Source organism: Eleutherodactylus coqui, chromosome 4 (genome assembly GCF_035609145.1).
Source record: "Eleutherodactylus coqui strain aEleCoq1 chromosome 4, aEleCoq1.hap1, whole genome shotgun sequence".
Classification (NCBI taxonomy): domain Eukaryota; kingdom Metazoa; phylum Chordata; class Amphibia; order Anura; family Eleutherodactylidae; genus Eleutherodactylus; species Eleutherodactylus coqui.
The window spans coordinates 70,471,346-70,600,757 of NC_089840.1; the positions used below are offsets into that span (position 1 = coordinate 70,471,346).

The 129,412-nt window shown below is 42.9% G+C and overlaps 1 protein-coding gene across 1 annotated transcript; it reads left to right on the forward strand.

Annotated features, from left to right (window-relative positions):
* The first annotated feature begins 58,737 nt into the window (after positions 1 to 58,737).
* CCDC92B (coiled-coil domain containing 92B) lies at positions 58,738 to 121,569 on the forward strand. Its single transcript, XM_066598601.1, has 3 exons — positions 58,738 to 58,867; positions 94,216 to 94,263; positions 120,749 to 121,569. The coding sequence occupies exons 1-3, from the start codon at positions 58,738 to 58,740 to the stop codon at positions 121,486 to 121,488; spliced, it is 918 nt and encodes a 305-aa protein (XP_066454698.1). The 3' UTR covers positions 121,489 to 121,569.
* Positions 121,570 to 129,412: the final 7,843 nt, after the last annotated feature.

Below are 129,412 nucleotides of genomic sequence, written 5' to 3' on the forward strand. Positions count from 1 at the left end.
CACGTCCTCTAGGCCTACCCCTACCCCTCAGCATGCTGTATTACCAGTGATTTGATTTCACAGGCAGGAAATAAATTGGCGCAAGACTGCAGGCCAAATATAATTTTTGCCCTTTTTGGAAAACGAAAGGCCCCACTGCCTCTAGTGAATGAATTATCTAAGTTTAATAACTGTGCTGTGTCCCTGCTTATGTGTCACAGAACGTGAGGGTAGCAGAGTTATTATAACTCTTGGAGAGCAGGTATTTTTTTCCCAATTAAGGAAAGCAAATGGCGAAGCCAGCAGTAAAGCGTAGCTGGGTGCGTCTGATTTAGCAATGTTGTTCAAGCAGCTCACACGTGTCCACCGCCCTTAGGACGGACAGAGGCTGGACAAATAGATTTGTTTTCAGTTTTTTTCCACCAAAAGGCAGCACTGCGTATATTCAATGAACATGAGAAGTTTAATAACTGTGCTGTGTCCCTGCTTATGTGTCACAGAACGTGAGGGTAGCAGAGTTATTATAACTCTTGGAGAGCAGGTATTTTTTTCCCAATTAAGGAAAGCAAATGGCGAAGCCAGCAGTAAAGCGTAGCTGGGTGCGTCTGATTTAGCAATGTTGTTCAAGCAGCTCACACGTGTCCACCGCCCTTAGGACGGACAGAGGCTGGACAAATAGATTTGTTTTCAGTTTTTTTCCACCAAAAGGCAGCACTGCGTATATTCAATGAACATGAGAAGTTTAATAACTGTGCTGTGTCCCTGCTTATGTGTCACAGAACGTGAGGGTAGCAGAGTTATTATAACTCTTGGAGAGCAGGTATTTTTTTCCCAATTAAGGAAAGCAAATGGCGAAGCCAGCAGTAAAGCGTAGCTGGGTGCGTCTGATTTAGCAATGTTGTTCAAGCAGCTCACACGTGTCCACCGCCCTTAGGACGGACAGAGGCTGGACAAATAGATTTGTTTTCAGTTTTTTTCCACCAAAAGGCAGCACTGCGTATATTCAATGAACATGAGAAGTTTAATAACTGTGCTGTGTCCCTGCTTATGTGTCACAGAACGTGAGGGTAGCAGAGTTATTATAACTCTTGGAGAGCAGGTATTTTTTTCCCAATTAAGGAAAGCAAATGGCGAAGCCAGCAGTAAAGCGTAGCTGGGTGCGTCTGATTTAGCAATGTTGTTCAAGCAGCTCACACGTGTCCACCGCCCTTAGGACGGACAGAGGCTGGACAAATAGATTTGTTTTCAGTTTTTTTCCACCAAAAGGCAGCACTGCGTATATTCAATGAACATGAGAAGTTTAATAACTGTGCTGTGTCCCTGCTTATGTGTCACAGAACGTGAGGGTAGCAGAGTTATTATAACTCTTGGAGAGCAGGTATTTTTTTCCCAATTAAGGAAAGCAAATGGCGAAGCCAGCAGTAAAGCGTAGCTGGGTGCGTCTGATTTAGCAATGTTGTTCAAGCAGCTCACACGTGTCCACCGCCCTTAGGACGGACAGAGGCTGGACAAATAGATTTGTTTTCAGTTTTTTTCCACCAAAAGGCAGCACTGCGTATATTCAATGAACATGAGAAGTCTAATAACTGTGCTGTGTCCCTGCTTATGTGTCACAGAACGTGAGGGTAGCAGAGTTATTATAACTCTTGGAGAGCAGGTATTTTTTTCCCAATTAAGGAAAGCAAATGGCGAAGCCAGCAGTAAAGCGTAGCTGGGTGCGTCTGATTTAGCAATGTTGTTCAAGCAGCTCACACGTGTCCACCGCCCTTAGGACGGACAGAGGCTGGACAAATAGATTTGTTTTCAGTTTTTTTCCACCAAAAGGCAGCACTGCGTATATTCAATGAACATGAGAAGTTTAATAACTGTGCTGTGTCCCTGCTTATGTGTCACAGAACGTGAGGGTAGCAGAGTTATTATAACTCTTGGAGAGCAGGTATTTTTTTCCCAATTAAGGAAAGCAAATGGCGAAGCCAGCAGTAAAGCGTAGCTGGGTGCGTCTGATTTAGCAATGTTGTTCAAGCAGCTCACACGTGTCCACCGCCCTTAGGACGGACAGAGGCTGGACAAATAGATTTGTTTTCAGTTTTTTTCCACCAAAAGGCAGCACTGCGTATATTCTATGAATAATAACTGTGTTGTGGCCCTGCCTATACAATTCTTTCCCTGCAGTATCAATGGAGGGTGCAATGGTCTGCAGAGGCGATTTTGAGAAGCAAAAAAAAATGCAGCACAGCTAACAGCAGCCTGGACAGTACTGCACACGGATAAATATGGCCCTAGAAAGGACCGTTGAGGTTCTTGAAGGCTACACTCACTCCTAACACTCTCCCTGCCTATGCAGCACTTCTGTCCCTAATGCCAGGTGCAACGGTCTGCAGAGGCGATTTTGAGAAAAAAAAATTTGCCACTGCTAACAGCAGCCAACACACAGCTATCAGTGGCCCTAATAAGGACCTTTGGGGGGTCTTGAAGCCTACACTAACTACCAATTCTTTCCCTACAGCAGCTCCGGTACAAACAGCACTGTCCCTCATCTAACTCACACCGCATCTGAGGCGAACCGCGGGAGGGGCCGACTTTTATGTTCGGGTGACACCTGATCTCCCCAGCCACTCACAGCAGGGGGGTGGTATAGGGCTTGAACGTCACAGGGGGAAGTTGTAATGCCTTCCCTGTCTTTCAATTGGCCAGAAAAGCGCGCTAACGTCTCAGGGAAGGAAGTGAAAGTAACCAGAATACCGCATGGTGTTCGTTACGAATAACGAACATCCCGAACACCCTAATATTCGCACGAATATCAAGCTCGGACGAACGCGTTCGCTCATCTCTAAATACGACCCAATCGAGTGAGCTCGACCTCGGTCAGTTAGTACTATGAACAGTACTACGTGGCACTTAAAGTGAACCTGTCATGTAAACATAGTGGGTAATCTACTAGGAGCATGCTATAGAGCAGGAGGAGCTGAGCAGATTGATTTTTAATTTTATGGGGAAAGATTCAGTATAAATTGTATTTTGATTTAATTTGCTACTCCTTTTATGCTTAGGAGTTTAGTAAGTGATCTTATTCAGTGATTGACAGGTATCTCCATATGTAGAATCCTAGAATGGTAGAGTTGGAAGGGACCGCCAGGGTCATCGGGTCCAACCCTCTGTTCAGTGCAAGATTCACTAAATCATCCTAGACAGATATTTGTCCAGCCTTTGTTTGAAGACTTCCATTGAAGGAGATCTCACCACCCCCCGTGGTAACCTGTTCCACTCATTGATCACCCTCACTGTCAGAAAGTTTTTTTCTAATATCTAATTTGTATCTCTTCCCTTTCAGTTTCATCCCATTCACAACCTGTCAGGTCCGGTGGTGTCGGGACCGGCAGTTTGTGGACCCGCTGTGCCCACATCGCCGGTCCTCTCCCTCAGGCTGGGGCTGTGCGGCGCAGGGGAACGCCAGCTCTTATTACCTTCCCTGGCCGCCGCACTCCTCGCCGCTGCCGGGTTTCTAGGGACGTGGCGGGTGCCGCCCCGCGCCGCGTCCTCGGCTCCATAGCAACTAGGCACGCTTGGATCCCCACCTGTTCTGCAAGGCTGGGGGGCGGGTTCCCCAGCACTGCTGGGAGTCTCTGCTGCTGACAGACTCCCTGCCTCAATCAGCTGCTGGGGCGGGAGTTCTGACAGCATTTAAACTGATGCTTCCCTGCTTGCCAGTGTTAGTTTGGTCTTCCAGCTGCATGCGCGTTTTCTGCATTGACTCTTGTATTGAACCCCGGTTTTGACTCTTAGCCTTCTGGACCTGACTTTGCTTTTGCCTGACCCCTTCTGTACTGCATACCTCCTGTTGCCGACCCGGATAGTCTCAGGTGCCTTATTGTTTGTTAGTTTTCTCTCTAGTGTCTGTGTTCTCTTTCCCGTGTCCCATTCCCTAGTGAGTGCAGGAACGTCGCCCAGTTGTCACCCTGGGGCAAGTAGGCAGGGACAGGGGTTGCGGGCAGGTCAGGGAATTCCGGTATTCCGGTATCCAGTTCCCTGACACAACCTTTTTCTACACTAATGTAGAAAAGTTTGTCAATCACTAATAGGAGTCAATTGGGAGGTCCTAAGTTTAGACATAGCAGAGATTTCACAGCATAAAATACAAGTTATATTGAATCTTATCCTAAAAAAAACTATTCACTAACATTTCAAAAGTCATTTAGTACCCCTTCTAGCCTGGCGAAGTGCAGCAACTCAATGTGGCATTGATTCCACAAGTTTCGATTCCGAACTTTTAAATTCCTATTTTGTATCTGTTTTCTCTCAGAAAGTAGATGAAAGATCAACTGATCTTCCCTGTGCTATTGGGGAAATAAAAGAATGCAGGTTATCTATAAGCAGAGAGTTGGTAAAGGAACACTTAGCTAACTTAACTGAATTCAAGTCTCAAGGTCCAGATGAATTATATCCTAGGATACTAAAGGAAGCAGTGGAGGTAATTGCTAAACCACTGCCATAATCTTTGAAAATTCCTGGAGAACAGGAGAAGTCCCAGAAGATTGGAAAAGGGCAAATGTTGTCCCTATCTTCAAAAAAGGGAAGAAGGTGGATCCAGGAAACTACAGGCCTGCGAGCCTGACTTTTATACCGGGGAAAGATCTTTGAACAAATTATTAAACAGCATGTATGTAAGTACTTGGATAAAAATGGAATAAATAACCACAGCCATCATTGGTTGGTAACAAACAAGTCATGCCAGACGAATTTAATTTCCTTCTATGACAGAATCACTGACTCAGTTAATCAGGGAAATACGGTGGATATAGTATATCTTGACTTTAATTAAGCATTTGATAAAGTATCTCATAGCATACTTATTTAAAAAATGACCAAATATGGGATTGACAAGGCAACTGTTAGGTGGATTCACAACTGCCTGAGTGATCATAAACAGCTGCACATAGAAGTGGAAGAATGTGTCAAATGGGGTACCACAAGGCTCTGTCCTAGGCTCAGTGTTATTCAACAATTTTATAAATGATCTGAAGAAGGGAATTGATGGGAAACTGATCAAATTTGCTGATGACACAAAGCTAGGAGGGATAGCTAACACATGGGAAGAGAGTATTCAAAAAGTTTTAGAGAAGCTTGAGCAGTGGGCAACGACTAACAGAATGGTATTTAACAAGGAGAAATGCAAAGTCCTACATCTGGGCAAGAAAAATGAAAAAAACACATACAGAATGGGAGAAATTGGGCTAAGCAGCAGCACATGTGAAAAAGACTTGGGTATACTAATAGATCATAAAATGAACATGAATCAACAATATGATGCAGCAACCAAAAAGGCAAACGCAATTCTAGGATATATTAAAAGAGAAGCATAGAGTCTAGATCACGTGAGGTAATTATCCCCCTCTACTCTTCCTTAGTCAGACCTCATCTGGAATACTGTGTCTAGTTCTGGGCACCCCATTTTAAAAAAGACAGACAAACTGGAACAAGTTCAGAGAAGAGTTACCTAGATGGTGAGCGGTCTGCAAATCATATTCTATGAGGAACGGTTAAAGGATCTGGCAATGTTCAGCTTGCAAAAAAAAAGGCTGAGAGGAGACTTAATATCTGTCTACAAATATCTGAAGGGCTGTCACAGTGCAGAGGGATCAGCCCTATTCTCATTTGCACAAAGAAAGACTAGAAACAATGAGATGAAACTGAAAGGGAGGAGACACAAATTAGATATTAGAAAAAACTTTCTGACAGTGAGGGTGATCAATGAGTGGAACAGGTTACCACGGGAGGTGGTGAGTTCTCCTTCAATGGAAGTGTTCAAACAGAGGCTGGACAAACGTCTGTCTGGGATGATTTAGAGAATCCTGCACTGAGCAAGGGGTTGGACCCGATGACCCTGGAGGTCCCTTCCAACCCTACCATTTTATGGTTCTATAAGTCGACAGAAAACGTCTGGAAGGATGTTGAGCCATACCATCTGAATAGCCAACCACAACTCTGTGGTTTTTGTAGGTGCAGGATGTTGTGTGCGAATACACCTCTCCAGGACACTCCATAAATGCTCGATTTGGCTAATGCTGGGTGAACATGCAGGTCACACCATTCATAAAAACTTTCCAGAGTGCAACCATTTCTGGACAACTTGGGCCTGATGACACAGTGCATAATCCTGCTGCAAGATCCCATTATTGTGGGGATATATAAAGTTTATGAAGGACTACAAATAGTCACCAAGCAGCGTCCGCATCCACTTCCTTACCGCATCCATGCAGTACTTCTGTGATGCCTCTCCACTCCTGGAAACCGATCCCGTTCTTCCCGCAGACAGATCACTGCTCTGCGTAACTAAACCGACAGACCGCCATTCGCCTGCTGTCACTGACTGACCTCCTGACCCCTCCGCACATGGACTCCTGGCATTATCTTTTTCCCCAAACTCTGTTGGACTGCGACAAGCACTCTTCCCGACCATTTCATCACCAGGTGAGCGTACCTCACGCATCCTCTGCTCCACCCCTTTTTTGGAGCCAGGCCTAGATCCCAGCATTGAGCCCCACCATCTTGTGAGATTCCTCCAAGGCCAACTCTCTCCCCAAGCGGGTGGTGTAGAAGAGACCCAACCTGAAGGGTCCTCCGAAGGGCTCCTTAGACAGCAGTGAGCCCTCGGAACAAAATTGGAACTTAGCCTGTTACATAGTAACATAGTTTGTAAGACTGAATGAAGACAATGTCCATCTAGTCCAGCCTATTTATCCTCCTGTGTTGTTGATCCAGAGGAAGGCAAAAAACCCCAAGAGCAGAAGCTAATTAGCCCTTTTGGGGAAAAAATTCCTTCCCGACTCCCTAATGGCAGTCAGACTATTCCCTGGATCAACCCCTAATATTTCCTAGCTGCCTGTATACCCGGATCAACAATTAACCTAAGATTTATATCCTGTAATATCCTTCCGCCGCAGAAAGACATCAAGTCCCCTTTTAAACTCCTCTATGGATTTTGCCATCACCACATCCTCAGGCAGAGAGTTCCACAGTCTAACTGCTCTTACAGTAAAGAACCCCTTTCTATGTGGGTGATGAAACCTGCTTTCTTCTAGACGTAGCGGATGCCCTCTTGTTACCGTCGCAGTCCTGGGTATAAACAGATTATGGGAGAGATCCTTGTATTGTCCCCTCATGTATTTATACATAGTAATTTGATCGCCCCTTAGCCATCTTTTTTCCAGGGTAAATATTCCCAATTTTGATAGCCTCTCTGGGTATTCAGTCCCTTCATTCCATGTATTAGTTTAGTTGCCCGTCTTTGAACCCCCTCCAGCACTGTAACATCTTTCCTGAGCAGCGGTGACCAGAACTGTACGCAGTATTCCATGTGAGGCCTGACAAGTGCCTTATATAGTGGTAGAATAATGTTCTCATCCTTCGCCCCTATGCCTCTTTTAATGCACCCCAAGACTTTATTTGCTTTTGCAGCAGCTGACTGGCATTAGTTACTACAGTTTAGTCTACAATCCCCTAGTACCCCCAGGTCTTTTTCCATATCACTTTTCCCTAGCAGTACCCCATTTAGTGTATATTGGTGACATCCGTTTCTCCTGCCCATGTGTATAACCTTACATTTTTCAACATTGAACTTCATTTGCCATTTTTCTGCCCAAGCCCCCAGCTTATCCAGGTCCGTTTGTAACCGCACATTGTCCTCCGTTGCATTGATTATATTGTATCATTTTGTGTCATCTGCAAATATTTATATTTTACTGTGCAGCCCCTCTATCAGGTCGTTAATAAATATATTGAACAGAATGGGGCCTAATACTGAACCCTGTGGCACCCCGCTAACGACTGTGGTCCAATCAGAGTACGAACCATTTATTACCACCCTCTGCCTTCTATCATTGAGCCAATTCTTTACCCAATTACACACGTTGGAGCGCGTGCTCTCCTTGGTCTGCTCTCCCGGGCCCTCTGTGTTTCAGATGACTTTGCGGATGTCCCCAGGGTTTCAGCGATCATCCTCTGCAGCCATCCCGCGCCCCGAACCTACGCAGCAGTTGAGAACTGCACCTGCATTGCATCGACACTAGAGATGAGCGAACGTACTCGTTTCGAGTAATTACTCGATCGAGTACCGCTATTTTCGAGTACTTCAGTACTCGGGTGAAAAGATTCGGGGGGCGCCGGGGGGCGGGGGGAGGCGTGGCGGCGCGGGGGGGTAGCAGCGGGGAACAGGGGGGAGCCCTCTCTCCCTCTCCCCCCCACTCCCCGCTGCAACCCCCCACTCACCCACGGCGCCCCCCGAATCTTTTCGCCCGAGTACGGAAGTACTCGAAAATCGCGGTACTCGGGCGAAAAAGGGGCGTGGCCGAGTACGCTCGCTCATCTCTAATCCACACCCATTTGTCAGTTTTTTTTCTCCTCACAGCTCCTGACTTGCTTCTTTTTTTCACCTCTGATGTCACTCAGGGTTCTTTGCGCACTGTTTTCCAATTAACCTATTTGATTCCCACTTCCCTATTAACCCTATTATGCCGAGCCTCCTCCTACGGCCCTGCAAGCCTCGTTCCAATCCTCACTTAACTTCCGGCATGTCAGTGTATAATAATCTATGCAACTTCTCTGCTACATGCACGCAACTGAGATCAGACAGCCCCCGTCTGTGTTTTGTCTGATGAACGGGGTCCTGCATATATACATGTGCTGTGTTTGTCCGAGAATCAGACAAGAATAGGACATGCTGCAATTTTTATTACTCAGACTTTCCGTACGAGTAAAAAAAAAGCCCATGTGCATACACCTATTAAGTTGAAGAGGTACTATTTTTCTATTCGATTTTTGGCCCGAAAATCAGACAGAAATATCTTCTGTGTGCATGTACCTTGAAGCAGGAACTTCTGCATAGAGAAAGCAATTATGGTATCCGAATCTGTCAGGTGCAATTTGTTATTAGGACAGAGGATTACATGCCAGTCTGTAACCGTTAACTGCAGGATTACAGTAAATTGACAATATAGTAATATGAGATACTGAGTAAAATGAAATAATCCTTCTGTGTAGGTTCTAGGATATATGGAAGATCAGGGTGAGAAATCATTTCTCATCTTCTGAGCAGTTAGAATAAACCTAATGTAACTGAGAAGGAAAGCAATGTGGCCTGGACCATGACCCATATAATACAACAGATCTCACCCACCTCATCGTGGCTCTTTCTTCAATAGGTCAGTTTAATCTTGACTCCAATCTGAACCACTTTTATCAGTGTTTTGTGAGGGATACTCATTATATTGAACAGCTATTGCCAAGCAAGATCTATAATATGCTGCATCAGCAAAAACTGAAGGAGGTTAAGGGCCCATAGAATATCATGCCACGGCTGCTAAATTAGAAGGGAGGAAAATGTAGAGTAAATGTAAAAAGTGGAAGGATGAAACTACAGAGTAAAGTGTGGTGTATGAATTATTTCATATGCGGTAATATATTTTACAGGGTAATTTACAGGGAGAAAAGGAAGGCAGGGACGTTGGGGGGGTACAGCATCTCTCCTTTCTGCAGACCCACTAGGGGCCCATCCAGCCTGTTTCCAGACAGCTCTGAAAGAGATCAGAAGCTCTCATGGCTATCCATGGTCTCCAGATATCGTAGGTCCTGTCACGCTCTGTATCATCCACCAACCCCTCCTCCTCGTACCACATTGGCATATTGAGCTTCTCTGTCCAGATGATCCTTATGGCGGGGGATCCTCATGGGGGGCACCACAAGCCAGGAACAGATACCCTCACTGCCAGTAAAACCAGCCGTAATACCTCCGACTTAATCTTAGCAACAGATCTAGGGCGCATCAGGAGGAGAGCCTTCTCAGCTGTTATGGACAGCGTCGAGCTGGTCATAGTATTGTAAAGTTGCTCCACACTGCTCCAAAGGTCTCTGACAATAGGGCACTCCCACCATATATGCTACATTGTTCCTGCACTACCCTCGCAGCTTCAGCACAGGGGGAGATCTGGGCATTCATTCCTCTCCCACTGCCCCGTATAGCCAGGGAGTGTGTCCCCTATCTCTCTGGCCAGCAACAGTTTATATATTATCGAAACCCCATGTTCGATGGGGAATGGCGACATACACAAGGCCTTGAATTGCGTTAGCGGTAGGACCGTGCAACCCCCGGGCATCAGAGACTCTGCAAAATCTCTCACCTGAAAATAGCTCAACCAAGCCCCCGGGGGGAGGGTCCTAAAGTCCCATATATGTCTCTCAGGAGTTTCACCCCCGATTGGGTCATAACATCTCTTATTCTAGGGATCAGGGAGCTAGGGAGGGGCAGGATGATGCCATTATGTCTTGGGGCTGAGAACTGAGGATTGGCTACCAGCAGAGTGAGTGGGCCAGCAAGGATATCAGGTCCAGCCTTGGGGCACAAACTCCCCACGTCCTAAGAGCTCCCGCCAAAAGAGGTAAGAGGGCCTGGAGCTCCCCTAGAAACTGTCTTGGAATCCAGGGGTCCCCTGAGCGACCCTAGTATGCATTGCATGCTCCAATTCCACCCAAAGCTTAGATGACTTGCCCTTTAGTAGGGTGATGATGAAATTTGCAAGGCTAGCCTTGTAGTAAAGCGAGAAGTCTAAGAGACCCAAGCCCCCTCCTCCTTGGGGGATGTGAGCAGGTTATAGTTAAGTCGGGGCCTACGTCCCATCCACACAAAATTGCTAATCAGGATCGGACGTTGAGCAGGTATTGCTGGCTGAGATGGACAGGTAGAGTTTGGCATAGATATAAAAACTTCGGTAGAGAGTCCATCTTAACTGCGTTGACCCTACCCGCCCAAGACACATAGAGCAGGCTCCACCTGCCCAAGTCCACCCAAAGGTCGGCCAAAAAAATGGCTGAAAATTTAGCTTGAATATCTGGGAGGGGTCCGCAGGGAGTTGCACCCCCAGATATTTGATGGAGGTAGCTCTCCACTTAAAAGGGAATGCTTCCGATAGTTCCCTTACTTCACCCTGGGGGAGTGTCACATTTTATACCTCATAAACATATGCCAACTAAAACAACATTTGTTTTCTTTTAACCCCTTGAGTGGCACGCCCGGAAATTTTCCGGGACGAGCTCCACTGCTCATAGTGACATAGCCCGGAAGATTTCCGGGCTATGTATCACTATGGGAGCTGCAGAGCACAATGCCACAAGCTGTGACAGTGTGCTCTGCCTGCACAGTCCCACACAGAGCAGTGCAAGGGCTTTGAAAAACCAGCAGAAGATATTGCCGATATGTCGGCAACCTCCTGCTTTGTTTACAGGTTGCCATAGAGACCATCGGCTTGTCAGAAGCAAGCCGATGGTCTCTGTGGCAGGGAGAGCTGGTTGTTAGCTGTCAGAGGACAGCTAGGTACCTGCTCTTACAGCAGAGATCAGAGAAAACCTCCGATCTCTGCCGTGTTAACCCTTTACATGCTGCAGTCTATGTGACTGCAGCATGTAAAGGGCTGTCACTGCAGCATGTAAAGGGCTGTCACCATCGGACCCCTGGAATGTGATCAGGGGTCCTGATGGGTCCCTGTGGAAGTCCCCTAAAGGGACAAAAAAAAAATTTTTTTTTAAAAAAGGTAAAAAAATATAAAAAAAATAATAAAAACACTTGTCTCCCTTTACTTTGTAAAAAATCAAAAATACAATCACACATGTGGTGTCCATGCGTCGTAATGACCCAGAGAAGAAAGTTAATACATTATTTAACCCCTTAATGACATGGCCCCTTTTTTTCTTTTTTCCCCATTTCTTTTTTTCCTCCCCCCTGTTTAAAAAAATCACAACTTGTCCCGCAAAAAACAAGCCCTTATATGGCCATGTCAATGGAAAAATGAAAAAGTTATGGCTCTTGAGACGCAACTGCAAAATTAGTTGAAATTCAATGATTAGACCATTTTAAAAAACCTGCCCTGGTGGGCACGACAGGGTGGTAGGAAACCCGCCACTCAAGGGGTTAAAGGTGAGTTTTCCAAACTTAGTTTCATTTAGACATGCTACATCACAAGGGAGTGTCAGTCACAAAAACTACTGTGACATCACAAGTGAGTTTTAACCAGGTGAGCTACTTTGACATCACATACAGGTTTCAGTTAGGAGAGCTACTGTGACATCGCAAGTGAGTTTTAGCAAGGTAAGCTACAGTGACATCACAAGTAGGTTTCAGTCTTGTAAGCTAATGTGACATCATAAGTGGGTTTTAATTAGATAAGCTTCTGTGACATCATATGTGGGTCTCACTTAGTAGAAATGCTATGATAACACAAGTTGGTTTCAGTCAGGCATACAACTGTGACATCGCAACTATTAGTCTGGTAAGCTACTGTGACATCATAAGTTAGTGTCAATTGGTAAAGCTACTATGACATCACGTGTAAGCTTCAGTTAGGAGAGCTACCGTGACATCACAAGTGTGTTTCATTCAATCAGGCTTGGACTGGCCCATGGGGAAACAGGTGAGTTCCCTGGTGGGTGCCATGCAAGAGTGAACCCCCCAAAGCTCCACCTCCCACATGAACTGCACACAGGATCTGCACATATTGGGTGTCTACCTATTTGTGTCTGCTGCATTCTCCATATACACCGGTGGAAATAAGGCCACACACAAACAAAGCCACCTTTGTTTTATATGTATTGCTTGAGGAAAGGGGCATAGCTCTGAAAGACGCCCAAAACACGTTGCCTTTCAAATAAAATCTCAAGACATCTACTTTTACACGATGTGGGTCTTTTAGGTGATGGGGGTGAAGATTCGTTTTTTTTCCCTTTTGGATGTAAGTATGCTACAAATGGAACGCTATTTATTACTTAAGGCTGTCTAACCAGTGTCACACACTTGTGTAGTGTCCCAGAACCAAAATTCTTGTTACACCCCAGTGCAAAGTTGTTGTGTGGTTGCATAATGCATATTTTTCACATGCATAATAATATACATTGTTTGTACCTTGCATTGCGCTGTCTTATATTTGCAAAACCTTGCATAAACTCAGACTATGCAGAGATATAAGGGTTAAATTGTACAGATGACATGTGATGTTGGTTATCAGACACATCTTTCAGCAAATTTTGCAGAGTTGCATTAGTTTTTGCAAAACCAAATTGTATTGCAGGGCAATCTTCGGAAATGTGGGAGGGGCAAGACAGCAGCCAGACAGTCAGAGTTCAGTTTTTCGGATGTAGAGTGAGACAGAAGGAGTGCAGCCTGTCAGCTCAGTGAAAAGCCATGAGAAAGAGCCCCTGGAGCCTTCACCCACCCTGCCAATGATGATTTTTGTGCCAGTCCACGCTGTGAAGGCAATTACTGTGTCATGAGCTCTGAGGAAAAGGGACAGAGCTGAAAATATAGACAGAGAGGATAAGTTGTGCAAGGGCCATTTGCATACACTGTGTTTTCTAACCTCCAGTAGGAACAGTGCTAGTCAGCTGCCATGCTGATAAATCACCCCTGCATCCTTTCTGGTATGGCAAGACGGAACTGAATTAGGAGTAACAAGTAGATATTATAATGCAATTTGAGTGGAGCCCCACGGCAGAGGTTAATCTAAATTGGACCTTGCATGTTAAGAACTGAATCAATAACTGTTAGCAAAGATATTCCTGTTACCAACCAAGTAACTCTGCTAAAGCAGTACCTTTAAAGTCACAATAACCAAATGAGCATTCATCTACTGCTGTTGTGTAATACCCCACATTATGCTATAATGTACTGTTGTAACCTGAATGTGCATAACCAGTTACAGTAAAGTTTAAAGCTGTTTCATGAAATGTTTATGTTAGAAGTCAATCCTGCTCTCCATATAACTGAAGCAGCTACCTTGACAAAAGGTATGGTGTGGAGCTCGGGATCCTCAGCTTAGTAAAGCCACTCTGCCACGTGACATAACTGCAACCCATACTAACCCCCAGTGCACCCCACCTGGTGGGTACTATACCTAATATTGTAACTTTACCATTTCTTCTGACTCTAATTGCAGGGCTTATACTTTCTAATTTCTGTGCCATCACAATTGAGTGTCAGTCATTTCCTTTTAACTGGACTAATTATTTACTGTTATGGTCATCCCTCTGGTATGAGTGTATCTTGACGCCACCGGAAGTACTGGTGGAGTCAAGATACAAGAAGTTTGACAGGGGGTTGTGACCCCCTCATCATGATTGGCTGTCTGGCATTCTCCCCATACTGGCCCTCACAAGTCCTGTAGCCAGCGATGTCTGCAGTGGAGGAAGGTCAGAGGCGGCGCTCAGGACTTATCAGCACTGAAGGGCACCGGAGCACACTGTGGAGGAAGGTGACAGCGCTGCATGTGCACTTCAAATCCCCGCTATGCAATGGAGCGGTGAATGGCGGCTATCAGCAGCTGCCCGGCGACGTTTGGAGAGGTGGGGTGTGTCCGAGTGCTGAGCATAGGTGTTGAGTTCATGGCGGTGCTGTGGCCCAAAGCGCTGAATGCCGGCCCTCGGCACTTAGGAAGAACAGATCGCTGAGCGCTGGAAAAAGGCGGCGGTAGGGGGTGGGAGGGGAATTATACTCACCTAGGAAGTTTCACTGTTCGGCCTAGGCAGCAACTTTCAGCCAGGAGCAGGAGCTGTTTGGGGCGACGAAGGCTCCACAGGGAGAGTATCTGCGTCCTGCTACAAGCCAGCGGAGGTAAGTGAGCAGCCAGCAGCAAAAACTGTTAAAATGGATAAGGGGCACCATGGACAATGACAGCGTGGGTGCTGAGATGGCGGCTACAGTGAACGACGGCCCAGAAGCAGGACCGTGTGAGCCACAGAAAGGGGACAATGACATGCAGCCAATCACGAACAGGGGGTGGTAACCCCCTGTCAAACTCCTTGTTTCTTGACTCCCCCACTACTTCCGGTGGCGTCAAGATACACTAATACCCATCCCTCCCTGGTAATGTCTCTGGTATTTATCTAGTGCACATTAAGTTCACCATATTCCTACCTTCCCATGTGATCATGTGTATTTATTAAATACCTCTTTAGATTTGTTCTATTTAGCCTGAGGAAGGACACTGAGGGGTCCGAAAGCTTGCTATATCATCATGTATTTTTGTTAGCCAAGGTATCATATCTGCAAGATTACTTGATTTCTCTTACTGAGAACAATCACATTTTACTGTCTTTGCAGGAACAGCATACCTAAAGTTCCTTTGTAACCTGAGGCTAAATTGGAGTTCAAAATCTGATACTTTATTGAGCTATAATGTGCACTAACTATGCAAAGACAATGTCTTCTGCCCATTCCCCAAACATTGAGAGGTCGGTCACTCAAAAGAAAGAGGCAGTCGGACTGGAGCCGCAGACGGTTGTCTGCATCCTGCATTTATTTTTACTCCTCGTCATCATTTTCATTCCTTCTCTATGTATTCTAATACAATCAACACCCTAGATCCTGTTCGGGGGAAATCGGTATCACTTTAGGTCTTTAAGTAGTGGTGTCCAAACTGCATCACAAGGGCACCCATGCTGATGGTGACAAACGTGTCAATTTTCTAGACCATTAGACTGAGTTAAATGAATTTAAAAATAAGTATGCAGTCCTTCGGTACATGCACACATGGTGTTTAAAAAGTCATTGGTTCGAGGAGGCAGGATTTATCAATTGGCTAAGCCACCACTTAGTCAATTCATAAATCCCATCTTCACAATGTGATGGCTGTGATTGATTCTTTCAGCGCTGCATTAATTGCCTGAGTAGCGCCCGAAGAACCAATCACAGCCATCGCTTCGAGGAGGAAGTATTTATGAATTAGATCATACAATGGTAGAGTTGGAAGGGACCTCCAGGATCATCTGGTCCCGCTCAGTGCAAGATTCACTAAATCATCCCAGACAGACATTTGTCCAGCCTTTTTTAAACACTTCCATTGAAGGAGAACTCACCACCTCCCGTGGTAACCTGTTCCACTCATTCATCAACCTCACTGTCAGAAAGTTTTTTCTAATATCTAATCTGTGCCTCCTCCCTTTCAGTTTCATCCCATTGCTTCTAGTCTTTCCTTGTGTAAATGAGAATAGGGCTGATCCCTCTGCACTGTGACAGCCCTTCAGATTTTTGTAGACAGCTAGTAAGTCTCCTCTCGCCTTCTTTTTTGCAAGCTAAACATTCCCAGATCCTTTAACCGTTCCTCATAGGACATGATTTGCAGACCATTCACCATCTTGGTAACTTATCTGAACTTGCTCCAGTTTGTCTATGTCTTTTTTAAAGTGGGGTACCCAGAACTGGACATAGTATTCTAGATGAGGTCTGACTAAGGTAGAGTAGAGGGGGATAATGACCTCACGTGATCCAGACTCTATGCTTCTCTTAATACATCCCAGAATTGTGTTTACCTTTTTGGCTGCTGCATCACATTGTTAACTCATGTTCAGTTTATGATCTATTAATATACCCAAGTCTTTTTTACAGTGCTGCTGCTTAGCTCAATTCCTCCCATTCTGTATGTGCTTTTTTCATTTTTCTTGCCCAGATGTAGGACTTTGCATTTCTCCTTGTTAAATACCATTCTGTTAGTCGCTACCCACTGTGCAAGCTTCTCTAGATCTTTTTGAACACTCTCTCCTCCCTAGTTTAGCTAATCCTCCTAGCTTTGTGTCATCAGCAAATTTGATCAGTTCCCCCTCAAACCCCTTCTCAAGATCATTTATAAAAATGTTGAACAGTAGCCATCATTTTGGTTTCAGTAGTAATAGTGACACATATATAATGAGGCAGCGGGCCAGATTCAGCCCGTGGGCCTTGTGTGATCTAGAGTATAGTTGTATTTGGATGTATTGATGACTGATTGGAATGTACTATCCTTTTATAGGCTACTATCTTGAGGATATTTATGTTATCAGAACTTTGTCATCATGATACTAGATCAGATTGGTCCCTGATGAGCCCTTGTAACTAGGTAGTGAAATACATAATGCTTTGATAATATCCCTGACTTATTGACATATAACAGTGTCAGGATGTGAACATGCGACCTCCTGCATACTGAGTGGCAGCCTTTTCTACTGAGCTTTCCAGCCTTTTGGACAAGTCACCCCTGTCTGTTGCTCTGTTCCCAGATCCTGCTAACCCAGAACATGTCCTAGCTCCAGCAGCTTCCTGATTATGCTCATTATAAAAGCCTGGCCCTTTCACTCCCTCAATGCGTGTCTATTGTGCCTTCTGCCTCTAACCTAGCTACTCTCCTTCTACTGCCTATCTTGCTGAGTAGACCATTATCTGTGTACCAGGCCACAACTATTCCTCTTGACTACGCTACTACTGAAATCCTCTGTGCTGCATAGTCATCCCGTGTACCAGACCCCGACTATTCCTCTCGACTACGCTACTGCTGAAATCCTCTGTGCTGCATAGCGATCCCATGTACCAGACCCCGGCTATTCCTCTTGACTACGCTGCTGCTGAAATCCTCTGTGCTGCATAGTCATCCCGTGTAACAGACCCCGGCTATTTCTCTTGACTACAATACTGCTGAAATCCTCTGTGCTGCATCGTCATCCAGTGTACCAGACCCCTGCTTCCTCCCCGTAACAGCTACAACAACAGACTCCAGTCCTGCGCCAGATTCATGACAGGTCATCATGGAATGTTTGTACAACAATGGTAACTTTCTTTGATCCATAGGGAATCTCTCCATATACTGAACCATAGCAGCATTGTTAATTGTTATTTGTGGGTATATTTTAAAGCACATGATTCATTTATTATTTTTATTGCGTGTATGCTTTACATTGTGGACCATTTAGATAATACCGTTCCATCTATGCCTGCCCCCTTCCCTCCCCCCTTCCTTATATTAAGGTGTAATAGGGCGGATACAAGGTTGGGCTCCAGTGCATGGGCAATCTTTTCAGGGTTGCTACCCTGCATATGTATAGAGCATAGAAAGAAGGGTATAATAGGGTATTGTTGCTTCCCTTTATTTTTTAGAGAAATAAATAATAAAAGTTATGCTTTAATACGTACAACACAACATTTCTTCTATGAACCCCTAATTTCTCAATAACGGTGTGAAGAATATCTAGCCTTACCAAGGGGCCATTTTTCTTGGTGTTCTGTGAAATACATAGAAACATGTAGAAAAAGTCATTGGGATGGTATGGTTACATCACCCCTTGTTTGCATTTGTGGTAAGGTCTGTCAGAAAGTTGTCATGCTCCACATTGGCCACTAGTTGGAGCCTTTCTCTTAAGTTGACCATCTTCCTACCTGGAATATGAGTTTCTCACCCTTCTAAGGCTGGGTTCACGCGTTTGCTGGTGCTGCGAGCGTGTCTTTCACAAAAGCTCACAAGTAAACCATGACTTGCGTGCTTGCTGTATTCTGCCAATCCCCATACACTATCTTGGCGTGTATGCACACATAAAGTAATTTGGTCTTTCTTTAATTGTGTGGCGATGAAACCTCATCTTTGCTTTCAGTTTTTGTCCCGTTTCTCCAACATAAAGACCCCCAACAGGACATTCATTACACATGATCAGGTACACAACATTGGACATGGAACATGTGAATGTCCCTGGGATTTTATAGTTCCTCTGTGTGTTGCGGATTTGTATCCTGTCTGCGGTCCGTACATGTCAGCAGGTCTTGCAGCTCCTTATAATACACTCTTGATTATAAAGTTCCTCACATTTGGAGGTTGCCTGTAACACAGAAGCGGAGGGTCCTGGAATATGGTTTTCGGGCGGTCATCCTTGTGCAGGGTATGATGGACTTTCTTTGCGGTTTTCCTTAGTACCTCTAGCTGCGGGTTGTAGGTCACTACTAAAGGTACACGACTGTTTCCTTCCTTCTCTGTGTATTGGAGTAGTTGATTTCTGGGTATCCTGGTGGCTCTGGTGATTTGGTCATCAATTGATCTGCGAAAATACAAAAATATCCTTTCAAGGCCGGTGGAACATGAACGTATTTGCATTGCAGAATCCGCGGTCGGCCTCCACACAACAGATTTGCAGCGAATACCGTTCGGAACATGCTACGTAAAATTAATTTTTCCTACACACTCGCAGAAACAAATTGCAGTATGTTCTATTTTTGTACTAATTCGTATGGATGGCTTCTTCTGAAGTCAATGGAAGCCATCCAACCCGTGGCCTATCCACAATTGACATTGCGGATAGGTTGCGGGTACCCGTGTCATCGCCTAGTGTCGGCGCGGGAAGCATAGAGTTTTGAAAAAAAATCTGTACTGGGCATGTCCGGCACAGACTCGCTACAGCCATCCATAATACAGATTTAAACAGGTAATACACACAAGTAGCCTCTATATAAGTTTTGCTGTGCAGCCCTATGACTTCTATATATGCCCCTGGGGAAGAGGTTAATATTCTGTCCAATCATAATTATCTTACCACTTCAATCAAAAATAGCATAACTTGTAATTCATCAGATTCGTAGACCTGAAAACACAACGACAATATTCTTTACATTTTTCGCTATGGCTAATATGTCCAAAAAGAGTGTTGCCCAATATTTATTACATTTCTAATAATTGTCTAATGTTAGCTAATGAATACAGGATGATTGCTATAGCAACCTTGGGTCCTTGGAGTCTACAGTCCATATGTAGTAGCAGATATCATTCCATGGTTAATATTTACCAACATTTCCTCTGAACAAGCCATCCTCTGTTTCCGCACTTCTAGCATCATTGCTGGTAGATGTGATATCAGCAGGTGGCAGCATATGTCAGTTATATTTTCATGCGCTGCGCTCAGAAGAGGTTATCTGCATGCAGTCAGTGGGGGAGAATGATGTCCTATTCCTTATATCTGGGTGGAGATTTTTAAAATGAAGGTTTGTAACTATAGTGTATGTAAATGTAATCCAATGTCTATGATCCGTTGTGAGAGCAAAAAGCAGAAGCATACTCTGTGATTGTCTATGGCTATCATGCTTCCCCCTGCTTTCCAGTGACCCAGGGGTGTAATATATAAACTTTACTTCATGTATCGCAGCTTTAATGAGTCGCAAAGGATATGATCTCTGATTGTCACATAGAGGATGTCTTTTTTGCTAATTTAGTACATATCTGGTCACCTCCTCAGAGCCAGAATTAATTTGGTAGATGCCTAGGGTCCAATTGGGGAAAGAGGACACAAATACCCTTGCTTCTTCCCTGCAGTAACGTCAGAATGAATAGAGCGCTAGCTGAGTATGAGCGGTTGGCACTCCATTCATTTCAATGGGGTTGACAGAAATACCCAAGCAGTGCACTCCACAGTCCCATTGAAACTGAGTTGAGCATCAACGTGCTTGGGCAACCAGCACTCCATTCAGTCTCCTTCTCATTGCGGGGGCGGATGGTGCAGTAACCTTGCAGTGAGGAAGACAGGGGCATGAAACCCTTGTTCTCGAGATCGGCAGGTCTTAGCCATGAGAACTCTACCAATCAGCAAGTTATCCCTGGGTAGAGTATAACTTGTTATCTTAGTACAACCACTTAGAAGTGGACCCTGTAAGGTATTAACACTGTCCAGGCTGTGGACAGCACAGTATGGTGGCAGACTTGCTGATTTCAGTGGTCTGTGACTTTTATACAAATCTCTAAAGCCATTTTTAAAACTTGGAATTTAACTCCTTCACATCTCATGTATGTATGTCCTGGGTGCATGGAGTTTGTATGGAGTTGGATTGGAGCCAAACCCGGTTCTATCGTGGTAGATGGTGAGTGACACAGGGTTCAGGATATGAGCCAGAAACTGGACTTACAAAAGTATAGATTTTTATTACAACTGCTAGCGACAAGTAAATATACTTGAACGAGATGGATGAGAAATAAGTTCTGGACACCACAATTTAAAAAAGAAAAGGTAAACTGGAGCAAGTTCAGTGAAGAGTTACCAAGATGGTGAGCGGTCTGCAAATCATGTCCTATGAGGAACGGTTAAAGGATCTGGGAATGTTTAGCTTGCAAAACAGAAGGATGAGAGGAGGCTTAATTGCTGTCTACAAATATCTGAAGGGCGGTCACAGTGCAGAGGGATCAGCCCTATTCTCATTTGCAAAAGGAAAGACTAGAAGCAATCGGATGAAACTGAAAGGGAGGAGACACAAATTAGATATTAGTAAGAACTTTCTGACAATAAGGGCGATCAATGAGTGGAACAGGTTGCTACAGGAGGTGGTGAGTTCTCCTTCAGTGGAAGTGTTCAAAAAAAAGGCTGGACAGACATCTGTCTGGGATGATTTAGTGATCCTGTTCTGAGCAGGAGGTTGGACCCGATGACCTTGAAGGTCCCTTCCACTTCTACCATTCAAGGATTAACTGTTATGCAACTGTTTAACGTTTTTAGTAGTAAGGATTGGATATCAATATCTAATAGTCGCTTGTCCAGAAGAATACCCGTGAAACAGGAAAGTAACGTCTCTAGAGAGATGGACGATTCACTAAAAAAATAAACAGCGTCTCTCCATACATCCGTCTGTATTTAACAAAGAGGTGTCCAAGAGGCTTGTGCACAACAATGGAAAAGATAAGTTCCTTTGAATGCTAAGCTCTAATGATGAATAGAGTAATATATCGAAGTCTTTACCTAGCAGGCCTGCTTACTTGTCTGTCACTTTGTTTTTACTGAGACACTTTCCTCACTTACGAACTCTAGTGTCCACCATCTCCTCTCTCTCTGGTGTATCATCCTCAGGGACTTCATTTTGGCAAGAAAACATTCGCTCAGACTCATGTTTGCACGAGCGCAGACATTTTTGAAAATGTTTTTGCACGGCTTCCTAGTACAGCTTCATACAAAAAAATTTCATAAATGGCCTCCCCGCAATGAGATTGCGAGGTGCTGTCCTGGAGTCAAGGCAGCCAGGAGCCTGGCAAAGGCCCCCAGGACTGCATGTACTTCTGCCGATTAAGCTGTGTCTTTGACACATCGTAATACAATGTCATCAGAAACACCATATACTGCAATACTGATGAATTGCAGCATACTCAAATGTTTACAGGTTGAACTACCCTTAGGAGACTCAAAAATATTAAAACTAGTGATTTTTCTTATTACTTATGATGAACTTCCGTATATCCATGCATTGAACGTTAGGTGGAACGCAGGAGCGCTCCAGCACTGTCAGATGACGTAGGCGGAACTACCCTAGTCTCCGCCCCTTGTCTACACACGCGTAGTTAGCGTTCAACGTGTGTAAGGGTCTGTATCAGATGTCCTTCATTTTGATGTATGATTAAGGTATGTCTTTTATATATATATATGAGGTTGGGTACTATGAGGTTATGCTTGATGGAGGCGTCAGATGACGCAGAAACGCGTTGCTCACCCGTTAGTAGAGGTACTTTAAACCTACTTTTATTCTTTGATTGTTTATGTACTGGGAATAAACTTGGCTAACTATTAACGGCTGTTGTAGTAGCTTATTCCCTATACGTTCCTGAGATCCTGTGACAGAGCGCAGCTCGAGAAAGGTTTTTTTCTTTATATGATGAACAATAAAGGATAATAAAAGTTTAAAAAAACAACATTTTTCTGGTATTTATACCAAAAAATTATTTATCCCGCACAGTGAACGTCATCAGAAAAAAATACACAAAAGCAAAATTGCGTGTTTTTTTGTCAGTCCCTTCACCAATAAATAATCTAGTAAAAGCTACCAAAAAATCATATGAACATGGTTCTAAAAGAAACTACAGTATGTCCTGCCAAAAAAAACAGGCTTCACACAGTCATATTGATGGAAAAATAATAAAGTTATGGCGGTCAGAAAATGCAGCAAACATTTTTTTTTTAAGATATTTTATATGTACAGAGAAAAAAAAACTACATAAATTTGGTATTGTCATAAAATAATCATACTGACCTACAGAATAAAGTTCTCACCTGTAACTTTTGGCACAGTTTGGAAGGGCAAAAAAATGAATTTCCCCCCTCCTCCCCGAAGACACTTTTTTTTCCATTGCACTTCTCTTAAACATTCTGAACGTTTCTCTGCACACTGTATAGTACATTAAATAGGACCATTGAAAAATTCAACTCCTGCAGAAACACAAGCCCTCCGAGAGCTGTGTCAATGGAAAAATAAAGAGTTATGATATTTTGAAAGTAGGGAGAAAAAACACAAATAAAAAAAGGCTGCATCATTAACCCCTTGAGTGGCAGGTTTTTATTACCATGTCGTGCCTCAGAGGGCAGGTTTTTTAAATGAGTCAACAATGCAATTTTAATATTGATTAACCCCTTGAGTGGCACGCCCGGAAAGTCTCCGGGGCTTGCTGCACTGACCATGCAGTTAACCCCTTCCCTTCATATGACGTAAGGGTACGTCATGGGAGTGGGGTACTTCCCGGAAAATGACGTACCCTTACGTCATAGGGATAGCGCGAGATCATGACAGATCTCGCGCTATCCAGCAGCGAGATCTGTCACTGATCACTGATTCTAGAATTCTAGAATCAGCCAATCTGACGCAGCCCTTTCAGCGGGTGGGGATTTTAAATCCCTGCCTGCTGGAAAAACATAATTACAGTGTCGGGACCCGAGCGGCTAGACACGCCTGAGCCCCGGCAGTGGCAGAGAGATAAGTATGTCTTTTTTTTTTTAACACCAGATAGAAATGATTTTCAGGGAAGGGCTTATATTTCAAGCCTTACCCAAAAATCACTGCGGGGGTGCCAGCATTCTATTGCCTTCAATGGGCTGCCGGCAGAGGCGGCTCCATTGAAAGCAATAGGAGGGCTACCGCAGGGAGTCCCCTTTACTCCCCATGCAGTTAAAACCCCGGAAAATTCCGCTGACACCTCAGTGCTCTTCACATTTCAGCACTAGAGGTGTCCACGGAAACCTATTGGGGTTTAACTGCATGGTAGTGCAGCAAGCCCCGGAGATTTTCCGGGCATGCCACTCAAGGGGTTAAAGGGCTAAACAGAGCAGCGTGCAGCCGGACATGAGTCCCGTGTGGCTTGTTAGTATTCATTAATTCATGCTAATGCTGTCCATTCTTTCCAGATGCTAATTGACAGCTCCTTCCTTAGGCCCAGCTTAAACGAGCGGGTCGGTGCCGTATGCGGGAGACCCTCTGCGGATTCCGGCTGTGAGCCCAGCCAGTGACACTGCGTACCTTCCTTAACTGTACTGTGGATGACTGTACAGTTTTTGTTTGCTTCTTTGTATTTCCTACGCTGTCGCTTAGTGATGACTCCAGTACCGGCAGCCCATACCCAATGTTAATTGCATATGTATTGCAGGTCAGATGCCTCCATTGACATCAATGAAGGCTGTCGACGCAGATTCCACTGCAAAATAGAGCATGCTGTGATCTTTCTTTCACTTGTGGAATGTGCAATTTGTATCCACAAGTGTACAGGAAAAAACGAAAATGAATGCCTTTCAAGACAATCACGGAATCCGCAATACAAATCTGCTTGTGTGAGCCCGGCCTTAAGCAGAATAATATGGATTGATCTGTCAATCAACGTCTGTTGTGTACAAATATAGCAAAACTTAACTTGACATTTAAGACATTGCATACCACGATTCAGCAAATCTTAAATTGACAAACACTGAAAATTTGAAAATGTGCAATTAAAGTTTGCTGCATCTTTTTGCATGCTGCATGTGATCTGCCTAAAGGCTGCTTTAGACACATGGATTATCGCTCAAAAAAACGTTGTGTTCTTTAACATCAAAACAGCAAAAATGGAAACAATAAAGTCTAATTACAAAAAAAAGCATGCCATTGTTTAATACTGTACATTTTATAATTACTTATGGTGGCCATGCACATTAGATATAGATCGGCGAAACATTGAATCCCATTAGTCCCCCTTAAAACCTTTACTTGCTTGGGGACATATTTATGAAAGTGCGTTCAGTAACAAATGCCATAAAACTACGTTTTCTTGTTTTCATGAATAACTTGTCTGCTATAAAGAGGACGTGGTACCAGTTTTAAATTAGATCAATTGTACCCAATCCTCAGCACTGTTTTATCAAAGGTGGCTTAAACCAATCTAGTTCAGTTTCCTTCCACAAATGTGCTAATACTAAACTGGATTTGAGATATTTTAATTATCCTATGTGGATTTTGATGTGCCATCCTATAGAAATTATTTTTATAAGACTTAATGGAATAGGAGATAAAAAAAATGGGAAGAAAACAGTTGGAGAGATTATTGTATAACTGAAGAAATGAAAGAATCTTATTGAGATTATGCAAATGTCGTTAGCTACTGTAGATATTAAGGAGCCAGAATTGAAGTCTGTCATTTTCAGTCTCTATCAGACACTTTGAAGACACTAACAATATGTCTACACCGACAGAAGGCATTAAATTATTTCATGTAATTAACCCAGGCAAAATCACTGATTCACCACAGAAATAATTTAACAAAATGGCAGGTTGGGCAGAGATTTAGTGGATGACCGTCACTGTGGATAAATGTTAAATAATTTATCTAGGTCATTGTAATATTTAGAAGATATAAAGTATCTGCAATTTATAAAACTGCTGCTTAGAAAAGTAAAACTGTAATATTCTTCGCACATATGTATATAAATATTCTACAGGGTCTCAAGACTGGAGTTATGTAGATAGAGTAGTCATCATGGGGGGTAAAAATCTTTCTAAACTTTCTACACTTAGGGGTTGTTCAAGTTAGAAAAATGAGTCTGTTTTGTTGTCCAGAACAGTGCCACCCTTGTTCAAGGGATATATCTATGGGAAGATGGAACAGTACTGTTGTATCTTGTCTCCACCGGAAGCTAGAGGCTGACCAGCCTTAGCTGCAGTTGACACCCCCTGTCACGCCTCTAGCTTCTGATTGGCTGATGGTCTGTCTACTGTAGTCTATTGATTTCTTCCCATCTCTATGGCAAGGCTGCGTGGCAGCCTGAGATTTTGCGCTGCCTGATACCCGGCACACATGGGGATTGACCCAGCCAACGAGCAGTACGGTGAATGGAGGTTGGAGCAGTACACAGCGACAGAGATGTGAGCCACTGACGGCATCGGCGGAGTCACTGACTGGCGGCACTACAGCACACAGCGGCGGTCACACTGACAGCGCAGGAGCGCCAACGGGACAACGCACACCACCGGGGTGAGTAACAGCTGTCAGCTAGCCTTCACTGCAGCACTACAGCACAGCAGCAGACAGACTAACAGTGCAGGAGTGTTGAGGTGAGCTGCCTCCAAACAGTGCTGTTCAGGGCCCTGCTCTGCTGGCTCATCGGCATTGCCGCCACCGGCAATGCTGTCATTCTCCCTGCGGCTCTGGAGGGTATGCCAATCAGACGCTGGGGGCATGTCCTTCAACTGAGGACTGCTAAAGCATGTCTCCACCCATTATTCTGGTGGAGACAAGATACAACAGTACCAGATGGAACAATACCTCGGCAGCATCACCTATTGGAAAGCAGCATTCCTGCAAGTCAATGTTAGACTTTTTAAACAAGCCTTGTAATAATGACTGGGAATTGTGAGACAAAGCCATAAGAACCATGCACAGACGGCTGTTTCGGGGTGATTGTCCCTCATCAGTGTGCAGTAGGTTTCTGGCTTGGTTAGTAAGAGGCCTACAGATGTAGGTCAGAAAGGGTATCGTTTCTCCTGAAGGCGAGCATCTAGAAGGTCTGTGAACACACTCAATAGGTGGCATTGCATAGGTTCCTTCCATCTTCCTATTTGCATATTTCCAAGAGGAGTATGGATGGCCTTATAAGTCTCCTCACACCTTCTAGGTGCTCTCTTTAAGGAGAAACGATACACTTCCTGACCTGGGAAATGTGTGGCATTCCAGCTCATCCCTATATAAGTGAACAGGGGTAAAGTTCAATACCTTGCACACACTATGGGCAAGTGTTTCTCTCTTCCTAGGATTGAAGCAAATCCTTGATTTTAATCCTGGACAGTCCATTTAAGGTTTTATGCACATGTCAATGATTTTAGCATGGTCCCTCTGTGGTGACATGTACAGTTCATGCAATTGATATTTGACTCCTAGGCATACTTTAGATTGCCAGATAGTAGATCTACCAGTGGATGGTGGATGGCTTTGTAGTAAGCAGACAGGGGACAAAAGTGATTTGTAGCATACAAAACGTTTACTGTAAACAATATACATCTTTGCAGAATAACAGAGGTACAGGTGGGTGGAGGCATCCATATTGAATTAAAGAATAAACTTGTCAAGTTATTTCTTTCATATCCCCTCCCCCCCCCCCAAAAAAAAAATTATAAATTCAACAATATGTTTAAGGGTGCATTCACATGGGCAAGAAGATCATGCGAGTTTTGGCCGTTGCAGGATGTACAAAACCTGCATGAAAATACAACCCATTATTTCTAATGTGTGTTCTTACAGGGAGGATTTTTCTTTTGCAGGGATGCTGCAAGATGGGAAAATCGCAGTTCCCTGCTATTTCTGACTCATAGTGGATTTGACCTCGGCTTGTCCCCAGACCTGACTGTGTTCTTCCTTTGCCTGTACTGCGCTTCTTGGACTGATTTCTGTGCACTGGACCTTTGGCTTGCTCCTAGACTGGTTTGTTGTTTCCCTTGGTACTACGCTCTGGTTGTTTGACTGTCTGTATTCTCGTTCTCTGTGTCCAGGGACTGTGGTGTCCTGCATCCTTTCCCTAGCTCAGAGTAGGGACTGTCGCCCAGTTGCTGCCCTGGGGCTTAGCCCAGGGGGACAAGTAGGCAGGGACAGGGGTTGCGGGCTACGTTGCAGGGATCCCCGACTTCTGCTTTCCCTGGTCTCCTGACACATAGCAGTTCAGTTTCGTAGGTTAACAACTCCACTGCTAACGGAGACGACGATAGAGTGTCAAAGGCAGTACATGTGGTTTCACGGTGCTGTGAAACCAAATATCCTTCAGCTAAGTGTCTGTAAATGGTTCTGACAGGCACAGGGGTCTGTAATGATGGTGCCGCCTGTCTCTGGATGGTGGACAATAAAACAGTTGAAACTGCTTGTGGTTGTCAGATGATCAGACAATCCTGTCTACTGGTGGTCTGTGGAGGGCATCCTGAGCCCGGTTGCCTTGTGTGCCCTCACGCATCCACTGGTTCCAAAACCTCCTAATAGTCTGGTCAGAATGCCCCAAATGGCGGGCAATTCATCCATAGGACCATCCAGATTCTCGCATTCTAAAAACGCACCTCCTCTCAAACTCTATTCTATTTGATTGCAACGTAGAGTCATGTCTAGTGATCAACATGGTCTACGCAAGTAGAAAAAGAGGTCTACTACACACAGGGAGCCTCTGAGAGCCTTTTTATAGGCCAAGCGTGGAGCCACTTTTAGGGCCTAGGATATAGAATAGGGTAGGCACTAAAGGCTTTTCGCTCTGTAGTTCCAGTCTAGTTCGATTGGCAAAGCTGAGTCACTTGAAAGAGACTGACTGCTGGAGAAACACTTTCTAATAGTAACAGCCTTTTAATAGGACTTGTCAGGCAGCATGTCCCTAGCAACCAGTCCGTCTCATGTCTTCAGATCAAGGCCAAATTGATATAAAGGGCAGGGAGGTCTACAGTACCCCAATGTATCACGCTATTTCCTAGGATACGTTTGTCAAAATGAATTTAAAAGGAAATTCTAGCCAAGCTGATCTGATATGCGGTAGATACATCTGAGAAGATATATAAGTGATAGATATCTTTGATCTCAAACCACCACTGCTCCCCAAAGGGCTCGGCACGACACTGAAATTACTTTTCCAGTTCTCAAAAATTTGTGTTTCTGAAAATCTGATGTAGCATTCAAGGCATAGAGCCATTGATCTGAAAGACAATTTCCTCAAAATGTATCAGATTTCCAATAACCTAAGAGCAATACAAATGGACTTGAGCCCTCTATAGAGCCCTTTCATTAAAATCAATGGTGAGCTGAGATGACGGTAATCTCTTCCCATATTTCTATAGCATATTAGACCATCATTTACTGGATACTTTATGTAGCAAACCTCTATAACTGAAAGCATGTGCTCACATCAAATAAGTTGAGTGAATCCAATCTGCTTGGGGCTATTAGCACTACCTCTTTAAAGAATGCTGAGCCCAGATAAAACAATCTATACAGAAAAATATTCCAGACAGTACATTACACTCGTCCATGAATTAATTAATTACCATTATTTCATCTTTCTATGGCAGATTTGCATACATAATACTATTCCCCTGGTGATTTACTAAGCATATGTGATGTGTTTCGTCGTGGATGGAGAACTAATGGTTGCCTTTCCGGCTCCCTATTTCATCTGCAATACTTGATGTAGAGATGAAGAATACACAAACACGCGGCTATCAAAATTGGGATTATTCACCCTGGAAAAAAGACAGTTAAGGGGCGATCAAATAACTATGATCTGTTTATACCGAGGACAGTGACTGTAACAAGAGGACATCATCTACATCTTGAAGAAAGCAGATTTCATCACCAAGACAGAAGGGGGTTCTTTACTGTAAGAGCAGTGAGACTGTGGAACTCTGTGTCTGAGCACATGGTGATGGCAAAATCCATAGAGGAGTGTAAGAGGGGACAAGATGCCTTTCTAGAGCGCTATGATAATACAGGATATAGACATTAAATAACCAGCGGGTTGTTAATCCGGGTCTTGGAGTCACGTAGGATCTTTCAAACATTGAGGGCAGACACCCACTATCTTAGCTATTCATGAATGAATAGCTAAGCACTATCTGTAATTGGCTGAGCGCTCAGCCAATAGCTAAGCACTAGCTGCTATTGGCTGAGTGCTTAGCCAATCAGTACAGCCCTTTCAGGAGACGGGGATTTTTAAATCCCCGCCTGCTGAAAGTGCTGAACAGCAGTGCCGGGGAGCCAGCCGGAGGACGCGTCTGAGCGACGGAGAGGTGAGTAATTTTATTTTTTTTTACCACTTATATTTCAAGCCCTTTCCCGAAAAACATACTGCAGGGTTTGCTACAATCCACTGCTTTCAATGGGACCGGCAGCAGCACCGATCCCATTGAAAGCAATGAAATAGCATGCTGCACTTCTGCCACAGCTGTGACAGCTGTGACAGAAGTCCGCGGCATTCTCCATATCTTTTCAATGGGGCTAGCACTGCTGCCACTGGCCCCATTGAATAGACTTGCGAGATCCCGGCTTTTTTCTCGCACTGCGCTGTGAGAGTTTTCACTTACTCTCACAGCGCAGTGGAGAAAAAAACACCAGTGGGTGTCCACCCTGATCCAGGGATTAGTCTGACTGTCATTATGCTATTATGAATTTTTTTTCCTCAAATGGTCTTAATTGGCTTCTGCCTCATTGTTTTTTTTTTGCCTTCCTCTGGATCAACAAGGGGGTGGAAACAGGCTAAACTAGGTCGACATTGTCTTCTTTTAGCCTAACATACTATGTTACAGTGTCAGCACCATGGACAAATCACTACAAGCACGTAGAGCTGGTGAGAAACACTAGAAGGATACAATAGTCCTTAAAACTACTGTGAGGCTTGCAAATGAAGGACCCCCCCCCCATAGTTATTGGTGAGGCACAGATAGGGAGACGCTCCTTATAAAAGTGATCAAATGCTACCCAGGTCTCTCTACGGCTGCATCAATCTCTGCTTTAGTAACATAACTTACATCTGTGCATATTTTAATTGTTCAGAAGATAAATTAAGATATATATATTTTTTTTAAGTTTACCATAAACTGTGACCAATGGTGAGACCCCAGTAGATAAAGATTGAGAGCTCCTGGTGAACAGTATAATTATTCTCTAGGTACTTAAAAGCCATAAAGCATTTAAAAGGTTTAACGGGGGTCATCCAGTTGTGAACTCTAGGAGGCCTATCCTCAGGACAGGTCATCAAGTGTAGATTGGTGAAAGTCCGTCACACAGGACCCCACCAATCAACTGTTTGCCAGGCCAGCGCACTTATGAACTAAGCTGATTTCTGCAGGAAACAAACAGCTTCGTTCTTACTATAGTGGCCAGGCTTGGTATTACAGGCAAAGTTCCTAGTAAAATGGATTTCAACTTGGCCTGCAATAGCCTGGTCACTACAGTATTAACAGAGCTGTCCACTTCCTGCGGAAATCAACTCAGTGCACGAGCTTGCTGCATTGGTGATGGACTAACAACAATCCACTAAGGATAGGCATTTCAATAATTTACAACTGGATAACTCCTTCAATTACAACATGAGTAGATACAAATTTGCAAGTTAATAAAAACTAGAGTTGAGCTGTGCGAAATACAGGCATGTAAACCCACATTTACTAATACTGTGTTAATAAATTTGGTGCATGAGAATTTATCTTAAAGTCATACAATTAAATTTATGCCTGCTGTGAGTGACAATATTTGTACCATTTTCTGGCTTTCCTTTTAATAAGTCTGTCTAAAACATGGAGACCATGCCCACTTTTCTTGGGCAATTTCCGCCCGCTCCCAGCCCTCCCATTGCTAGCTGTGGGGAGGGGCGGGAGCGTAGCTCCACCCCCATCCCGCCCCCTCCCGTTGCAAACGACTGGAGGGGAGGAGAGAGGAGGTGAGCCGGCAAGGGGGAGGGAAGGGGGAATGTCTCCCTAGGCGCCACGGCATTGCCGCCTCGGCGTACATGCGCCCGGCCCTTTGCCGTTCAGGGGTTTTTACAGCACAGGCAGGCGCACGTAAAAGGCATACGGACGTGTAAATAGGCCCATATGGCCCACTATGGACCCATAGTGTGTATGCCATAAAAAAATATGCAGCAATTGTGTTTTCTTCCATATCACTTAGACATTTAAAAAAAGTTATACAGTATAATATACAGTATATTAAATGTTATTATTCAAAAATATAACCCGTCCTGCAAAAAACAGGCTCTCAGACAGCTACATTTTTTTTAAAAGTGAGGAGGAGAAACCAAAAATGAAAAAAACAAACAAGGGCCATGTGCTGAAGGGGTTATCAAAGACTGTGAACAATGGATTAGAGAAGGGAGAGAGGTGGGCCAATTTAGGCCTCCTTCACAGGACCGTATGCATTTTATACATTCACCCATATGCGCCTTATTTTGCATGAATGAATTTTTGACGCGATTGAGTCCTGCTCTTAATTGGCGTATTTAAAGCCATTCACATGGGGCGCTGCTGCACGAATATAAAAAAATCGCTGAGGTGATGGCAACCATTGATTGGCAGAAATGCTTGGAATGAGAATTAATGACTAATTAGGGCCAGCTGACTTATTTTGCCAGTATTATACGCAGGGTAACTACCTCCCCCTCCCTTATTTTCAGCTGCCATAGAAGTCTATGAGAGCTTGCTGTGTATCACCTATCTTTTCCCGCGCTATATAAAATATACGTCCAAAAAAGATCAAGTAGGTCCTAATTTTCTGGCGCTAATATTTTGAAATCCAATGCTTCGTATTGTCGCGTTTTATGTGTGATGTGCCGAAATACCTGCCCAAGTATGGTTGTCTGAATAAGCCCTGAGCACATAGCCGCGTAAAAAAATCACCAAAACAAGTGACCATGCGAAGCATTGGATTCCAATGAATTCATTCAGAGGAATGTTTTTTTGATGCATAAAAAGGTGCACCGGGAAAAATAGCACATATACATCTTTTGCCAAAATACGCAGCACGCTCCCATAGACTTCTATGGAAGCTGTAAAAAAGGGAGTGGGGTGTTTCCTTGCTTACAACGCTGGGGAAAGAACACAGCTCATTCTAATTAGACATTATTGATCATTCCGAGGATCTTACAGCGATCGCTGATTTTCATCACTTCTGCATTTTTTTGCCTATTGTAAAGAGGTTTTCTAGGAAAATACTACTTTGACCTATTCTCAGAATAGGTCAATAGTTGATCAGCTGGGGTCCACCGCTTTGGACCCTTAGCTGATTAAATGCCTGCTGTCAGTACCTCAATACACAGGGCCTGCCCTTGTAACTTCAGGCACAGCTTCCATTGATTTTAAAGAGACCCTGGCCTGCAGTTACAAGCACCAGCCACTACACTAGAGTCGGAGCAGCAGTAGCTTTTGTTCCGACTCCTGAATATTGTGGCACCGACAGCAAAGACCCAATCAGTTGATTAGGCATGGTTTCTTGCGGCAACCCCATCTGATCAACTACTGATGACCTATCCGGAGTATAGCTCATCAATAGTATTTATTCATTCATATCAGCGACAGTGGCTCCATTTGGAGCGTCCGTTGCTGATTTCCGTTTAAGTTTTTTACTAAATGGTACAGCATGCTGCGCTATTTTGTTGAGAAACATGCTGGACAGCCAGTAGAAACTGAACAGAACCAATTATAGTCTATCATAAAAGACAGATCAGTTCGCCCACTAAATTCCATTCTTTCGTTGCTATAAAGGGTCAGGAAAATGGAACCCCCAAAACTACTTTTAAAGAAGCTTTACGCATACATTGTGACACAAATACACACATAAGCAGACATATTATACATTTCATATTATAGATTTCATATACAGTACATACATACACACAGGCACATATAGATACACACACACAAATATGTATCTTAACAGATGCTGCACAACTGGGTGGCAGAGAGGAGGAGCGGCATCTCACTCGTCTCTAGAGGGGTCGGTGGAATTTGTTCATAGGTTGAGCCAGCACCTGCTGCAAGAAGGCAACACAACTTCTGTGGACTCTGTCTCCCACTCCCTCCTTTCTTCCTCTGATGGTGTCTGCGCCCCCCCCCCCCCCCCCGCGCGCGCGCGCGCGCGCTGTTAACCCCTTCCCTGGCGCGATCTAAGTAGATCGCGAAATGGGAGGGGTTCACAGAGGGAGCGCGCTCCCTCTGTGACATCACCGGGCTCTCGCGATATAATCGCAGAGAGCCCGGCTGGTTGCTATGGCAACAGGATGCCAGACACTGGCGTCCTGTATTGACATAGCCTGTGATCGCTGTATAAGCGATAAGGCATGGCAGGGCAGTAGCCCTGCCATGCCTTATCACAGCGATCATCAGTGCTATACTGTAAGTGCCCCAGAGGGACACAAATTGTATTAAAAAAAAGAAAAGAAAAATGAATAAAAAAGAAAAATGTAAAAAAAAAGTTCAAAAACCCTTTTTTTATGCTTTTTCTCATATTAGCATTAAAAAAGGTAAAAAATAATTAAAAAACCCACATATTTGGTATTGTCGCGTCCGTAATAATGCGTACAATAAGTTGCACATGCTTTTGACTGTGCAGGGAAAAGAGCGTTAAAAAAACACAAAAAAAACTGATGCAAAATGTTACATTTGGCATTTTGCCTAACGAAAAATGCAATAAAAGTAATTAAAAAAGCCGTATGTACCCCAAAATGGTACCAATAAAAACTACAGCTCGTCCCGCAAAAAATAAACCCTCACAGAGCTCCGTCCATGGAAAAATAAAAAAGTTACAGGTCTTTGAATGCAGCGATTTAAAAAAAAAAGATTTCCAAAAAAAGGGTTTTTATTGCTGAAAAGTGGAAAAAACTAAAAAAAAATGTAAGAATTTTGGTATCATTGTAACTGTACCAGCCCACAGAAAAAAATGTATCATTTATGCTGCATGATTAACGCTGTAAAAAAAAAAATCTAGGGCAGAATTGATGCGTTTTCTTTCCCTGCTATCAAAAAAAAATAATAAAAGTTTTACAATATAGTCAATGTACCCAAAAATGGCGCTGATAAAAACTACAGTTTGCCACGCAAAAAACAAGCCCTTATACGGCCGCGTTGATGGAAAAATAAAAAAGTTATGACTTTTGAAAAATGGAGAAGAAAATCTGCCAAAAATCGTTGCGTCTTTAAGCCCAAAATAGGCCATGTCCTTAAGGGGTTATTGGAGGTAGAGCTCTGAGCTAAGCGGCTCCTGCACTCCCGTTTCTCCCTGTTAATGCGGCTGTTGGGAGGCTGGAGTAGGGTCCATAACTTTGCAGTGCAGCATTACATTAAAATATTAATGCGTAGCCCAGAGCTTGCTCAGTGTAGCAAGGGGGCCTGGTGGCTCCTCTGGCTTAGTGGCCAGGTTGCAGCTGCGACCCCCTATAGCTATACCACTGATTGCAAGTTATCCCCTATCCACAGCATTGGGGAGAGCATGCACATTGATGGGAATCTTACTGCTGGGATCCCACCAATCCCAAGAACGTTACTCCCCTGCGTATCCCAAAGTGTGGGCAGCAGCGGTCGCACATGCATGCTGCCACTCCATTCACTTCAATAGGACTGCCAAAGATAGCCAAGTTCAGACTTGCAATCATGACACAACCCCTTTATTGCAAAAATTCTCTTTGCTGTAAATTAAAGGGGTTGTCCAGTTGCAATCTACTGATAGCCTATCTGCAGGGCAGGTCATCAATAATAGATCAGTGGTGGGGGTTTCTACCTGGGATCCCTGGGAATCAATTGTTTGCTGTACTCCTACAATGAGCTGAATTCAGCAGGAAGCAGACAGCTCCCTTCCCACTGCAGTGGCCATGCTTGGTATTACAGGCCAAGTTCCTATTCACTTCAATGGGAGCTGGACTTGCAATACCAAGCCTGGCCACTGCAGTGAGAACAGAGCTGCCTGCTTCCTGCAGAAATCAGCTCAGTGCACAAGCACTTAAGTTCAGCGAACAGCTGATTGGTGGGGTGGCAATGGACTCCTGCTGATCCAGTAGTGATAACCTCTCTTGAGGATAGGCTGTAACTAGTATACAACTGGACCACCCCATTAAATAAATAAAGCTGAATCTATCACTGCAGCTTACAGTTCACTGCAGAGGGAAACTTATTATTACATGGTACCCACTATAATGAATTATATATATATATATATATATATATATATATATATAAACCACCGGAGCGAATGCAACTTTTTACAATGGACAACAGAAGACCCCCATCTCGATCAACGTAGTATCTTATGTAAGTACTAAAAAGTCATTTTGCTTTGCTGCAAGCAAATTTCACAAGAAATTCTTGACTATATATAAAATATCAACTGGGCAGCTGGGGCAGTGCCAGGTACCGGGCCGATGCTGCAGAGACTTACAATCCGTTTTATGTCTAACTGAAGGAGAAAGATAAAAGTGAAGGACATTAAATTTTTTCAATGCAGAACAACATGGTCGTGATAAAAATGTCTATTTGGAACTCTGATCTAGATATAGAACATCACTACGTCACCCATGAAATATATTCTGTACTAACCGGTGATGGCAGATGAAGTTTTCACAGCTGTTGATACCAACATCCACAAAACTCATGTATTATACATAGGCCAATGCAGAGGCAGACTGCAGCTGCCCACGATCTGCTCTCTGGTCCAGACTAATGATTAAAACATGAAGGAAACGGCTGTGCTGATATCACTTACATTGGCCATCACTTTCATTAAAGGATCAATTAATAAAGAGATGCAAGAATCAATCATGTACATGGAGGTAAATAGCATGTAGCATTATTGTACATTCCCAGTGAGATATAGCAATGAATGGTTTTATGGACACTAATCCCACTGAGCACTACATTTATCCTCCCCCCAAATCTGAAATGGCTGATATCAGAGAACAGGAGATCACATTACTCTCATTAGCTGTCATTCGTCCGACAGCTGTTCTTCCCAATTGCCCCATATACATGAATATTTGACTAGGCCAAGACTGTTTGTGTTTTCAATGGGCGGAGGGGAATAAGAGGAGCCAGGCTCCTCTCTGCCACCGGCTTATCATGTTTGGGAAGGAAGGATCAAGCATGCTGAAATCCAATTCCTTCTGCCCTCTGATATCTGCCCTCAGGGGACAGTTGAGACAACCCTACATGTTGCCAAATCTGCCAAAAACAGTGACTTTAGCCCACTTTCCACTACTGTATTTCAGCACTTCAAGGGTGGCTTTATACTGAACAGCTATCAACCCAAAAATTTGCTTAAACAACTTTTTTTGCAGCGATAGTTGTCCCTCGTAAATATGGGACTGAACAGGGTACTTGGCGAGAAATTGTTCAGCAGTCATTAGTCTGTTAAATATCTAATTTGACCACCATTATATGTTCTATCAGAAAATTGGCTTAGTTATGCCACAATGCAGGTTTGGGGAGAATACGACTGCATAACTAGGAAGAATTTCCATTCAGATCCTTGGGAAAGCTGGATGACAGAAACAATTATAATGGATTAATACAATTTTAACAGCTTGACAGAAAAGTAGAACACGAACACCTAATGCTACTCATGCAGGGGATAACATGTGACCATGGGGCTCCAAAGCAAAACTTTTAATAGGGCCTTACTTCAACATGACCAGCTACAGTGCCAGGTTTAGAACATGCTAAATATGATTAACTTTTTAGTGCACAGGGATAAGGCACTCTGTGATGTCACAGTATATGGTTAATTCTCACAGTGATGTCACAGTACATGGTTAATGCACTCTTTGTATTAACCATATATTGTGACATCAAAGAGTGCATTAACCATGTACTGTGACATCACTGTGTGTATTAACTATATACTGTGGCATCAGAATGCTTTATCCATGTGCTGTGACATCACTGTTTGTATTAACCATATATTATGACATCAAACAGTGATGTCACAGCACATGGATAAAGCACTCTGATGTCACAGTATATAGTTATTACACACAGTGATGTCACAGTATATGGTTAATGCACTCTTTGATGTCATAGTATATGGTTATTACACACAGTGATGTCACAGCACATGGATAAAGCACTATTTGATGTCATAGTATATGGTTATTACACACAGTGATGTCACAGCACATGGATAAAGCACTCTTTGATGTCACAGTATATAGTTATTACACACAGTGATGTCACAGTATATGGTTAATGCACTCTTTGATGTCACAATATATGGTTAATACACACAGTAATGTCACAGCACATGATAAAGCACTATTTGATGTCATAGTATATGGTTAATACACACAGTGATGTCACAGCACATGGATAAAGCACTATTTGATGTCATAGTATATGGTTATTACACACAGTGATGTCACAGCACATGGATAAAGCACTCTTTGATGTCACAGTATATAGTTATTACACACAGTGATGTCACAGCACATGATAAAGCACTATTTGATGTCATAGTATATGGTTAATACACACAGTGATGTCACAGCACATGGATAAAGCACTATTTGATGTCATAGTATATGGTTATTACACACAGTGATGTCACAGCACATGGATAAAGCACTCTTTGATGTCACAGTATATAGTTATTACACACAGTGATGTCACAGTATATGGTTAATGCACTCTTTGATGTCATAGTATATGGTTATTACACACAGTGATGTCACAGCACATGGATAAAGCACTATTTGATGTCATAGTATATGGTTATTACACACAGTGATGTCACAGCACATGGATAAAGCACTCTTTGATGTCACAGTATATAGTTATTACACACAGTGATGTCACAGTATATGGTTAATGCACTCTTTGATGTCACAATATATGGTTAATACACACAGTAATGTCACAGCACATGGATAAAGCACTATTTGATGTCATAGTATATGGTTATTACACACAGTGATGTCACAGCACATGGATAAAGCACTCTTTGATGTCACAGTATATAGTTAATACACACAGTAATGTCACAGCACATGGATAAAGCACTCTTTGATGTCATAGTATATGGTTATTACACACAGTGATGTCACAGCACATGGATAAAGCACTCTTTGATGTCACAGTATATGATTAATACACACAGTGATGTCCCTGCACATGCAGTAAGCATATTCTGATGTCATAGTACATGGTTGATGCACACAATGATGTCACATCACATGGTTGATTCACACACTGATGTCACAACACAGGGATAAAGAGCACTCTGTGATGTCACAGTACATGGTTAATGTACTCTTTAATCTCCCAGTATATAGTGAACGCATACAGTGCGATGTGAAGTCTCCCATTGAAAACAATGTGATGTTAGCCTTCGGGTGTTGCCTTGCTGTTTCTTCTCCAGTGCAACTGTTATCACTTTCATTTGCACCAAAGCAGAGGAGATTGATTCGCAATCTATTATGCTTCCTTACTGGACAAATTGATATTCCTGAAGTTTAAGTGACTTGGGGTTATACTATGATTAGAGATGAGCGAACGTGCTCGGCCACGCCCCTTTTTCGCCCGAATACCGCGATTTCCGAGTACTTCCGTACTCGGGCGAAAAAATTCGGGGGGCGCCGTGGCGGCACGGGGGGTAGCAGTGGGGAGTGGGGGGGAGAGGGAGAGAGAGAGGGCTCCCCCCTGTTCCCCGCTGCTACCCCCGCACCGCCACACCTCTCCCCGCCCCCCGGCGCCCCCCGAATCTTTTCACCCGAGTACTGAAGTACTCGAAAATGGCTGTACTCGGGTGCGTAAGTACTTGAAACGAGTACGTTCGCTCATCTCTAACTATGATGCTTAAAGGGGTTTTCCGCGCACAAAATGGAAATTCTGAAAATGCTGAAATCTAGGAGGTACAGCTAAGTAGCGGCAACCTGTGCATTTTATCTGCCACTCTGGACCCTCTTCTTCATCCCGTGCAGCCGCCAATCTGCCTCTGTGTTCACATGCATCACTTCCTCTCATTAAATACAGCAACAGATTGCTGCCTACAACTCCCAGCATGCATAGAGCATGTTTACCGGTCAGCACTGGAGCTCCGCCCACAGCTTACAGGTCTTACAACTTACCAGCACCAACCTCCCTCTCACTGCGAGTGCCAGAGAAAGCTGCTGAAGCAGAAAGATAGGACCGTCCAGCGCTCAGAACTGCACATGAGCCATATAGTGCAGCGCTTCCACCCCTGTCTTCCCATCATGCATTTCTCACAGGATGTTAGAGGCTATGGACAGGGGAGGAAGTAGCAAATGTAAACAAAATATCAGAGGAAGAACATAGATAGAAAATAAAGAAAGTATGTAGATCAGGTATATTGATCTACATTGATCTACATACTATTACAAACTTACTTATTGTGATTACGTACATTAGATTTTAAAATGTTGATGTGCTTCCGGAATACCCCGTTAAAGGGGTTGTCTCGTGAAATCAAGTGGGGTTCAGCACTTCTGTATGGCCATATTAATGCACTTTGTAATGTACATCGTGCATTAATTATGAGCCATACAGAAGTTATTCACTTACCTGCTCCGTTGCTAGCGTCCCCGTCGCCATGGATCCGTCTAAATTCGCTGTCTTCTGGCGTTTTTAGACGCGCTTGCGCAGTCCGGTCTTCTCCCTGGTGAATGGGGCCGCTCGTGCCGGAGAGCTGGTCCTCGTAGCTCCGCCCCGTCACATGTGCCGATTCCAGCCAATCAGGAGGCTGGAATCGGCAATGGACCGCACCATGGGAGAAGACCCGCGGTGCATCGTGGGTGAAGATCCCGGCGGCCATCTTGGTAAAGGAAGAAAGAAGTCGCCAAAGCGCGGGGATTCGGGTAAGTAATAAACTTTTTTTTTTTTTTTTAAACCTATCCCTTGGGTTTGTCTCGCGCCGAACGGGGGGCCTATTGAATAAAAAAAAAAACCCGTTTCGGCGTGAGACAACCCCTTTAAGTGTTCCCTTAATATTTTTAAGCAGTGTATATGTATCCTGAGCTTGAATTTATTTGCTCTTGATTTTCCAACCATATCTGCTGGAAGTTTGTTCCAAGCATCTTCTATACTTTCGAGTAAAATAATATTTTTTGACATTGCTTCTGAACTCCCCGAACTAAGCTCAGGTTGTGCCCCCTTGTCCTTCTGTTTAGTATCTCATAAGCAACTCCTTCCAGAAACTTTTTAAAACTTCTATCATATTGAGAAATGTTGATCGTGTCCCCTTCCCTCTTGTAACATATATAAACGTTTCCATCATGTCCCTCTTTCTTCCTGTATCATTTATAAATGTTTCCATCATGTTTCCATTCCCCCTTCTTTCCTCCAAGAAGGTTGGGAAATATTGCGAAATGAGATTCTCAAAGCACAATCGTTAACAACCCCTAAAAGAAGGAAGAATAGGAAGCATTTAAAGACACCAGGATGGACGAACACACAGAACTTACACATATGTTAAAAAGGAAGAAAAATATGTTTATCAAATGGAAAGAGGGGGGAATATCTTAAGAAGAATATAATGCGGTCTGCAGAAACTGTCGGGCAAGTGTCAGAAAAGCTAAAGCTAATAATGAATTGAGGCTTGCAACGGAGGCCTAAAGCAATAAAAAAGGATTTGGGGGTATGTCAAAAGCAAAAGTAAAGTCAAGATGCTATTGGATGCTTACAGGATGTTGAGAAGGCCGAACTTTTAAATTCCTATTTTGTATCTGTTTTCTCTCAGAAAGTATGTGTAACATCAACTGATGCTATTGGGGGAATAAAGGAATGCAGGCAATCTATAGGCAGAGAGATGAGAGAGGGAACGCTTAGCTAATTTAAATGAATTCAAGTCTCAAAGTCTAGATGAATTACATCCTAGGATACTAAAGGAAGCAGTAGAGGTCATTGCTGAACCACTCACCATAATCTTTGAGGATTGGAAAAGGGCAAATGTTGTTCCTATCTTCAAAAAAGGGAAGAAGTTGGATCCAGAAAACTACAGGCGTATGAGCCTGACTTCTATACCGGGAAAGATCTTTGAACAAATTATTAAACAGCATGTATGCAATTACTTGGATAAAAATGGAGTAATTAACCAGGGCCAGCATGGGTTTGTAATAAACAAGTCATGCCAGACAAATCTAATTTCCTTCTATGACAGAATCACCAATTGGATTGATCAGGAAAATGCGGTGGATATAGTATATCTTGATTTTAGTAAAGCATTTGACAAGGTATCTCATAGCATACTTATTGAAAAAATGACCAAATATGGGATTGACAAGGCAACAGTTAAGTGGATCCATAAATGGCTGAGTGATCGTACTCAAAGAGTGGTCATAATTCACTATACATCCAAGTGGAAGAATGTTTTAAGTGGGGTATCACAAAGTTCTGTCCAGTGTTGTTCAACAGTTTTATAAATGATCAGGAGGAAGGAATTGATGGAAAACTGATCAACTTTGCAGAAGACACAAAGCTAGGAGGGATAGCTAACACTAGGGGAGAGAGGGAGAGTATTCAAAAAAATCTAGAAAAGCTTGAAGAGGGGGCGGCTACTAACAGAATGGTATTTAACAAGGAGAAATGCAAGGTCCTACATATGGGCAAAAAAAATGAAAAGCACATACAAAATGGGAGGAATTGGGCTAAGCAGCAGCACATGTGAAAAAGACTTGGGTATACTAACAGATCATAGACTGAACATGAGTTAACAATGTTATGCAGCAGCCAAAGAGGCAAACACAATTCTGGTATGTATTAAAAGAGTATAGATCATGTGAGGTAATTATTCCCCTCTACTCTTCCTTAGTCAGACCTCATATGGAATAATGTGTCCAGGTCTGGGCACTCCACTTCAAAAAAGACATAGAAAAACTGAAACAAGTTTAGAGAAGGGTTATCAAGATGGTGAGCAGTCTGCAAATCATAGCCTATTAGGAACGGTTAAAGGATCTGGGAATGTTTAGCTTGCAAAAAAGAAAGCTTAGAGGAGACTTAATAGCTGTCTACAAATATCTGAGGGTGATCAATGAATGGAACAGGTTACCACAGGAAGTTGTCAGTTCTGCTTCAATGGAAGTGTTCAAACAAAGGCTGGACAAATATTTGTCTGGAATGATTTAGTGAATCCTGCATTGAGCAGTAGGATGACCCTTCCAACTCTATCATTCTATGTCCCCCCCCTCCCTTCTTTCCTTCTGTAACATATATAAAGGTTTCCATCATGTCCCGCTCTCCTTTCTCTCCTCCTGTAGCATATATAAAGGTTTCCATCATGTTCCCCTCTCCCTTCTCTCGTCGTGTAACATATATAAACATTTCCATCATTTCCCCCTCTCCCTTCCTTTCTTCTGCAACATATCTAAAGATTTCCATCATTTCCATCCTTTCACTTCTTTGCTCCTGTAACATGTATGAAGGTTTCCATTATGTCCACTTTCTGCCTTCTCTCTCTTCCTTTAACATATATAAAGGTTTCCATTATGTCCCCCTCTCCCTTCTTCTTCCCTGTAACATATATAAAGATTTCCATTATGTCACCTTCTCATTTCTTTCCAGCTGTAACATATATAAAGAATTCCATCATGTCCCTCCTTTCCCTTCTTTCTTCCTGAAACATATATAAAGGTTTCCATCATGTCCACTCTCTGCGTTCTCTCCTCCTTTAACATATATAAAGGTTTCCATCATGTTACCCCCTCCCTTCTTCTCCCCTGGAACATATATAAAGGTTTCTATCATGTCCATCCTCTCCTTTCTTTCCTCTTGTAACATATATAAGGGTTTCCATCATGTCCCTCCTTTCTCTTCTTTCTTCCTGTAACATATATAAAGGTTTCCATCATTTCCCCCTCTCCCTTCTTCTCCCCTGTAACATAAGTAAACGTTTCCATCATGTCCCTCCTCTCCCTTCTTTCCTCCTGTAACATATATAAAGGCTTCCATCATGTCCCTCCTTTCCCTTCTTTCCTTCTGTAACAAATATAAAGGTTTCCATCATGTCCACTCTTTGCCTTTTCTCCTTCTTTAACCTATATAAAGGTTTCCATCGTGTCCCCTTCTTTCCCTACTCTCCTCCCGTAACATATATAAAGGTTTCCATCATGCCCCCTCTCCCTTTTTCCTCCAGTAACATATATAAAGATTTCCATCATGTCCATCCTCTCCCTTCTTTCATCCTGTAACATATATAAAGGTTTCCATCATATTCCTCCTTTCCCTTCTTTCTTCCTGTAACATATATAAAGGTTTCCATCATGTCCACTCTCTGCCTTCTCCCCTCCTGTACCAAATATAAGGGTTTCCATCATGTCCCTCCTTTCTCTTCTTTCTTCCTGTAACATATATAAAGGTTTCCATCATTTCCCCCTCTCCCTTCTTCTCCCCTGTAACATAAGTAAATGTTTCCATCATGTCCCTCCTCTCCCTTCTTTCCTCCTGTAACATATATAAAGGCTTCCATCATGTCCCTCCTTTCCCTTCTTTCCTTCTGTAACAAATATAAAGGTTTCCATCATCTCCACTCTTTGCCTTCTCTCCTTCTTTAACCTATATAAAGGTTTCCATCGTGTCCCCTTCTTTCCCTACTCTCCTTCCGTAACATATATAAAGGTTTCCATCATGCCCCCTCTCCCTTTTTCCTCCAGTAGCATATATAAAGGTTTCCATCATGTCCATCCTCTCCCTTCTTTCATCCTGTAACATATATAAAGGTTTCCATCATATTCCTCCTTTCCCTTCTTTCTTCCTGTAACATATATAAAGGTTTCCATTATGTCCACTCTCTGCCTTCTCTCCTCCTGTACCAAATATAAAGGTTTCCATCATGTCCCTCCTCTCCCTTCTTTCCTCCTGTAACATATATAAAGGTTTCCATCATATTCCTCCTTTCCCTTCTTTCTTCCTGTAACATATATATAGGTTTCCATTATGTCCACTCTCTGCCTTCTCTCCTCCTGTACCAAATATAAAGGTTTCCATCATGCCCCTCCTCTCCCTTCTTTCCTCCTTTAACATATATAAAGGTTACCTCCGTGTCCTGCTCTCCCTTCTTTCCTCCTGTAACATATATAAATGTTTCCATCATGACCCCTTATATTATCTCCTTTTTATTTCTCTCTTAGGACAGATGTATGTTATCCCAGACAGCTAATATTCCTCTATTGTTGATTGTTCAACCACATTTGCTGAATGTTTGTTCTAAGCATCTACTACTCTTTCAGTAAAACAATATTTTCTGACATTGCTTCTGATCCCCAATCTTTGATTTTGTCTTCTTGTTCTTGTGTTTAGCTTCTTCCCTCCTGAACCTTATTAATATCTTTAATATACAAAGGTTTTCATCATGTCCCTCCTCTCCATTCTTTCCTCCTATAACATATATAAAGGTTTCCATTATGTCCCTCCTCTCCATTCTACCCTCCTGTAACATATATAAAGGTTTCCATCATGTCCCGCCTCTCCATTCTTTCCTACTGTAACATATATATATATATATATATATATATATAAAGGTTTCCATTATGTCCCTCCTCTCCATTCTACCCTCCTGTAACATATATAAAGGTTTCCATCATGTCCCTCCTCTCTATTCTACCCTCCTGTAACCTATATAAAGGTTTCCATCATGTCCCACCTCTCCATTCTACCCTCCTGTAACATATATAAAGGTTTCCATCATGTCCCCCCTCTCCTTTCTCTCCTCCTGTAACATATATAAAGGTTTCCATCATGTCCCACCTCTCCATTCTACCCTCCTGTAACATATATAAAGGTTTCGATCATGTCCCTCCTCTCCATTCTTTCCTCCTGTAACATATATAAAGGTCTCAATTATTCCCCCCTTTTCCTTTTGTCCTCTAAGCTATGCAAACTTAGTTATTTAAGTTTCTCCTGATAAGAAAATTATATATAGAAGCACCAGTAAAGAGCAACATTTGCAAATTTATTATGTGCTTATATCAATACCAGCTCCTTAACAACTTAATGATAGCCAACATGCTTTGTTACTGACCGCACTAATGGGCTTCAAAAACCTGCACATGCATGACAGCCTGGCTCCTGCTCTAACAGCCAGGAAAAGAAAAATCTCAGATCCCAGCAGTTTAACCCCTTACATGCTGCTACCAATAGCAACTGCAGCATGTAAGCAGATAGCAGAGGGAGGGGGCTCTTTCTGTTACCCCTCAGCAACCTGAAGTGCGATTGCAAGGTACCAATGGGTTTTCATGGCAGCCGGAAGCCTAACAAAAGTCTCCATGTCTGCCGTGTAACTCAACCTATTAGAAGAGTCTTATAAGCTGCTGCAATGAGTAATGCAGTATACTATCCAAGTGATTGAACAATCACATCTTCAAGCATCCCATTCTTCAGGGACTAAAAAAGTAACGTAAAAAAAGGTCAATAGTTTAGTTTAAAGAAAAAAATATTCAGTTTAAAAAAAACACACATTTTCCTCGCAAAACCCATTTCAAATTGATAAAATACAAAAAAACACTTCGAAAAGCAACACATAATAATAGATATTACCACGTTTGCAATGACCCAAATAGGGAAAATATTTTCTTATCATGAACTCTATAAAAAATAATTTTAAAAAGTGATGCCAGAATTACTATTTTTCTTTTGTTCGCCTCCGCTCTCTTCTGGTAATAAACAAGACCTCACATAGCTCCGCTACTGGAAAAATAAAAATGCTATGGATGACGTAGAGTCAATTGTTTACCATTAAAAACGTGTTCCTATTGTGCAAAAGTAGTAAAAAAAAAATGTAAAAATCCATATAAACCTCGTATCGCAATAATCGTGCTGATCGAGATATTATTGTGTTATTTTTACTGAATGGTGAAAAGAAAACCCCAAAACAATGGTGAAATTTCTGTAGCGTCTTTCCATCTCGAAAAAAGAAAAATGTAATAAAAGTTATACAACACATTAAATGTATCCCAGAGTGGGGTAGTTAAAAAGTATAACTTGTCCGAAAAAAAAAACAACTAAGCCCTATGTCAACGATTTATGACTCTTGCAATGCGACGCTGAAAATCGCTTGGTCCTTAAGGCAAAAAAATAGGCTAGTCACTAAGGGGTTAACAAAACTAAGGATTGCCTCCAAGCAAAACCCAAAGCCTGGAGAGTGTCCTGCGCCCACTGACAGGACAGTTAAAATGAAAAGATGCTCTGCAGAGAAAGCGAATGATTTGTAGATGTAGCCTCCTATGCACTAAGAGCAGATCCCTCGGGAGGTGGCGGTGATGATTTCATCATGCTGATGAAGCTGCCTCCCCCTCCTCCTTTGGTTACTGAGAGGAGAGACCCAGCCTGAGCTCACCAGCTCCTGTCACGTTGTTCTGTTTACGCCTTATCCTGTGCCCAGCCTCCTGGCCTGATGCCTTGTTACATAGAGGGAGGCCTGCAGCATATCGCAAAGGAGGATACCCAGTCCCATAGCACAGACACCAAAGACTGAGAATGGGAGGCATATGTTCTGCAATGGAATGCTTCCAGTGGATTTACCCTTACCCCCCACTGCAGTGAACTTCCAATGCATCAGCCCCATCCTTGCTTCTACATCAGCCTCATGTAGTCCTAATGAGGTGAAGCTGCAGCAAACCCCTCCTAACATTCGCCTTCTCTGCAGGTAAGATGGCTGTGCTCTGTGCATGTAAACAATTCATTCCAGGCTTCCCGACTCGTAGGGAAAGTAAGAAGGAAACGTGCTCGGTGGGATCTAGTGGTCTATCTAGATAATTAGAGGGGTAAGGAGGTGGGCACCATATATCTCCTCCAATTCGAACTACATCACAGAGAATGTGCTGCAGATGTGACGGCTTGCTGGATACATTAACTCTATATTTTCACAGTGGAATGACTTTTTAAAGTTCCCAGTTATAGATCATGTGATGTGTCCATGGTGCTGAAATCAAGGAGACTGCAACACATCCAAGGGTTATTCGACTGTTGTGTTGGGAGTGTTCTAGTGTCGTCTTCTCTTCTTCGCGATTCAGTATGTCGTTGCACTAATTAATGTTTAATCAGTCTTCACTTTCCGTCATCTTTTTAGTTTTTGCTGTGTTTCTTGAAATGTCGGTAATGCTAACCTTGACATTGAGGTCATTAACAGAGAAGAGGTTCCTAGCACTCCATTGAGAGCTTTAGAGGATACTTTGTCAATGGGTCGAATTTACTGATCTGTAACGGAGGGGGGGGGGATTGTTCCAGTTTTACAAGTTTTTTTAAGAATTGACGGAATTTCATGTATGAAATATAAGTTTATTTTCATTCTTCTTTAGAAAGTGCCACCAGCTTCCATGGCATGTATGCTGTCTAGAATGAATTAAACATGAGAATGGTGCATTACGCTTTTCAGAAATACGTTTTCATTGAAAGGCTTCGCTCTTGCTGTTGCAAGTACTCGAAATCTAACATGGCTTTGATTTTGGACTGATTGCTCCTTTTATTCCATTTTGCGGTAGTGTGAGGTCCCATAAATATAATGTTTGAGGTACAGAGAAAGTGATCCCCTTTCTGGTATTGCTTCAGCTGAGAATCCGTTTCCATCAACAGATCCTGTAATCTTCGCACATCTTTCCAGGGTTGTCAGCTCTGTGACGCACTTTGCAATCAAGCTCGGCGTAAAACTGCAAAATAAACAGAAAATGATACCACGCAGTAGAAACAGCCTAGCTAAGTCTTGTCACTTTCTACATTCATCTCTGTCTGGTAGCTAAGTGGTTAATATTTAGTACATTTATATTGTGTTCTTGAAGAAGTCCATGGAAAATGGAGTCTCTTCTATTAAAAAGCATTACCCAAGGCAAATGTCCCATTAACCATCCTTTGCCATACAGTTAAACCTTGGAACAAGTTTGGGGGGGGGGGATACAATTATCTGCTGTGGGTTGCAAATGCATAATAGACAGCTGTCAGCTGACCACTCGGATAACAGCTATCTCTTCTCACCTCCCATACATGTGTATGCTTGAAAGAGCGTGCATATGCTCCAAATGAGTAGAGCTGAGAAAAGTGCTGTCAAACACCTCTCTGATATCCTGAGAACAAAAGGATCAGGTAGTTGAAATCCCAACTGCCCGAGACATATCTCTCCCAACATCTGCCATTGTGAGAGAGTCTAGAAGTTCCCATACATATTATATGAGCGAGCGGTCCAACCAAAATCGGCAGGTTTGGCCAGTCTCTGTCTTATGTGTATGGTAGCCCTTAGAGGCAATGAGTCACTAGGTGTGAAGGGTTGAATTTGGTATATTGTCCACATTGACATGACACTGGGCGCTGTGTTAGGGCAGCAGAAATGCAGTCCTAAGCTCTTGATTACAACCTGAAGGTTGTGGGTTCCATTCCTGCCTGGTTCAGGTATCTGGCTTAATGTTGACTCAGCCTTCCATCTTTCTGAGGTCGGTAAAATGAGTAAAATTGGGACTTCAGTCATGACTCGGTGCTTGCACCAGCGGACTTTACCGTAACCTACCTCATTGAGATCTACAGCAAGCTTACCTCTCAAGTTTGCCATACGTAGATTAATGTAGACAAAATAAATTGATAATGTGTATCAGTCTGACAGCAGAAAGAATGTTGGATTTCAGTATGCCCAATCCTTTTGTTCTCAGGGAAAATTAAGCCACCACTAGAGGTACCTGATGGCAGTTTAGACCCTCTCCCTATGTATGACAAATGTGCTCAATTCAACCAATCATGCACGTATATGGGAAGATCAATAGTGCCAGCCTTAGGTTAGATGGCACTCTGTGCAGATATTTTTTGGGCACCCCATCATAAGAAAAAACCTATATATTGTACTGATAGGCAGTCTGAATGTATTCTGTGTGTGCATAGCAGCATAACCACCCCAAGGACAGTTCAGTGAATAAATACTGTACTAGAACCAAGCTCATAACATAAATACAGCTCCAGAAACAAACTCATACAGCAGGAACCAACCTTAGTACATAGATACAATGCCAGAAACAAGCATGTACCATAAATATAGCCCCAGAACCAAGCCTGGTACATAGTTACAATACCAGAACCTAACTCAGCATAAATGCAGTAGCATAAGTAAGTGATTGCAAGGGTGCCGATAGGCTGACAGTGGTGTCTAAGAATATCATGGAGGAAGAGCCAGAGCCAGGAGGAGGATGAATCATCTAGCTCTATAAGACACTACCACACAGAGAAAAAAGATCTTCTGGTCAGGCAGACCTAAGAGGAATTTTGGCCTCCACCTTACACCCCCCTGGTGCCCCCTCCCCTACAAGCTGGTAGCTGGCGCCCTATGCAACTGCATGGGTTGCACAAAGCTAAGACTAGCCATGATCAGGGGGAATTGCTGTCGACTGAACAAACTTGGCTGGCATGTATGGCCAACTTTAGCCCTTCTGTTAAAAGTAATGTAAAAAGTTCTGATCCTTGTCCTAATTTGTAGACTTTTGAAAAAAAATGTATGAGGTTATTTTCACTTTCAGACTGAATATCCAGATATAGATGTTCCATGGTCATTGTACTATGACACATACATGGCAGAGATGACATGTGCCAGCATTGTCATGATAAAAGGAAATCTATGCAATCTTCAAAAACATGACAAATTCCTTTTTGCACATATTCTAGTGTTAATTGTAGATTATCCTGTGCGTACGTGGAACAATCAGCAAGCAGTCAACATTGTCCTTTTTCTGCTTGAATGGACAGCCTTATATTGATTTTCTCTTGAGCTGGAACGAAATTTAATGGGAGCTAGAGTAGTATCATTAAGTGCCTTCCTGAAAGAAGCCATGTCTGCTGCATTTCCAGAAATAGATCTTTTTTCCATATTGTTGAATCAGAATTATTCACAGGAATACATCAGCATGCTTACATGAGCTTCTGAAAATCTACCCAATATTGCAGTACTTTGGATTTATGTGATCACAGCGGCTTTGATCAAAAGGTCAGTTTTAAAGACTAAAAAGCTAGAGACTGGAAGTACTTCAATCTTAACTAAGTAATCTATATGTGGCCAAATCCCAAGCTTAGAAGTAAATGGTTCTTAAAAAAAACTGCTGCTTAGCTTTTGGGAGTCACTTACATTAATATTTAGTTTACACTAATGGACTATATGGATTCATGCATATGATCATCATAAATATGGGTGGTATAATAGAAAGGGGCGTATGATGTCAGAATATAGGATTTGTATTTTACATGTCGGTTCAAAATATAGCCCATTTTAAATTGCCTTGACAATATAAGAAAAAGCACCATATTTTCCACAAAGAAAATTGTATAAGCTCTGGCTACACTACTGCTTATGATATGAGCAGGTGGAGTGAAATGATTTGCATTTTGGGCAGTTCACCCTAGTTCATGGAGAAGTTCAAATTTCTCTTAACTTTCATGGAGTAAGTGTTGCATGGCAGTGGTGAATCGTACCGGCTCCCTCAGAGAGCAGGGGCAAGAATAAATATACACAAGCTAATGACAATTGGTTGGCTAGGCTGTCCCATCATCCCCAATCCACACCCCCGTGGATTGGTTGGTTGGGGGTGATGGGATAGCCCAGCCAGCCAATTGTCATTAGCTTTAGTAAAATAAATGAATCTTCTTATTTGTATAGCGCCAACTTATTCCACAGTGCTTTCAGGTAATTTATTTATTACCCCACCACCACCAAGCTGGATACTCATTTTACCGACCTCAGAAGGCTGAGCCGGCTACCTGAATCAAGCGGGGATTGAAATCGCAACTTTTAGGTTGTGAGCGAAAGCTTAGGACTGCATTTCTGCTGCCTTCCAACACTCTGTCAACACAAGGTATATATTTATTCCAGACCCTCCTCTTTGAGAGTGCCTGTTATTCATTTGGTTTGGTCTGACTCCCTGTATGATCACACTATTGATGATCTGGTTTGGTCTGTGACTGTCTAGTCTGACTCCTGTCTGACTTGGCTGTAGACTCTCTATCAGAAGGTGTATCAGGTCCTATTGTGGCTCCTGGTCTTGACCTAGTGATTTGGATATACACTTATTTCAGTTTGTTTAAATAGTTTGTGGGTTGTTCATTTAGTTATCTGGTGTGTTTAGCATCTTGTTTTCTGCTCTTGTGGTTGTATATGCTATATGTTAGTATCATCTTTCAGTTGCCACTATTCTGTTTTGCCATCTAGGGAAAGTCGGAGTTACCCTAGATTCTTGACATGGGGCTACCCTCATCAGGGCAATTGCCCGCTTATAGGTAGGGTCCTTCTTTATCTGATGGGTCAGCGTCAGTTTCCTCGTTTCCCAATTTTATGTTTTTTTATACTATTTTGTGTTACCCCTGTTTGTACTGTGTATATTTGTCCTTCTGGACATTACCAACACATTCCGCACAAACATAATGTGCCTATTGGTCTTGATGTAGTAAAATGGTTCCTGCCACATACCAACACAGCAGACGCCTTTTCCAGACCTTTTAGAAGTAGAGGATACTAGTATCCCATTTTCTGCCACTTAGTTCCATTTCAGCATCCTCAACTTATTGAAATGGGCCTTTCTGAAATGTTTTCATGCGGATTAGGAAGATACCCAAAGGAATATCCTTACTTTTCACTTGGTAAAGATGGTCAGGCAGTAAGAACCTTTGTAGACAAAAATAGAAAAATAAGCTGCCAGCAGGAAATGTCTAAGTGCGTTGGCAACTTGGATCCTGAAGTTTGTCCAACTATAGAGTAGGGACAAATTTTAGCAAATGTACTGAGTTTAATGTTCTCTGATTGTTGAAAATAGACAACCCCATTAAATTCTTTGCTTTAAATAGGTATTATTATAATGAAAAGTATTTCTGGTATTAAGTCTTAGGTGAGAAAACCATACCAGAAAAATGGTTAACGGGTTACTTAGATGTTTCAGCAATAGTGATAAGTTATTGTACGAAGGTAGTAAAAGGGTTTGCGCTGGGATCGGGGGTTATCCTCACTCTACGGGGTATGGTATGGCTTGCTGATCAGTGGGGGTCTCACCACCACTGGGACTCCCGCTTGTTGCAATAATGGGTGCTCTGTGTCCTCCATCCTCTTCACTGTGGGCTGTATGCTCCCCCGTAGTGAGGAGGAGATGAAATGGAGTATTTGTCTTGCTTTTCATCCATTTTCAATGGGAATGCTGTGATAGCCAAGCACGAAAGCACTTGGGTATTTCCGTCAGCCCTATTAAAATGTATGAGGCTGCGGGCGCACATTCTCTGTCAACCCTCCATTCAGTCTGATGTCTCTGTGGGGGGCAAAATAGCCTCAATGGTGAGGGGGAGAGAGGGGAAAATGGGAACCCCGTTTTTGATATTGGTACTGGTCTCACTGGTGGTATCCCCACCGATCCATGGGTTGGCCTCTATTCTGTGGCTAAGGGAGGACTTATGATCCTGGTGCTTACCCCTCTAATCTATAGGGGAACATTGGGAAGAAAACTTTGATAAGGATTACATGAAAAATGCAAGATGAAGTGACAGCCCCTGCCCTGCAAAACAGGAAAGTAGTACGATATGCACCTCTTGTTTTGTGGAGCTACACTTTTTAAGATCAGTTGCCAATACTTGCATGCCATAGCGTGAAATTTTCTGGATCTTCAGGCGTTTTGCTTTGTTTTAACCTAGATGATAGGCCTTATTGGTGTGAGAAACACATCAATTTTGGAGATGGAAACGCTAGCTGAAGGGGTTTGAGGAGACTGGATTAATTTAAAAAAATAATGAAAAGTTTTACTTTTTTTTAATGAATTTTTCATGGTTTTCAAGGTCTCTGCTTGCTGTGATTCATAGTTTACCTCCAGTGGATAAATATCTGTATTGGTCAAAATGTTCCTGTTTAATAACTGTAAGGAGACGTCTTGAAAATTGTGAGAAAATTATGTAACTTTACTTTACTTTAGTGGGACCACTCTTCCATAACTTTAGTAGTAACACAGATGGACTTTTTTAGTTATGAACCAAGGCATGACTGCTATAGTAGATGCTTTTTCATAACTATCACTGTATATCTTTAGTAATACTTTAGGAACAGGGGGTATTAATTAAAATGCACTTTTACTTTCAGCAACAAAGTAGCCATATTGGGTTGAGTTGGCATTTGCATACATAAGTAAATTATCAAGGAATACTTCAGTAATGTTTCCCAGTCATTGAGTCATAATACAAGACGTCTACTACTGGAATTTATGGCTATATGGAAGATATTATTGCAGAAGGCCGCTGTAGTTGGATGTTTGAGCCATTAGGGGGCCACGTTTAAAAAAAATGTTCAGCAGAGAAAGGGTTATCCTATCTGTTGGGTTGTCTGAGTTAATTCCTAGCCAGCTGAGAGGGCTCAGTAAGTACCGGTGGATGCTGCTTCCCACAATGGCCCCTCATGAGAGAAAGAGACAGGCACTAAGGCCTGAGGGGCACTTCAGGGTAAAATATGCACCTTGTAAGGAGGTTTTTGGGGAGTAGCTGGTAGGCCTTGTCCCCTCATTTAGCGAGGAAAACTTAATGTTTAGATAGTGGCCAGATGGCTAGGGTTTCTTTTCTTCCCGTACTATGACGTGATGTGAAGTGCTGGGACTAATTCTGCTGTGAAGAGACAAGTGAATAAAAGCTCGTGTGGCCAGTTTGAACCGCAATCTATAGTCTCGTGGAATGTTGCATATTTTGTATATGTGCGCCAACTGTCTTACCAGAAAGATAGCAATCCCATTGAGACAAGATCCCCCAATTTGTCACACACAGTATGGTGGAGGATGCAGGCACAAAATAGCACACAAAGTTTGCAGTAATGCAATTCAAAGAGCCAGTGGGCTGAACTGAAAAGACCGTGGAGGCAGGATTTTTTGCTACGATTGGCACCTGTAGTGCTCTCCTGGTTGGACTTGCATATACCATAAATCTAGAATTCTATTGACTGTTTTAGGATAAGGTAGATCCTAGGGCATTGTTTGAAGACAGGAATTAAAATCTGAAGGCCACATTAAAATTGTACTCTGGATTCTATATGTCTGGATTGTATGTGCCAACATACACAACCCCTTTTGGAATGCAGGGCCAGAGGTGATCTGCTGATCTCCTCAAGTCCCACTTGTGGCATCCCCAACAAACAGCTAACTTTGTCAGTGGAAGCTGCAGTCAGTGAGTCACTTTTCAGCCATTTCTCCAATTGTCTGCCCTGAGAGAAAGACGCTTCTAAAGAATGGCTTCCATTCCAGCCATAGAAGGGTCCTGAGTTAGAGAACTCAAGCTGCAGTATGGCGTTCATATGCCCAAATAGAATATTATGGTACCCAGTAAGAGAAACAAAATAATCTTGCAGACATTATACCTTTTAATGGCTAACAAAAAAAATGATCCTACAGCAAGCTCTGGAGGTATCTAGTGGTGCAATGTGCCACACAGCTGTGCTACATGGTACATCCATTATGATTCCCACACATCACACACACAGCTTTACTACATGCATCCTGATTCACACACATCACACACACAACTGTGGTACATCCATGCTGATTTCCAGACATCACCAGCTCAGCAGACTCCTGGATACAGTGATCAGACCCTGGTCATGTGACTCCTGACTCCACTCACACAGGTGATCATTTGACAGTGACATCATCACATGTCATGGTGGCTGCTGTCGGCTTATCCAGTATACAGTACTTTCTACCAAACTGCAAAATAGCTCTTCACACAGCAGTGACATCACCGCAGGTCCTTCAGCCCACCGGATCTCTGTGGAGGGGGTAGGTCGGTGTCTTCTGTCGGGACCGCTGAGTTGTGTCTGAGATAATAATGGCTTAGTTGTATTTTCATTTTGTTATTTTTGTCCTCCCCTTCCAAGTGGTCATTAGTAGTTTGATATGTATACATATAAATAAACCTAGAACGGCATAGATACCGTGTGATTAATTTGAATTGATAACAATAACAGAAAAGGATGAGTCGAAGATTGGATCAATAAATAGTCTATAAATAAGGATCTGAGAATTATATATTCTCTAAATTGATGTTAATTTTGAAGCCTGGTGCTCTCACTATGTCTGCACCAGATCTTACAGATAGCCCACCCCACCATAAAACCCTGGGAGCTATTCATACCTGTGCTCAGAGTATAAACATGGTCATAAACTTGTATTCCCAGATTCTTCTGTGTCTTTTGGATTTGAAGCTGCTTTTTAATATAATAACCTTCCTATGTTTTATGTTGTGTCCGTGGCTATCAATTTGCTCAGCCACAGGTAATTCTTTTCTTTCTTTCTTTCTTTCTTTTCTTTTCTTTTCTTTCTTCTTTCTTTTTTCTCTTTCTTTCTTTTTTTCTCTTTCTTTTTTTCTTTCTTTTTTCTTTCTTTTTTCTCTTTCTCTCTTTCTCTTTCTTTCTTTCTTTTCTTTTCTTTCTTTTTTCTCTTTCTTTCTTTTTTTCTCTTTCTTTTTTTTTCTTTTTTTCTTTCTTTTTTTCTCTTTCTTTCTTTTTCTTTCTTTCTTTTTTTCTCTTTCTTTCTGATGTTTATGACCATCTTTGATACTCTGAACACAAGTATGAATGACTAACATCAATTTAGAGACCATAAAACTCTCTCATACTTATCTGAGGACTAATTAAGGATCTACTCTTCGGCTTATCCTGATCTGTTATTGTTTAATGTTTGTGCCCTTCAATGTGTATTGATTTGCTTCGTTACATACGTCCTATTAGAAACATGACAAAGAGTCCAAGGAGCCTTGAAAGCTCACTACAACATCATTTATTTTTGTTAGCCATTAAAAAGTATCATATCTACAAGATTATTTTGTTTCTCTTGTTGGAAACAATAACATTTTGATCCACTAGCTAACATGGTAACAAACCTTTTCTTTAGGTCCTAATGGGACATTTGAACAGGGGATACCATCCTAGCACAACCCCTTTAATGTGTAATTCAGTCACTGTACAGTATGCATTAGCTATGGACCTTGTGCCTGCATGTATTTATGCTAAACATCGCTTCTATCTTCCATCTTAGCTTCTATCTCATGCTAGCTCAGACCAAAAATGCCCGCATGGTACTAAACTGAGCTATAAATGTCACTGTTCATTAAACTGTAGCCGGCTGTGAGCTTCTTATGTAAGTACAGTATGATTTTATGAATAATTACTTATGAAGCTTAACTATGTATGAATATTGGAATAGCAGCTCTGACTATAGCCAATAACACATGAGTCACAAAGGCTTTGTAGCATGGAGAGCAGAAAATGACTGCTTTTTGATGTCCAAATGGCAGGTTTAAAGACAAATTATGGCTATTATCATTTATTTTTAAATTACAATTGCATCTGGGCAGGATGCATATGAAAGGGGTTTCAGTACTTTCTCTATACACTGTAGTGTAGTGAAAAAAATTATTAGGCTCTGTTCCCACCATATTTGATGTTATATATGCCAAAAATCTCCTGACGTCCCATTCAGCTGCAAACATCTGCCATTGCAAAATAAGAAATGCATAAATTGATAAAGCGCAAGTTATATAATATATGGGTTATATGTTTTTTGAGAGTTTCCAACAAAACTTTTGAAAACAGATGAAGAAAGTCACTGACACATTTTCACCCATGCCAAAAAATACTGAATTTTCCATTAAATACTCCCTGTGCCCTATTAAAAAAAAACTAGAAGCTCTTTCTTAGAGCTCAATAGATTCTACCACAGTGTAACACTTGGATTTAGGTGTTGTGGTTCCACACCTGTAGCTCTTCTCTTTGCAGAGGTCTTATATGCAGCTTTGACCATGCAGTCAAAAACATTTCCTATAAACTTATTAATATGTGTTTCCTTTTGTTCAGTTGCATGTTCTGGTTATGGCATTTTTCTGCCATTTTCCATAGGTTCCCATATAGGACATAAAAAATGTCAAAAAACCCATGTTAAAAATGTAACAAAATAACAATTGATCGTCAAAAATGCTTGTGAAAAACATTATGAAAAATGCTTGAAATTCATGACATTTTTTTTCCAATAAAAAAAAGGGTGTGAATTGTGTGAAGGAGCCTCTTTGGCAGTTTAATTGAGAAGAGCTTGATACGTTCAGAAGCAGTTGCTTAACTATAGGGGTTGCAAGGGTCGCAGTTACAACCAGGACCACAAAATAGGCGGGGCCCTCCTTACCACACCGAATGACTGGAAAGACCTGCATATAATAATACTCTCCTGCGGGATCCGAATAAACTGTGTCCAGTGCATTGGCGGTGCTGGGATGGTTGATGATTTAATGACCACAATGGAAGTGCCGCTTAGCAGGAAGTGGAGAGCTCCCTTGCTAAGTATTCCTGACATGCTGCTGCCTATCAAACGTTGGAGGAGGAAGAGGCAGGAGCGCGAGCAGGAAGTGGGGTCCAGGGTCCTGTGTTTCCCTCTGGTAGTTGTGCTCAGCCTATGAAGAAAAAGCGCTGACTCCACTTGAGGGTGTGCTGCTCTCTGCTTATTCCTTCCATGCTGATGGATTGCTGCAACCTGCATACTATAGTTATGGTTATGACATAATTTTGAGGAGAGTATGCAATTTCCAAGCAACACACTCTGTATTTTAAACACTTTGGAAGTATCTATGCATTGAGCTTGGTTTTGGCACTGTATCCATGCAGTAAGCTTTGTTCTGGTACTGCATCTAGGTAATAAGCTCAGTTCTATTCTTGCCTATATATTAAGCTTGATTCTGTTACCATTTCTATATACTAAGCTTGCTTTTGGTACTGTATATAGTAAGTTTACCACAGGTATCGTATCTATGTAATAAGCTTGGTTTGTTACTGTATCTATGAGGTGAGATCAGTTCTAGTACTGTATCTATTCAGCAAACTTGGTTCTGGAATCTATTTAGTAATCGTTAGACCATTTAAAATATTCAGACTTGTGGGGGAGGGTCTACACTCTTCATACAGCCCAGGACCCATGAGGAGACTTAAGTCACCCACTGCCAACATTTCCCCCACATGTGCTGCATCGAAAGGTCATTGAAGAGACCCAGTGATGTAGCTGAAAGGTACAGGGTTGGCGGATATGAAAAGAGCTTACGCAGAGATTGGGGGGCCACAAACTAAACCTTTGCACTAGGGCCCATAGGCCTTTAGGTACGCCCCTGTTCAGAAATGTTTGTAATCTTCAGTAATCTGTAATCTTCTTCCTGTATTGATTCTTTGTTTGACTAATGCATCTATTATCCTTTATGTTTTAACCCCTTCATAGGAGTTGACTCTCGTAATGGAGACTCAGCCTTTGGAGCAACAAATCCAAAGTGTGGAGCGTAACATTGCTTTCCTTAAAAAGGAACAACTAGAAATGTTAGATGATCTTCACCAGGAGATTCTCCGCTTGCAGAAACATTGTACAGGTGAGTTGTTGCAGATTTCTTTTCCCTTAAAGTCTACCTGCACTTTCTGATGATGTTTTTAGAATAATCTGCCATGCGCGCGTACATGAAGAATAACACTTATTTCTGGTCACTATATGACTTATGTCCTGCATTTATCACCAGTTTTTCCCTCTACATGCTGCATCTCTAATTTTCAGTTGAGCCAATGATGTCTTCATATACTGCACATGGAGAAAATAACAGATTCTGCTCCCTAAGTCTTTGTAGCAAACTCTGAGAAATAACAGTATCATAGAGGACATTGTGCAGTAGTATTGAACAGTGTAGATATGCTTTTAGTAGCTGTAACTCAGAAAATCACTTACTATTAGCAATAGCCATGTTTGTATGACTCACTCTATCTTTAGTAGTTTCCTCCTCCTCTTCACCTCTCCATAGATGTTTATGTGTAGCATGAAACAACACTCTCCCCCACTTCCTGTTATCCTCTACTTATCTCTTAATTATAGACTTCATTGGCAACAAGACAGCAAATCAAAAGAAAAGGAAACCCTCCCCCCCCCCCCCCCCAGTGGCCAGTAGTTTAGAGTGATGTTTTTAGCAGAAAAACATAATTTTAAGTAAATAAAGTGATTTGCACTTTTTTAGTTATCACATTAGCTATCACATTAACACAACTTGTCTCAAGGTGTGATGAGCATTTAAAGGTATATTCAGATAGTGCGGTTGAGGTGCAGTATAAGCCACACTGGGAATCCTTCAGGAAATTTTACTACAATTCACCTGTAACTTGGAGCATCTTATAGCATGTAATCGCATGATTCGGACCAGCTGGTCACATCTACAGCCCTAATGTATAAGGTGCCATGCATGTGGTCGATCAGTCAAGCAGGACCCTAATGTAACACACAGAACGCAATTTTTAACAGCAACCCCAAATGAAGGTCAGACGACTACTTGCAGGTGCGGCTGCTGGCTTGTTTTTCCAGAAGCATCTCCTAAGTTCTTAATGGCAAAGTATTTTCAGCATACTTTTGTATTCATGAAAGTCTCCAGGGAAAGTAGTCACCAATGCAGCATAGTGTACTGATCATAATCACATGTTTTACATTAAAAATGTATTTATCTTAGCATTTAAATGACATTTCTTGATATATCCTCCCACGATTCCATGCTCTACGGCACAGTTTTGAACACCCACTTAGCTGGGTAGGGCGAATGCTTTGTTTGTCATCATGTTCTTTATAATTAAAATGCCATATCTACAATGAAGAAGACTTGTAAAGCAGAAGAAGGGGAATGCAGCACTGCTCCATTATACATATTTATAACTATTCGTATACCATGGAAACCTCGGTGATAGTGCAATGAATATCATGAGGTCTGCCATTAGTTGTCACTGTCACCTGTGCAGATGGCCAAAATAGCAGATACCAAAGTAGAGTCTTAAAACAGGACAAACCAGTATTCTAAAATATTCCATTTTAGAATACTGGTTCCTGCCGGGAAAGAGTCTAGGTGTGTCAGTGCAGTAGTGCTATACTGGAGAACCCCTCTGCCGGCCAGGATGGGGGGAATAAAGAGTCATGGGACTGTTATACCATAAACGTAGAATAGTTATGGTATCAAAGTTTGGGTTATAATGTAAGCACAGGGGAGAGATGCAGCAGAGCTGAGCAGTGGCAGCTGGGTATAAAGTGACGACAAAGGCCATTTCAGAGGGACTGCACAGTGAGCAGTTTCCCCATGCTGGAAAGCTTCTCAGAAAGAGACTAAAGTGCCCTGAAGATCTGGGGGGCCAAAGATGGAGAAGCAGCACCAGATGTATCAGCCACACCATCAAGGTGAAGAGGTCCGCAGTGCTTGAGAGGAGAGGGAGTTTCCCTTCCTGCAGTGGCTGACCCCCTCGGGGGTGGTGCCCAAAGGGAGCCACAGATACTTTAAGAGGTTTGCATGTTGGAAATTGTGCAGATGAAGAAAGAAACAGAAGTGAATAGCTAAAGAGGTTTTTAAGCAAGTGTAAGTGTAATACTGCCCCGGAAATTGTAATGTAAAATCCTTGTCCAGGATGGGGGGAATAAAGACTTAATGGACTGTGATACCATAAACGTAGAATAGTTATGGCACCATAGTTTGGGTTATAATGTAAGGCCTTGCTGGGTGATAGTTTTGTAATACAGTTAAGATGTAATGTATGTTTATGCTAATGTGCAATTTATATGATATATAAGTTACTGGTGCAAGGCACCTGAATAGGAGAGTATATGAAGAATTGAATATGGTAGCAGGGCTTGAACCGCCTTTATTGCATGATGACCTTTGGCTATGAAGTAATGTCTACAACGGTGCTTACGCGTTTTGTGTGTAAGGATGCTCCTATGGGCCTATGGCTGAGTATGGTGCAACTAGCGATTATGCTGCAGTCAAGTGATGTCCGATATTAATATGTAAAGTCATGTGCCTTGCTGTGACCACAAGAAAGATGTAAAGGAGATGTACAGTATATGTTGACGAGAGATGCCTGTTGCAGAAAAGCATATAGTGGAAGGTGTAGAAGGCTCAAAACAGGCAGCATTTTGAGACTTTCAGCTGGCCCACAGTAGCTTCAAATGAGTCCAATCTCTTCTTGATGGCCTCTCCTCTAAGGACTGGTCATCAATAATATTGGACCGGAAAACCCCTTTAACTATTGTCATCAATATCAGATTGGTGGGGCTGATTGAAGTGACAGCAGCATTAGCCATGGCCACTTCAGTCCATATCAGCATAGTGTTGTATAGCACCTTTATCTCATTCACTTGAATAAGGCTGAGCTGCTTTTAGGCATGAAAGTGATGTCACAGGCCTAAGAAGAGGCTGTGATGCTCACAGGAGCACCACAGCCTCTTCAATCAGCTGATCAGTGGGGATCCTGAGTGGCGGAACCCTGCCGATCAACTAATGAACTATGATAAAGTTAGGTTATCAATACTTTAGTCCTGGAAAACTCCTTCAATGTTCTTTGTAATGCAGCAGAGGTCACACATACACATTTACTAAGACTCCTCATTGTGGTCTATAGGAGAACTTGTCACAGCGCACCGCCGCAACTTACCTCTTGTTGGAGCTGCGGTTGGACACCACCATTCCCCCTTCCTTAAAGGGCCAGTGCAGACTCCCTAATTCAGTCCTGCGCCAATCCCACTGCTCCTCCACCTATATTAGGCATTGGATGCATTGGATGCCTAATCAATTTGGTCCCTTACTGCCATTGTTGACAAAGCCCCCGCTTGTGTTTATTCTGGTTCTTGTCCGACTTTGACCATTCTTACTTCTGCGCGCCCAGGTCTCTCTCTGTACTCTGGTCTTCGTCGTTATTGCCTGCTCCGACCTACAACCTGGACCTCACTGCTGTACCTGTGCCACCAGCCCTGACTATGGCATGTCTTCCTACTGCACTAATTTTCAGAGCTTTGGGTACCATGCCTCAGCCCAGTGCAGAGTCAGCAGCCATGCTACTGGGACTGTCTGTGTGAGTAACAGATTGGGGACCCCGCAGCAAAGACCATATCTTGTTTGGAGGAGTCAAGGGTTAAAACCAGGGTTCTCCAGGTGCTGCCTCTATAGTTAGCCCAAAGTCAAACCAGTGCTTGGCAAGGACGAATTAAATCAGATGAGCATGTTCAGTTACCTTATATCCTATTTACTATAACAGAACTTGGTCTTGTATGTGTGACCCCTTATTACTGAAAATGGAGTACGCCGGAACCTTGTTGCAGTCATCAGTACTGGGTTCCAGCAGTTTTACTCCCATCGATCCTTTTGGTATATTGAATATGCCAAAGTTGTCTATAGTGGGCAAAACTCCTTAAATAGTATTCACAATGCCCACACACAACACTAAGCAGATGGATGGGAGTTGCAAGGTGAGGATCCAACGGACCATATCTATCCCTCAAGCTGCCGATAGCCCGCCATTGCCCTGAAGTTTGGTGTAGTATGGCTTTATTATTCTTCATGTCTTACCAGATTTCCATATAGTTCATCTATAACAAAAGGACAGATTTATACACTGGATTGATAGCTTAGTTGTCATCTAATGTAATAGGAGATCAATGAGATTCATGTTCTGTAAATTAGGAATCACACAAGATGCATTTTCCTCCCATTTACCACCTGAGCTCACTTCTGTTCAGCCAAGGAACAGCTGCCATGTGCAAATTCCCAAGAGTTACTGCCATAAACTCTTATGTACAGTAAATCTTTCTGCTGGCACACGGGGAGGGTTCTTTGTGACAAAACGGAGCTTATATCCAATCTTAAGGATATAAAACCATCAATTACATGAAACATTATAATAGTTGATTTCAACCTATGGCTATTATTGTCCTCGTAGATGGAAAAATTATAATTGGTCTACTGTATTTCACCAATATGGATCGTATTATTTGCCGAATGTAACATTTTGTGTCTGAAAGGAATATTATAATGAACTGCTCTTAAGGAGGAACATGAAGGGTAGCCATTGTAATGTCACTAAATACAGAAAATGCAGTTGGCTCTCAAATTGTAGTTAACTCATTATCCTACCCTCATAGTGAATTGCAAGCTGCTCTGTTGTGCAAGCTAAAAGTCTGATCTTGCCCCTGTGTATTTATTCACTTTCCTCAGGTATTAGTAGATTGGGTCTGACCTTGAAGAGCTTCTAAGTACAATGTCTGTAGTAATAGTAATTGCCTTTATTGTGATCACAGCATGGGCTTTGGTTACAGCATGATTTATGTTGGAAAGGTTGATGGAGTTTAAAGGAGATGTCCCGAGGCAGCAAGTGGGTCTATACACTTCTGTATGGCCATAATAATGCACTTTGTAATGTACATTGTGCATTAATTATGAGCCATACAGAAGTTATAAGAAGTTTTATACTTACCTGCTCCGTTGCTGGCGTCCTCGTCTCCATGGTGCCGACTAATTTTTGGCCTCCGATGGCCAAATTAGCCGCGCTTGCGCAGTCCGGGTCTTCAGCTTTCTTCTATGGAGCCGCTCGTGCCAGAGAGGGGCTCCGTGTAGCTCCGCCCCGTCACGTGCCGATTCCAGCCAATCAGGAGGCTGGAATCGGCAGTGGACCGCACAGAAGAGCTGCGGTCCACGGAAGCAGAGGATCCCGGCGGCCATCTTCAGCGGTAAGTATTGAAGTCACCGGACCGCCGGGATTCAGGTAAGCGCTGTGCGGGTGGTTTTTTTAACCCCTGCATCGGGGTTGTCTCGCGCCGAACGGGGGGGGGGGTTAAAAAAAAAAAAACCCGTTTCGGCGCGGGACATCTCCTTTAACCACAAAAGGAAAAAAATTGTGGTGCATTGTAGGACTGATGTACCAATCTATCCCACAGTATGCACTTGAAGCGGGTGGATGGTAAGTGATGGCGCGGCGATGGCAGACTGAGGCGAAGGCAGCCAATTTTTATCAAAAATAAACTTTACTTTTAAACTAAACATTTTGCTCCATAAGAGGCCCTGTCTGCTTTACTGCTTAAGGTCCAATGCCCACGGACGGAAATTCCGCAGAGAGATTCTGCACGGAATTTTTGCCGTTGCACGCTGCCATAGGATTGCATTAGTTCATGCAATCCTATGCTGAAAGCCGCGATTTGACCACGTGAATACTTGCGCAGTATTAAAATCACGGCATGCTCTACTTCTGTGCGGGCCTCGCAGAGAAACGTCACTGCTAACACGCTGGCTCTGCTCTGCACATGCCCGGCTGTGCAACAGTTGGCACATTGCAGAGCAGAGAGAGAAGACGCTGGACAGGTAAGTGGGAGGTCAATGCTGGAGCACGGGTCGCATCCCACCGCGTGAATCTCGCAGTCGAAATCCGATCCGGCCGTGGGCATGATGCCTAAATGTTGCATCAGAACATTGTCATCAGGACCCAACATGCTTTCTTAAACTTTGTCACAACATTACCACATTCAGCATAACACAGTGGCGAATATATCGCCCTATACATCTCCGGATTTCTCCCCAGTGGTAAAACTGATGACCAGTGACTAGACGGGCCTTTCCCAAACAGGTGCGTTACCGGTTTAACTCGATTGCAGCACTCAAATGTTAAACTGAGCTTCGAAGTCTGAACCCGACCTCTACCGCTCCGTAGGAGCTGCATCCTTCTTACACCGTATGCTCAACATCATAGACATCATGACTGCAGAGGTCATTACATATGACTTTAAATCTGCAATGCTGCAATCAGTTTGACCTGCTGCGCCATAACAAACACAGTATGCACTTCACATTACATCATGAGCGTATATTTTTCGTCATGTTATATCAACTGGCTATACAAACAATTTAAACCTTGCATAAGGCCTTGTACTAACTATATGGCTCCAAACCTCACTCCATACACTAGTTGTTTACAGTACCAATAGCTCCATGCCAACCCCACCACCACCACACTTTGCATAACACAATCCTGGGGTAATAAGGGCACTCGCAACACATTCTGGCATCCACTTCACCAGATACCGGCCCCTCCAGCTGCTCTGTGTCATCATGGACTTTCATGCTAACGGTTTGGCAGCACTCCAGGCTTAGTGAAGCTGTGGGAGTGAACTCCCTCTCCTCCCACGTGAACTCCCTCTCTGAAGGTCTTTTCTGTGTATTCCAGCTACTTCCTAGTGGTGCAGCCCCTGTCTGATACTTATCAGGCATGATCTTAAGAGTGAGATTTTTTACTTTCAGTTTCCCATCTATCCCATGATGCATCAGCACAGCATTAGCTAGAGGCTATACGATTTAACTATCATTATCTTCTATATTCACCTAAACAAGCTACAGACCATAAGTATACAGCCTGGAGGATGAGCAGTTATTTCCTTTATTCTAATTGTGTGACAGAAGCTGTGTGATCATCATGAGTAATTGTGATAGGAGTGACTACATCCACCTGCAGGCAGGTCCTGTGGTTGTATGCATGTAATAGCCTCACACAGACTGTGAAACTGACTAAATGTGAGCTGGTCAGAATTGAGATCACATGACCAGATGAAGAAAAAGAGGCGAGGAGTATCAGATACAAAAGAAATGACTAGCCAAGGTAATACTGTCTCACTGTACTGGAGAGATAGCTACTAGTGTTGCTCATCTTGACTGGCTGAGTAGAAAGATGTCATCAATTTTCGACAAATCGGATCTTGCAAGTCCAACCCAATGGCAAAATCCGTGGAAAATTTACTGACTGACTCCTAGGGTGACGTCACATCATGATGTTTTCTAAGCAGGCTGTATTTGCAGGGTGGTTTGCCATTGCCTTCCCCAGTCAAGCTGGGTACTTATTTTATCAACCTCAGAAGGATGAAAGGCTGAGTCAACCTTGAGCCGGCTACCTGAACCAAGCAGGGATTGAACCCACAACCTGCAGGTCGTGAGCGAGAGCTTAAGACTGCATTTCTGCTGCCTTAACACTCTCCTCAACATATGCACAGGCACAGTGTAATCAGTGGGCATTTTGCAGATGAGCTGCATTATTCAAAGTCACGAGTGCATCCCCTATAAATTATTTGCAGGCTTTACGAAGCTAGGAGGGAGATTTGGGGAATTCAATTACACTGCACAATACAAGGACAGTTCACAAAGATAGAGGCTCTACTCTGCAGCACTCTATTCTCACATAGCGTGCCACCTAAGGATTGCTGCCCAGTTAGTTGACAGTGGTTTTTGGTTAATATAAACCAAAAAGAACCTCAAACAGGAAAACAGCAAATGCACATAGTCCATGTCAGCGGCCTCAGACAATTTGCAGGTCTTAAGCAGCTACCTGTGGTATTCTGCAAATTATGAAGTTGGCTAAAAAGTTACATAAAACTACATTGAAAAGTAAAAAAAAATAAAAAGAACTAAAGAAAATAAAAACGAAACATGAAAAAGGCAAGGGGGAGGGGACATTGTGCACTTCAGGCAGATCCCACTTAAGCAACGGCTCCATGTTCTGCAGAAGGTGAGGCTATCCCTCTGCCATTCCTTGGAAGTGGTTCTGCTTGTGTGTTACATCCACAGGTAAAACGAAAGAAGTTTGGTACCGGGTTAGCTAGTAGAGAAAAATGTGATTGTTCCCAGCAAGAGAAACCAAGTAATCTTATAAATATAATACAGTAGTCTTCTACAATCATTTTATAGTAACTGCCATCTTGGCTAAGTTGCATTTAACAGCATTTAGAAGATATGCTTTACAGCAGCCTCATGGGCCCTTCACACAATGTACAGGAGGGGACCCATTGACCTATATGGGAGACTGTAGTAGGCATGCACTGTGACCTGTGCAGGGGTCATTTTGCAAGGAGGGGGAATAGATAGTCACAGATGATCACCTATTGTGAATGGTGGATCCTGTGTTATCTACATATAGGTGTTACCTCTCAGTGTAATCCAGCCTGTGATGTTAGTGAGATGATTGCTGCAAAGCTTTCCTTACAGAACAGGAAGTATTTGTGGTCAGTGTGAAAAATGCAGGATTGTAGCATTTTTTAAAATATAGATTAAGACTAGAGATGAGCGAACGTACTCGTCCGAGCTTGATACTCGTTTGAGTATTAGCGCGTTCGAGATGCTCGTTACTCGTAACGAGTACCACGCGATGTTCGAGTTACTTTCACTTTCATGTCTGAGACGTTAGCGCGCTTTTCTGGCCAATACAAAGACAGGGAAGGCATTACAACTTCCCCCTGCGACGTTCAAGCCCTATACCACCCCCCTGCAGTGAGTGGCTGGCGAGATCAGGTGTCACTTGAGTATATAAATTGGCCCCTCCCGCGGCTCGCCACAGATGCATTCTGACAGAGATCAGGGAAAGTGCTGCTGATGCCGGAGCTGCTATAGGGAGAGTGTTAGGATTGATTTTAGGCTTCAAGAACCCCAACGGTCCTTCTTAGGGCCACATCTGACCGTGTGCAGTACTGTTGAGGCTGCTTTTGGCAGTGTTGCACTTTTTTTTTTTTTGTATATCGGCCGTGCAGAGCATTGCGTCCTGCAGTAATTTTACATAGTCCACGGCCAGTAGTGGTGGTGAGGTAGGGACAGTGAAAGACATATCCAGTCTATATAGGCAGTGGGCTTTTCCAAAAAAATTTGGGAAAAAAAATCTATTTGGGCTGCCTGTGACCGTCCTGACTGTACTGCGTCTCTGCTGGGGGTAGTTGTCCTAATTCATATGCAGCCAGCTAAGTGTTACAGCAGGCTTGCGCAAAATTCCTTCCCGTCTCTGCGTTGCCTCTTACATCACCGCTGTCATCCTGTCCAGAGTGAAACAGTCTGCAGTAATTTTACATAGTCCACAGCCAGTAGTGGTGGTGAGGCAGGGACAGTGAAAGACATATCCAGTCTATATAGGCAGTGGGCTTTTCCAAAAAAATTTGGGAAAAAAAATCTATTTGGGCTGCCTGTGACCGTCCTGACTGTACTGCGTCTATGCTGGGGGTAGTTGTTCTAATTCATACGCAGCCAGCTAAGTGTTACAGCAGGCTTGCGCAAAATTCTTTCCTGGCTCTGCGTTGCCTCTTACATCACCGCTGTCATCCTGTCCAGAGTGAAACAGTCTGCAGTAATTTTACATAGTCCACAGCCAGTAGTGGTGGTGAGGCAGGGACAGTGAAAGACATATCCAGTCTATATAGGCAGTGGGCTTTTCCAAAAAAATTTGGGAAAAAAAATCTATTTGGGCTGCCTGTGACTGTCCTGACTGTACTGCATCTCTGCTGGGGGTAGTTGTCCTAATTCATATGCAGGCAGCTAAGTGTTACAGCAGGCTTGCGCAAAATTCCTTCCTGGCTCTGCGTTGCCTCTTACATCACCGCTGTCATCCTGTCCAGAGTGAAACAGTCTGCAGTAATTTTACATAGTCCACGGCCAGTAGTGGTGGTGAGGCAGGGACAGTGAAAGACATATCCAGTCTATATAGGCAATGGGCTTTTCCAAAAAAATTTGGGAAAAAAATCTATTTGGGCTGCCTGTGACCGTCCTGACTGTACTGCGTCTCTGCTGGGGGTAGTTGTTCTAATTCATACGCAGCCAGCTAAGTGTTACAGCAGGCTTGCGCAAAATTCTTTCCTGGCTCTGCGTTGCCTCTTACATCACCGCTGTCATCCTGTCCAGAGTGAAACAGTCTGCAGTAATTTTACATAGTCCACAGCCAGTAGTGGTGGTGAGGCAGGGACAGTGAAAGACATATCCAGTCTATATAGGCAGTGGGCTTTTCCAAAAAAATTTGGGAAAAAAAATCTATTACTGGCCGCTCTGTTGTCGGGCACCTTTCCAGCATGTCCAATACCACAGTACTGGCTCTAGCCAGCAAGTGGCGCCATTATATAATGGCAGAAAGAGAAAACCCCCCTAGGAAACCCTGCGTCCCAAATTGGATTGCAAAGGGTTAAGTCACAAAGGTTTCTCTGCTGCTTACTTTAGGTTACATGCAGTTATCCCTTACCTTCCAAATGTGTGTTCACTCTGCAAATACTGCAGTGCAGACATGTATTGGAAATACAGTACCTGAAGGGTTTAAGGTTCACTGCATATAGTGAAATATTTCACTTGACTAATGTAAGAATGCTACCTACAACGGCAAGTCTTTAATAATTCAATTTCCTGAGACGTACAGTGGAAGCAGATTGGAAAGAATAGGGCTTACATGTTTCTAGAGACAGGAATAAAAATAGTAACATTCTTAGTAGTAGCATCAGTTTTATCCTCTAAAGGAAATACATTCAAACTGTGTTCTTAAAGGGACATTATTAGAGATGAGCTAGTATACTCGCTAAGGCACATTACTCGAGCGAGTAGTGCCTTAACCGAGTATCTCCCCGCTCATCTCTAAAGATTCGGGGGCTGGCGGCGGGCGGGGAGATCTCTCTCTCCCTCAGCCCCACCCCCACCCCCACCCCCCGCTCCCCGACGCAACTCACCTGTCACCCACGCCGGCCCCCGAATATTTAGAGACGAGCAGGGAGATACTCGGCTAAGGCATTACTCAATCGAGTAATGTGCCTTAGCGAGTATACTCGCTCATCTCTACTCCTAATGTAAACATTTCTAGCTCTGATTTAGCAGGGGTTCTGGTACATCATAGACCACCTGGGGGGATGTGACAGTCTGTTTGAAGCCTGTTTCAAAGCTCCTTTTCAGCACTCAGCTTTTCTAAATGCTGAAAAGCATTTAACCCTTCCACTTACAAACTACACAGCAGTGTTGCAAAACCACATGAGACTAAGGCCATACCTCACATACTTGCATAAAACTCTTGTTGCTTTACCACTATAAGTCACGTTTTAAGTGGCTGCCACTAGGAGTCTTCCTTCCAGCTTCTTTACAATCTGCTGTCTGTTAGGTATAAGTTTCTGTAGTAACAAGGATGCAGGGATGTTTCCTTAGCAATAGAGAGAGGCGCTATCTTCACGTGCACCCAGAGGCTGCAGGCTGACAGATCTGCAACAATGTGATAACGATCTCCACAATCTTTGCCTCTCCTGGGGTAAGGAGTGTACACATTATATTGGCTTTACTTGCCATTTGGCCAGAATGCTTGTATCGTCCTAGAGGAGCAAAGGGGTGGGCATTCAGATATTGCTCACATACTGATTTGACTACAGATTGTGCAATGCAGCATGGAAGTCAGGGCAAGGAAAAGCAGTACAGTGAACTGCTGGCAGAATGCTATGCTTACTACATGCCCCTGCATGAAATTGTATTGCAAACAGCAGGGCAACAGAAATATGGAGAAGATCACCTGAAAATCAGAACTTACAGACATGAAACAGGGTGCAAACAGCAGTAAATGAGTAGGTTATATTTTAGAAAACTTGTTGAAAGCTCAGGTACACTTTAAATGAAATTCCAGCTGAATGTATGTTTTATAATTAGTAAATTAAAGGGGTTGTCCAGGATTGCTTTCCTTCAAACACACTACCACACCTGTCCACAGGATCTGACTTGTCTACTTGACATTCATGGCTGTTTATTTGAATAGTAACCATGTAATACTATTGCAGGGAAAATGTATTGCTGTAGCTTCGCAGGGTGATAACAGCCGTTGGCTAGATTTCGGAAGTTGTGGCATAAACAAATCAGCCTCAGAAATAGCGCAGTCTGCAGCGTTATTTTTTCCATCCATAAAAATGTAAAAAAATTGAAGTCTTTTCATTTGCTTTCTGTTTTTTTAAAACTGTTACTGTTTGGTCCTACTTAGTAGCAGCCATCCCCTCTGTGGCCCCACTTAGTAATAGGAACCCACTTTGTAATAAGACACCCATTGTGGACCTACTTCATAATAAGACCCCAATGTGGACCCTTGCATCTCATGCATCACGTTGGACAGGACATGGTGGGCTAACACACCTCAGAACCACTTCACCCCGCAACAGAGCTTGGGTCCTTGTCTTGTTGCATACTGTATATTATTGCAGCAGGTGGAATACACAGGCTAAAAACAAGACTATTTTCCCCATTTGTAAAGAAAACTATACAAAATATAGCAGTCCCTTATCTGACATTAAGCTCTAGCTGTACTTAAGGTGTACTTACATGGGCGATTTTCCCATGCGAGCTCTGTCCGATTCCAAGACAAACAGAACTTGCATGGGAAAAAAAACTCATTCTATTCATTGGGTTCATTTACATGAATGACCTTGGTCTCACATAGTTGTCCGAGTTTGAAAAATTGTTGCATGTGCTATTTATGTCCAATTCTCTGACAAGAATAGTCCATGTAACGTGTGGTGTTCTGCACACTGGACAGCACACGCATCAGCTGCACAGAGATTCTAGCCTCTAAATGTCTGTAACATGAAATCATCATGTAGGACAATATACAGAAAGGCTGAGCAGAGGAGATGTGATTTCTGTAGCTAAAACACAGTAAACAAGGATTTACTATTAGCTTGCAGGCAGTATCTGTGTAATTCTCTGTTTCTGTCCTCTCCCCTGCCCTTTGCTCTCATAGACTTCATCCTCCTCCCCTTCTGCCCTGGGTTGGTCTCATGTCAATCATTTGACAGGAGGCAGTTGATAGCAAGTTAGGAGAAAGGAAGACCCCTATTGGTCAGCACTTTAGAGGGATTTTTTAGCACAAAAACGCCATTTTAGATAACTAAAGTAAGTTGCATTTTTGCTAGTTATCACACCAGCTATCATATAAGCAGAAGTTGTTTGAAAAGTTAGCGACCATTTAAAGATGTTTTTTTCATTTCTGGTTACAAGTCCCTCTGTCAAAAATGTAACAATTAAATGTTTTGTAGATGAAAATATATTGACTAAGGCCGCTCTCACACAGCCCGCTCTTTACCGCAATTAGTGTGGCGTTTCAAACAGTCCAACGCTGATTTTCATGACCAGCACTCGATTTTCAAGTGTCGTCTGTTCTATTTTCGCATGGCTTAGCGCTTTTTATCGCGCCTCATCACCCATCACACTAATGGGTTGCGTTAAAAAATGCTGTCAATCGTAACATGCATTCGAAATTGCGGTAAAATGCCGCGGTTTTGGACGTAGCGTTTTGTGAACGCATGTGCTCAAGTGGCTTAAGGCTACTTTCACATCTGCAATGGGGGTTCTAGTTTCCTGCTCCATTTGGGGAGCAGGAAAGGGAAATCCCCTGGCCGAACGGATCTGTCTTATGATGGAACCAAAAAACGCCGGACGGACCCTATTAACTATAATGGCGTCTGTTCAGTTTCCGCTCAGTTGTCCAGGATTTTACCGGAAGAAAAAGCGCTGCATACAGTGCTATTTCTTCTGGTATTTTGTGCCAGATCTCTGACGGAATCTCCAAGGGTCCAGCGCAGATGTGAACCCTGCCTTACTTCAATATGCATGGAGTAGTAGTTGTGCTGTATGACGGGACGTTGCCTGAGCATGTTCCAGAGCGGACATACTGGGAACGATGTCCCTGTATCTGGGCAGTTCTTTCAGGAAGGACTAGTCATATTGGCAGTATTTTTTGCAGCTGACAAAATTTACAAATTTCATGACTGCTTCATACATTAAACTAATTTAAGCCGATTTGTCACATTTGATTGTTACCATAGCAACGCATAGGATTTTATCTCCTATCTTTGTACTGCACTTAAAAAACAGCCATTTGAAGCTGACTTATAATTTCTATAACATGTTGAGATAATTTAGTGCATACAATGTATTCTTTAACTTTGTAGCTACTTCAGATTACATTCCTCTAAGTAGCAATTTTCTGTCCAATTTACACGGAAAAATGTTGAAAATTTCTGCAATAGCTGAATAAAATTGAGTAGTTGACTTGATTTCATGGATTTTAAAACTCATTGTCTCCTTTAACCAGTAGTCCAAAGTTTATAGTCCACAAGTCCCGCAGCACTCAGTAGGCAGTTTCCAGCAGAGGTATGCTTTATTATCATGCAGAGCCACGTCCCAGGGACCATGGTCCTCTGATCCCTTCCAACATCTACACAATAGCAAAAAGTGGCAGCATCAGCGGTGTTTAAATAAAATAGTAAATCTTTATTGCTCCATGTTAAAAACAGGCAACATGGAGCAATAAAGATTTACTATTTTATTTAAACACCGCTGATGCAGCCACTTTTTGATATTGCGTGGGCTTTAACCAGTAGTCAGCACACTATATAATGCTCAGGTGGGTATGCAGAATTTTGTCATTTATGGTCAAGCATACGCAGTGCACATAGATATACAAGTGTGACGGTAAACTGTCATAAATACATAATAATGTAATCAGAGAACTGGAAGTAAAAATGTCTGTTGAAAACTACGACATAGTGGGAATAACTGAGACATGGTTGGAGAAAAGCTGTGACTGGGTATTGAACTTATAAGGTTACAGTCTGTTAAAAAGAGATTGTAAGAAACGGAAAGTGGAGGAGTTTTCTTTATGTAAAATCCTATTCAAAGCCAATATAGGAGGGAGATGAACATGTGGAGTCTCTATGGGAGGAAATACATAATAAAATCCTCATAGGAGCTTTCTATAGCCCATCAAATATAAGAGAAGCTACTGAAGCAAAGCTACTATAATTGAAGCAAATAGATGAAGCAGCAAGTCACAATGAACTAATTATTATGGGGGACTTTAACTATCTGGATTTAAACTGGGAAGCGGAAACCTGCGAATCTCATAAAGGTAACAAGTTTCTGTCAATAAATAAATATATTACCTTGCCCAACTAGAAAGTGGCCATTTTGGACTTAATATTAAGCAACTGACCTGACAGAGCAACAGGGGTGCAGGTTAGCGGGCACTTGGGAAATAGTGACCATAATATAATAAATTTCAACTTGTCTTTCAAGATATAGTTTTCTAGGGGAGGTACGAAAATACTAAACTTTAGGAAGGTCAAATGCGATCCACTCAGAGATGCTCTTAACCTTACTGACTGGGAAAATGTCCTCAAAAATAAATGGGAAACATTTACAATAAAGATGTAAAAGGGACAATAAACAGCAAAAATAAAGCATTTGAACTAGAGATGAGCGAGCATACTCGTCCGAGCTTGATGCTCGTTCAAGTATTAGGTTGCTCGAGATGCTCGTTACTCGAGACAAGCACCACGCAGTACTCGTCTCGATTAAACGAGCACTGACCATTGAATTCAATGGAGCCGGCAATATAGCCGGCTCCATTGAAAGCAATGGGCTGCCGGCGAGCGCGGGATGAATTTGTGGGAAGGGCTTAAAAATATAAGCCCTTCCCTGAAATTCATCCAGAAATGTGTAAAAGGTAAAAAAAAATATATACTCACCTTGTCCCGGCAGACGGAGTTCAGCCGCGGCCGGCCGGCAGTTCTCCTGAACTGCTGTGAGTAGTATTCAGCAGCCGGGGATTTAAAATCCCCGCCTGCTGAATGAGCTGCCTCTGATTGCCTTCATGATTTCATGAATGGGTGAGTGAGTGCTGCCTCTGATTGGCTCAGCGCAGGGACCAATCAGGGGCAGCTCTCAGCTCTCAATCAGAGGCATCTCATTCAGCAGGCGAGGATTTTAAATCCCCACCTGCTGAATACTACAGAAAGTAGTTCAGGAGAACTGCCGGCCAGACGCGGCTTAACTCCGGCTGCAGCGGAAAGGATAGTATACTTTTTTTTTTTTTTTACACATTTTAGGATGATTTTCAGGTAAGGGCTTATATTTTTAAGCCCTTCCCGAAAATTCATCCCACGCTCGCCGGCAGCCCATTGCTTTCAATGGAGCCGGCTGTATTGCCGGCTCCATTGAATTCAATGGGCTAACATCATTCTTCTCTGCCACAGCTCTTACAGCTGTGGCAGAGGAGAACGATCTTTATGCTGACAGTGCGGGAAGGGGGGGTCTCACTCTTGCCACTATTGTGGCTTAATAGTGAGACCTTGGAGCCCGAAATGCAGCCCTGCATGTTGCTCCTCACCTGCACTATCCATTTCTGTGTTTTTTACATGACTTTGGTGATTTGCTAAGATTTTCACAAATGAAAACCTTAGCGGAGCACCAGTCATATACAAAAATGCTCGAGTCGCCCATTGACTTCAATGGGGTTCGTTACTCGAAACGAACTCTCGAGCATCACTGAAAGTTCGACTCGAGTAACGAGCACTCGAGCATTTTGGTGCTCGCTCATCTCTAATTTGAACTACTAAAAAAAGAAGGCAGCGAAGAGGCACTAAAAACCTGTAAGGAAAAAATAATAATTATGTAAAAATTATATAAAAGCAGCAAAGATGGAGTGAGAGAGACTTATGGCCAAAGAGAATAAAACTAACTCTGAACTGTTCAAGTATACTAATAGTAAAAATAATAATACTGCGAGTGTTGGCCTTTAATAAATAATGTAGGAAAAATTGTAGTGGGTGATGAGGTGAAAGTAACTCTATTAAATAGCTTTTTCTCCAGTGTATTCACTGAGTAAAATGAAATGTCAGATGAGATGCAGAGTGATAATGTAAAATATCCACTAAATTTCACCAGTCTTATTTCCCATTTAGATGGGACAAATGCGCCTGAAAAAACAACACAAGTGCTGACATCACCGCTATGTTGTTAGTGGTTGTGCAGAGTGTTTAGACAGGCAGATCAATAGGATATGAAGCGCTGAGCAGGGAGCGTTAATTAACACTCAGCGAGAAGTCAGTGATTCAGCAATGTTTTCCATGCAGGTTGAAAGTGAGTGACCAGCAAATCATCCCATGTAAATGGTCCTTAACCCAGGAAGAAGTGCAGAGCTGTCTTAAAAAGATAAAAATAAATAAATTGCCGGGTCCCAATGGCATACAAACCTGGGTTTTAACCCTTTCCAATCCAATTTTTTTGCCACGCTCATTTTTCCCAGCTCCAAGAGGGAAAGAGGTTGGTGGATTACTTGGAACAACAACATAGAAAACCACACAAATAAATTACCTAATGATTTTATTAGCACTTTTAGATAAATTAAAAGGTTTTTATTTATTTTGACTTATAATTTTTTAGCGCGTGATACTTTTTGAAACAAATTGCAGGATGAAGTCCAGGCTTCCTAGTACATGTTTCACAGTAAGGCCGCCTGCAGACGGCCGGGTCGGATCCAGCTGCGAGAATTCTCGCAGCAGGACCCGACCCGAGTGTCTGCAGAGAGCAGCGCGGGCACTCACCTCTCCCGTGGCCCCGGCTCTCTCATGTGCCAGCTGCTGGGCAGCCGGCGCATGCACAGAGCGGGGCCGGCGGCTGGTGAGTGACGTTTCTATTCGGGGCTTTTATGTCAGTAAGTGAGCTGGAAACAGGGGGGCATTCAGTAAATGCAGAATGGAGCGCTGTCCAGTGCTGTTTCCAGCTCACTTACTGACAAAAGTGTGTTGGGTGTTCTCCGGCAGCAGAAAGGGGGAGGGAAGCACATTCGGGCATTCACTATCAGCACTGATAAGCGCTGGGCTCTTCATTTACTGACTGCACTCATGTTCTTTCTCCCCTCCTGTATTGTCGGAGAATACAGGGCAGCAGGGCAGAGGAGAAGGAACATCTGGCTTTCAGTAAATGAAGAATCCAGCGCTGTTCAGTGCTGTTTGCAGCTCGCTTATTCACATAAGTGTGTCGGGTGGCCTCTGTCAGCGGAGCGTGGGAGGAAACAGCATGTCGGGTCTGTCCCGACATCGGAGCTATAGAGGAAAATGATGATGTCGGGGCAGCCCCGACAGTGGATTGGAAAGGGTTAAGGGAATTAAGTAGTGTGATAGATAGAAAGCTGTTTCTTATATTTAAGGACTTTATAGTGATAGCATATGTTCCACTGGATTGACGCATAGCCAGTGTATCAAAAAAGGGGTCAAAAATTGAACCTGGAAACTACAGGCCAGTGAGTCTTACGTAAAATGTTTGAAGGGTTTCTAAGGGGTGCTATCCTGGAGTACCTCAAGGAATAAAGCTGTATAACTCCATATCAGCATGAGTTTATGAAAGACCGCTCCTTTCAAACCAACCTGATCAGCTTTTACGATGAGGTAAGCTCTAGACTGGATCAGAGTCACTGGACCTTGTATATCTTGACTTTTCTAAAGCGATACTGTGCCGCATAAAAGGTTGGTATATAAAATGAGAATGCTCGGTCTGTAAGTGGGTAAGTAACTGGTCAGTGATACAAAGCAGAGGGTGGTTGTAAATGGTACATACTCTGATTGGGTCACCGTTACTAGTGGGGTACCACAGGGGGCAGTACTGGGCCCTATTCTTTTTAATATATTTATTAATACCCTGGTAGAAGGATTACACAGTAAAATATCAATATTTGCAGATGACACAAAACTATGTAAAGAAATTAACATAAGAGAGGACAGAATGCGGTTGCAAGAGGATCTGGATAAGTTGGGGGTTTGGCAGCAAAGTGGCAAATGACGTTTAACACTGATAAATGTAAGGTGGTGCACCTGGGCATGGAAATACACTAATGGGAAACCACTGGGTAACACTGACATGGAAATGGACTTGGGGATTTGAGTTAACTGTAAGCTGGAGCAACCAGTGTCAGGCACCTACTGCCAAGGCAAATAGGATCATTGGGTGCATGAAAAGAGGTCATGGGCCACATGCCCTCTATAAATATTGGCAGCTGGGTGCCCGATGTATTACATTTGGCAGAGCTCTTATTCGGCGGGTGGGGGATTTTTACTTTTGGCATTTTTTTGCACAACCATTACGAAATCGTTATCAGTGCGTGAAGTTGCCCCTTTGTTGCTGTTTTGACTACACCTTTGGAAGCAGAATTTGTACAGCTTAAAGTGGCACTTAGACCTTTATGGCATATCCACAGAATGTGCCATAAAGGACTGATAGATGTGAGTCCCACCTTTGAGACACGTACCTGTCTTGAGGTCTCCTGACACAGTCCCACCTGGTGAGATAACTTCTGGCCTCTGCATCCAAACTGCAACTGCATGCAGATCTGGTGGTAATTACGAAAACAAGAAAGCTCACTGTGCTTCGTTGGGAGTTATGAAAACAGTGAGTTTAGCTGTTTCCACAATCCTTACCACCTCTGCATTCAGTTGCAGCCTGGACATAACTGTAACTTTATTGAGTTCATTAATTATCCCTTTAATGTATGTAACCTTACCATATGTATTACGTCTGTGGTATGACATCACTGTGAGTCTTATCTCTGTACATAAGAGAAAGACACATGACACAGAGTGGAGGCCAAAAGGGGTTGTCCCGTGAAACAAAGTGGGGGTATACACTTCTGTATGGCCATATTAATGCACTTTGTAATGTACATTGTGCATTAATTATGAGCCATACAGAAGTTATTCACTTACCTGCTCCGTTGCTAGCGTCCTCGTCTCCATGGTGCCGTCTAATTTTCAGCGTCTAATCGCCCGATTAGACGCGCTTGCACAGTCCGGTCTTCTCCGTGTTGAATGGGACTGCTCGTGCTGGAGAGCTGCTCCTCGTAGCTCCGCCCCGTCACGTGTGCCAATTCCAGCCAATCAGGAGGCTGGAATCGGCAATGGACCGCACAGAAGACCTGCGGTCCACCGAGGGTGAAGATCCCGGCGGCCATCTTCGCAAGGTAAGTAAAAAGTCACCGGAGCGCGGGGATTCGGGTAAGTACTATCCGTTTTTTTTTTTTTCAACACATGCATCGGGTTTGTCTCGCGCCGAACGGGGGGCCTATTGAAAAAAGAAAAAAACGTTTCGGCACGGGACAACCCCTTTAACTTTGCTTGTAGTCTGTAAGGGTGGCTTTACTCTGGACAAACACCATCCGAATAGTCACTCAATAGAGCGAATGAAAGCAATAGTTGTTCCATGTCGTTGAGCGAGAATTTGTTCACTAGGTGCTAGTCATTTTGATTCAGCGAGAATTTGTTCACTAGGTGCTAGTCATTTTGATTCAGCTTACCTAAAAATAGTTGCTGGTTGATTAATTGTTGTCTAGTGTAAACAGGTAATCATTGTCTAAACGACTAGCCAACAACTTTGCAGGGAGGTGTGTGCTTGTTTAGTGTGCACCTCCCGCTGGATGCTGATTGGCTTTTTTTTTTTTTTTTTTTAAGTTTCCCCTTCCATTTAATGCTCATTGGTTCCCAAAAAGACATAAATATGTGCAAGTGATCCTTGACTTAACAGTCCCTGCTGCATTCTCTGGCTGGTTTTGGTCTTTGAAGATACACTCACTGCAGCACTGACTATTCAGCCAAACTAGCGAGAGACTGCATCAACGAGTGTTCACTTCCACTATTCAACCTAGCAATCACATGACCACCAGGTACTCACGGCTGAGGCAGAGCTGCAAGGTCCAAGCAGATAAAAACAGAATAAAATAAAATATATGTATAAAAAAAGAAGACCCACCGAGGATGCCAAGCTAAACCACCGCCATATGCGCTCTGTAATCCAAGACTATACAAACTAAAAATAAAAATGTCGGAAACAATATGAGAAACCCATTCCCATACTTTATTTTACTATAAATAATATTCATTTGAAGAATAAACATAATACATTCAAAAAATCTGTTGTCTTTAATATTTCAACCCTAATAAAACTTATAAGCAGAGAAAATTCAGGAAAAAAGGTATTTAAAAAATTACTCTATATTTCAAACGAAAAAAACACATCAAAAATGATTTCCATAACTGAAGAAAAAAATGAGACAGTAAAACCACCCCATGGGTAAAATCACTAAGTAGTGTCTGGCCCTTTTGTATCAAAACACCCTTTCCTCCCCAGGCAGTCTTCTTACTGCATCTTCTCCTCACTGATCTTATCCTAGCTACTCCAGCCCCCTGAGTCACCTCCCCTCCAGCTGTCCGGATTCTCTTCTTCCTGTTATGTAGCTTTCATTCTTGGCAGTTTCCTTCCTGCAAATTATTGTATGCTACATCACTAGTGACGTTACCGTTCCCTGCCTAGCAGGGAATGCCGAATCCTATGCCGGGCTATTGCCTTTACTGTGCATGCACGTTTTCTCGTGGCAATAGTATATGAACGCTCGTGATGAGACAGCGTGCATGCACTGTCTTGGCAATAGCCCAACATAGGATTCGGCATTCCATGCTAGGCAGTGAACGCTATGTCACTAGTAACTTAGCATACGATGACCTGCAGGAAGGAGACTGCCGAGAATGGATGCTACATAACAGGAAGAAGAGGATCCAGACAGCTGGAGATGAGTTGACCCGGGGGGACTTCAGGAGCAAGGAGAAGTTCGGGGAGGAGAAGATGCAGTAAGAAGACTGCCTGGGGAGGAATAAGTAAATATTGAATTTTTGTTTTTTGCTAATGACTGAACCCCTTTAAGGGGTTAATGAAATGACAGCAGAAGCTTTGGGGGAAATTTACTAAGCCCAGCATTTCCTGTGCTGGACTTCGTATAATTTATCTGAGCACACGGTGCGCTAAATACATGAAGAGGCGCACATCTATTCCCATATTCAACGCATCCTAAGCTCCTCTGTGCGGCAAGACAGAAATGTCCACCAGGTCCAACCTAGTGTACATTTCTGTTATAATTTATGCCTGTTTCTTCCCTTAACTAACCATAAATCTGTCAGTCCCAGACTGCCATGCCCCCTTCCGAATAAGAAGTGCCAGTGCAAAAATTTGCAATTTTTTTAATACCAGAAGCTGGCGTAAAATACTTTGTAACTGCCCCCCTATAATTTTTTTCACAGTATGTGCTATTTGATGCCTCCAAATGCACTCACTGTACATTAATTTATTTTTCACTGACTGTTGCTGGAATGAAATCAAACTATTAAGCGGCAGTAATGAGGGTCATGTTTCCCTGTACTGTGCACTTTGTGTGGACCATTGATTTTCCTGTGAAGTAGCCATTACAAATGACTTGCTGTATATAAATGATGAAACAGGAGCAAACAGAGACATTATTGTTCCGTGCACTATGTGCTTGGAAAACACTAATTCTGATACTGCTCCATTATTTGCGGTGCATTACCCTGCCCTGCACTCATAGCCAGAGCGTTGTTACTTGATGGCATTGTCACTGCATTACAGGTTTATTCTAGGACTAAACTATTGATGGCATATCCACAGTGTGAACATAACCTAATATAAATCCTAGATTTAATATAGCAGCATCACAGGCAATTTGGTGGTGGCAGTAATTTGCTTTGTACTGTTGACATTTTGCACAACCTTGAGAAATTGGTAGAATAGCTTACTTTTTCATAGGGAACTGAATTAGTGACAGTCACCGTCATGTCTAGAACCGGCATCCCAAAGCACGAGTTTCTACAGCGACCAGACTCAACTGTTATCTCCTTCACCATTTGTCTTTGTTCATGTTTGCCCTCTCGGTGACTCTTGATTGATTCCGTCTCACGGTATTCATGTTCCATTTATGTCTGTATAACAACTCTGCGGGTCACTATATTTTTCAATGTTTTGACATTTTTATTGGTTATTGCATTAGATCCTTGATTGTTACAGCGAAAATAGCATGGCACCGTCTTAGCCAGAAAAATCTATATGATGTTAAATACTCTTTGTATCAAAAAGACAAAAGTATTATAGAGGTGAAACCTTTATTGGCTAACCGGAAATGTTATATTTGCATGCTTTCGGAGCACACAGGTCGGGGGCGAATGAGCCTTTGTATTCTGAAAGCTTGCAAATATGATTGTTCTGGTTGGCCAATAAAGGTTTCACCTCTATAATACTTTTGTCTTTTTTATACAAGAGTGTTTAACATCACATGAGCCTTGTGTGGTGCGGAGTGTAAGCTCTCACTCACGACCTGAAGGTTACAAGTTCAATCCCTGCGTGATTCGGGTAGCTGGCTCAAGGTTGACTCATCCTTCTGAGGTCGGTAAAATGAGAACCCAGCTTGGTGGGGGGTAATAATAATAATTACCTGAAAGTGCTGCAGAATAAGTTGGTGCTATACAAATAACAAGATTTATTTATTTATTTATTTATATAGATCCTTGCTTGTTGAAAGATAAAGAAAGCAACTCCCAGCAGTTTACTTGTATGTCACAGTATCGTCTAGTAGGGGTGGCATAACTTGGTGAAATTAAAATACATCCATATCAGATGTACACTTTATTTCTCACCGCAACCTGCAGCAACATTTCGACCCGAGTAGTAGTAATGCAGTAATTTAGTTACTAGTGCTCAGTTTCTGATCATTTCATGGTTGTTGTAACTGGTTCGGCTCAGACTCTGTCTCGGTTTCTCTCCTGTAGTAGGGTTGCCCTTTTCAGGGCAGATACTCAGCTTCAGTGGGCAATCCAGTTAGAGTGTTTCCAGTGACATCTCTCCATAGGTTTTTGCGATACCTAGTCTTAATGGATCTGGGCTCAAACATTTAGTCAGTTACCTAATATATCCATTTCCTAGTTTGAACTGTGCTATACTTCGAATATGTTTGCTTTTCGACGCACCAACAAGATTAGTCAGACGTGACATTTTGGTTCCAAGCATCATATTGCTACCTTCTTTATTTTCCATGTATCTGTGCTTTAAAATGTTCAACTCAATGCACGAAACATGTATCTGTTACCTGCATAAATAAAACTAGTAAAAAAATCTTATCAGTTTTACTTCCAGCAATATGCATCTCCAACCAATGCACTGACAAACTTAGTGCACTTAGAAGTATAGTTTGCTCTGTGAACCAGAGACACTATCTGGGAATCAAGGAACTTCAGATGGTTCCAAGTTGATGTTTATGCTTGCATACTTCTTTTTTCAGATGGCCCCAGTGCCCCCATAATAGTAAAAGCATTGAGTTCGGCACTTTTTACATTTGCTTAACAGCTATACATGACCGCTCTTTCCCTTCGCTATATCCTAGAATGTAAATTGGTCATCAGGGAGTATATGAGACTCACACAAGCCAGCAAGAGAAAAGCCTGATGGCCCAAGATCCACTGTTTCTCGTTCTGGGGTCTACAATAAATCAAAATCCACTATTTGGCCAACACTAGAGCTTTTTCTCAAACATACGTTGTGTGATCTTTCGAGAAAAAGACCACTAAAATTTAGGATCAATTACTTCTTCCAAAACAGTCTAAGTGTATGGTTACACACAAATATGGATGTTTTATATAAAGAAATAGGCAAATAAGGAAGATGGAATAAAACCTCCACAGTGCCACCTATTGGAATGCAGCATTCCTTCAAGCCAAAGTTTGACTCTTTATACAAGCCTTATAACAATGACTGGGAATTAAAAGCAAAGCCTGACTCCATGCACAGACAGCTGTTTCAGGGTATTTGCCCTTCATAAGTGTACAGTAGGAGTCTGGCTTTGCTAGTGAGAGGCCTGGGACGGGGTTAGAAATAAGGAATGGCAAATTTAGGCTATGGTCATACTTGAGCTACGGCTTCTATTCTTAACAAAAGACACAATACTCATGCATCAACGAAACCTCTGAAACCCAACAGACCCTATTAAGATTAGCTTCCCTCATGGATTCTGCCTGTTTGATGGGAAGAGAATCGCACCTCTTTGCGGAGTCTTAAGGGCAACTCATATTTTGCTCTCGTTACCCACTTTCTATGCAAGGGATTCTTTACAATTCTGATCTTTACTATGCAAAATTTAGCTTCTGCTGTAACACACTATAATAGCCAAAAGACATACATACGTTACATATGGATATTTCACAATTTTCACAATTGCTATCAATAAATGTCACCCACGGACAAAAAAAAATTTGCGTGAAATGGTGAATGTGAATTATTTTTTAGTAATTATCATGTATGTTCCAGCTTGAAACACTGGTAAACACTTTGCTCTGCTGTACAGGTAACAGCTCACCTCATTAAAAATCACTTGTGGTAACCATGAATTGTGGGTGACAGCAAGGCGCTTTCGTGACTAGGGTCCTGTCATGTTGCTGGCTGAATTTCCCCTCCACAGTGGCCAATTACAATGATTTGTTCAGGCACAGTGAAATAATGCGGTGATGGTAAGATGCACTGGAGCTAGTCTCTACTCCCTGTTCTAGCTGGTGTATGATGTAGTTCAGAGAGTCAGGTGAGGCAGCTTAACTCACATTTACATGTTCCATAAGCATAGAGGTACAAATTCCAAAGATAAAGGCACACTTCTTGATAAATAGCATAGTCATGGGGTTTGGTATCGGTAGTGGTTTTTTATATATATATATATAGAGAGAGAGAGAGAGAGAGCTATTCCTTGATACTCAACCACAATAAGTTTCTCATTACAGCCCTGGAGTCTGTAGCCTCTTCTTGGGAGCCTTTTCACTCTTTCCACTTTGGGCCCTTTCCTGAAGCATCCTGTATCCTATGTGTAGTTAGAACAGATGTCAGGATAGCACTGAATTCAATGAATGGCTGAGCGCTGCCTCTGATTGGCTGAGCGCTGTGACCAATCACAGGCAGCGCTCATCTGTCATTCAATGATGGCTTAGCGCTGTCCCTGATTGGTCACAGTGCTCAGCCAATCAGAGGCTACCCTAGGTATACATATATCCTGCATGCGCATTTATGAAATGTGGGTGACAACTAAGTTAAAAGTACAGAGTAAATAAATGATTATGTTTCATGTCTGTTTGAATAAATCGTCTGTGGTGTCTTCTATTATTATTTCATTTTAAATCTAAACTATTAAAAGTTACGTTTTAGTTTTAAAGAAAGCAATATCAAGTAAGGTCCTCTACAGTGAATCGTATATAGGTGTGAGGATTTATCTGTCTCTGTGATTCCTGCATGTGACAAATATGTGCATAATACGCAAGATACGTATGTCTTTGTGAATGAGACCTTAGTGTAATTTTTGGTAGCTCTACAGCTGTTCCTTGGAGAAGGCCTATAGTTAGGTGTTCTGCTCACCTGGTAGAAGTTGCTCTTTACAAAATTTATGACATTGCTTTAAAAAAAAAAAAAAGCGCTACACCTGCTATCTTGTTTGGCATAATTCTTGGTGGCTCTACAACTTTTCCTTGGAGAAGGTCCATGCTTGAGTGTTCTGTTCATCTGGTAGAATTTGTTCTTTGAAAATTTAGAACAATACTTCTAAAACAAACAGCACATCTGCTGTCTCTCTTGGCATCATTTTTGATCTAGTTAAATCTCCATTTTTAAGCAATTCTTTAATCACACAACCTTTCATATGACAAAAGAATAAGAAGCAGTAGACCTTATAAATTGCATCAGATTTTTTAATTGGTTAAACAAAGGAACAGATGAGTAAACTCATGGAAGAAGAAAACAATCATCAAGTACTTCTAGGAAACGCATCTCATGGGGATCATTTATCCTTGTAGGAAGACACATGAGAGTACAGATCTAGCTAGAGAGGGGAGTGGAAACATCAGTGGGAAACGGGACAGAAAAAGAGTAAAACTGCAATGCATAGTACATCTAAAACCAATAATCTGCTTATTGAGTGATATTACTGTGGCTTCTACCCCAACATCGCAACATACTAAATCCATAACATACTCTGTTAGGGCTTAAACACGTGGGCATGTCTTTGTCCCATTATGCGACCATGATTATCATGACCACATAACTGTACAAAATGAAAGCATTGATTTCAATAGTTTTGTTTTCACTAGCGGGATTTTCATCCATTAATAGTATGGGCGAGAAAAGATAGGACTTGCCCTACTTCTGTGAAATCCCGATCCTCTTGCGCGATAGAGAGATTGATTTCAATGGGAAACCTTGCATCACACTGCAGACGAGAGCCTTGCGATGTATTTAAGGTCCCATTGAAATGGACGATGTGTCCCAAGGAATGCGAAAAAATAGGACATGCCACAATTTTTTTCCTCACAGCATCGCTTCAAGAGAAAACATTGCTATTGTGTATTACTCCATTTAAAGTCGGGAGGGGTATCATTACTCCTTAAGGAGAGCGCCTAGAAGGTGAGTGAGGAGACTTATTAGACAATTCATGCTCCTATGGGAAATATATGCAAATAAGGTAGATGGAACAATACCTCTGGAGTGCCACCTCTTGGATGGCAGCATTCATGTAAATCAATGTCCGACCCTTTATAGAGATCTATGCAACAATGATTGGGAATTGAAAACCAAGCCAGAATCTATACACAGACAGCTGTTTCGGGGTGTTTGCCCCACACCAGTGTGCAGTAGGATTCTGGCTTGGGCAGTAAGAGGTCTATAATCTTAAAAAAGAATGTAGTTCATATTCGCATAAGTTTTGTGCTTCTCGTAACACGGAAAACTTGAGCAAGATATTTGCCCGTGTTAAACTGGCCTAAGGGCTTATTCAGATGTGTGTATATCAGGCCAGGTTTTCACACCCCGCCGATATACGCTGTCCCTCCCACTCACCGGCTCTCTGCTTCTCTCCTCCCCTATGAGCAATTTGCAATGGGAGTGGGCGGGGCAGGGGTGGAGCTAAGCTCCCACCCCTTGTCTGTAGCCAGCAATGGGAGTGGGTGGGACAGAGCGTAGCTTAGCTCCACCCATGCCCCGCCCCTCCCATTGCAAATGCAGGAGTGGAGGAGAGAGGCAGAGAGCCGGTGAGTGGGAGGGAAGGGGAGACTGCTTAGATGAAAGTGTATATCAGCCAGCCGTAAAAACGCTGGCCGATATTCGCTCGTGGGAATAAGCCCTGACAGGAAACTGATATAAACGGACCTTAGCTATCCATTTTTTTATGGATCCATTAGCCTTATTTTCAGTGTAAGCGCATGCCCAGCAAACAATATATGATCGCTACATTACTGCTGGTCACATGCTCGTTCCAATTTATCTTGCCGCATAGAAGGACCCTTAGGCTGGTTTCACATGGGCGTATTTCTGCACACATTGTTTTCAACGGGTTTATTCTCATTTTAGCTTGTATACACATGACCGTATGCGTTTATACCATACGCACCGTATAATTGCATGAATGGAAAATCGCCATGATCTTAATTATCGTATTTCATGTCATTTACTTAGGCAGCTTCTGTGTATCAGCAAAAAAATACACTGATGCGAAAAAAACCATTGATCAGACGAAATGCTTAGAATGACTAATAATGCTTAAGGCCGGTTGCAAATGGCCAGATTTCCATTGCGGAATCCAGAGCGGGGCATGCGCCTCTAGATTACACAGCCAAAACCGCCTGTAGCGTGCTATGGAAAGGCATTTTTTTGCTGTAAAGGAACGGAAATCGATTGCGATTTTCCGCTTGAGGAGGAAAAATCGCAGCATGCTCTCTTTCAGTGCGGATTCCACAAGGATGGCTTCCATTGAATTCAATGGAAACCATCTGACCCCCGGCCCTTCCCCAATGACATTTTGGAAAGGTCACGAGTACCCTAGCAACGACGCAGGGAAAGCAGGGACGTAAAAAAAACTGTACTATGCATGTCCGACTGCCCACCGTGCGGACCATCTGCAGGACAGAAAAAGAAGAAGAATGTCAGGTACGCTCGGATGCCGGCTGGGCAGAGGGTCGGATTCCACTGCAGGCTCACACATGCGGTATCCGGCCCGGTCGCGTGCAGCTGGCTTTAATCGGGCCAGCTGTCTTCTTTTCCCACAGTTGTACGCAGGTAAACTCCCTCCCCCTCACATTTTCCACTTCATAGAAATCAATGGGAGCTTCCTGCATATTTCAGCAAAAGATAGGGCAAGACCTATCCTTTGACGTGGCATCTGAAATCGGCGACCAAAAACTGTCGCTTATGTGCTATTTTTCTTGCGGTGACAGTTTTGACATCGGAAAGAATATATTAGAATCCAATGCTTCATATGGTCGCAATTTTTGGGTGATTTTAAATACCTGCATAAATACAGTTGTGTGAATAAGGCCTAAGGGCTTATTCAGACGACCGTATATCGGCTGGGTTTTCACACCCTGCCGATATACGGTGTCCTTGTCTGCAGGGGGAGAAGGATGGAAGAGCCAGGAGCAGGAACTAAGCTCCCGCCCCCTCTCCGCCCCTTGCCACTATTTGCAATAGGAGGGGGGTAAGATAGGGACGGAGCTAAGTACCGGCACTTAGCTCCGCCCCCACCCTGCCCCTTCAATTGAAAATAGTGGCGAGGGGCGGGAGCTCAGCTCCTGCTCCTGGCTCTTCCATCCCCCCCCCCCCAGACAAGGACATCGTATATCGGCTGGGCGTGAAAACTCAGCCGATATACGGTTGTCTAAATAAGCCCTAAGGCTGGATTTACATGGGCGAGTGCGATATCGTTTGAAGAAAATCAGACTGATATTGCATTCGTGAACCTGTGATTTTTCAGTGATTTGTGATGCGTTTTGGCTTTAAAAATGCATTGTACGTGCGATTTTCATGGCTATAGAAGAAGTCCATTTTGTTTCAATAGTTGAGCTGGTTTCAGTTGGCTGAGAAACTCGTGCGAGATCTGTGCATTGCGAATATGAACCCCATTCTTTTGAATGGAGGCGTATGCATGAGCGATGCTTTCTCGCACCATATTTAGCATTTTAACATTCCCTTTTTTTTACAACTTTTAAAATGTTTTTTAAACCTTTTATTTTTGTCTGTGGCCTTGAATATCACCATCATTTTTATAATACATTGCTATACTTCAGTATAGCAGTGTATTACATTGCCTATGAAGCTCAGCCAGTATCTTAGTCTCATAGGCCACCACACATGACAGACCCAGAGGCCATCTTCAAGGCTATGGGTGCCATTGTAACCCGTCGGAACCCCATAATTGCCTTTCGGGGGTCCAATGGGTAACAGCAGGCACTTCCTCCCTATGTCATGCTTTTAAATGCAGTGGTCATATTGATCATGGCATGTTAAGGGTTTAACAGCCAGGATGGGAAATTTCTCCAGTTCCTGCTATTAGCGCACACCACCCAACCTCCTTTCCAAGTGGCATGGGAGAGCCTTGCCATTATTCTAACGCAGCCCCATAAAAGGCGCCACATCAGAATAAAGCTCATTAGTGACCGGCATCAAAAGGCAAGGCACTAAGGGGTTAATCTACTGATCATGACTTTTAAATTATTCTGTGAAGATTCACCTATAAAACCCTTATTATTTATACTTTAATATTCTTATTTGCAAGTCAGGATCTCACAGGCTTTGGGCTTAATACTTGAAGAGAACAATCAATTCTCCTAGATCAGCGCAGAGCTCTAAAACTCATGACTTGAATCAATGGGATTTTTCATTTTGATTTCCCAGTTTGAATAGTCTTGAGTTCTCGGAGAATGAGGCCACCAGATCTTATCTTGTGATGCTATATTAGGAGTTTTATACGGATCGCCTGCTGTGACTTTAACTACCATAAGCTTCCCTGGTTTTTCACTAAGAATTAGGAAGCAAAGCATATGATTAAGCGTTAATCACATTATGATATGTTCATGCCTTCAGCTTAGTCTGCATCACTTATAAACTACCCCACTGAATCATGGAATTCAGGCTGAAGTCTTTATCATGAAACCAATTGCCTGAACTACCCAAATGAAATGTTCCACCTTCCAGCTGGACGTGACTAATGCCTTAGCCTTGCAATATGTTAAATTGCCGGCATTCTGCTGCACTGAGGGAATTTTGTCAGGATGAAATCTGTCTTCCTTGAAATGTTATTCTCAGAGGGCAGCTTGATAGAGGAGGAAAATAGCTCTCTCTATTTGATTGCCAATAGTTTTAAGTATCTTTTACCACCAACTCATTTGCATACAAGTTCTTGCAAACATCACAACGATTGCTACAAGGCTCACTTGAAATGATGCACAAATCAGAAGCTATGTGTAGGATGAAAGAAAACCACTATGTATCAATGGCTCACATGTATCAATCTTTGCATGTTTCCTGGCTATTTTGGGCAAGGTGTCGTTTCTCCTTAGGGAGAGCACCTAGAAGGTGTGAGGAGACTTATAAGGTTATCCATGCTCCTCTGGGAAATATGCAAATTAGAAGATGCAACAATATCTCTACAGCACCACCTATTGGAAGGCAGCATTCCTGCAATTCAATGTCAGACTTTTTGATAAGCTTTGTAATAATGATTGGGAATTGTAAGTGAGAACCAGAATCTTCCCCAGAAGGAAAAGATAACCATGTACAGACAGCTGTTTTGGGCACCTCACACCTTCTAGGTGTTCTCCCTAAGAAGACACAATACCATTCCTGACCCACATCTATAGGCGTCTCACTAGCCAAACCAGAAACCTGCTACACAGGAACAACTATCTCTGCATGGTTATCTTTTCCTTCTGGAGAAGACTCTAGCTTTGCTTCATAATTCCCAGTCATTGTTACAAGGCGTGTTAAAAAGTCTGACAGGGACTTGCAGAAATGCTGCCTTCCAATAGGTGATGCTGTAGAAGTATTGTTTTATCTTCCCATTTGCTGTCTATTTTGTATTTAATGTCACATGACATTTTGTGAATTTGTTGCATTCTAAGGCTTCTTTCCCACGAGCATATATCGGCCACCTTTTCACGGTCGCCCGATAAACGCTACGTTGTGAGGTATAAAACTGGTGAACGGGTGCACAAATCAAACGTTTGTGCGCCCGTTTAGATGGCATAGGTCCCAGCGCATATACTCCGAGACAACCATGCCATCGCCCCTCTCCCCTACCTCCCCATCGCAGGCTCACCTCTGTTCTCCTCTCTGCTCGTTCTTTGCATGGGAGGGGTGGGCGGGGGTGGAGCTAAGCGCCGATCCACCCTGCCTCCTCCCATTGATGGCTATGGACAAGGGGCAGGGAGAGCTTAGCTCCACCCACATCCTGCCCCTTGTCCACAGCCAGCAATGGGAGGAGGTCAGACGGGGCTTAGCTCCACCCCCATCCAGCCCCCTCCCATTGCACAGAGCCAGCAGGGAGGAAGCCTGCATGGGGGGAGGAGAGCAGAAGGAGGGCGTTTAGCAGCCACACTGCTAAGCTACCTCCCACCTCCGGCCGCTATCATTGGCTCCCATAGGAGCCCATGCAGCGGCCAACGTGTTCCGGCCCAAAAGATAGTTCCAGAACTATCTTTTGGCCCTGACGTAAAAACACCCGGGCCTATATTGGCCGGCCGGACACATTTACATCTCAGGAATACAGCCATGTGATCTGATGCATTGGAATCCCATGCATCAGATCACAGCGTATATCAGCAGGCTGTGCAAACAGCAGCTGATATACACTACAGGAAAGAGCCCTAAATTAGAGAATATGCAGTAATTTTTGTTTTGATTTGCAGCTTACGTTTTCAGCCGGCCTGCTGGTTGCATGCAAATAGAAATAGAAATAAATAAATCTTGTTATTTGTATAGCACCAACTTTTCTGCAGCGCTTTCAGGTAATTTTTTAATTAACCGCAACCAAGCTGGGTACTCATTTTACTGACCTTGGAAGGATGGAAGGCTGAGTCAACCTTGAGTTGGCTACCAGAACCATGCGGGGATTGAACCCGCAACCTTCGGGTCGTGAGCGAGAACTTAGGACTGCATTTCTGCTGCCTTGAATTCTTTGCGACTTTTCAAAAATTTTGCAGTTCATAAACTAAGTTTGCCTCTAACCACAGCCTCTTGGCTAGATGAAAACCAGAATTGGGGCATTTAATTCTTATTGTTGCAAATGTTTAACACATCGAGACATAACTAAAATATGCTACATTTTGCCTTAAGGCCCATTTAGACACTACGATTATCGCTCAAAAGCCGTCTTTTGAGCGATAATCGTTGTGTGTAACTGCACTTACATCGTACGGTTTTTGTTACCCCGTCGCTCATCGTCATCTTTCAGCATGCTGAAAGACGACGATAAGCCTTATCAGTAGAGATGAGCGAGCGTACTCGGAAAAGCACTACTCGCTTGAGTAATTTGCTTTATCCGAGTATCGCTGTGCTCGGGTCTGAAGATTCGGGTGCCGGCACGGAGCAGGGAGCTGCAGGGGAGAGCGGGGAGGAACGGAGGTAAGATCTTTCTCTCCCTCTCTCCCGCCCGCTCTCCCCTGCTCCCCGCTGCGACTCACCTGTCAGCCGCAGCGGCACCCGAATCTTCAGGGACGAGTGGGGAGATACTCGGATAAAGCAAATTACTCGAGCGAGTAGTGCTTTTCCGAGTACGCTCGCTCATCTCTACTTATCAGGGATTCACAGCGGGATACAGCTGATACTATTGTTTCGGCTGTATCCTGCTCCCTGATGACAGGCAGGGTAGGAAGAACAGAGGTGCAGCTCTGTTTCCCATACCCGGCACCAAGCGCCCAGCTCCGTGCAGAAAACAAGTGGGGACAGCCCGCTTGGCTTCTGCATCTTCTGCACGGAGCGCCCCGCTGTTATACACAGCGCCCGGCTGTTATACAGCCGAGCGCTCCATGCAAACATCTGGATGCAGAAGGCAAGCGGGGCCACTCCACTTGTCTTCTGCATCCTCTGCACGGAGCGCCTCGCTGTTATACAGCCAGGCACTCGGAGCAGGGAACAGCTGGATACGCAAGGTGATCGCTCATCTTGCGCTGTAAATAACACAACAATTACTGCTCAAAAGTCGCTTGAGCGACATCTTTTGAGTGATAATTGTTGTGTCTAAATGGGCTCTTATAGTGGCACCAAAGAAATAGCGCACAGCCATTGGTGCATGTGGGCCTATGGAGATTTATTAAAATTGACTTTTCATATGCCAGTTTTAATTCAATGTGCAATAGTGTAAGCTGCACCAAATTTATTAAGAGGTGCATGCCTTTTATTACAATTGGCGCATCTTAGACTGTCTGTCGGACAGAAAATTTAAGCTACACCTGTGATGAGCAGCCTTCGACACTTTTTACATCATTTTAAACCGTAACACTTACTAAATCTGCAGATCCAATAGTGATCCCACCACTGCCCCTTCTCTTAACTCTTTTCAAAGGTGTCGAGGTCAGTGAAGAGTTCATATGGAATGCACCAAAACTTGTGCCTTTTTCTACGCCAGAAAACTGTCGCAAGTGGTTTGGTAATCCCCCCCCCCCCTATGTACCTATGCCATGGCGTTGACAGTGCTGTGACTTCCTAATTATTAGTCAGCCCCAGACCATGTTATGTGCCACACAGTGCATGCACAATGACATTTAACGCTGGAACCCAAGTGATTAACATCTCTCTTCCATTCCAGCACTGATAGACTGGCTGTGTTGTCTTTCAGCCTAGTCAACCTATCAGTTTCTCTATGAGGGTATTTTAAGCGGCTTCTTTGTGCAAAAGATGCCAGTTATACTTACTGTATTTTGGAGCTGTAGATCTGTGCAGTGGTTCTGTGCTTAGATGATCTGTGCTCAACTATCCTCTATCCAGACTTAAAGTTCCCTATATTCTGTGTGTAGAACTCCAATACTCTTGGTGTTCCATGGTCAGAGTGACTTGTTGAACTTGGGCTTGTACTCGGCTTTTATCTCGCAGCGGAGTAACCCTTTTCAGGGCGGGTGCTCTACTTGGATGGCCAGTCCGCATTGGGCTGTTCAGGCGATACCTCACCACCATTATCACAGTTTCTTGTTGTAGTCCATTCTAGTCTCCTGTGTTTGACCAAAGATGTTCCGTTAATTCATCCTCCGTTCTGACCTCTGTGCTTAGCTCCAGAATTAATTGTCTTCAGTCGCACCATCAAGTTTAATCATACATGACAGTCTGTCTATTAGTTTGTCTATTATAAAGTTATGTAATTTATAGATTGATATTTAAAGATTAGTACTTTACATAAAATATTAGAAAATTGCACAACAAGATAGATAAAGTGTACTGAACCAAAGAACGACCACTATAACGTAATGTTGATGGTGATGATTATTGTGATATAAACAGACATAAAGATGAAAAAAAATAGGAACAACCTACCAAATGGTAGATGAGACTCTAGAGTATTGTGTGGCAAATAGTTATACAGGGTGAACCAACAGTTTAGTGTTATTTCAAAAGAATTGGAGGGTTAGTAAAAAAGTTTGTTTTTTGCTGACTATACTTATATGGTTTTATATGTTTTTTCTTAGCATTAACGCAGGAGCTTGAAGAAAAGGAAGTGGAAAAATATCAGGAAGGTATGTAAATCTTTTTCTGTAACTCTCTCTCGCCATCTCTTCGACCGTATATATGCAGCTATTGTAGCTGCATGCAAAAATCACGACCATGTTGCGCTATCTTTTGCCGAAATACGCTGGAGGCTCCCATAGACGTCTATGGGAGATGACAAAAAAGTGAGGAAGAGGGAGTTTAGCTGCATCCAAGGAGACCAAAAAGATGACAGAAGCCTCTGTTTATCTATTAGAAGTCATTCCGAGGGTTTCTGCCAACCGAGGGATTTCCGCGCAGCAACGTATGTACCGCCCGTATGAGTAGATGATAAAATGCTAATTACCGTATATGCTCGAGTATAAGCCAAGTTTTTCAACACATTTTTTAATGCTGAAAAAGCCCCCCTCAGCTTATACTCAAGTGAGGTAGAAAAAAAAATGCAATACTCACCTCCTAGCCGGCGTCTGTGTCCCTGGAGCAATGGTCTCCCCGGCGGTGCGGCAAGCTGCTTGAGAATTCTCCCTGCTGTCATCTCCCTGCTCGACCTTGAATTCCACCGCCATCAGCGCTGTGTAAGCAAGCGCTGTGATTGGATCGAGCGCCAGCCAGTCACAGCCGGTGCTCGATTATTCACAGCCATTCAGTGAATGACATCACTGAATGACTGTGATTGGTTTATCGAGCATCAGCTGTGATTGGCTGGTGCTCGATCCAATCACAGCGCTTACTTACACTGACAGTGGGGAGAATTCTCAAGCAGTTTGCCACAACGCCGGGGACACCATCGCGCCGGGGACACAGACGCCGGCTGGGAGGTGAGTATTGCGTTTTTCTTTTTATCCAGTATATACTCGAATATAGCTTATACTCGAGTCTATAAGTGTTACCAGTTTTTTGTGGTAAAACGTATTGACTCGGCTTATACTCAGGTTGGCTAATACTCGTGAATATACATGACTACATCGCAGCTATTCTTCATTCATGCAGTTTGTAGTTACAATCAGCCAAATGTTTAAAAACGCATACGGCAGTGTGAAGGAGCCCTAGGGTGAGGCCGATTACTGGGAGGAATAGTGGGCAACTGTTGGCCCGTGTAAACAAGGGATCCGACAAGGTAAGTGAGCAAGAATCACTTACTTGTTGGAGTCTATTGGTTTTTTAGCTCACAAATCAAATGACTATCGTCCACTGCAAACATCTATTTATCCATCAATGACCTCTATGAACAACTGCCTGTTCACAGAGAATGGTGGTGGGCGGCTGAAATGATCTCCGGCGCACTCCGCCTACATTCAGTTGTCTCGTGTAAAGCCACTCTTAGGCCTCATTCACATGAGCGTGTGCGTATTCACGCTGGCCACACATGCGCCATAAAATCGCAGCAATGAAGGGTTCCGAGATTAATTAGCATTTTCTCGTCCATTTGACGCTGCAGCATGGAGTTCCGTCAGCGGCACAATGACTTCTATTAGCTTAAACAGCTTAAATAGAGCCAGCAGTTCTCTTTTCCGAGCGCCGGACGCAGGTAAACTCCCTCCCCCTCCTTTTTTTTCTAGCTCCCACAGGAGTCCATGGGAGCTTCCTGCGTTTTTCGACAAAATATAGGTCATGACCTATTTGCTGCTGCGAGAAAAATTGGTGACCAAAAACGGTTGTCGATTTGTCGTTTGACTACGCGATTTTTTCACGTGCCCGAAAATCGCCTATGTGAATGGATAGATTGGAATCCAATGATACACATGGTAACAATTTTCGACCGACATTTTAGCATGACTAAAGTGTTGGGTAAAAATGCTTGTGTGAATGAAGCCTTACACTGATACACATGTCAAAGATAAAATTGCCTGCCCTACCCACATTACCAGTTTTATACACATACTACAGTACAAAATCATTTCTAATTAGAGATGAGCGAGTATACTCGCTAAAGGCAATTGCTCGAGCGAGCATTGCCCTTAGCGAGTACCTGCCCGCTCGAGATGAAAGGTTCGGGTGCCGGTGGCGGGCAGGGAGCTGCGGAGGAGAGCAGGGCGGAACGGAGGGGAGATCTCTCTCTCCCTCTCTCCCCCCCGCTCCCTCCTGCTGACTGCCGCTTCTCACCGCTCTCCCGTGCCGGCACCCGAACCTTTCGTCTCGAGCGGGGAGATACTCGCTAAGGGCAATGCTCGATCGAGCAATTGCCTTTAGCGAGTATACTCGCTCATCTCTATTTCTAATCTTTATATAACGGCAACATATTCCACAGCACTTTACAAATCAGAATTAATTAACAGAACTAATTAACATTTTGAACAATAGGAGTGAGGGTCCTGCTCTCAAGAGTTTACAACCAATGAGGAAATAGGGGTGACACAACATAAAAAGTGCTTGTTCTGTACAATTTTTTAACCATCTTTTGGATATATAGGGTACTATACATATCCGGTTTCTGCTGTCAATTATATCAAAATCTGATTGGTCAGCCACATAGTTAAAAAAAAGGCTCCAATGCAGAGCTGATACATTGCTGTAAAACCCATGGCTGAATACCAACCATTGCACATCCCATAGAAAATATTGGATTTATTTTTACTTTGTCAGCCACATTAAGTATGTTTCATTGTTTCTTGGTCCATCAGAAAACAGGACTAAAGGTATAAAAATAATAGTTAATTTTCTTTTATCCTAATACTCTTCCAAGATCGTTTATAAAACGAGTTCATTATCCCAAGGCTACTTTAACCTTAGGGCAAATGGTGCACTTGTACTGGGCTCTCTGGCAGCGGGGCCGCCTGCTGCAAGCACTACTTTTAACTGAGGCCTCAGGATGCAGATACAGTTGAATAGTATTGCCAGTGGTGGATTGTATTATAGGTGGTTCAGGTGGCTGCCCGGGGTCCCCCAGATGACCTACCTTATAATAGATAGCACACTCATCATAATCGTCATGCGGCAGCCCGTGGTCGCATGCAGCAGACTGGTGGGCAGAGTATCACCCAGCCAAAGAGTGGACATAGAAGCTCTGCACACTGGCCGGCAGCTCAGCCCACCTCTCTTGGGCAGCACACACATATACCCTATACAAAGCTATATGGTTACAGCTGTTTGCGGCACCGTCTTCTTCATCCATGGCCCACACAGCTTTTTGCTATTTACCGCTACGTGAATACCTAAGTATGTGCAGATGGCAGGTAGCAAATTCAATAATCTCCGAAGTCCCAGAACTCCAGTAGGGGCAGTGAAAAGAAAAAAAATTCATTATAAGGCTGCTAGGGTACACTTGTCAGGGTGCATTATTCTATGCACCAAAATCCACATGTATACATGCAGCTTATTGAGCAGAAATGTGCAGCAGCAGATTTAGGCCGGGTTCACATGGGTGAGAAAATTGCGCAAGATTTGTGCATTGTGAGATCTCGCACGAATATGAACCCTATTCTTTTGAAACAAAAATGCCTCTTATCCCCAGGAAAATTGCATGTTGGCGATCACGAAATTGGGCTGTGATTCCCGGTCCGATATTGGGCTCACCCGTGTAAAGTTAGTCTTAGGGCAGATTCAGTTAATTGTAGGGCAGAGAAAAGATAGGACCTGCTCCAGACCGGACGGCACCTGTGTTCCCGCAGCTTTTTTCAAAATCATGCACTATGATGCAGAGTTTGAAAAGCCGGCGAGTGTAGCTGCACCTGCGCTCGTATGGAACATCCTAAGCTGCGTTTTTAGCTGTGTCTTGTGAAGTAATTCTACACTGTGTGAACCTTCTCCACAGAGGGGTCACACACACAGCAGGTACATATACTTATCTGTTTTTACCTGTATGTGTAAGGCCCCCTGTCCACGGACGCGTATTCGCCGGCAGTAAACCGCTGGCGAATCACGCCGGCCCCTGTCCACAAGCGGAGCATCATTGCGATTCTCCGCTCAGGGCAGGCAATTCGTAGCATGCTGCGTATTGCCCCGATTCTCTGCGGCCAGCCTATCTATCAGATAGGGCTGACTGGGGGAGATTCGGCGGCAGCTCCTGCTCCCGAGCGGCGGCTTCCGCGGCGGAGATCTGCCGTGGGACTTCGCAACGCCTGTGGACAGGGGGCTTAAGCATTTTGCTATTGTCTCTATGTAGTAAGCCTGGACCCATTACTGTATCTACTGCACTAGGATGATATCATGTCTAGGAGGTGGGCCTACTCGTGAAACCTTTACACTGGGCTCAGCAACGTCTTAAGATGGCCCTGCATTATCCAGTTGATTGGCCGCCTGCACACGACCGGGTCGGATCCCACAGCGGAATTACAACCTGTTCCCAGGCGGTGACCCCTGCGTATCTGTCTGGATTCTTCTTTATTCTGTACTGCGGATGTGCCCACCGGCGCAACAGCACACAAGCGCAGTACAGAGTATGCCGCCATTGCTAGGCTATGATGCGGTTCCCGTGGCTTTTCTGCAATGACTGCTGAAGGGCCACAGGTCAGATGGCTTCCATTGGACTTCAATGGAAGACGTCCACACGGAATCCGCCTAGAAATAAAGCATGCTGCGATTTTTTTTCCCTCCGCGAGCAGAAAATCGTAATTGATTTCTGTTCATGGGCAGGAAAAAACACTATTCCATAGCATGCTATGGCAGGTATTTGCTGCGGAATTCGGAGGTGGACGCCCGCTCCAGATTCTGCAATGCAAATCCGGCCGTGTGCAGGCAGCCTTAAGCTTGGTTCACACAGAGCGGATTTGCCGCGGAATGCCCCTGCAGAATTTTGCTGTGGTCGCTAATCCCAGGGTTAACCAGCCATGTGGACGAGATTAGTCAAAAATCTTGTCCACACGGCATGGACAATCCGTCGTGGCATAAGCCGGCGCTGCGGTGAGGATTCCCGGGACGCAGCATGTCAATTCTTTTTTTTTTCTGTTCTGGCCTCGCTCCTCTCTATGGGAGAGCTGGCCGCAACAGAAAAGCATGCGGCAAAGCCGCTCCAAAACCCGCGACTAAGTGCCACGGGTTTTAAAGCTGCGCTTGTCCTGTGGAAATCTTGCGGTGTTTGCTGCAGCAAAACCGCAAGATTTCTACGTCAAATCCGCCCTGTGTGAATCCAGCCTTACTGTACAGTGGAATAGTGATATGCTTATAATGTAATAATGCAAACTATTCCTTTTCCAGGGCCAAACCTTTGATGAGCTATTTTCAGAATAAGTCATCAATAGTCGATCAGCAGGGGCCAACAACTGGGACCCCTTGCCAATTAGCTGTTCTCAGCTGTCTGCCAGAAACACGCAATGGGTTGGAATTGCAGTGAAAGTTTCCATTCACTTGAATGGGAACTGTGCCTGCAATACCATTCTGGGCCACTGCAGGGTGTGCAGAGCTGTGTTTTTCCAGCTGAACACAGCTCTGTGAGATCCCAGGCAACAGACTCCTGCCAATTAACTATTGATGAGCTATCCAGAGAGGTTGTCAACAGTTCAGAGCTGCAAACCCCCTTCAAGAACATCAACATATTTGTGTGCAAAATTTCATAATGCCAAGAACAATGGCGCAGCAGTCAACATAAGGGTGATTGCACTGTCGTAGAATATTCCGCATGGAAAAATCCACACCAACATTCAGATGTGCACCATGTGGACTCTGACACAGAATTACAACAGAATTCATGCAGATTTGAGAATGATGAAATCTGCAGTAATTTTGCCCCAAATCCATCTCATATTCCACGTGCAGATGCTGGTGCAGAATTTTCCGCACAGAATATCCTTCTACGTGTGGAATCCATAGGCGAGCGCGATATCGGGACGAGAAACCCAGCCCACTATTGCGCTTGTCAACGTGCATATAAAAACGCCTCACATAAATTCTATGAAATTGCGATCCTCTGGCGCTTAAGGGCGCTTTCACGTGCGCCGGAGGATCAGCAAGTGTTTTCAATGGGCCCTGATAAGATCATAAGAAGCCATTTAGGTGTCATGGCAGCTGAGGGACCTTCTGAAGGACCCCATTGTTACCATGAATGACCGCCAGTCAGAATACCACATAATGTATGAGTGATCAAACAATCGCTAGTTCAAGTCCCCTATGGGGACAAAAGAAAGACATAAAATGAAGTTTTTTAATTATTATAGAAGATAAAAAAATATTAAAAGTTAAATAAAACTTTTTCCCAGTTGTCACACTAAAAAGAAAAAATTACAAAGTGGTATCACGGTATCCATAAGAAATCAAATTATTAAAATATCATATTAATCCTGTGTGATGAACACTGTCAGAGAAAAAAATATGCATAATGCCAGAATTGCACTTCTTTGATCACCTGTCTCCTCCAAAAAATTGAACAAAAAGTGATCAAAAAGTTGTAACTACTCCAAAATGGTATCAATAAAAACTAAAAAATTAGCCTCTACACAACCCCATCGACGAAACATACAATTATGGCTATAAAAAAAGATGGCAACAGAAAGCAATTTTTTGTTAAAGTGTTTTGTTAATGTTGTACTACATGAAAAAAACCTATATACATTTGTTAAGGCCATAATTGTACTGATCCACAGAATAAAGATGTCATGTCATTTTTGCTGCAATGTGAACACCGTCAAACCAAAGCCCACAAAAATGGCACAATTGCAGGGTTTACTTTCCATTTTGTCCCACTTAGAATTTCTTTTATTTTTTTCCAATACATTACATGGTACTTTAAATTGTACCATTTAAAAATACAACTTGTCCCTCATGTAAATATTTGGCTGGAAGAATAAAAAAGTTAAAATTTTTTGAAACTGGGGACTTTATAATGAAAATGACAAAAAGTGCAGCAGAAGGAAGGGGTTAATATATTTTTTTTATTATTACATTATTTTCTCTTTTTTTTTTTTGTACAATATACTGAAATAGGCATAAATACTTTCCAGCCCTGGTAGCCTGCATTAAACCCCAGGCTGCCTTGGAAAGTCACCAACAACCCACGATCATATCTCATTGGCACAAATGGAGTGATAGAGGGCCCCCCTGTCTAATAGCTTAGACATCGCTGACAGCACTAGCCGTTTAACACAGTTGACACCCTCTGGGTATGGAGCCTGCTCCATACATTCCCCGCCGACCAAGGGCATACATGTACACTCTCAGTCATGAAGGGGTTGAAGGCATGTTCTGATTTAAATAAAGCTTTTTCATTTTCTTATGAAATTTTTGTATCAATTAGGCGATGTTCACATTACCATTATGCTTTTTGATTTTCTGTAGAAGACGGATCTGTCTTATGTACGGATCCTCCCCGCCCGCATGGATCAGTACAAAAAGAAGATCTAATGACTACGGTATTACCGTACAAAACGTGCACTGGTGTGATTTTCACATGGCCAGGACAGATATGCACCTCAGAGAAAGTAATGAAGGTTCCCAAGTAAAAAGAGAGATCTTGAAAACTATGAGGGAATTATATAGAAGAACGTGTTAGACAAGTGCATAACTTTTCATTATCCCAGAAGATCGGATATTGTCCCACAGGAAGTATTCTATCGCTTTTTTGCATAGCTTTTTTCCCAGGGAGCATTGCATGGCATATAAGACTCCCTACACCCTTGTGGTGCTCTCCACAAGGGGAAACAATACTACCTTCAGACTTACATTGATGGTCCCTCAACTAGCCAACCAGAACCCTACTGTGCACTAATGAGGAGTAAGACTCCTAATATAGCTGTATATTCATGGGTATCCTGTTTTGTCTTACATTCCCTAATTATGTTACATGGCCTGTGAAAAGGTTGGATACTAACTGATAGGATAGTCACCTTCCAATAGGTGGTGCTGTAAATACATTAGATCATCATTCATTTGCATTCTACCACAAAGAAGCTGTAAGTGCTGAAACTGGAACACCCTTCTAAAGGGGTTGCCCCATGAAATGCTTCAGTTTCATATGGATGTGTTACAGATGACATTGCAACCGTATGTCATCAGTATGTCATGACTATGTCATCAGTATTTCATCTGTATTGGCCTCTACAAAAATGGAAAAAGTAGCGCATTTTTAAAGAGAAAAATATATTAACTTCACATTACGATCCGCAAAACGTGGATCAAATACGGAAGTAAAACACGCTGAAAGCGGCTTTAATTTACTTTTATAGTCTATTAGAGATGAGCGAGCGTACTCGCTAGTCGAGCGAGTAGTGCCTTTTGCAAGTACCTGCCTGCTCGTCTCTAAAGATTCGGTTGCCGGCGGGGGAGAGCGGGGAGGAAGAGGGGGGAGATCTCTCTCTCACTCTCTCCCCCCCCCCCCCCGCTCCCCACTGCTCACTCCCGCAACTCACCGCTCTCCCCCGCCGGCACACGAATCTTTAGAGACGAGCGGGCTGATACTCGCATAAGGCACTACTCGCTCAAGTAGTTTGCCTTATCGAGTATGCTCGCTCATCTCTATTGTCTATGCTTTCTCCAAAGAAATAGCCAAATGTGAATGTTCAACTGTTTCTGACAGTGAGGCTAGTTTCACATGGGCCATCACCATTTTGCCGCGAGAAAATCGCAGCGCTGTTCATTGCGATTTTTGAGCGTCAGCGATGCTTTTCTTTAGAGAATAATCTCGCATCGCATCACTGCTGCCTGCAATGAAATCGAGCAATTTTTTAAATCGCAAAAGTCAATGTGACTTACTAATGTTAACGTCGCATCGCGTAAACATCACAGATGGGAAGGAAGCCATTGTAAATCATCAGTTTCCTAAACTGCTTTTTTACTGACTAATGCATCAGGCGAAAATTGCACGATTTTCTCGCCCGTGTGAAACCACCCTGAGGGTTGAGAAATTGGGCAAACTGGGCAAATGTCCATGGCCACCATCCCCAAAGGGGTCTCTTGCCTTCAGTGTCATCACTGCTATTTAGTAATGGCGCTGCCACTACTAGCAAGACAGCATTAGCTGAGTTCGCTCACCACGCCGTCACTCCCGACCCCTGAAGTACTGATCGTACTGTCACTAAGCTGTTGCAGTCTATTCTTGAGTTCCTTCTCCCGTGCTATACAGCACTGTACATCTCCTATCCTCCCATCCTCTCCTCTTTGATTCCTGTTCATTGAAGCTCCAAAGTACAGGAAACAAGGGAGAAAGATGCACAGCGCCACACACCACGAAGGAAGGAACTAAAGAACGGACTGTAACATCTTAGTCACAGTGCGATCAGCAAACTATAAACTTGTGGGGGCACTTATTACCTTGTTGGGGCCACAAATGAGGGCACTATTACAGTATAGCAAGGCTTTAGGAGGCAGCAGGATAGGTATTGCAGGAAGAAGTTGTGCCTTTAAGGCTTAACCCCTTAAGGACCAGGTTGTTTTGTACCTTAAGGGCTTATTTAGACGACCGTATATCGGCTGGGTTTTCACGCCGAGCCGATATACGGTGTCCTTGTCTGCAGGGGGAGGAGGATGGAAGAGCCAGGAGTAGGAACTGGTGGGGGCAGAGCTAAGCACCGTTACTTAGATCCGCCCTGTCTCGCCCCCTCCTATTGCAAGTAGTGGCAAGGGGCGGAGAGAGGGCGGGAGCTCAGTTCCTGCTCCTGGCTCTTCCATCCTCCTCCCCCTGCAGACAAGGACACCGTATATCGGCCGGAAATGGAAACCTAGCCGATATATGGTCGTCTAAATAAGCCCTCAGGACCAGACCCTTTTTAGGGATTTTACCCATGTGGTGGTTTAACTGCCCTATTTTTTTTTCCTTCAGCTACCAAAATTATTTTTGCAGCATTTTTTTCCCGTGACATATAGGACGATTTTTTAAATATGTTTTTCACAGCCTTTTTTTTAGTTTTTCTTAGTTTTATTGTGGGTAAAAAGCTAAAACAAATGATTTTTCAACATTTATAGTTATTTTTTTTTAATCAGTATATTTACACTAAAATAAAGTATGTGAATGGGTTCTTCATTTTGTTTTGAACGTTTTGATATATAATATGTATGGTTTTGGATTACAGGGCAGATACGGCGACTGTTTTGGTTGGTGTCGGCTTTGGGTTATTTTCTTTTTTATGTATTTATTTTTATTGTAATTTGTATTTTTATCTGTAATTTTGTTTTACTTCTTTATGTAATAATTTTTTTTTACTATGTCCCCCATGACATCATATAAAACCTTTTTTAGTTCCACTGTAGCTGGGGCATCCATAGGAGCAGCATAAGCCCCAGTTACAGGGAAAACATCCCCTTTTAGTGACAATAGTCACTCGTAGAGCTGATCAGGGTCTGCTAAGATCTTGCAGTTCTGCTGTAACAGGGGATCCTAGTGGTCACGTGACCGCCGGCTTGCATAGTGGAAGGAATACTTCCACTTTCATCTTTTAGTACAAAGCGCTCATTGAGCACTGTGTACTCAGGAAAGGAGAAGGTAGAAGGGGTTAAAAACCACAACTGCCTTCTCCTTCGGGTTCTAAGCTGTGACTAACAGCTAACAACCCAACCTGCTTCTGATTGATTGCAGAAGCAGGAGCTTTAATTCCCCGTGTTTTTTTTTACAATCAGCTGGGATTAAAGCCCAGGACCAAGCGCCATAAATTTACAGTGCTTGGTCCTTAATGGGTTAAAGGGATATTCTGGTGGTAAGAAGTTATCCCCTATCCATGGGATAGAGGATACCTAGCTGATTAGTGGGGGTCCGACCTCTAGGACCCCCACCAATCCCCAATGCACTGAACTTGGCAATCTCTGGTGTGCTCGTTGAAATGAATGGAGTGGTGGTGCACCTGCTTAACCTCCGCTCTGTTCATTTGATGACCAACCGGACCCTGGTTCTCGGGATCCGTGAGGGTCCCACTGCTCAGATCCCCACCAATCAGCTAGTTCTCCCCTGTCCCATGAATAGGGAATAACTTCTTACCACCAGAATTCCCCCTTAAAGGCGCTGTCCCATATTAACGTTTTATGGCTGAGATGGCAAAACCATGGCTCTTCCCCAACCACCTTGCCAGGTGTCACGGAAACAGTCGATAGGGTAGTCATTTTTAGTTGGTGTGCCGGAGAAAGCCAAGAGCTTGTATTCTGCTATTTTTTAGTTGGCTGCATTAAAAAGAATGGAGCGGCACCACACATGCCCAGCTGCTACTCCGTTCAATCTCCATGTCACTGTGTGGATTGCGTTGAGCTTGCCATAAGGAGAACATCTGGCTGTTAGGATTCACTCACATGAGCATATTTAGGCGCAGATTGTTTTTAAACGTAGCATGCAGCAAATACACATGTAATATGCATATTCACTGTTTATTGTATGCATCCATAGACTATAATGGTGCGTATTATGTACAAAAATAGGTCAGGAACGGTATCATCTTTCCTTAAGGAGAGCACCTAGAAAGCAAGTGAGTAGACTTATAAGGCCATTTATGCCCCTCTGGGTAATATGTAAATAAGGAAGATGGAACAATACTTCTGTAGCGCCACCTATTGGATGGCAGCATTCTTGCAAGCCAATGTGAGACTCCTTATACAAGTCTTTTTAACAATGTCTGGGAATTGAAAACAAAAAGCTAGAAAACCCTTCCCGACCCACGTCTTAAGCCTCTCACTAGCCAAACCAGAAATCTACCGAACACTGATGAGAGGCAAAACCCCCAAAACAGCTGATTGTGTATGGTTTTCTGGTTTCTGTTTTTCAGTTCCCAGTCATTGTTACAAGGCTTGTATAAAGTCAGACATTAGCTTGCAAGAATGCTGCCTTCCAATAGGTGGCACTGTGGAGATATTGTTCCATCTTCCTTATTTGCATATTTTCCAGTGGAGCATGGATGGAGGTCTCCTCACATACCTTCTAGGTGTTCTCCTTAAGGAGAGATGGTAACTTACCCAACACTCAACATAGGCCTCTCACTGGCCATGCCAGAAACGTACTGCACGCCGATAAGGTGCAAAACCCCCTAAACAGCTGTGTATGGTATTCTGGCATTTGGTTTTTAATTCTTAATCATTGTTATAAAGACTTATATAAGGAGTCTAACATTGAACTGCAGGAATGCTGCCTTCCAATAGGTGGCGCTGTAGAGGTATTGTACCATCTTCCTTAGATCACTCTCACACATGCCGCTTTTTACCACGATTAGCTAGGCGTGCAAAAAAAACGTACGTAATACCTAATAAAGTATTGCCCCACTTGTTCTGTCTTTTTTTTAGTTACCTTTACACGGTGCCACTATCGGGTGCTTAGGCGCCTGACAGCGGTTCCAGCAACTACCGCTCTGTGCTTTCACACAGTCATTCAGAGATTGGCCAGAGATCTCTTCCGGCCGCCCCCCTCCATTCGCTGCAAACAGGCAGTCACTCGGAGATTGAGTGACTCCTGTTTACAGGGAGCAAAAAGTCACTTAGTAATCATTCTCACTGAAACGGAACGACTAGCGCTTACTCAGCGACTTCTTGCTCAGTGCCTTGTCGGTGGGTACACGGACCGACAGTCGATTATTCGGGCGACTCGGCCCTTGTATAGGTACTTTTAGAAAAAAATGGAAGCAACCAGGAGACAATTAAATCTTGTCGTCTCTGCAGGATTCTGTAAGACTCCTTCAGGATGAAAATGAGGAAAAATAACCCTGCGGACGGACAAACACCGTGGTCATATTTTTCTAGTTTTTTTTTTACCATTTTTTTTAGGTGTAGTTTTCCTTTAAATCTCTCCATACTATTTATAGGCAAATGTAGAGTATTAATGCTGCACTAGGGTGACACTGATTGTTTTATTCCGCAGTGCCCTACATGCAGGAACAGGAGTCAGGGAAAATATGTGATGAATAATGCTTTTGTGTCTTTCATCTCTCGGATTTTATTATGCATTAGATAGGGCCCCGATCACTTCTTCTTGCAGCTCGGTACGCAGACAGGAAGGTGCATTTGGTGAAATACATTCCTCTAATGGAAATATCAGCTTGGGGCTCCCTCTTGGAGCCTCCAAGGATTTTCAGTCCCCCTCCCAAATGCTGGGCTTTGGCACTCAGCAATATTTAGGAACACAAGTCATGTATTCACCAGTTCACTGCCAGCTCATAAAATGCCGCATATAACATAGTATTTAATTTTTTCTTGCAATAAAAGAAAGCCAGGATTAATCCACAGCTATATCATAATTATAAGGTGCCATGCAGCATTCTCCCTCAGCTGTGCAATCTGGAAGACGAGGACTCCATGGGTGCCTATGGCAGGAACACGGAGGTTGTGAACTTTGCACAACCAAAGGTCACCAAGAAACCCTAGCCTTAAAGGGGGTGGCCCAGTTGTACAAATTGTCCTATACTCCCCCCGCTTCCCCTGCTCCAGCTGTGACCCAGTGCTCAGTCCACTACTCCGGTCTCTGTTTACACCTGCAGTCCTGCCCGACCGTCAATTGCAGACGGGCCGTGGATCAGGCAGCTTCCATTGACTCCAATGGAAGCCGTCCGTGCGGGAATCGCAGGAAAATGGAGCATGCTGCGATCTTTCATCCGCGAGCAGAATCCGCAATTGGTTTCCGCTCATGTGCATGAAGAATCATTTATCGATAGCATGCTATGGAGGGTTATTGCTGCGGTACCTGGAGGCGGAACGCCCACTCAGGATTCCGAAGCAAAAATCCGCCCGTGTGCATTAAGCCTAAGTTAAATACATGAGTATTCCAGAGTGCAGAATGAAATCAAGTGAACAAGTTTTCTGTGGATCACTTTCGGTGTAGTTACACATTAGAGGCCTATCAGTGCTAGATTAGCTTAGGCCAGTATTTCAATTGTCAACATTGTGGGGCTTTTTCATGATGTAATCATGGGATCCTGTGAACGTAAATATCTTGTCAATGCAAGGGGTCAAAGGAGGATGTCAAGAATTGACATCAGGCAGTGTACAGTCAAGCGAATTGTAACTGAAAATGCTTGTTGCTACATCTGATGTGCTCTCCTTTCTTAAGTTTCTAGAACTGAACAGGGTTTTTTATAAACTCATGGGGTCCGCCGACAACATAGAGCTGAGGGGCCGGACAAATACTTTGGACAGATACTGAATAATACTGAATTACAGGGGCTACTCTATCCATCTGATTTGATCCTCCTGTTACCAACTCCAATATAGGCATCAATTCAGCCCTTACAAAGAAGATATTAAACCATCAGAACATGTAAAAATACTTAAAACATATATTTATTCTATCTTATTTTCCCAGAGCAAGATTACCACTTAGGCTGGGTCCACACAGGGCATAATGGCCGTGGAACGTCCGTGTGGACCTTCTGCAAAGACATTCCGCCCACGGCTTTAATCCCGAGATTAGCCAGCAAAGTGGACGAGCTTTGCAAAAAGCTCGTCCACACACTGCGGCCAAGCCATGCTGAAATTGACTTGCCCTAACGGAATTCAAAGACGTGGCATGTCAATTGTTTCCCCGTTTCCACGGCGACCTCTCTCCTCTCTATGGAGAAAGATGGAGAGAGATGGCTGCAGTGGAATGCAAGCGGCAGAGTTGCTCCAAAATCCACGGCAAAAGGCCGCGGGTTTTGTAGCTGCATTTCTCCTGCAGAAATCTCGCGGTATTTCCGTGTGGTCATTCTGTGAGATTTCCGCAAGATTTCAGTCAAGTGTGAACCCAGCCTCAGAAGTGACAAATCTAGGTCACTACATATGGATAGAGGTTGTCTTCGTGTGTCAAACCCTTTAGCAACATTATACTGTATAAGAGAATACTTGCTAATACAATTATCTAATACTTTAGCTAAAGTACCTGAAAAGTTTAAGACGAGGTGTGATGTAGGGGTGTAACTATAATGAATGCAGTCACACCCTGGCCATGGAGACTTGAGGCTGTGCAGCATTATAGTTGTTACAGATTTTACATTGCAGCCCAGCAGCTTCAATCTAAGCCTCTAGTCTGTGTTCTGGGATGTCTTATCATGTACACCATATTTCTTGGTCTGCCGACTAGGACGTTCTGTAATGTACCGGTCTTTGCTGCCACATAGTGTTGTCTGCTGCAGAAGATGCATGTTAATCGATTAACTCTTGGAAGCTCTTGCTGAACCATCTTAAGACATACAGAAACTGCTGCCTGATTCAATATCCACATATTGTAATGTAACTAAATAACTCTTTACCATATTCCCATGTATCATCATTAGTAATGTACCATGTAACGGCCCTTTCATACTAGCGTTTTCATTTCCATTTTGGTGCCCCTTCGTGTGAACAGCAAAACTAGGAAAGCGTTTCAATTTTGCAGCGCATAGAAATGTATTGAGACTGAAGACCTTGAGGTTCAATCCGTTTCTGTACTTTCAGGTTTTCGCACTGGAACAATGGCGCAGACGGCTGCAGTAATGTTTCCAATTACAAAAAAAAAACAGAATACAAACTGATTAATTTTTTATTGCATTGTAGTCAACAGGGAGACTGATAAAACTGGAAAGCAATTCATTTTTCATTTCCATTTTTTGTGTTCCCCTTAGGACACCTTCATGGTGGTGGCAGTGGCTCCTCTCCAATGAATGCAGTTCAGTGCTTAGCACTGCTGCCTTGCAGGGCTGGGGTCCTAGGTTCACATCTTACTAAGAACAACTTTGAAAAACTTTTATGAAATGTTTCCTTTGGTCAGATTTGAACCTAAAACTCCAACAGTGCTAACCACTGAGCCAGTGTGCTGCTTCTTCCTTCTCTAGGGAGGAGAATAAGAAGAAAAACAATGAGCATATACAAACTCCATACAGAGGTTGTCCTTGGACGGATTTAAATCTAGACAGAAAAAAGGACATAAGCCCAGAATCCAATCCAGTTCTCTCAGAATCAAAAATGCCTATGAATTGGATAACTTTTATTAAACTGCTTAACAAAAAGATTGCGCATGGAAATGAAAATATTTAAAAGCCCGGTATATAGTGCAGACGTATATATTTTTGTATTGTGGTTTATTGCCATCCATAGTATCAATTGTATCCCATATTCCGATAGCTGTCGTTCTATGACTGTAGTTATGTTTGCATTGGTTATTCAGCAGGCCAGTACTAGAGAGAATGATGAGTGCTCAAAAATTGATCAAGGCGCACGTTCCCCATAAAGACCAGTAACACAAAATTAGTCCTCCTACCTGGAGGTGCAATGAAGCCTCCAGAGTATTGCCTATAGCAGTGATGGGAAACCTTTTGAGCGCGGTGTGCCAAAATTCGCCAAAATACCAAGCATAACTCGGGTGGTGTGTCACTTCGAGAAAAAATCCATAAATTTGCGATATTTACAGTTTAAATAACAAAAAAGTATAATTGTAATATCTAACTGTATTTAGTAAACCTAAAACACCCATAGCACAGGCCCTCGCCTCTCCCAGCCTCCCCCTCACTTATCTTAGTAATGATGAGCCCCCAGCAGTGACAGTGGCCCCCAACAGCAGCCCCCAGCAGTGATAGCGGCCCCCCAGCAGCAACAGCGGCCCCCCAGCAGCGACAACAGGCCCCCCAGCAGCGACAACGCCCCGCACAGCGGCCCCCCCAGCAGCGACGGAGGACCCCCCTCCAGCAGCGACAGCAGACCCCCCCCCCAGCAGCGACAGCGGACCCCTCCCAGCAGTGACAGTGCCCCCCGAGATCCATGTACTCACCCCATCCATGTCTTGGCAGCTCTGCTCCTCTGCTGGCCTCCGCGCCGCTAGCAGAGATGATCTTTGGCACACACTGACGTCAGTGTGCTGCCGTACTCCTCTCCTGGTGGCTCTCACGGAACCAAGTGGTAAGAGACGTCGGGGGAGGCGGATCCCGGCTGCACACTGACATCACAGTGTGCGCCGGGATCAGCACTGCTACCGGTAGTAGCGCTGGTTAGTGAATACCAGCAGGATAGCCGCGGCCCCTGCTAGCATTCACCAACGGGGTTAACGGCCGCGTGTCAGTGCTGACATGCGTGTCATAGGTTCGTCATCACGGGCCTATAGCATCTGACTATATAGCCTGATTGTCAGAACCTGCCATACCATCCTCCAGCATTTCACATGGAGGGAAGCTATATTCTAGCTATCTTATGAGCAATAACGATAACCCGAAGGGTTAATAGCGTGGGATAAGAATGCCTGCAGTCTAGTGGTGTCTTCGGGGGAATATAGGAGCTATGAGGGATTTGAATCTAGAACTGCAGTGCTGCAAGGCAAACAGTGTAAATGACTCAGCCACTATATTTGTTCTTTCTTCTCAGGAGGAGGAGTACAAGAAGAAACAAAAAGAGAACATACTAACTCCATAAATTGCCCTTGGCCAGTTTTAATCCTAGAACACCAGTGCTGCAACGCAAAAGTGCTAACCTAACCACTGAGCCACTAAGCTTCTTTGCCTTCTCCCTCCTCCTGATTCTGCCTTTTGCTACTTCTCTTTATTCTTCTCTTCCTCCTCTAGAAGAGGCAACGGGAAGAAGGAAGGAGATGCATGGCAGTTCAGTTGTTAGCACTGTTACCTTGCAGCACTGGGATCCTAGGTTCACATCTCATCAAGGACAACATCTGCATAGAGTTTGTGTTTTTTCTTCTACTCCAGAGACAGAAGAAGAAAGAGAACTCATTTGTTTATATCTGGTGAATAATAGTGATATAAAAACCTCTGTACACATCAGGCCTTTGTAAATGAGGGCAATATGGGTACATGTTTAATTGTGGCCTGAATATTTTCATTATGCGGTACACCAAAGTGCTTTTGTTCCTCCTCACCGTGGTACCCCGTTTCCCTGAAAACAGGACCTACCCCAAAAATTACCCCTTGCATGATTTTCCAGGATTTTTAAGGATGCAGAATGATTTTTCAGGATTTTTGAGAATGCTTGAACTATAAGTCCTACTCCAAAATTAAGCCCTAGTTACAGTTAATTTAAAAAGTCAATTTAAATAGTGTCCAGGCAGCTATACATGTAAAAAAGTGAAATTCTTTGTAGCAAAAATTAATTTTAAGACACTGTCTTATTTTCAGGGAAACAGGTAGGAGAAGAGAAGGTGACACCTGCGCTGAATACACTGCTGGTTTAAGCTGGGAATGTGTCATTTTTAATTCAGTAGGGATCGGCAATGAATATAGATGGCACACACTATAGGTATTTAAATTGCAAAATGTATAGCATTAAAGAGGTTTTCCCAGATAACAATATTAATGGCCTCTCGGCAATGCCAGCAATCAGCCGTTTAACCCCTTCCCGATATGCACAATGCATGTATAAGGAGGGGTATTGTATCTCCTTGAGGAGAGCATCTAGAAGGTGAGTGAGGAGACGTTTAAGGCCATGCATGCTCCTCTGGGAGATATAATAATAATCTTTATTTATGTAGCGCCAACATATTCCGCAGCACTGATGAAAACAGTTGGGGTGGGGGGCCTGCTCCAACAAGCTTACATACTACAGATAATGGGGTGATACAGAAGGTAAAGGGGCTGAGGATCGGCAAGGTATGGTGAGGTGGAGAGTGAGTGATACTATACGCACAGACAATGGTCAAAATTGGGCCGTATAGTGGCTGAATTGGTATGACTTCAGGGGGTAGTTGATTACGGGTAGCAGGGGTTGCAGTAAGTAGGTCAGGGAGCATGTTATCAGGCGGAGTACAGAGGGGTTTGGTTTGGGGGATATGGTATGCCTTCCTGAAGAGGTGTGTTTTTAGGGCACGCCTGAAATTTTGTGTGTCAGGGATTGCCCGGATAGTTTTGGGTAGCGCGTTCTAAAGGACTGGTGCTGCTCTGGAGAAGTCTTGGAGGCGGGAATGAGAGGTTCGAGTTAAAGGGGCACTTAATCTTATTTTGTTAGTGAAGCTGAGGGCGTGGGCTGGGTGGTGGATTGAGATAAGGTAAGCAATGTAAGGCACCGCGGTGCTGTTGAGAGCTTTGAGGATGAGGGTGGTGAGTTTAAGATGAATTCTGTATCTGACGGGCAGCCAATGCAGTGACCGGCACAGGGCAGAGGCATCAGAGTAACAGCTGGACAGGAAGATGAGCCTGGCTGCACATTTAGGATGGATTGGAAGTTGTAGAGTCTGGAGCAGGGGATGCCGATCAGCAGCGAGTTGCAATAATCGAGCCGAGAGTGGATGAGGGCAACAGTGAGAGTTTTTAGCATGTCCACAGTGAGAAAAGGGTGGATTCTTGTGATGTTCTTGAGGTGCAGGTGACATATTTGGGCAAGAGATTGGATGTAGATATATGCAAATAAGGAAGATGGAACAATACCTCTACAGTGCCACCTACTGGATGGCAGCATTTTTGCAAATCAATGCCCGACCCTTTATACAGGTGGCGCTACAGAGGTATGCGTCTGGTGTCATTGTATGGAGCGGGACGGGAGCAGAGTCTACTCCATACACGTTGAGTGTCAGCTGTCTTTGACAACCTACACCTGTTTGCAACAGCTGTGATCAGAGAAAACTCTGATCACAACTGTTAAATATTAAAATGTGGCCTTCAATTCTGACAGCAGCATTTAAATGGCCGGATCAGGCTTGAAATTTCCTGAATGACATTCCCGCAATGAGATCAAAGGGTGTCATGGTAGCCTGTCAGAATACAGTATAATGTAATACTATAATATTGCAGTACACTGTATAAGCAATGAAACAATAGCAAATTCAAATTCCCTATAGAAACTGAAAAAGTAAAAATAAGTAAAAAAGTTAAAAAAAAAACTTTTCCAGTTGTCACATTAACCATAAAAATTTTAAAATTGCTATTGCTGTGTCCATGAAGTTTAAAAGTGCAATTTATTAAAGTGTCACATTATTAATCCTGCACAGTAAACTCAGCCAGAGAAAGATTATGCAATGTCATGATGAAAAAATGATCAAAAAGTTATATGTACCGAAAATGGTACCATTAAAAAGTACAGATTACCTCACAAAAAACGAGCCCTTTCACAGCTGCATCGATGAAAAGCTAAAAAAGTTATGGGGGGGTCAAAAGACTTCTCTCTGCAGTGGTCAGGTTTGGTATTATAGGCCACTCACTTCAATAGGAACTTGGCCTTCAATACCAAGCCTGGCCACTGCAGGGAGAACAGATCTGTCTGCTTCCTGCAGGAATCAGCTCTGTGCACAAGTGCAAATAGCTCATCAAAGGGGGTTCTGTGTGGCGGACCCCCACCAATCTACTATAGAATGTCTATCCTAAAGGCCATCAGTAGTTTACAACTGGACAGCCCCTTTAAATAATCCTGTCACATTCATGCAGAATTTATCTATTCATGCCCGCATGAATGTGCATAAGTCCTAAAAGGACCACTTATTACGACCATGCAGGGCAACAGTTCTCTGCCTGCATGGAGGCAAACAGTAATGTCCAAACACAACAGTAAGTATCTGGACATGAAGACAGGACCAAACAGAGGTATACAAAACGCTGCTCATTTAGTAGACAAGACAAGGATACAAATGAACAGAGAATCCACTCAACAGCCAAATCAACCTACACCTGCAGTGCTGAGCTCCTGTCAATGCGTAGGACCAGAGGCGTAACTTGGTCCCAATGCAAAACCTGTAACAGGGCCCCCAACTATAATGCTTTATTCATAGTACTGGTCTCCCTATATGGAAAAGAGAGGCCTTATGGGCCCCCCGAGGCTCCTGGGCCCGGGTGCAACTGCATCCCCTGCATCACCTATATGTACGCCAGTGCATAGCACCACAAAACCTAGGAGCACAAACTGACACATTGTGACACCTACATTATATCTCTGTGTCCTTCTGATAGTCTAGATCACAGAGTCACAACCTGTGGCCTGAGGAGCCACACATGGCCTACCATGCCATTCTGTGCGGCCCCTAATCATCTAGTCACAGACATGCTTATATGTATGTGACTTATCACATGTAGTTTCCACTAGCGTTTGCGAATTTGCTGGTGCGAATTTGCGTTTGCGAATTTCCAGGTGTCTATGGGACTTATTAATGTTAAAAACGCATTGTGGCAAAATCGCAATTTACCGCGAAATCGCACTAATTGTGCACTTTATCCTTTGATCCCTGTTTGGCACTTTTGAAAGGAGTATATAAAGTGGTCATCTATGAATGTGAATGTCAATCGTAGTTTATTGGAGTTGAGAAATGATAGACTGTTACCACAGCGCACAATCTATAATGGAGAGAACTGCATGCATGTATGGTCTCTGGAGTGCGGCTTGGGAAGAAGGATTGTGCAGGAAAATATCAATATGTGCAGATGACACAAAACTATGTAAAGATATTAACACAAGAGGACGCAAGAATATTGCAAGAGGATCTGGATAAGTTGGGGGTTTGGGCAGAAAAGTGGCATTTGAGGTTTAACACTGATTAATGTAAGGTTCTGTACATGGGCAGAGGTAATACATGTCACCATTACACACTAAATGGGAAACTATTGGGACATGGAAAAGGATTTGGGGGTTTTGGTTAACTGTAAGCTTAACTGGAGCAACCAGTGTCAGGCAGCTGCTATCAAGGCAAATAGGATCATGGGGTGCATCAAAAGATGTCATGGGCCACATGATTAGAACATTGTTCTTTCTCTTTACAAGTCATTGGTAGAACCACACATGGAATATTGTGGACAGTTTTGGGCACCGGTACTCAAGAAGGACATATAAGAGTTTGAGTGGGTACAAAGGTGGCCAACTAGAGTAATTAAAGGGGTTGTCCCGCACGGAAAAGTTTTTTGTTTTTTTTTCATAGACCCCCCGTTCAGCGCGGGACAAACCCAAGGGACGTGATAAAAAAAAATAAATAATTTTACTTACCCAAATCCCGTCTCTGCAGCTTCTTTCTTCTTTGTAGCCAAGATGGCCGCCGGGATCTTCACCCACGATGCACCGCGGGTCTTCTCCCATGGTGCACCGTGGGCTCTGTCCATTGCCGATTCCAGCCTCCTGATTGGCTGGAATCGGCACACGTGATGGGGCGGAGCTACGCGATGACGCGTAGAAGGGGGTGGAGCCAGAACGCCGCTCGTGCCGAGACCGAAGAGAAGGGAGAAGACCCTTCTGCGCAAGTGCGTCTAATCGGGAGATTAGACGCTGAAATTAGACGGCACCATGGTGATGGGGACGCCAGCAACGGAGCAGGTAAGTGAATACCTTCTGTATGGCTCATATTTAATGCACGATGTATATTACAAAGTGCATTAATATGGCCATACAGAAGTACTTAACCCCACTTGCTGCCGCAGGACAACCCCTTTAAGTTGGACTACAAAACCCAGAGATGTTATCAAAATTGGTATTATTTAATTTAGAAAAAAGACGGCTGGGGGGGTGACCTAATACACTAGCCATGTATAACATATCAGGGGACAATATAGAGATCTCTCCCATCATCTATTTATACCAGGACTGTGACTGTAACAAGAGGATATCCTCTACATCTAGAGGAAAGAAGGTTTCTACACCGACATAGAAGGGGGCTCTTTACTGTAAGAGCAGTGAAATTGTGGAACTCTCTGCCTGAGGATGTCGTGATGACAAATTCGATAGAAGAGTTCAAGAGGGGCCTGGACATCTTTCTAGAGCGATACATTATTATATGTTAGGGCTGTTTCGCACAAGCACTGTCCGTGCACAGTATGGCCACGTGCAAAGCCCCCGGCTATACTGTTCTAAAAATCACGTGAACGGGTTAGTTCAAACTACTTTGAAGTAGCCCGTTCACACAATCCGAGGTGCATGCTTTCCAGCTCCCATAGGGGTGTATGGAAAGCTACCGGCAAAGAGATGACAGGTCCTAACTTTGCCCGCACCTCAGAGTTGACAGGTCCTATCTTTGTTAGATGCACTAATTCAGCGCGTCTAACAATCTTTCACATCATTGAATCCCATCACAATTGTGACATCATTGAATGGCTGTAATTGGTTAACGCAGCACCAGCTTTCATTGGCTGATGCCGCGCTGAGTTAGCCAATCAGAGCATTAGCTATCAGGAGGCGGGGCATTGGCTGATGCCGCGCTGAGTTAGCCAATCAAAGCATTAGCTTTCAGGAGGCGGGGCATTCAAACCCAGCATCTAGAAAGCAATGCTCTGTCAGCGTGGAAGGGGGAGCCACACCCTGCAGCAGCGCAGCAGGAGGTGAGTATTGATTTTTTTTCTACAGTGTATTCCCGGTGTATAAGTCGACCGTTGGGGGTCATCTTATACGCTGGAAAATACGGTATTTTCTGTCTCCATCTTCTGCGCACAATAGCTTTTTTATTTTTCGGTCGATATAGTTGTGTCAGGGCTCGTTTTGTGCAGTACGTCCTGTTGTTTCTGTTGGTACCATTTTGGAATACATAGGACTTTTTGATCGCTTTTTATTAGATTTTTTCTTGGCAACAGGGTGACCTAAAAAGCGCATTTCTGTTAGAAGGACCCTGGCTGCCATGACACCCGCACGGCTCTCCCGATCTCACCACGGGGGGGCGTACAGGACCCGCGAACATCGTACAGCAGCATTTAAAGGGTTAAAAGTCCCATATCGTCCATGCAGCCGAACGGGGTTGTTGCCCGCAGGTCTAAGCTGTAATAAACAGCTGACACACGTGATGTATGGAGAGAGATAGCAGCGCTATCTCCCTCCATACACATCCTGCAACGGCAGGAAGTAAAAACACAATAGCGTGGTCACTAAGGGGTTAATAGAAATCGAAAGTTTGCCTAATTACAGGTTCAGTGAGATTTTATCCATTACTGCTGTTTGACTCCCTTCTTTCCCAGACTCAGACATGGAACACCTTATTGCATGAGAACACAAGCTTCTTACAAGCTGAGCGCTGTGTACCTCCAGCAAGACTTCTGGCTATAAAATATAAGATAATTAATAGAAGCACTAATAATTAAGTCTTGTTTTAGCAGGTTGGTAAAAGGTGTCTGCTTTAAACATGTGAATGTTGTATCTGTGACTCCAATGAAAGAGAATTATTATGTGTCTGTTGTGTTGGGTGGAGAAATCTGACGGCCCGATGAAGTCACTTTGCACTTATGACAGAGGATATATAACAAGATAATTGGCTTGATTCCAGTAATTTCGTGTAGGTAGTTCTCATAACTACTATAACATTATATAAACATGAAGGATTCACCTGCACCATACAGACTTGAAAGTGGATTTCAAAAGGATATTCTCATCTTCGACATTTCATGGTAGATCCATAGGAAATGTCATAAATGTGTGATAGGTGCAGGTCCCACCTCTTATACCCACACCTGTCTCCAGAAAGGGGGTCCCTACACTTCACTCCATCCTGAGAGTTGAAGCAGCCACTGTGAATTTAGAGGTAGCTAGTATTATGGAAACAGCTGAGCTCACTGTTCTATGCAGTTCCCATAACCCCATTCACATTTATGGGAGTTATAGAAACAGTGTAGCATAAAGAGAAGTGTTGAGTGAACCAAAACAGTTGAACCCTCTTTCAGATTGAACTTTAGTTTGACTCGGTCAAGGACTTTCTCCTCCTCTTCTTCTACCTCTTCCTCTTCTTTCTTCTTCTCTTCCTCTTCTTCCTCTTTTTTTTTCTTCCTTTTTCTACCCTTCTTTTTCTTCTTCCTCCTGTTCTTCTTTCTTTTCCTTATCTTTTCTTTTTCTTCCTATTTTCATTTTCTTCCTTTTTCTTTTATTCTTGTTTTTTTTTCATTAATTTTGCCTTAAAAACAGCCCAAAAAGTTCTTAGATACACTCTTAGGTGATTTAAGAATGTTAAACAGGGCTTTTGTGGTTAAACAGTTACACCAGCATTAGGGGGTTTTGTGAAGTTCCAGCTCAGTTTGAACTAGAACTCAGGCTGAACTTTTGTAAAGTTCGCTCATAACTAATAGTCAGCTTAGCTGTTTCTGTAATATTGGCAACCTCTCCATTTACAGTAGCCATTTCAAGAAGAGGAATGGGGTCTCCATCCTGTAAATATGCCATAAATGACTAAGATGAGAATATTCCTTTAAGACTTGATTTGAACAATGTCCTAGGGAAATCCATACAAGAAAGTACGCCTAGATATTTGTCATAAGATCACAAAACTGGGATCCAACAATGTTTGTAAAATCCCCTTTCACACTTGGACGTCTATGCTACTGGAAATTTTTAACGCAACGCTCAGAGGCTGAGGCTACATGGAGACTTTCCAATTTTAGCTATCAAACTACAGCTGCAGTCAAGGGGAATACTGTGACTCGAGACAACTGATTGCTCTTCTGTGATCTGCAGGTATCACTCAATAGTTACAATTGGAAAGTCATGTTACAAAAAGTTCCCACATAACTGCAACCTAAACAATTGTTATTAATTTCACTGGCCTTTACAAACCTAAGAACGGAGTCAAAGTGGTTTTGATACCCTATAGTTTTGGAGGTACAAGCTCATAAACCCCACCGTTTTGCTTTTTTCACATTTCTTTGAGAAGTATAATTGTATTTCTTATGCTAAATTTTACATATAAGTAAAGATTTTGGCCATACATTGGTCCTAACTACCACGTTATCCTTGAAGTAGCTACTAAGACAGGAGAATCATCAGCACTGCTATCAAGGATGAAAAAGAGAACCAGAGGTTCTAGGTGTGTAGGAAGTGATGTACTTAGTTCGGCAACACATTTCTGTGTTAGAGTGACACCTTCTTCAGGCCAGAACTGCAAAAGTTCCCAAAACAGCTTATTGCTAAGAAGGTGTTAATCAATGCAGAAATTCATTGATGAATTAAAAGGGGTATTCTGGGCTTCTACAACTAATGACCTATTCACTGGATAGTCCATGCGACTGTGGCATCGGCGCTTAGGGGTCACCCTAATCAGGGCAATCACCCTGCTATGAGGCAACGTCCAGTCCTGACCATAATAAAGAGCAGGAAGTGTAACAGAAGCACAGTGCTCCTATTCATTTCAATGGGAGTGAAGCTGGAACTTTCACTTTCTTCCCTGACCACTGATGACGATGTCTGGCCCAGCTGCACTCACTGCGGTCTTGTATATCATCTGATTGGCGAGAATCGGCTGCTTGCAATCCCTGTCAAACAACTACTGAAGACTTAACCAGATGATAGGTCATCGGTTGTAAAAGCCTGGAATACCCCTTTTAAATACATCTATTCCTATACTTCTGGGATCTCTGTTCTTCTTCTTCATCCCTGACAACAGTGCCAATGATTTCCCTGTTTTATGGTTATTTTTGTGCACCTATGGAGTTGCCTGACAGTTATCAGTCTAGGGAAGGCTGCAGATATTACATTCTTGACAGTATATCTTGGTCCTTACGCAACACCACCAGGTGGGCAGCTCCTCATCTGTTATACAATGCATAACAACTTGCCACATGGCATCCAACACCACAAAGTGTTCTTTTTATTGTTTTTACTTCATCCTTGAGACAGGGTTAAAATATGTGACCAACTGCCTACTCCACCCCGGATATATATGCTAATACAGTTGAGTGTGTTGTAGAATTTAAGTGCATAGTCCCAGACAAAAACTATGCAGATATGCATATTGGGGTTGGGTCTTTATCATCTTAAAAGATATCATAATTTCTCCTAAACCCATTTACATATATGAACTGAGACATTAAATGTTAGAAAAGCATTATTTTTATGCGCTCTTAACACATCTTTATACTTTTACAGATCAACTTGAGTTTGAAATGGAGGAAAAGTGCAGAATTTTAGAAGCCAGATACACGGAAAAAGAACAGCTGAACCTCCAGTTGAAGAAGGATCTCTATCTTCGAGAGAATCGAGTTGCAGCCTTGAGATCTAAGCTAAGGGACAAAGAAAGACGGTTCCTGGAGGAGCTGAAAAGAAGAAGTCACAGGGTGACCATATTAAATACAGAACTGCATAAACAAACTGAAGCTGCGGCCTATCTTTCTTTCCAGTTGCATGCCTCCAAGCAAAAGCAGCAAAGCTCACAACATACCTTCCAGGCAACATCACGGCCACTGGACATCGTTGGAGTCAAGCAACCTCACCACGAAGCAAGAGTCAAACGGAGAGTACATAAGAATCACAGTGTCTGGCGGCCTGACTGTTCCTTGAGTATAGATACGACAAGAGACTATTTTCAGAGAGAGCAAATGATAAACTATGATGAATTGGAAGCTATGCCCGACCCGGCTCTATTTTTATACCCTAAGAGGTATGTACAGTCTCACCGGCAGAGATCAGACACAAAATCCCACTTTGATAAAAGTGCTTCAGGGCCTGCTGGTAGTGGTCCGGCAGTCAATACTCATTGGTCGGAGAAACTCTCATCAGATAATGAGGACAGACCACCTCCTGTTGCTGTTGTCAAAGCAAAACTTCCCAAAGGCGAACGAGGAAAAAGGCGGTCATTAGCCCGACAAGACTCTCGGGATTCAGAATAAAACAGTCCACATATTATGAAGTTCCATATGCCCTATTGGAAGGATATGTAGCAGAACCTAGTAGGCCATAGACTGACTGAAAGAGAGAAAAAGCGGGTACTATAGTAATATATAGGTCCATTTTGGAATTAAAGGCGCATTCTCTTTTTCGTATTGTCTTCCTGTGTTTGGCTGCAGTCCTCTCACTATGCCTATCGGCAGGGTGTTTCCTGCTATCCATGTACACTGAACAACATATTTCCTCTCAATGCCCTTCTTTTAATAGTTCTTGTGACTTTCTTTTTGTTATAATTCTATTTTTATATCATTCATCTCAGATCCGAAGGGACTAACGAGTTATAACCATAATTCTCCAAAAAAAAAAGTCCATGAACCCTAAAAATCCGTAACGTCATAAAAGCTAAAAAAAAAGACTATGCATTACTCTAGGGGGAATGTTCCTGCTTTTCCCAATACAGTATTTGCTTATTCTTAGAACTCACATACAGTAGGTTTCTTTGCTGCTTGGCCTTGCTATCTACCACAGGAGACAAAGTTCTTATTAAGCCCTGGTTCAGGATAATCTGAACACGGTAATTGTAAATACTGAATGTTTCTTTTTTTTCCATTTACGGAAATTTTAAGTCAAAGTTTCTAATTTTTCATTAAAACGGATGTCACTACAAAATCGTAATATATGTGCTCAAGGAATTCCGGAATCAGGTGAATGAACTACAGTATGATTTTTCTACAACAAGGAAAAAGATGTTCTATTTATTTTTACATTGGCCGAAACTGTATATTTAAAAAAAAAACACTCTCCAGTTTGCACAACTGAACAAGAATGAGCTGGTTTCTCAATATCTGATTTTCATTAATTAAATTTTTTAGTACATACCAAAGTAATAATTACATCTCAGCAAGCTAAAGTAATATCTCCTATAGCGCTTCATGCCGTATAGACAGTATTATTAGGCTTAGAATTACGTGATGGCGTCATTGATGGCTAGACAACAAGTCGCTTTACTTATTCATAAGTGTGCTGTGTTATGGCTTCATCTAAACTTTATAAAAGAATTACTTTCCTTGCTCCATCCTTGCATTTCAATCTTCATTAAATTTTTATCCAGACCTTAGTTTTTACCTTACTCATGAAATTCTTAAAGGAAATGTCCAACATGCACACGATAAGACAAGGCCTCTCTCTAAACTAGTGATTTTCTCATGCATTGATTTATCCTCAGGCAATATGGAAATATTAAGCTATTACATTCAGAACTGCTTTGTGAATATGTGATTTTTATAACTCTGCAATTTGCATATATATAAATGAAAAAAGGATTTTGCATTTGAAATGTGCTACTTAGTACTTTGGATTTTATTCTATCCATTTGACTAAAGATTGTGAGAATGTCCCGTAAGTAGCCGAATTGCATGGTCACATGCTGACTTATTTCCATGAACGATATAAAAAAAATGCCTGCCCCCAGCATACATATCTGCATTTCCATAACCTTGTCTTGCAATATGTATGACTATGATCATCATTGCCAGCTCCTCCTTCCATTGGAAGCTCAACATATATTGGACAAAGGGCAGGAATGGCCGGAGCAACGAGGGTCTGTCAAGTTGGAATTGAGTCGAAAGAGAAGATTTCCTCATATTTTGACAAATGCAATCATCCTCATCCACCCATGGGTCATAGTTTAGTCCGATTACAGATAAGTTCTACACTGTATATGGTTGTGTCCTTTTAAAGTGTTCGATTCAATGTCATCAAGCCTCTTTTTACATACACCACTACTATAGAGATCACACTGCTGCACTGTACTCTTCCATCTAATCATTAATCATAAAGCTATAACTTTACGTGGTTGACTGTTACAGAAATAGTTAATATTTCACATTATAAAGTTCTGCTCTTTGAGATGCAAACAGTTGCTGGCTGCTATTAATAAGGCTTTGTACAGTCACATGAGCTTATATTGTATAGTGATGACTATCTTTGCAAAGCTTGCCTCAGAATATTTGTATCAATTTTAACATTTTACTTTCATTCACACTTTTACAGGAACATTTTTGTGATTTTTTTCCTCTTTTATAATGTGAATAATTTGCTTTTTTGTTAAGGCAGCAGAATGCAGTTCTAAGCTCTCACTCACGACCTGAAGGTTGTGGGTCCAATCCCCACATGGTTCAGGTAGCTGGCTCAAGGTTGACTCAGCCTTCCATCCTTTCGAGGTTGTTAAAATGAGTACCCAGCTTGCTGGGGGGTAATAAAGATTACCTGAAAGCGCTGCGGAATAGGTTGGCGCTATACAAATAACAAGTCCCTCCCCCCCCCTTTTTAACAATGCTCCAAATCCCCTGCAAAGTCTAAATGATGAAATGTTGTCTGCCTGCAGTCACCAATATGAGAAGCCGAGAAGCTTACCATATACTGTTTTACATAGTCAGGTAGAACTTTAGCATTTAACTTTACAGGGTTTGTCCCACAAAAATAACCTATTTCCTATTCACAGGATAAGGGATAATCTAATCAGTGGGGATCTGACTACTGAGATCACCACCATGAGGAAAACAGGGATCCTAAGTGTCTGTGGGATGGCTGTAGATATCCAAGTACTTGAGCGAATGAACAGTGCAGTTGTGTGCATGCTTGACCAGAGCTTCATTCATTCAGGAACTGTTGTGGCGCACTGGCTGTAATCAAGAATTATAGCTGAGGTGATGTCATGACATCAGCCCCAGACTATATAAGCATGCCTTTGGCACTTGTGCCCTGTCATTCAGCACTAGGCGGTGATGAGTGTCTACTTCCAGTTACTGCAGAAGTCACCTGACTGTTATCTGTTGAATATCCCTCAGTAGGCTTAGTGTATAAGGTGCCCTTCTTCACAACCCTTTTACAACATCGCCTATGGTGTTATGGACTGATTGGCCAATGGAGAGGTGTTTCCTTAGCTAGCCAATCAGCTATAATGGAAGTGTATTTATTTCAGGCTCGACCTTTAGATGTGCGCGGATTATTGTTCTGTTAGAGGTGTTTGATGAAGCAGTGGACTCCTGTCAGCTGAGTAACTGTGGTTATTTATACTGTGTTATATATATTGCTCATTTCTTCTGCATTAAAGTTCTTCCCTTTTCCCCAATTAGGGACATATTATGCTCCCTAGGTTCCTGATGTGTTGCCATCCTTATCGGGGCGATCACCCTGCTTCTAGGCAGGGTCGACCACCGCAAAGTTGGTTAGGAATAGTGTTCCCATTCCCATATTTCTTTTTTCATTATTTGTCCTATCTTGTTTTCCCCGCATTCTATTGATATAATAGGTCTGTATTGGCCCTTTATACACAGCTATTATGTCTTGGTCTGACGTGTTGGTGTCGTCTGTGCGGGGGAATTTAACTTGCGCCCTGCACAAAAGTAACAGGAACACTCTAGACCCCAGTTGTCATGATTGGTAAGGGTCTCAGCAGTCAGACTCACATCGATCAGATACTAATCCCCTATTCTGTGGATAAAGTGTAAGTTCTTTTCATGGAACAACCCCTTTAGGTCTATGAAGGTGATTTGGATCTGTTTATCAGAAAAACTAAGCTTCAACAGCAATAATAATATCTTATGAAACAGCACAGAAGGTCTGAGCTATTGAACCTATGGCACTTGTCTACTACAGTTTTTTTTAGCCATTTTTATATATTAACATATCAACACTAGATATTTCAGCTATTGTAAGGGATTAGGTAATCAAGCAAATTAACACCTACTGCCATAATAAATCTTTAAATAGTTTAAATGATATTCCGTAACTAACTAGCTAGTAATTGTAACTAATTCATTCAGAATTCCTTTATGGCCCATGCCCAAATAACTGGACAGAAGATATGGAAGAGATAACGCAACACATCACTTATTTTTTATGGAGCTATGCATAAACGGGTAATAAACTAATAATAGGTTATTGGCGAGCAGATAAAAGATTTAGAGCTAAGTCTACATCCAAGGAAAAATCAATGAGTTTCTAAAGTATATACATACTCCTAAGTTTATTAGTATTTTTGGATTGCAGATCCTATTAGTGAAATAGCACTATATTGTTGTGCCATTTTGCCTAATAGGAGAGCGGACGTGTCCCTATATTATGCTGCTCTAACATAGGGCAGCCAATTGCAGATCTGCTGTAAAGCGATATTCCAAGACCTTAACTACTGATGACCTGTCCTCAAGATAGGTCATCAATTGTTGACTGATGGGAGTCTGCCACTTGGGATCCCCAGCGATCAGCTGATCATTTGGACCACTATCAGTGCACCAAGTCGAATGTCATCATTGGTGGTCATTACCAGTAGTGTAATAGCCAGCTTCACTCCCATTAAAAATGATTTGGAGCCATGCTTCCTATTAAACTACCGGCTTCTCATTGCGAGTAGGTCATCAATTGCTAAAGTCCCGGAATACCACTTTAAGGGTACTTTAAAAGAAGCTATTTCTTGATTTTTAAACCCAAAAAGATCACATAGATCCACCATGCTCCATGACACCTTCCTACAAATACATTCTTCTCAGGACTTCTACAAGAACTAGTCAGGTTTTGCTGGTGGGAATCTTGAAACCTCTTCATGTTCTCATGTTTCTGACACAGATACGCAACTATTTAAGCAATAAAAATGTTTAGCTGGTAAAGAGTAAAGCCATGTAAGAAAGGGAAAAGCCATTACATTTATATACAATATTGATCATTTTACTTCCACATCAGAGGCGTAACTTGAAGATTCAGGGCCCCAATGCAAAACCTGTAACGGGGCCCCCAACTCTAATGCTTTACTCATAGTACTGGGCTCCCTATATGGAGAAGAGAGGCCTTATGGCCCCCTAAGGCTCTTGGGCCCAGGTACAACCGCATTCCCTACATCCTCTATAGTTACACCCCTGTTCCACATGTTAAGCATATGTTTTAAAACAAGCAGTCTGTAGCCTAAAGGGTTTGTCTCACTAATGCTGTCATATAAATCAACTTATTGCTACGGGTTAAGGTTAAGAACAGCAGATATTGTGAGGGGGAAGTTGCGTCCGGCTGTACATTTTCCCCAAAGCATTCCCTAAAATGTAATATTACATGCCAAGCATTCAAATTAACACCTGTCCATGTAAAATAAGGTCTGGCTGCGTTAGCTAGAATGAGAGATGCACTTTGCTAGTGGCTAATAGAGGGGGAGTTAACTAGAATACTCCAGTCTTTATAACTACCATATGCCCTAATAGGGTTTATGGAAAGGGGTTGTCTTCAAGATGTATTGGATGTTAAGTTTGATTTGTTGACCAAATGAAGGTCCTTTAAGATGTATATGGGGATATAATGGTAATGAAATGATAAAGGAAGTATTACATATTCCTTTTAGCATTTTGTTAATCATTATCTTCACTTATCCATTCATCTTCTGCAAATGTGATGTTGATTACAGATACCGATTATCAGGCATGACCATTCTTCCAAACATTCGTTTGCCTGATAACCTGGCCATGTACAAGGCCTAATGATCAGTCGATGAACAGGTGAACACTCGTTCATTGGCTCATCCTTGATTTTTAGTATGCTTTAAAATGGTCACTAATTGGTGGTAGAATCATAGAATCATAGAATGGTAGAGTTGGAAGGAACCTCCAGGGTCATTGGGTCCAACCGCCTGCTCAGTGCAAGGTCACTAAATCATCCCAGACAGATATTTGTCCCATGTGAACAGAGAGATGTGCAGCCAGCCTATAGGGCCGAACAAGCATACTAATGATCATTCATCGCCTAATTCTCATCATTTGTAAAGGAAAATTAAATGAGCATCGATGAACATTTATATAGATATATGGTGCATTTTATATCAGGCAGAGAATTCCACCAGTGTAAAAGGACACTTGGCAAAAATCTACCAAAGTCTAAATGAATCAGTCCTACTAATTTAATTTCCAGCATTCCTTAATTAAAGTCATCCAAAGATTGTCATCATCAAGCTTATTAATGTCTATAATCCAAAAAGTGGATTTAATCTTCAGCAATATCTGGAAATGTACATTTGGTAAGTGCTTATCTAATGATTATTTTACACGGGCTGAATGCTCAGTCCCATCGTGTCGATTGGCGCTTGTTTAATTTACTTTTTCGGCTTATGTGGATGAATGCTAGTATGGTTATTCATGCCCAATGGCCAGCTATATATCTCTGTGTTCACATGAGATGTGCAACCAATCAGTAAGTATTTTTAAAATAGCTGGAAATGAATGATTAGACAACGATTGGCTGATTGTTGACCCATTTACATGACCCAACGATTGTAGAGTAATGTTTATACCCAATAATTGGGCCGTGTGAAAGGACCTACATGCATTACTACATAAATACAATGTTATTAATCAGTGAATATGAAATGGGCAAATTAGAGAAAATAGGGCAAAGATTGAACTTCTCTTTGGGATCTGGCAGTCTAGAAAACAAAAAATGGTTCTAAAGCCGTAAGAGATAAAGAAGAATGCTGTCTGCCCTCCCATAATATCCATGTGCAGTATGTACAGTATAGTGTTTTGTCTGATAGTTACAATACTTTTTATGCAATTTGTTTCAACTGAATAATTGCCTGTTGAAATAATTGGATACAATTAATAACATTATGTCAGATATTTCTAAGGTTTATACACATACTTGTTAGATATTTAGACTGATATAATGACATAGCAATGTGTCTGGGCTCTTTGCCAGCATACAGCTGTTCCAACTCAGTTGTATATCAAATTTCCTTTAAAGAAAATTAACATAATGCTCTCATGTGTTGCATAACAGAACACATTAATTTAGGAAGACAGATATGACTGATATCACGGAGGACTTAAATACTGATATCTACTGTGTTATTACACACCATAGTCTGCGGTTGCCTCTAGTATTCCTCAATGCCCAAGGGTAGAGTTAAAACTTTACTAACACTAAACATTCCGCAGTACTTTTTCCAAACTTTTTGATGGGCTATACCATATTTATTCTCTAAATAGAACAGGGGTTAGGGTGTGTTCACATATAGCTGATTTGCTGCAGATTTTGAGCAGTTTTCACCCCTTCAATTTAATTGAAAGGGTGAAAACTGCTACAGAACTGCAACAAAATCCGCAGCATATCAGCTATATCTGAACATTCCCTAAAGCAAAGTATGGCTTGTGTTCTACGTGTCTTGCGATGAGGGAATGTGCTAGCATAGCATATCACCAGAAAGAGCACCTGTGGCCCAAACTCCTCTTTATATGCGTTCTACATATATACAAATGACTTGACCTTGGATCTGATACAATGCATATCTTCACCTTTCAGCTCATTCAACACAATATAGTAAATGTTTTTATTTTTTTCCCACTGTTTTCCCTCCTTGATCATGCTGGATAGCAATAAAAGAATGTGACACCTATAATACTGGTGGATTGATCTGATTCTGAGTTCAGCTTTCTATATTTGATTTGCCACAAATTGTGACATATATAGTATTATCCCATTATCATTATTATACCAAAAGTCCAGAAATACTGTTAATAATTGTTTTCACGTAATTAGCAGTGTTTCTAACATATAAAAGCACCCTTCACTTTTTTTCTTACCGTATATTTTCCTTGGTACTGCTGCTACTCTGTGCTGCTGGTTGGTCGGTTCTGGCAGAATCAGTCTAGTTCCCCATCTGGCAGCTAATACTATAGTCCCTTCCCTGCAGAAGGAGTCTTCTCAGCTTTACAGTTATGTACTGGAGAGGCTCTGATAAGCAGGGCAGAAAAGTATTTCTATTGGGCAGCAGCACTCAGTTCAGTAGGTAGCCATGAGCATTGCTATACTCTTTGAAAACCATTAGAGACCATAACATACAAGTAATGTGATAAATGTCTTCATTGAATCATTCCTAACAGCATGTAAATTGTG

Coding starts and splice junctions, on each gene's coding strand:
- CCDC92B (XM_066598601.1), top strand. CDS start 58,738: ATGGAGACTCAGCCTTTGGAGCAACAAATCCAAAGTGTGGAGCGTAAC. Junction 58,868..94,215: donor CTTGCAGAAACATTGTACAG/GTGAGTTGTTGC, acceptor GTTTTTTCTTAG/CATTAACGCAGGAGCTTGAA. Junction 94,264..120,748: donor AGTGGAAAAATATCAGGAAG/GTATGTAAATCT, acceptor ATACTTTTACAG/ATCAACTTGAGTTTGAAATG.